The sequence below is a fragment of the Zingiber officinale genome, chromosome 6A (assembly GCF_018446385.1).
Source record: "Zingiber officinale cultivar Zhangliang chromosome 6A, Zo_v1.1, whole genome shotgun sequence".
Taxonomy (NCBI): domain Eukaryota; kingdom Viridiplantae; phylum Streptophyta; class Magnoliopsida; order Zingiberales; family Zingiberaceae; genus Zingiber; species Zingiber officinale.
The window spans coordinates 12,087,523-12,231,701 of NC_055997.1; the positions used below are offsets into that span (position 1 = coordinate 12,087,523).

At 38.5% G+C, this 144,179-nt stretch overlaps 3 protein-coding genes, 3 long non-coding RNA genes and 3 other non-coding genes across 15 annotated transcripts; 8 read left to right on the forward strand and 1 right to left on the reverse strand.

The window, feature by feature from the left end:
• Positions 1 to 37,263: 37,263 nt before the first annotated feature.
• LOC121995827 lies at positions 37,264 to 38,929 on the forward strand. Its single transcript, XR_006115913.1, has 2 exons — positions 37,264 to 37,425; positions 38,177 to 38,929. It is a non-coding gene; the product is annotated as an uncharacterized LOC121995827 (long non-coding RNA).
• LOC121998989 lies at positions 37,705 to 37,798 on the forward strand. Its single transcript, XR_006116763.1, has one exon. It is a non-coding gene; the product is annotated as a small nucleolar RNA R11/Z151 (small nucleolar RNA).
• On the forward strand, positions 37,942 to 38,035 carry LOC121998990. Its single transcript, XR_006116764.1, has one exon. It is a non-coding gene; the product is annotated as a small nucleolar RNA R11/Z151 (small nucleolar RNA).
• On the forward strand, positions 38,170 to 38,273 carry LOC121998992. Its single transcript, XR_006116765.1, has one exon. It is a non-coding gene; the product is annotated as a small nucleolar RNA Z152/R70/R12 (small nucleolar RNA).
• A 5,439-nt stretch (positions 38,930 to 44,368) lies between the features above and the next one.
• On the forward strand, positions 44,369 to 46,098 carry LOC121993727 (zinc finger protein WIP2-like). Its single transcript, XM_042548072.1, has 3 exons — positions 44,369 to 45,095; positions 45,365 to 45,645; positions 45,726 to 46,098. The coding sequence occupies exons 1-3, from the start codon at positions 44,454 to 44,456 to the stop codon at positions 45,922 to 45,924; spliced, it is 1,122 nt and encodes a 373-aa protein (XP_042404006.1). The 5' UTR covers positions 44,369 to 44,453; the 3' UTR covers positions 45,925 to 46,098.
• A 552-nt stretch (positions 46,099 to 46,650) lies between these two features.
• LOC121995829 lies at positions 46,651 to 79,965 on the reverse strand. 4 transcript variants are annotated; one of them, XR_006115916.1, is made up of 6 exons: positions 79,673 to 79,965; positions 53,485 to 53,542; positions 50,342 to 50,917; positions 50,078 to 50,167; positions 46,950 to 47,604; positions 46,651 to 46,874 (listed from the first exon to the last, which is right to left on the reverse strand). It is a non-coding gene; the product is annotated as an uncharacterized LOC121995829 (long non-coding RNA). The 4 variants fall into 4 exon arrangements; XR_006115917.1 differs by lacking the exon at positions 50,342 to 50,917 and having other exon boundaries at positions 46,950 to 47,194; XR_006115914.1 differs by lacking the exon at positions 50,342 to 50,917.
• A 331-nt stretch (positions 79,966 to 80,296) lies between these two features.
• LOC121995830 (zinc finger A20 and AN1 domain-containing stress-associated protein 8-like) lies at positions 80,297 to 82,757 on the forward strand. Its single transcript, XM_042549606.1, has 2 exons — positions 80,297 to 80,411; positions 81,968 to 82,757. Exon 2 carries the CDS (start codon positions 81,979 to 81,981, stop codon positions 82,486 to 82,488), a length of 510 nt encoding a protein of 169 aa, XP_042405540.1. The 5' UTR covers positions 80,297 to 80,411; positions 81,968 to 81,978; the 3' UTR covers positions 82,489 to 82,757.
• Positions 82,758 to 92,373: 9,616 nt separating this feature from the next.
• Positions 92,374 to 96,293, forward strand: LOC121995831. Of its 4 annotated transcripts, none has more exons than XR_006115919.1 (6): positions 92,374 to 92,709; positions 94,459 to 94,550; positions 95,333 to 95,507; positions 95,574 to 95,681; positions 95,764 to 96,016; positions 96,103 to 96,293. It is a non-coding gene; the product is annotated as an uncharacterized LOC121995831 (long non-coding RNA). The 4 variants fall into 4 exon arrangements; XR_006115920.1 differs by having other exon boundaries at positions 94,511 to 94,550; XR_006115918.1 differs by lacking the exon at positions 94,459 to 94,550.
• Positions 96,294 to 139,798: 43,505 nt separating this feature from the next.
• Positions 139,799 to 143,481, forward strand: LOC121995832 (linoleate 13S-lipoxygenase 2-1, chloroplastic-like). The gene is made up of 9 exons (XM_042549607.1): positions 139,799 to 140,255; positions 140,354 to 140,631; positions 140,723 to 140,963; positions 141,112 to 141,432; positions 141,536 to 141,621; positions 141,704 to 141,814; positions 141,908 to 142,209; positions 142,277 to 142,543; positions 142,635 to 143,481. Exons 1-9 carry the CDS (start codon positions 139,814 to 139,816, stop codon positions 143,392 to 143,394), a joined length of 2,808 nt encoding a protein of 935 aa, XP_042405541.1. The 5' UTR covers positions 139,799 to 139,813; the 3' UTR covers positions 143,395 to 143,481.
• Positions 143,482 to 144,179: the final 698 nt, after the last annotated feature.

Sequence of the window (144,179 nt, forward strand, 5' to 3'; positions counted from 1 at the left end):
AAAGGAGATTTTAATTTTGAGAAAACTTTCTTTTTTAACCATGATCATAATTTAAAAGAGAATTTTAAAAATTAAATATTCTCTTTTATTAGTTTCTACAAAAGATTAAGAAAAGATTTGATATCTTTCCTTCTTTGTAGATTGAAAAGATATTTTAATTTTTAGAGATAACTTTCCTTTTTGGAAATTATCCACATGTTTAAAAGAAAGATTTTAATTTATAAAATTTCTTTTTTATAAATCACCATGAAGGGAAAAATTATTGGAGAAATTTTTATAAATTTTCGGAAACAAATTAGGAAGTTTTAATTCTTGATTTAATTAAAATTTTCCTTGTTTTGGGGAGAAAGTGGTCGGCCATATGAATTGAGAAAAGAAAATTTCTTTTTAATTAATTAAATTTTCCTTTTCATGACAAAAGAATTAAGGAAGTTTTTATTAAAATTTCCTTATTTGCCAAATCTAAGGATTATAAAAGAGGGGGTAGAGGTGCTTTCATGGGTGAACGACTCTATTATTCTTCTCCTCTCTTTTCCTCCTTGGTGGCCGACCCTAGCTTCTCCCTCTTCTCTTTTTCTTGTGGCCGACGCCAACCCCTCTTGGAGCTCTTGATGGTGGCCGGTTCTAGCTAGGAGAAGAAGGAGAGAAAGAAGGTTTTGTTTCTTGCATCCCTTGGAGTTTGGTGGTGGTGGTCGGACCTCTACTTCTCTTGGAGAATTGTGGTGGCCGAAACCTAGAAGGAAGAAGAAGGTGCTTGGTGGTTCTCGTCTCAGAAGATCGTTGCCCACACAACGTCCGAGGTTAGAAGAGGAATACGGTAGAAGATCAAGAGGTTATTTTTGCTTACAAAGAAAGGTATAATTAGTAATTATTTTCCGCATCATACTAGTTGTCTTTGTATTGTTATTTTTGGAAATACCAAACACAAGAGGCATATGATTCTAGAGTTTTCGAAATAGTTGTTCGAGTTTGTATTTTCTTCTTTTTCGAATTTGTGATTCGATTGTTCTTTTTGGTTAACCTAGAGTTATTTATGAAAATTAAATATTAGCTTTCCTTAAAAGGCTTTGTCTAGGCGGTGGTGGTTGTTCCCATATCCAAGAAGGCCATGTGCCTCGCCATGCAGTCCTGGAAGCTAATTTTGGAAATTAATATTTAATGAAATTAATAACATAGGTGGATTTGAATCAATAGTGTTAAGTTCCGCTTGCGATTCAAATCTAAACCATTAAGAACAGATAAGTTAAATTTGGAATCAATGATGTTAAGTTCCGTCTGCGATTCCTAATTTAACTTCTAAAGAACACAATAGGTTATTTAAGGAAAGGTTCGACACTTGTACAAAATTTTTATACAGTGGAACCGGTACGATTTTCCTAGGAGTAACCAACAATTGGTATCAGAGCTAGGGTTTGCCTCTGTATGTTTGGTTTTCAAATTAGGTTATGCACATGTCATACATAATTTAGGCAGGATAATAGTAGGATGTGCTAACTTTGTGGTTGCAGGCTCTAACTATTATGGCATATTTTTATTGTGTGTGATTGGACCCTTGGACATGTCAAGGGCATTTTATTGTGTGTGCATGATTGTATGTAACTAATACAGCATGAGCTGTATTAGCCTTAGGATTTTAGAATTTTATTTTCGATCTAGATTACATGTACATTCCTTCGTGGAATATAGGATCGATATATGTAAAATTCTATTTTTTGTCGCGGATCGGATTCTTGTGAGGCGTGGTACTTTTGGAGCACTTGAGGCACAGCGGAATAAGAAGCAAGATGGATGCGACAACTCGACCCGATGGCGGTGGCTAAAGATGACAGCAGCTAGGGTTGGAGCACATGGAGAACAGTAACAGGAAAAGGCCATAATAGTTGGGAAATAATTTCCATATTTATTGCTTTATTTACTGTGATGTGTGTGTATGCATGTGATGTATGCTAGGATAACTTAAAATTCCTCACTTTAAATAACTAAGTGGGAGAGGGATTTATTTTAATAAATTCCACGGTCTCCATTACTAGTTTGTAAGTGATGCAAACTAACTTGCGCGTTGGCTCTGAGTGCCTTCCTCCATATCGGATGAGTTTGGTTGCGGATCACTATATCAAACTTCCATTTAGGATGACTATAGGAAATTAATTAAGAGTGTGTGATCTTCCCCATCGGAAGGGGCATAATCTTATTAATGGATTTAGTGTCAAGTAATGGTATACACTTAGGCACATCTAATAGTATCCTCCCCATCAGAGTCACTGCTATTATTTGTGTGACCGAAGAAAACCAAGTATTAATTTGTCATAAAGATAGGTTGATAAGATAATAAAATTAAAACTCCCTCTTACAAATGTTGAGATTTTGTATACGTCCACACTATCGTGGCATACAAAATTTACGGTGTATGAGGTAATTTTATTTGTCAGGATGACAAGAAAATAAAATTAATGGGAAAAACTCCTTTTACAAATGTTTAGTTTTGTATACGTCCACACTATCGTGGCATACAAAATTAGCGGTGTTTGAGGTAATTTTATTTGTCATAAAGACTTATTGACAAGATAATTAATGGGTAAAACCCTCCTCTTACAAATGTTTGAATTTGTATACGTCCACACTATCGTGGCATGCAAAATTCACGGTGTTTGAGGTGTTGGTGAATTTAAATGATATTGTTTTAAGGAATCAATATTATTTCAAATTCAAAGTTATTGACCAAAATATTTGATAGACCAACTATTAATTTTATTGGTCATGAAGTTAGGATGACGAGATAATAAAATTAATGAATAAAATCTCCTCTTTGTTTTTGTATACGTCCACACTATCGTGACATACAAAATTCATGGGGATTTTAAGGTGTTGGTCTTGACCAAATATTTTTGTGATTCTTAGGATTTAAAATGTTTGTCAATCCCCTAGTTGTTATACTATAGAATAGACTTAGTAGTCCCAATTGTAATGATTGGAAATAGGACTTGGACATTTAAGGTAGACTGTCCTCTTAGAGCTAAGAACAAAATAGGTGTATTTCATTTATTAGTTAATACATGATTAGTGATGTTATCTACCGGTACCTGGTGTGTAGATACGGGAGCCACTAATCATGTTTGCAATTTATTGCAGAGGTTCCAGGAAACCTGATAACTATATGAAGGGGAAGTCACCGTCTACATGGGCACTACTGCAAAAGTGGTAGCTGTTGCAGTGGGAGATGCTTATCCTTTGATAGGGATAAAATATAGATTTTAAGAAATTATCTTTACGTACCAAGTTTAGAAAGAATTTGATTTCGGTTTCTAAACTATAGAAGAATAGATATTCTATCTATTTTGATAACAAACTTGTTATCAAGAAAATAGGAAAGATATCTGTTTTGGTACGTTGGTTAATAATTTATAAATCCAATAACTCCCACGATGCAATAAATGGAAATTAATAACACATCTTCTAACTATTAAGAGAAAGCAACCTTCAGAAATGAACTAATTATATCTTTGGAATTAAAGGCTAGGTTATTTTAACTTAAGTAGGATTCATTGGTAGCTGATGAACTTTTAGGTTCATTGGTAGTGGAAATCTTTCTAACCTGAGAGTCTTACTTGGAAGAAAAAAATAACCGAAAAGCTTTTAAGTCTAAGGGATATGGAGCCAAAGATATAATGGAATTGGTTCATTCTGATTTGTGTGGTCCTATGACTATCCAGACAAGAGGTTGTTTTCGAATATTTCGTCTATTTTATAGACAACTATTCGAGGCACAGATAGATTTACTTGATACACCGCAAGTCTAAGTGCTTTGATTAGTTCAAAGAGTATGAGGCTGATGCGGAGAAATGTCAAAGTAAAAATATCGAGACACTACGGTGAGATCGTAGTAGCAAATACCTCTTGGAGAATTTAGGAGTCACTTATCAGAAGTAGGGATTTAATCCCAACTAACTGCACTTGGTACATCCCAACAGATTAGTGTAGTAGAATGAAGGTATAAGGCTCTTATGGAATAATTAGATCGATGATAAGTTATTTAGAAAATTACCAAATTTGTTTTAATGATATACACTGAAAATAGAAGTGAACATAGTACCTTCTAAGTTAGAACTCTCTACTCCCATAGAATTACAGAATGGGCGTAAGCCTATTCTGAAGCATATTCGGATTTGGGTAGTCTAGCATGTGAGAGACACTGAAAAATTGGACATGAGTTCACTTGTTTGTGAGTTATCCTAGAAAAATGAAAAGAGGTGTGTAGTCCTTAAAATCGGAAGGTCATTGTTGGCACCAATGATCGATTTTAGAAAAGGACTATATTATAAGCCCCATGAGTAAAAATTGTTCTTAAGGAAATTAAAGGACACGTCTAACCTAATACCAACTGTATAAGATGAAATATCACAAGAAACTACAACACGTATCACAAATGATGCACAATTGCAGAAAGTACCTTGTCATAGTGGGAGGGTTGTTAGGCAACCTAAAAAGATTCATGTTTTGGGAGAGTCTTTAGACTCGATCCCTGGAGGACATGAACCTGATCTCCGGACATATGACGAAGCACTCCAAGATAAAGATGTAGCATCTTTGTAAAGAATATAGAATTAGAATAGAGTCTGGAAGCTTATAAAATCACCAAATGGTGCAAAAGCTATTGGGTAAAAATAAGTCTACAATAGGAAAAGAGGGATAGACAGGAAGGTAGAAACTTTCAAAGCAAGGCTTGTTGAAAAAGGAAACCTTTTTACCGGTAGACATGCTTAAGTCTACCCGGATTCTTTTATCTATGAGATTTAGCAAGTGGATATCAAGACAGTTTTCCTTAATGGAAGTCTTAAAAAAAACATCCATATAAAGCAACCAGAAGGGTTCATTGCAAAGAGCAAAGAGCATCTTGTGTGTAAGCTCAAACAGTCTATGGATTGAAGTAAAGCTTCAAGGTCTTGGTACATTCAGTTTAATAAAGTAATCCAGACCTATGGATTTATTTTATAACCGAATGAGTTTTGTGTATACAAGAAATGTGATGGAAACGTGGTGGTATTTCTTGTACTATATGTAATAACATTTTTGGTACTTGGAAACAATATCAAAGTGTTGTCAGAAGTAAGGGTATGGTTGTCCAAACAATCTGATATGAAGGACTTGGGAGAATGCATATATTCTTGGGATCAAAAGGATCGCAAGAAAAGAATATATTTTACTTATCCCAAGCTTCATATATCGAAACAATCTTAGCTCGTTTTAGCATGCAGAACTCCAAGAAAGGTTTCTTACCTTTTAGGCATGGAGTAGCTTTATCTAAAGAGATGTCTCAGAAGACATCAAAGGAAATAAAGGATATGAAGGCAGTTCCTTATGCTTCGGTTGTAGGAAGTCTAATGTATGCAACGCTGTGTACGAGATTGGATATCTGTTTTACCATGGGCATGTTGGGTTTTTCGGACCGCGAAAACCGCTTTTCGCGTCGCGGAAACCCCGAATCACCCAAAGCCGTAGATCCGTGCAAGGAAAACCGAACGGAAATTACGAGTACGAGTTTCAAAACCTTTAGATCTACTCCTAGATCTATGTGTTGAGAGCTTTACCCTTGTTGCGTGCCCTTTCGCGTTCCCGCTCGTCTAAGGAGTTGCCGGATCTCAAGACCGTCAAGCGTCGGTCCTCTAGAAGTATCCACACGGACACGTAGGTGGAGAAAACCTTACACAAAGGTGTGCTAGCACCTTGGTAAGATTCGGCCAAGCAAGGAGGAGAGGGAGAGGGAGAGCTTGAGGAAGAAGAAGGAGTAATCACTTGAATGAGAAAATTGAATTTTCTCATTCAATCAAAAGTGGTCGGCCACTCTCTATTGTAACTCCCCTTATTAATGGATTAAGTTGTCATCAAGGAGAGAATGTAACCTCCATGAGGTGGCACTCACTAGTAACTCTCATGAGGTGGCACACCATGATGATGTGGAACATCATCATTGGTCCACCTAATGCCAACTCACCAATGAGGTGGCAAAAGGTCAAGTCAAAATTAACCTTTGGTCTTCCTTCTTAAGTCGAGTCAAACTTGACCCAATCTCTTCCATGGTTGATCCAATCTAACCATTTGATTCAAGCCAACTTAATATAATGAATCTAATTCATTTAATTAAATTGATTCAATGAGTCAAAATCTAAATTAGACTCATTGAACACATGAATCAACTTGAGTCGAACTCAAGTTAGCCCAATTAGGATTACTCTTAATCCAATTTGATTCATCAAATGAATCTAATCCTCTTGGTTCATCATATGAACCTAATCTCCATCTAATTGTCTTAAGTGTGTGACCCTATAGGTTCTTGTAACGTTGGCAATGCCCTAAACCCATTTAGGAGCATAAGTAATGAGCGGTATCTAGCAACACATCATTACTACCCAAGTTACAAGAATGTCGAGATCCGACATCACCTTGTGACTACTAATTGTAATTCCTCACAATATATGACATTGTCCTTCTATCCTAGACATCTAGATTGATCAATATGAGGCATAGACCGTGTCATCCTCTAATCAATCTAAATCTTGAACTCCAAGTAGACTTACTCGATCAAATGAGCTCAACATCTAATGTTGACTCATTTGGACATGGCCATGCACTTAGTGGTCTCACTCTATCAAGAATACCGATGTCGCTCCCGTCATATGGGAGGGATAGATCCCATCTACATCACTCACATCCCTCTACATAATTCGTTATATACCCAGTAACCGCCTTTATAGTCCACCCAGTTACGGGTGACGTTTGACGAAACCAAAATACATAACTCCTTATGTAGGGATCCATGGTGACTTCAGGTCTAAGGACTAATAGTCATACTAATAGCCACATGAGAAAGTATATGACACTCATATAACGATCCATGATACTTTCTCATGGCGGATCATTCAGTATACATTCTCCAATGTATACCCATGTGTCAGCTTGATATCTCTATATCCATGACTTATGAGATCAAGTCATCGAGCTGACCTACATGCTAGTCTTATTGCATTAACATTTTCCCTGAATGTTAATACTCGACTAAGAATGATTTAGAGTAGTGTTCCCTATATCATCTCACTATCGATTCAACTAATCGATTGATATAGGCATGAACCTTCTACTCAAGGACGCTATTATACTTAGTCTATTTGGCACTAATATAAATAAGTATAATAACCAAACAAATGCCTTTATTAATATGTACAAGAATATGATACAATGAGTCTATACAATCATCAAATGATTGGCTATAGGGCTCTAACTAACAGGGCATGGTTAGCAGATATCAAAGCAACTTTGGACAAAGACATTGGTCTGTGGTAAATCATATATTGAAGTACCTTAGAGGCACTAGAGATTATATGCTAGCTTACAAGGCATATAATTTATTCCCTGTGGGTTGCATGGATTTTAACATCCAATCGAAAAGGGATAATAGTAAGTCAACCTCGGGGTTTTGTGTTTACTTTAGGAGGTAAAGTCATAACTATGGAAGAGTGATAAGCATAGGTGCTTTTTCGGACTCCGCCATAGAAGCTGAGTATATGGCAGCCTCTGAGATAGTCATAGAAGTTGTATGGCTCAGATACTTCAAGATAGAATTAGATATGATTTCTGGTTTGTCCAAAATAATTTGGTGCAGTAGCAAACTCGAAAAAACCATAAGTCCATAAGGCAAGTAAACACAATAGAGCGCAAGTACTACCCAATACGAGAAATCATATAACGAGGAGAAGTTGTTGCTGCTTAGATTGCATCAAGTGATAAACTGGAAGATCCTTTCACTAAGGCCCTTAAGGCAAGAGCTTTTGATGTGCATGTTGAAGGGGTGGGAATCAGATGCATGGCAGCAGATATGACAGCTTAGTCTTTTAGTATAAGTGGGAGATTGTTAGGATATATACTAAAAGCCTAGCTTTTGGTATAAACATTTATCTAGAAATAAGAATCACATTGGTCAGATGTCTACATTTATAATAAATGTAGTTGTTCAATTAATTTATATTATAGATAACATGGTGTGTGGTGTCACACACAGAAGATCATGTTATCGGTTCTTTATAAATTATAAACAGTTACTCACGACTAAGATGGAAAGGAACAAACTATTGGAATAGTCGTAATGTAATTAAGTATTAGTTTATCTTGACTAATAAATTACACTAGTACACTCTAAGTGTATTGAGTAGGACCATTTTAGGTAAGTTCTTTTTATACTAACTTGATAAAAGAACTAGACCTTAGTAATTATGGAAGTGTGTGCTCTTAATCCTAATATAATAACAAGCACATATATTTGATATTTATTTCTTTAATTTATCAATGGATGATATTTAGTTCGATAAATTAATAAGCCCGATAAGTTGGGAAATGATATCACTTATAGTGTGTGTTGTTGATTATAGAAGAAAACTGTGTCCTAGTGATCTAGGTTGATAATGTCCCCAAGAGGAGCTCATAAAGATTGTCATGTTAAACCCTGTAGGTGGACTTAGTCCGACATGACGATAAGGTTGAGTGGTACTACTCTTGGACTAAGATATTAATTAAATGAGTTGTCAGTAACTCACTTAATTAGTGGACATTCGACATCTTAAACACAGGGAGACTAACACACTCATAATAAGAAGGAGCCCAAAATGTAATTTGGAATTGGTGCGATAATTCAATAATAGTTCTTTAGTGGAATGAATTATTATTGATGGAATTAAGTTGTGTGTTCGGGGCGAACACGGGAAGCTTAATTGCATCGGGAGACCAAAACCAATTCCTCCTCTCGGTCCCTATCGTAGCCTCTTGTATATAGAGATTTATACCCACCACATACCTACCTTCTTACCCAACCAATAGGGGCCCACCAAGCCAAGCTTGAAGCTCAAGCTTAGGGCCGGCCAAGCCTAAAGGTTGAGCCTTAAGGTGGTCGGCCAATAGCTTGGAGCCCAAGCATAGGTGGTCGGCCACTAGAATATTAAAAAGGATTTTTATTAAAATTATTTCTTATGTGGATATCATGATTTTAAAAGAGAGTTTAAAATTTAAATTTTTCCTTTTATAGTTTTCTACAAAAGATTAAGAAAAGATTTGAAATCTTTCCTTATTTGTAGATTGAAATGAGATTTTAATTTTGAGAAAACTTTCCTTTTTAACCATGATCATAATTTAAAAGAGAGTTTTAAAAATTAAATATTCTCTTTTATGATATCTTTCCTTATTTGTAGATTGAAAAGAGATTTTAATTTTTAGAGATAACTTTCCTTTTTGGAAATTATCCACATGTTTAAAAGAAAGATTTTAATTTATAAAAATTTTTTTTTATAAATCACCATGAAGGGAAAAATTATTGGAGAAATTTTTATAAATTTTCGGAAACAAATTAGGAAGTTTTAATTCTTGATTTAATTAAAACTTTCCTTGTTTTGGGGAGAAAGTGGTCGGCCATATGAATTGAGAAAAGAAAATTTCTTTTTAATTAATTAAATTTTCCTTTTCATGGCAAAAGAATTAAGGAAGTTTTTATTAAAATTTCCTTATTTGCCAAAACCAAGGATTATAAAAGAGGGGGTAGAGGTGCCTTCATGGGTGAACGACTCTATTATTCTTCTCCTTTCTTTTCCTCCTTGGTGGACGACCCTAGCTTCTCCCTCTTCTCTTCTTCTTGTGGCCGGCGGCAACCCCTCTTGGAGCTCTTGATGGTGGCCGGTTCTAGCTAGGAGAAGGAGAGAAAGAAGGTTTTGTTTCTTGCATCCCTTGGAGCTTGGTGGTGGTGGACAGACCTCTACTTCTCTTGGAGAATTGTGGTGGCCGAAACCTAGAAGGAAGAAGAAGGTACTTGGTGGTTCTCATCTCGGAAGATCGTTGCCCACACAACGTCCGAGGTTAGAAGAGAAATACGGTAGAAGATCAAGAGATTATTTTTGCTTACAAAGAAAGGTATAACTAGTAATAATTTTCCGCATCATACTAGTTTTCTTTGTATTGTTATTTTTGGAAATACCAAACACAAGAGGCATATGATTCTAGAGTTTTCGAAATAGTTTTTCGAGTTTGTGTTTTCTTCTTTTTTGAATTTGTGATTCGATTGTTCTTTTTGGTTAACCTAGAGTTATTTATGGAAATTAAATATTAGCTTTCCTTAAAAGACTTTGTCTAGGCGGTGGTGGTTGTTCCCATATCCAAGAAGGTCATGTGCCTCGCCATGCAGTCCTGGAAGCCAATTTTAGAAATTAATATTTAATGGAATTAATAACATAGGTGGATTTGAATCAATAGTGTTAAGTTCCGCTTGCGATTCAAATCTAAACCATTAAGAACAGATAAGTTAAATTTGGAATCAATGATGTTAAGTTCCGTCTGCGATTCCTAATTTAACTTCTAAAGAACACAATAGGTTATTTAAGGAAAGGTTCGACACTTGTACAAAATTTTTATACAGTGGAACCGGTACAATTTTCCTAGGACTAACCAACACACATCAAATATCATAGGATGGTCTACCTACATAAATACCCATTAAGGATAGGAAACTAAACATAGATTAGGTGATTATGATCATTTGGGTGAAACTGAAGTCCTAAAATCACTTCCCCCTTCACTCACTTCCCTGACTCAACTCTCTTCTCTGCCTCTCCCTCAAACTTTGTCAACTCTTATTCTCTTAAACTTTCTTGTGACCACACACCACCATGATCGTCTAGATAACTTGCTTTGCAAACGTAGCTAGTGCTTAATCAACAGTCCTTGTGGATCGATATTTTATTACTTGATAGCACTTATGTGCACTTATGGATTTGAATACATCACCATGCTGCCAGTCAAGGCCAAGCTTGTGGCCAACAACTGGCGGTCGCCCAAGCTATGATTGACCAAGGTGTCAACCACGTTCTAGCGACCTACCACACTTCCAGCCATGGCTAAGTTGCCAATCGCGACCAAGCTCATAGCCAATAGTTGGCGGTCGTGAGCTAGCAGCCGACCAAGCCATCAACCATATTTTAGAGGCCGGAGAGCCGCCGACCACGTGCTAGTGGCCGAAAAAGCCGTCAACCGTGTGTTGGCGGTGGACAAAGTCGTCGGCTGAGTGCCGAAGGCCGACAAAGCTATCGGTCGTCAGCTGATGGCCAGTAAATGAGAAGCCGCATGCATAAGAAAAATTGGAGTTGTGGCCTAATTTTTCAACCAGGATTACCGACGGAAATCTATTTCCATCCGTATTTACTGACAAAAATTAATTTTCATCGTTAATTTCCATAGGTATTCCATTAGAAAATACCGATAGAAATAAAATTTCATCGATAAGTTTGGTTAATTATGTAGCCCTAGCTGCAGCATTGATCAATTTCTTGACAAAATCCTATTTTTCATTAGAAAATATCGATGGAATATGGTTCCGTCTGAAAATTTTTCATTGATAATAGAGATTTTTTTTTTTGTAGTGGTAATTCTTATCTTCGCGCTTACGTATTAGATTTAGTCTGAACCATATCCAATTTTAATTTACCGCCCTCACTTTGTATTCTATGATTTAATTCATTAGTATATTATTTCATATTTTATTTTTAAAATTTATTCCTTAACATTCTAAGTTGGGATATTTCCTCGTAAAAGTGGTACCAATGGATTAGTTAGGTCCAGAACTTTCCAAATATATGATTAATTTTAGTTTTATGAGAACAAGGTGATAAATCGATCAATCAAAATAGCGGTGAAAGTTTGGTATTATTTTTTTTTAAAAAAAAATCAGAGGGCGGTCACATCCTTTCATCCCCACGTGGTTACACAATTGCTCACCTCAAAATACACTATCTAAAACACAATAAGCATAATAATTCATAGCAGTGAGCACAGTTATTTCAGTTAATAATTAAACTGAATTAATCGAAAATATATTTAACCGATTTAATTTTGGAGACTCCACAGCCGGACATGGGTGCTCGTGCCCAGAGGCACAGGCCATGCCTGGCTCGGTCGACTCACCACGAGTGCCAGGGCCCAGTGGCATGGGTCATGCCCCACTCGGTCGACTTCCCATGGCTACCTGTATTAGTACCTCAAGGTAGTTTTGATATGGTCAACCGAGTTAAGTTAGGTCCTGTGTATATTTTGATGCCTTGTATCTAAGTGTGCAGGAACTTAGGATCACAGGAAGTCGAGCGAAAGACGCAGCTAGCGAGAAGGACCGCACAGGAGAGAGTCGACGGGCTCGGTACGTCCAAGGGACGAAGTGCTGCGGAAGAGTATGCAGGTGAAGAGAAGGAAGCACGCAGTATTTTTGAGGGACGAGAAGCCGAAGCTGAAGCTTGCTTGAGAAGAAGACTGGAAGATGGGGTTGGTTGAGTCCAATTCCAGATGGACGAAATCACCCAAGTAAACGGAGCAGCGAAAGAGCAAACAGAGCTACTGGATCTGCTGAAGGCACCTCCAACGCGGCTGGAGGTGCCCTCGCGCCTTTCTGGTGGAAGGCTCCTTCAATCTCTTGAAGGCGCTTTCGAGCCTTTATGGAAAACGCCTTTGACTGAGCAAAAAGTAATCGTTAGCGAAGATAAAGTTTTATCATCACACGATAACATTTGTCATCCTGGAGGAGCCTTCAAGCTTATTAAAGGCGTCTTCCAAGGTCGGATATGATTTTTCAGGGGCTATAAAATGATCCTTGGAGTTAGGAAATATTCAACAACTTTAGTATTCATTTCCTAGTCTTTTTCTGAGCGTTCAATGAGTGTATGAGGCCTCTTTGCCTTTACCGAAGGAGATTTTTAATGCTTTCTTTTGTCTTGGATTAACAACCACCTAGGTTGTAACCAAGTAACTTTCTATGCCTCTTTATTTTATTAGTTGTTAAATTGCTTTAATTTAATTGTGCTACTCATGTTGTCTGAAAGATCAAGAAAGGTCTGATTTTATTATATAGGTAATTCACCCCCCTCTTGTCAGTTGTACGGGTTCCAACAAGTGGTATCAGAGCCAGGCTTGCATCAGAAGGAGTAACCGCCATCTAAAGCAAAAGAAATGGCCGGATCCAGCATCTACCTGCCAAAATTTGAGGGAGACTTCGCAACGTGGAAAAAGAATATGGAGATATTTTTCAAGACTGACTTTGAAAATTTATTAATTATAAAATACAATTTTGTAGTTCCTACTGATCATCACGGAGCCAGAAAAGAAGAGTACACGTGGACAAAGAAAGAACAAGCTGACTTCGTGGATAATGGAAAAGTAGAGTTCCATCTGCTTAGTGTTCTTTCGCCCTTGGAGGTAAGCCAGATTGGAAGATACAACTTCACCAAAGATCTCTGGAAAAAATTCCTAGAACTCCATGAGGGTACTTCAGAAGCCAAACTAGCGAAACGGGACATTCTCCGAAGCCAACTGACGAACCTCCAAATGAACAAAAGATAAAAGGTAGTCCAACTCCATACAAGGATCAAAGATCTAATCGCCCAGCTCAACAACCTCGGAGAAAATGTAACAAATCGTGACTCTTTAAGGTACACACTTAACACCTTTCCAAGAACTCAAGAATGGTCAACCTTAGTAGATGCTTACTACATCTCTAAAGACCTTGAGGTAAGTGTTGGGGATCGATCGACCGGCTTGAAGGGGGGTTGGATAGACGGCGCCCCCAAATACTCGCTTCTTTCTACAACGTTAGTTTGCGCAGCGGAAATACAAACAAAACAAACAAGCTTAAAGATAAAGGCAAGAAAGAAATGCAAACCAAGCTACACGATCGTTTAACGTGGTTCGGAGATTAGGGCTCCTACTCCACGGCTGTCCGTAAGGTGGACGATCCCGATCCTTCGGTGGATTACTCCCCGGCAAACTCCGGCTAGCTCACGTAGCTCCTTGTGGGTGGAGAAACCTCACCACAACCCTCACAAGAACTCTTTTGACGCTAGGGTACAAGTAGACTACTAATAGAGATTAACCACCTCTATTTCGTCAACTCAAACCAAGCTCCCAAGCTTTGGTTTTATAGGCCACGGGTTGGAAAACCCCGCCTACCAGTCGACTGCTAAAACATGCAGTCGACTGCCCTCTGTGGAAATTCGACCGTTACATCCCAACGGCTCGATTCCACACATTCTGTTCGATGCCAGTCGACTGACCCAGTCGACAAGTACTGCTACAGATCGCTACAGTAAAACCCTAAAACTAGGATTTTACTCTGAGTACAATCTCTCATGCACTCGTACCCTCACCCTTATGACTCATTTGATACTTCATTTGCAGCTTTGACCTCTTGCCTTCAAGCCTACTTCCTTTGGCTCTCGTCTCTCAGATGCATTCAAGCCCGCGGCTCGTCCCCAATGTCATCCTTCGCGTATGCCTTGAAGTCGCTTCCCTCGGCCCTTGTCCTCGCTGCCTTGTCCACGGTCTCTCGGATGCTCCATCCTTCACCGGACCCGAAGCCATCAACCTGAGTCACATGTGTATCCTGCAAACCTGCACAACTCAAATACATATATCAAATACAAGGGTGAACCTAACTTAAACCCTTTGCCCAAACACCAAAACATATGGTCGCACGGACCATTGGGATTGCTCCAACAATCTCCCCTTTTTTGGTGTTTGGCAATACGTTTAAGTTAGGGAAAACAAATAGCAAATAAACATGCTAATACATACAATGGACTTACGATGCCAAGACTACACACTTGGACTTACTCCGCCGAATGGTCTTACGATGCCAAGGCTACACACTTGGACTTACAACGCCGAATGGTCTTACGATGCCAAGGCTACACACTTGGACTTACAACGCCGAATGGTCTTACGATGCCAAGGCTACACACTTGGACTTACAACGCCGAATGGTCTTACGATGCCAAGGCTACACACTTGGACTTACTCCGAAACAATGCATCATGCATTTGAACCTATCCCAAGGCTCTCCCTACAGCTACGCTCCCCATGAGCTAGGATTTTTACAACGGGCTTTTTAAGAACCTATCCCAAGGCTCCCCCTACGCAAAGGCACTTTCAGGTTTTCCCAACTAAACCTTACTTCTCCCCCTTTGCCTAACATCCAAAAAGTCCTCCAACAATATCCCAATTGTTGAAAACTTGTCATTCCAATTGACCCTAAACTCGTGTGTTTATCCCCCATGGATTTCATACACTTGTATGAGTTGACTTGGTCAAAATCCAGTGTTGAAAACAATTTCAGACTGGTATCAGTCGACTGCAAGAAGTGCCAGTCGACTGGTCGCAACTGGTTGAGCGAACAGAATGCTTCTGTTTCCAGCCAGTCAACTGCTAGTTTTAGCAGTCGACTGGCAGTTTTCAGCCTTTTTCAGCATTTCTGACCCAATTTCAGAAATGCACCAATAATTCCACAGACCTCCAAAAATCCCCAAATTTTATGGAGAGGTCTGTTTTAGCCATGTCTACTTGGGAAAAATACATTCAAAAATATATCTATCACCAATCCCAAGATTGACACAAAACTCAAAACTAGCTAAAAAGTTCAATTGAACCTTGACCTAAAGTCCTAGTTTTGGCTTCCTCTTGATGTATTTGCCCATATTAACCCACAATGCATCCCTAGCATTGGTTTATATGGCATTTATACATCCAAAACCAATTTTCATGCTATATGACCCCAATTGTCATATTTCTTGCATGAAACATAAACTAATTGTGCCAAAACCCTAGGTTTGAGACTCAAGTCCGTCTCCAAACCACTTGGCACATTCCATGGCTTGTCTAGACTCCCAAGTAAAACCCCCTTGAGATCCATTGGCCATGGGTCCCAAATTGACTCTTTGAGCTCCCCCTAGAGCTCTTAACCTTAGTCACCTCCCTAGGTGACTCATCCACAATGGCTAGGCCACATCGGTCCATCCCTGGTGAAACTTGGCCTACAAATCTAACTTTCTTAACCTTGGACACTTTGTCCTTGGTTAAATTCTCCTTACCATTAAATGGTTTTCCCTTGCCATTTATTGACTTCTCCTTGCTATAGTCATATGCAACCCTAGCATAAGACTTTCCCTTAGCTTTGGAGGACTCTCTCTTGCCATGATCATTTGCCACCCTAGCACATGATCTCTCATTAGCCTTGGAGGGACTAGATTGGTATCCCAAACCCGATCTATCATTATTGGGTCTTTGACTACCCAACACCATATTTAATCCTTTAGATCCAATAATGAATCTCTTAAGGAATTTCTCTAAATTATCAAGCTTTAACTTCAAAGCTTGATTCTCCCTCTCTAGGTTCCTAACCCTAGAGTCAACATATCCACCATGGACATTCCTAGACCTACCCTTTCTAGGCATGTGTCTCCCCTTCTTGGGATTAATGCCTTGGGTCTCCTTAGGTCTATCATTTCTAAATTTATCATGCATAGATTTCCTAGGGTTATGATCCACATTTACCCTACTCCTATCATGATATCTAAATCCAAAATTTTTCATTGCTACATAATGATAATCATTATTTCTCCTAGCATGCATGGGAAGATAAGAATTTGAATTTAAATTACACTTCAAATTAGGGTATACGTCCCTTACCCTTGAAGCTCCCCCTTGATTTGAGCTCCTCTTCTTCTTCTCCCATTTCTTTAGATGCGCAAGCTTCTTGATTTCCCACTTCTTGGGGCATTTTGTGTGGTAGTGGCCCTTCTCCCCACACGTGAAGCATGTAATGCACATTCTCCTCCTTTGGGCTTCTTCATTCCTACAACCCATGTTAGTATTCAAAATAACTTGATTGGGTTTAGGAGTTACCTTCTTCTTACCCAATGGACACCTACTCTTGTAGTGTCCCTTCTCATTGCAACCGAAGCAAATGATATGGTCCTTTGACTTTGCTTCGGTGGAGGTGCTCACTAGGTTGACCTCCAAGATCTCATCTTCCTCCGTCTTGGATTCTTCTTCAACCCTTGAGGATGTTGACGATGCTTCTTCATCCTCCTTCTCCTCCTTGGAAGTTGAGCATGATTCAACTTCCGTTTGTTCCTCTTCAACTTGAGCAACAAGACCCATCTCAATGGGTTCTTCGTCCTCTTGTGTAGGTTTAGGTTCTTCTTGTAGAACCATCTTCACCTTGCTCCACAACTCGTGGGCGTTCTTATACTCACCTACACCATTTATCACATGATTAGGCAAAATATCAATCAATATAGATATTACCTTTGAATTTGCCTCCGATCGTGTGGTTTGCTCTTCCGTCCAATGTCGTGGTCGGAGCCTTTTTCCCTTCTTGTCTCTTGGGACTTCGAACGGGTACTTGATCACCATCATTGTATCCCAATCCGTGTCAAAGAAGACTTCCATCTTCATCATCCAAAATGTGATGTCCCCAAGGCTTCCTCCTTCAAACTTTGGCGGTTCTATCAAGCCGGTCATCTTGTGTTTCCTTGGCGGTTAGTCCAATGGAGAGCGTCCTCGCTCTGATACCACTTGTTGGTGATCGGTCGACCGGCTTGAAGGGGGGTTGGATAGACGGCGCCCCCAAATACTCGCTTCTTTCTACAACGTTAGTTTGCGCAGCGAAAATACAAACAAAACAAACAAGCTTAAAGATAAAGGCAAAAAAGAAATGCAAACCAAGCTACACGATCGTTTAACGTGGTTCGGAGATTAGGGCTCCTACTCCACGGCTGTCCGTAAGGTGGACGATCCCGATCCTTCGGTGGATTACTCCCCGGCAAACTCCGGCTAGCTCACGTAGCTCCTTGTGGGTGGAGAAACCTCACCACAACCCTCACAAGAACTCTTTTGACGCTAGGGCACAAGTAGACTACTAATAGAGATTAACCACCTCTATTTCGTCAACTCAAACCAAGCTCCCAAGCTTTGGTTTTATAGGCCACGGGTTGGAAAACCCGCCTACCGGTCGACATGGTCCTCTGTGGAAATTCGACCGTTACATCCCAACGGCTCGATTCCATCAACTGATGACCGTACCGATCGACTGCTCCACACTGGCCGATCGAACAGAAACATGCTGATCGCTCCCCAGTCGACTGGTGAAAGTACCAGTTGATTGTTACCCCGAGTACAATCTCTCGTGCACTCGTACCCTCACCCTTATGACTCACTTGATGCTTCCTTTGCAGCTTTGACCTTTTACCTTCAAGCCTACTTCCTTTGGCTCTCGTCCCTCGGATGCATTCAAGCCCGCGGCTCGTCCCCAATGCCATCCTTCGCGTATGCCTCGAAGTCGCTTCCCTCGGCCCTTGTCCTCGCTGCCTTGTCCACGGTCCCTCGGATGCTCCATCCTTCACCGGACCCGAAGCCATCAACCTGGGTCACATGTGTATCCTGCAAACCTGCACAACTCAAATACATATATCAAATACAAGGGTGAACCTAACTTAAACCCTTTGCCAAAACACCAAAACATATGGTCGCACGGACCATTGGGATTGCTCCAACAATCTCCCCCTTTTTGGTGTTTGACAATACGTTTAAGTTAGGGAAAACAAATAGCAAATAAACATGCTAATACATACAATGGACTTATGATGCCAAGGCTACACACTTGGACTTACTCCGCCGAATGGTCTTACGATGCCAAGGCTACACACTTGGACTTACAACGCCGAATGGTCTTACGATGCCAAGGCTACACACTTGGACTTACAACGCCGAATGGTCTTAAGATGCCAAGGCTACACACTTGGACTTACAACGCCGAATGGTCTTACGATGCCAAGGCTACACACTTGGACTTACTCCGAAACAATGCATCATGCATTTGAACCTATCCCAAGGCTCTCCCTACAGCTACGCTCCCCATGAGCTAGGATTTTTACAACGGGCTTTTTAAGAACCTATCCCAAGGCTCCCCCTACGCAAAGGCACTTTCAGGTTTTCCCAACTAAACCTTACTTCTCCCCCTTTGCCTAACATCCAAAAAGTCCTCCAACAATATCCCAATTGTTGAAAACTTGTCATTCCAATTGACCCTAAACTCGTGTGTTTATCCCCCATGGATTTCATACACTTGTATGAGTTGACTTGGTCAAAATCCAGTGTTGAAAAGAATTTCAGACTGGTATCAGTCGACTGCAAGAAGTGCCAGTCGACTGGTCGCTACTGGTTGAGCGAACAGAATGCTTCTGTTTCCAGCCAGTCGACTGCAACTTTTAGCAGTCGACTGGTGCAGTCGACTGCTAAAACTAGAAGTCGACTGCAAACAGTTTTTCAGCCTTTTTCAGCATTTCTGACCCAATTTCAGAAATGCACCAATAATTCCACAGACCTCCAAAAATTCCCAAATTTTGTGGAGAGGTCTGTTTTAGCCATGTCTACTTGGGAAAAATACATTCAAAAATGTATCTATCACCAATCCCAAGATTGACACAAAACTCAAAACTAGCTAAAAAGTTCAATTGAACCTTGACCTAAAGTCCTAGTTTTGGCTTCCTCTTGATGTATTTGCCCATATTAACCCACAATGCATCCCTAGCATTGGTTTATATGGCATTTATACATCCAAAACCAATTTTCATGCTATATGACCCCAATTGTCATATTTCTTGCATGAAACATAAACTAATTGTGCCAAAACCCTAGGTTTGAGACTCAAGTCCGTCTCCAAACCACTTGGCACATTCCATGGCTTGTCTAGACTCCCAAGTAAAACCCCCTTGAGATCCATTGGCCATGGGTCCCAAATTGACTCTTTGAGCTCCCCCTAGAGCTCTTAACCTTAGTCACCTCCCTAGGTGACTCATCCACAATGGCTAGGCCACATCGGTCCATCCCTGGTGAAACTTGGCCTACAAATCTAACTTTCTTAACCTTGGACACTTTGTCCTTGGTTAATTTCTCCTTACCATTAAATGGTTTTCCCTTGCCATTTATTGACTTCTCCTTGCTATAGTCATATGCAACCCTAGCATAAGACTTTCCCTTAGCTTTGGAGGACTCTCTCTTGCCATGATCATTTGCCACCCTAGCACATGATCTCTCATTAGCCTTGGAGGGACTAGATTGGTATCCCAAACCCGATCTATCATTATTGGGTCTTTGACTACCCAACACCATATTTAATCCTTTAGATCCAATAGTGAATCTCTTAAGGAATTTCTCCAAATTATCAAGCTTTAACTTCAAAGCTTGATTCTCCCTCTCTAGGTTCCTAACCCTAGAGTCAACATATCCACCATGGACATTCCTAGACCTACCCTTTCTAGGCATGTGTCTCCCCTTCTTGGGATTAATGCCTTGGGTCTCCTTAGGTCTATCATTTCTAAATTTATCATGCATAGATTTCCTAGGGTTATGATCCACATTTACCCTACTCCTATCATGATATCTAAATCCAAAATGTTTCATTGCTACATAATGATAATCATTATTTCTCCTAGCATGCATGGGAAGATAAGAATTTGAATTTAAATTACACTTCAAATTAGGGTATACCTCCCTTACCCTTGAAGCTCCCCCTTGATTTGAGCTCCTCTTCTTCTTCTCCCATTTCTTTAGATGCGCAAGCTTCTTGATTTCCCACTTCTTGGGGCATTTTGTGTGGTAGTGGCCCTTCTCCCCACACGTGAAGCATGTAATGCACATTCTCCTCCTTTGGGCTTCTTCATTCCTACAACCCATGTTAGTATTCAAAATAACTTGATTGGGTTTAGGAGTTATCTTCTTCTTACCCAATGGACACCTACTCTTGTAGTGTCCCTTCTCATTGCAACCGAAGCAAATGATATGGTCCTTTGACTTTGCTTCGGTGGAGGTGCTCACTAGGTTGACCTCCAAGATCTCATCTTCCTCCGTCTTGGATTCTTCTTCAACCCTTGAGGATGTTGACGATGCTTCTTCATCCTCCTTCTCCTCCTTGGAAGTTGAGCATGATTCAACTTCCGTTTGTTCCTCTTCAACTTGAGCAACAAGACCCATCTCAATGGGTTCTTCGTCCTCTTGTGTAGGTTTAGGTTCTTCTTGTAGAACCATCTTCACCTTGCTCCACAACTCGTGGGCGTTCTTATACTTACCTACACCATTTATCACATGATTAGGCAAAATATCAATCAATATAGATATTACCTTTGAATTTGCCTCCGATCGTGTGGTTTGCTCTTCCGTCCAATGTCGTGGTCGGAGCCTTTTTCCCTTCTTGTCTCTTGGGACTTCGAACGGGTACTTGATCACCATCATTGTATCCCAATCCGTGTCAAAGAAGACTTCCATCTTCATCATCCAAAATGTGATGTCCCCAAGGCTTCCTCCTTCAAACTTTGGCGGTTCTATCAAGCCGGTCATCTTGTGTTTCCTTGGCGGTTAGTCCAATGGAGAGCGTCCTCGCTCTGATACCACTTGTTGGGGATCGGTCGACCGGCTTGAAGCGGGGTTGGATAGACGGCGCCCCCAAATACTCGCTTCTTTCTACAACGTTAATTTGCGCAGCGAAAATACAAACAAAACAAACAAGCTTAAAGATAAAGGCAAAAAAGAAATGCAAACCAAGCTACACGATCGTTTAACGTGGTTCGGAGATTAGGGCTCCTACTTCACGGTTGTCCGTAAGGTGGACGATCCCGATCCTTCGGTGGATTACTCCCCGGCAAACTCCGGCTAGCTCACGTAGCTCCTTGTGAGTGGAGAAACCACACCACAACCCTCACAAGAACTCTTTTGACGCTAGGGCACAAGTAGACTACTAATAGAGATTAACCACCTCTATTTCGTCAACTCAAACCAAGCTCCCAAGCTTTGGTTTTATAGGCCACGGGTTGGAAAACCCCGCCTACCAGTCGACTGCTAAAACATGCAGTCGACTGCCCTCTGTGGAAATTCGACCGTTACATCCCAACGGCTCGATTCCACACATTCTGTTCGCTGCCAGTCGACTGTGTAGGGGATCGGTGGCCGGCTAGAAGGGGGGTTGGATAGCTAGGTCACCCCCAACTTTGATTTCTTCTCTACACGGTTAGTTTGCGCAAGCGGAAATGAAACTAAAACAAGAAAGCAATGAGTAAGAACACAAACGCTAACACGATTCTTTTACGTGGTTCGGAGATTGCTTGCTCCTACTCCACGGCGTGTCCTTGAGGTGGACGAGCCCTTGATCCTTCGGTGGATCAGTCCCCGGCAATCTCCGGCTAGAGCTTTCTCCTTCTCGATGGAGCAAACCTCTCACAAAGGATCTCTTCCTCTTTACAATGATGAGCTTAGGTTTAGGAGGAAGAGAGTAGGCTTGGAAGCTTTTGGGCAATGACAAGGAGTTATTCAATAAGCATTAGTAACCTCCTTCAAGCCCCAAAGCTTCCCTTAAATAAGAGGAGAGAGTTGATCATCATATCAACTCATCTCGGCACCAGTCGACTGCTAAAACATGCAGTCGACTGGTGTTACCGTTGGAGGTAGCTAACGGCTACTTTCCAGCACCAACGGTCATATACCAGTCGACTGCTAAAACTAGCAGTCGACTGGTGCAGTCGACTGACCTACACCGACCGAACGAACAGAACCACTCTGTGCGCGCCCAGTCGACTGCTAAAACATGCAGTCGACTACTACAGTACTGCTACAGTAAACCCTAGAATTTATGTTTTTACTCCGAGTACAATCTCTCGTGTACTCGTACCCTCACCCTTACGACTCTTTTGACGCTTCCTTTGCAGCTTTACCAGAACCTTCAAGCATACTTTCTTTGGCTCTCGTCCCTCGGATGCATTCAAGCCTGCGGCTCGTCCCCAATGCCATCCTTCGCGTATGCCTCGAAATTGCTTCCCTCGGCCTTTGTCCTTGCTGCCTTGTCCACGGTCCCTCGGATGCATCATCCTTCACTGGACCCGAAGCCATCAACCTGAGTCGCATGTGTATCTTGCGAACCTGCACAACTCAAATACACATATTAAATACAAGGATGAACCTAACTTAAACTCTTTGACACACACATCAAAACTATGATCGTACCGATCAAAACCTAGGTCGATTGTACCAACAATCTCCCCCTTTTTGATGTGTGACAATATGTTTAAGTTAGGCATAAAGATCAACATGAAAATTAGAAGCAATATGTAAACATGAAGCGTAATACCCAAGCTCCCCCTTAACATATACTCTCAACCATAATTTTCAAGTTTTGCACATAGTTAGGTTTTTAACTTAAACCTTTGCATTTCTCCCCCTTTGACACCATCAAAAATTGTACCAAACATGTATACATACTATGGTATCAATGTGGACTTAAAAATACCCAAAACCAGCTCTTGAAAGTGCTGGAAAACAGCTACCAGTCGACTGCTAACTGTCGCAGTCGACTGGCACATACCAAAACCAAATTTCAGCATTCTGAAGCCAACTTCAGAAATGCATAAAAAATTATAGAAAATTCTAAAAATCATGAAAATTTGAACACATATTTCTTATAATGTTCTTTAAAAAGGAAAAATATGTTTCCATGAAAATTCATCATATTTTTGAAGTTTTGATAAAAACTCAAACACTTTAAAAATCAATCAAGTTTGTATCAATTTGAAACCTTGTTTTGCAATCATATGTTTCAAAATAGCTAAACCACAGTAAATAAATCATAGAATTGTTTTCAAAACATTTGAAATGTCCAACTATGATCTATGGGCAAGATGTCCATTAATTAAACATTTGCTTTCCCCATAGTTGGTCTATGATCACTAAAAATTGATACATTTCATAACTCATCAAAATGTCATAAGCACATGTGAATTATTTGTATCATCCTAGTATCTCACATTTATTGTTAGAAAATAATGCAAGTCATTGTGAGATAAAGGTAATCTCCACTTAGCCCTTTTTATCATGAATTTCTATCAAGGCTAAGTGCTCCCCCTTAAGGTCTCAAGTAAACCATTTTTCAAGGATTTGAACTATGATTTCATTGGTTGACTAAACCTAAAATCCTCTAACCCTTGAGGATTGATTTTGGCACCCAATAGAAGTTCTCTCTAATTGGGTTGACCAAGTACTCCTTAGGGATCCATTTCCTATCTATGGTCTTTGTCTTTGATTTCCCCCTAGCAAGTAGACAATGATAAGTCTTTTCATTATTGGGTTCATTGTATCCTAGCCCATTTTTCTTAAAACTTGCCCTTTGGCTTCCGATAATCATGTTTAAGGTATTTGAGCCAATTTCAAATTTTCTAAGGGCTATGGTGAGGTATTCTACCTTTTCCCTTAATTTCCTATTTTCCTCTTCTAAACATAAATCATTTGAACTTGTAGAGGAAGCATGCAAATCATCATCCCTAATAGGCATGGATTCTAATTTTTCTTTAAGCATGCAAATGTCATTTCTCAAAGATTTGTTCTTTCTTTTTACCTTAAATAAATCATCATTTGTGCTTGAAATAATTTTAATTAAAATATGGGGAGGAAGATTATGTACCTCACTTACCGAGAAGTCCGAATCCGAAGTTTGACCTCCCCCTTCACTTGAGCTCCCCTCTTCATCTTCGCTTGAGCTCCTTCCTTCTTCTTGCTCGGATGAGGTGGAGACTACATCATCAATTCCCATTAAAGCAAAATTTACTACATGGTGCTCTTCTTCCTCCGATGATGATGAAGGATCATCCCATGTTGCTTTTAGGTTTTGAGCCTTCTTCCCCTTTTCTTTTGTCTTCTTCTCCTCCTTCTTCTTCCCTTCCTTCTTCTTCAAGAGAGGGCAATCATCTCTCATATGTCCCTCTCCTTGACAATTGTAGCATTTGATCTTTCTTCTTCTACTCTTGCCCCTTGAACTTCTCCTAGCATGTGATTTGTTAGAAGAAAAAGATTTAAATGCTTTTCTCATTTTTCTTACCATATATGCCTCTTGATCACTATCCATTGAGGCACTTGATTCTTCGGAGTCGGAGGATGGTGGGGATGAAGACTTCTTCTTCTTACCCTTTCCCTTGTTTGCCACAAGGGCTACTCCTCTTGATCTATTTGCATCTCCTTCTAATCCTTCCACCCTCGTTTCATGAAGCTCCATTGTTGAGAAGAATTCATCTAGAGAGCTCTTCTCTAGATCCTTTGAAATGTAGAATGAATCTACGATAGAGCTCCATGTCGAGTTTCTTGGGAAGGCATTGATGACTTTCATTATGATGTCTCGGTTGGAGAGTTTCTCACCTACACTTGTTAGTCCACTTAAAATTTCTTTAATTTTAGCATGAAGTGTAGATACCTTATCTCCCTTCTCAAGCTTTACATTGTTGAGTTGAGTTCGGAGAAGATCTCTTCTTGCCAAGTTTGCCTCCGATGTGCCTTCATGAAGCTCCACTAGCTTTTCCCATAACTCCTTGGCGCTTGAATAGGTTCCCACCCTTGTTACTTCTTGTTGGGGAAGAACATTTAGTAGATGATGGATGGCTTTTGAATTCGCTAAATGTTCTCCTCTTTGCTTCTTGCTCCACCTTGTTTTCTCAAGTATCTTATTGTCTTGATCCCTAGGCACTTCGAAACCATTTTCCATGATTAGCATAATATCAAAATCGGTTTCGAAGAATACCTCCATTCTCTTCTTCCACCAAGAGAAGTCCCCTTCGAATTTGGGTGGATGAATGTTTGAGCCGGCCATTGATGATGTTGTTCTTCTTGGCGATTAGTCCGTTGAAGAGCGTCCTTGCTCTGATACCACTTGTAGGGGATCGGTGGCCGGCTAGAAGGGGGGTTGGATAGCTAGGTCACCCCCAACTTTGATTTCTTCTCTACACGGTTAGTTTGCGCAAGCGGAAATAAAACTAAAACAAGAAAGCAATGAGTAAGAACACAAACGCTAACACGATTCTTTTACGTGGTTCGGAGATTGCTTACTCCTACTCCACGGCGTGTCCTTGAGGTGGACGAGCCCTTGATCCTTCGGTGGATCAGTCCCCGGCAATCTCCGGCTAGAGCTTTCTCCTTCTCGGTGGAGCAAACCTCTCACAAAGGATCTCTTCCTCTTTACAATGATGAGCTTAGGTTTAGGAGGAAGAGAGTAGGCTTGGAAGCTTTTGGGCAATGACAAGGAGTTATTCAATAAGCATTAGTAACCTCCTTCAAGCCCCAAAGCTTCCCTTAAATAAGAGGAGAGAGTTGATCATCATATCAACTCATCTCGGCACCAGTCGACTGCCAAAACCATCGGTGTTGGAGGTAGCCAACGGCTACTTTCCAACACCAACGATCATATACCGCATCTAAAACTAGCGATCGTGCAATGATCGCTAAAACTTGCAATGATCGATCTACACCGACCGAACGAGAACCATTCTGTCGCCCGATCATGCGATCGCACGATCGCTAAAACATGCAATGATCACAATCGCTACGGTCGCCACAAGATCTACATAGAACCCTAAATTTATGTTTTTACTCCGAGTACAATCTCTGGTGCAACCCTCACCCTTACGACTCTTTTGACGCTTCCTTTGCAGCTTTACCAGAACCTTCAAGCATACTTTCTTTGGCTCTCATCCCTCGGATGCATTCAAGCCTGCGGCTCGTCCCCAATGCCATCCTTCGCGTATGCCTCGAAATTGCTTCCCTCGGCCTTTGTCCTTGCTGCCTTGTCCACGGTCCCTCGGATGCATCATCCTTCACTGGACCCGAAGCCATCAACCTGAGTCGCATGTGTATCTTGTGAACCTGCACAACTCAAATACACATATTAAATACAAGGATGAACCTAACTTAAACTCTTTGACACACACATCAAAACTATAATCGTACCGATCAAAACCTAAGTCGATTGCACCAACAGACTGCCCCAGTCGACTGCACCAGTCGACTGCCAAAACATGCAGTCGACTGCTACAGTACTACTACAGTAAAACCCTAAAAACTAGGATTTTACTCCGAGTACAATCTCTCGTGCACTCGTACCCTCACCCTTATGACTCACTTGATGCTTCCTTTGCAGCTTTGACCTTTTACCTTCAAGCCTACTTCCTTTGGCTCTCGTCCCTCGGATGCATTCAAGTCTGCGGCTCGTCCCCAATGCCATCCTTCGCGTATGCCTTTAAGTCGCTTCCCTCGGCCCTTGTCCTCGCTGCCTTGTCCACGGTCCCTCGGATGCTCCATCCTTCACCGGACCCGAAGCCATCAACCTGGGTCACATGTGTATCCTGCAAACCTGCACAACTCAAATACATATATCAAATACAAGGGTGAACCTAACTTAAACCCTTTTCCCAAACACCAAAACATATAGTCGCACGGACCATTGGGATTGCTCCAACAATCTCCCCCTTTTTGGTGTTTGGCAATACGTTTAAGTTAGGGAAAACAAATAGCAAATAAACATGCTAATACATACAATGGACTTACGATGCCAAGGCTACACACTTGGACTTACAATGCCGAATGGTCTTACGATGCCAAGGCTACACACTTAGACTTACAACGCCGAATGGTCTTACGATGCCAAGGCTACACACTTGGACTTACTCCGAAACAATGCATCATGCATTTAAACCTATCCCAAGGCTCTCCCTACACCTACGCTCCCCATGAGCTAGGATTTTTACAACGGGCTTTTTAAGAACCTATCCCAAGGCTCCCCCTATGCAAAGGCACTTTCAGGTTTTCCCAACTAAACCTTACTTCTCCCCCTTTGCCTAACATCCAAAAAGTCCTCCAACAATATCCCAATTGTTGAAAACTTGTCATTCCAATTGACCCTAAACTCGTGTGTTTATCCCCCATGGATTTCATACACTTGTATGAGTTGACTTGGTCAAAATCCAGTGTTGAAAATAATTTCAGACTGGTATCAGTTGACTGCAAGAAGTGCCAGTCGACTGGTCGCTACTGGTTGAGCGAACAGAATGCTTCTGTTTCCAGCCAGTCGACTGCAACTTTTAGCAGTCGACTGGTGCAGTCGATTGCTAAAACTAGCAGTCGACTGGAACAGTTTTTCAGCTTTTTTCAGCATTTCTGACCCAATTTCAGAAATGCACCAATAATTCCACAGACCTCCAAAAATCTCCAAATTTTGTGGAGAGGTCTGTTTTAGCCATGTCTACTTGGGAAAAATACATTCAAAAATGTATCTATCACCAATCCCAAGATTGACACAAAACTCAAAACTAGCTAAAAAGTTCAATTGAACCTTGACCTAAAGTCCTAGTTTTGGCTTCCTCTTGATGTATTTGCCCATATTAACCCACAATGCATCCCTAGCATTGGTTTATATGGCATTTATACATCCAAAACCAATTTTCATGCTATATGACCCCAATTGTCATATTTCTTGCATGAAACATAAACTAATTGTGCCAAAACCCTAGGTTTGAGACTCAAGTCCGTCTCCAAACCACTTGGCACATTCCATGGCTTGTCTAGACTCCCAAGTAAAACCCCTTGAGATCCATTGGCCATGGGTCCCAATTGACTCTTTGAGCTCCCCTAGAGCTCTTAACCTTAGTCACCTCCCTAGGTGACTCATCCACAATGGCTAGGCCACATCGGTCCATCCGGTGAAACTTGGCCTACAAATCTAACTTTCTTAACCTTGGACACTTTGTTCTTGGTTAATTTCTCCTTACCATTAAATGGTTTCCCTTGCCATTTATTGACTTCTCCTTGCTATAGTCATATGCAACCCTAGCATAAGACTTTCCCTTAGCTTTGGAGGACTCTCTCTTGCCATGATCATTTGCCACCCTAGCACATGATCTCTCATTAGCCTTGGAGGGACTAGATTGGTATCCCAAACCCGATCTATCATTATTGGGTCTTTGACTACCCAACACCATATTTAATCCTTTAGATCCAATAGTGAATCTCTTAAGGAATTTCTCCAAATTATCAAGCTTTAACTTCAAAGCTTGATTCTCCCTCTCTAGGTTCCTAACCCTAGAGTCAACATATCCACCATGGACATTCCTAGACCTACCCTTTCTAGGCATGTGTCTCCCCTTCTTGGGATTAATGCCTTGGGTCTCCTTAGGTCTATCATTTCTAAATTTATCATGCATAGATTTCCTAGGGTTATGATCCACATTTACCCTACTCCTATCATGATATCTAAATCCAAAATTTTTCATTGCTACATAATGATAATCATTATTTCTCCTAGCATGCATGGGAAGATAAGAATTTGAATTTAAATTACACTTCAAATTAGGGTATACGTCCCTTACCCTTGAAGCTCCCCCTTGATTTGAGCTCCTCTTCTTCTTCTCCCATTTCTTTAGATGCGCAAGCTTCTTGATTTCCCACTTCTTGGGGCATTTTGTGTGGTAGTGGCCCTTCTCCCCACACGTGAAGCATGTAATGCACATTCTCCTCCTTTGGGCTTCTTCATTCCTACAACCCATGTTAGTATTCAAAATAACTTGATTGGGTTTAGGAGTTACCTTCTTCTTACCCAATGGACACCTACTCTTGTAGTGTCCCTTCTCATTGCAACCGAAGCAAATGATATGGTCCTTTGACTTTGCTTCGGTGGAGGTGCTCACTAGGTTGACCTCCAAGATCTCATCTTCCTCCGTCTTGGATTCTTCTTCAACCCTTGAGGATGTTGACGATGCTTCTTCATCCTCCTTCTCCTCCTTGGAAGTTGAGCATGATTCAACTTCCGTTTGTTCCTCTTCAACTTGAGCAACAAGACCCATCTCAATGGGTTCTTCGTCCTCTTGTGTAGGTTTAGGTTCTTCTTGTAGAACCATCTTCACCTTGCTCCACAACTCGTGGGCGTTCTTATACTCACCTACACCATTTATCACATGATTAGGCAAAATATCAATCAATATAGATATTACCTTTGAATTTGCCTCCGATCGTGTGGTTTGCTCTTCCGTCCAATGTCGTGGTCGGAGCCTTTTTCCCTTCTTGTCTCTTGGGACTTCGAACGGGTACTTGATCACCATCATTGTATCCCAATCCGTGTCAAAGAAGACTTCCATCTTCATCATCCAAAATGTGATGTCCCCAAGGCTTCCTCCTTCAAACTTTGGCGGTTCTATCAAGCCGGTCATCTTGTGTTTCCTTGGCGGTTAGTCCAATGGAGAGCGTCCTCGCTCTGATACCACTTGTTGGGGATCGGTCGACCGGCTTGAAGGGGGGTTGGATAGACGGCGCCCCCAAATACTCGCTTCTTTCTACAACGTTAGTTTACGCAGCGGAAATACAAACAAAACAAACAAGCTTAAAGATAAAGGCAAGAAAGAAATGCAAACCAAGCTACACGATCGTTTAACGTGGTTCGGAGATTAGGGCTCCTACTCCACGGCTGTCCGTAAGGTGGACGATCCCGATCCTTCGGTGGATTACTCCCCGGCAAACTCCGGCTAGCTCACGTAGCTCCTTGTGGGTGGAGAAACCTCACCACAACCCTCACAAGAACTCTTTTGACGCTAGGGCACAAGTATACTACTAATAGAGATTAACCACCTCTATTTCGTCAACTCAAACCAAGCTCCCAAGCTTTGATTTTATAGGCCACGGGTTGGAAAACCCCGCCTACCAGTCGACTGCTAAAACATGCAGTCGACTGCCCTCTGTGGAAATTCGACCGTTACATCCCAACGGCTCGATTCCACACATTCTGTTCGCTGCCAGTCGACTGCCCCAGTCGACTGCACCAGTCGACTACTAAAACATGCTACAGTAAAACCCTAAAAACTAGGATTTTACTCCGAGTACAATCTCTCGTGCACTCGTACCCTCACCCTTATGACTCACTTGATGCTTCCTTTGCAACTTTGACCTTTTACCTTCAAGCCTACTTCCTTTGGCTCTCGTCCCTCGGATGCATTCAAGCCCGCGGCTCGTCCCCAATGCCATCCTTCGCGTATGCCTCGAAGTCGCTTCCCTCGGCCCTTGTCCTCGCTGCCTTGTCCACGGTCCCTCGGATGCTCCATCCTTCACCGGACCCGAAGCCATCAACCTGGGTCACATGTGTATCCTGCAAACCTGCACAACTCAAATACATATATCAAATACAAGGGTGAACCTAATTTAAACCCTTTGCCCAAACACCAAAACATATGGTGCACGGACCATTGGGATTGCTCCAACAGTAAGTACTCTTGAAAATTTATTTTCAACTTTTGAACTTCATGAATCTCATTGTGTAGATCAGGAAAAAGAAAAATCTAGCAACATTGCTCTAAAAGCCAAGAAGGATGAATCAGATGCTGACATTTCCCTCGACGATGATGAGTTAGCATATATGATAAGGAAATTTAAGAAGTTCTTTAGAAATGATAAGTTTAATCAAGTGCAGATAAAGAAAAGAAGAGTAAGGAATATAAGATGCTATAGCTGCAATGAAGAAGGGCACACCAAGGAAAACTGCTCACTAAAAAAGAAGTACAATAGGAAAGGTCCAAGCACAATAAAACACAAGACGCTGAAGGCGACTTGGGATGAGTCATCATCAGAATCTGATCTAGAGGAGTACGCAAGCAGATGAGAAGGAAGCACGCAATGTTTGTTAGGGATGAGAAGCCGAAGCGGAAGCTTGCTCGAGAAGAAGACCGGAAGATGGGTTCAGGTAGCCAAATTCTAGATAGACGAAATCACCCAGGTAAACGGAGCAGTGGAAGAGCAAACAGAGTTGTTGAAGGCGCCTCCAATATGGCTGGAGGCACCCTCGCGCCTTTCTGGTGGAAGGCGCCTTCAATCTCTTGAAGGCGCCTTCAATAACTTGAAGGTGCCTTGGACTGAGCAAAAATTAATCGTTAGCGAAGATAAAGTTTTATCTTCACACGATAACATTTGCCATGCTAGAGGCGCCTTCTAAGGTCAGATGAGATTTTTCAGGGTCTATAAAAAAACCCTTGGAGTTAGGAAATATTCAACAATTTTAGTATTCATTTCCTAGTCTTTTTTTGAGCGTTCAACGGGTGTAAGAGGCTTATCCGCCTTCACCGAAGGAGATTTTTAGTGCTTTCTTTTATCTTGGATTAACAACCGCCTAGGTTGTAACTAACTAACTTTTTATGCCTCTTTATTTTATTAGTTGTTAAATTGCTTTAATTTAATTGTGCTACTAATTTTGTCTGAAAGATTAAGAAAGGTCCGATTTTATTATACAGGTAATTCACCCTTGCTCTTGCCGCCCGCACGGGTTCCAACAGCCTGTGCCTAGCGGTACGTACAGGTCGTGCCCAGTGGCATGGGTCATGCCCAGCTCTGCCTCCATACCACGACTGCCCATGCCTAGCTCGACTAGCTTGCTACAACCACCAGTGCCTAGTGACACGGGCCATGCCCCGTTAGATCCAGAGCCTCGTGCACGACATGGGCGCCCATGCCTAATGGCACGGCCCATGTCGAGCGTCCAATTTTCTACACTATTAAAGGAGTTCTCCTTATTGGGATTGGGGGGGGGGGGGGGTCTAGGACCATAGGACTTCGTCCTCCTCCTTGGGAGAGGGTTTTCCCCCCTAAGGAAAATCCTAGAGTCATCACCTTCATCCACTCTGACAATCCGTTCACCTCTGGTACAAGGAACCATTCCAAAGACACTAGGAATTTTCTCCCTAAGCATTTCTTATCTCTATTCTCCAATTTGAATTGTGTGAATGCTTTTATTAGTGTCTTTGGTTTGTAATTACCTTGCAATGGAGTAGTTCTCTTGATTATTGGATGTAGGGAGTAGCCCTTTGATATGTTAACATCTTTTTATTTAATCTATTGAGTTTGTATGTCTCTTGTTCGATGAAATATGTGTTTATGATCCGGATCTATCATATTAACATAACCTCGATGTCAAAAGTATCATATTCGTATCCCATGAGGTTTGGGGATGAACTAAAAACGAAACCTAACCCTCCAACCCATAGAAAATCGAGACGCGAAGAGTCAGATACGAAAGTGCAATCCGGTATGACACGAGGAACCCTAGGCCACTATAGAGCTTAATGGATCAAACCTAATTCATTGTTATGCAGTAGGAAAAGTGGTTAATTAGAGGTCAAGTAGTAAAAGGGTTCCCCTTAGGTTTCAATCACTAGTTACGATCATTCCGAAAGTAGCCAATGATTATGGTTGGTACACATTTGTAGTACCAAAAGTTCATATCGGATACCATATGATGTTCTATCTACATAAATATCATTGAGAGTAGGAAACTAAACATAGATTAGGTGTTTACGATCATTTAGGAGAAACCAAAGTCTTAGAATCACTTCTCTCTTCACTCACTTCTTTGACTCATCTCTCCTCTGCCTCTCCCTCAAACTTTATCAACTGATAACTCTCATTCTCTTAAGTTTTCTTGTGACCACACACCACCATGATTGTCTAGATAACTTGTTTTGCGAACTTTGCTAGTGCTTAATCAATAGTCCATGTGCATCAATATTATATTACTTGATGACATTTTCGAGCACTTGTAGATTTGCACAGATCACCACGCTGCCAACCGTGACCAAGCTTGTGGCCAACAATTGGCGGCCGCCTTAGCTGCGACCGGCCAAGGCACCAACTACATTTCTGGCAGCCGACCACGCTGTCATCCACGGCCAAGTTGCCAGCCATGGCCAAGCTCGCAGCCAACAGTTGGCAACTGTGAGCTAGCGTTCGACTTAGCCACCGGTAGTATTCTGGAGCCCGGAAAGCCACTGGTCATGTGCTGGTGGCCGACCAAGCCGATGGCCACGTCTTGTGGCCGGAAAGCCGTCAGTCCTGTGTTGGGGCCGATAAAGCTGTCGGTCGTGTGCTATCGGCCGGAAAAGCCTCCAGCCATGTGCTGACGACCGGCAAAGGAGAAGTCGTGTGCATAAGAAAAATAGGGGTGTGCCCTAATTTTTCAACCGAGATTACAAACAGAAATCTATTTCCATCGATATTTAGCGATGGAAATTAATTTCCATAGATAATTTCCATTGGTAAGTCTGGTTAATTCCGTCAGAAAATACCTTCAGAAATAAAATTTCATTGGTAAATCCGGTTAATTAAGCAACCCTAGCCGCAACATTGACCAATTTCCTAACAGAATCATATTTTCTGTCAAAAAATGCCCACGGAATACGGTTCTGTCGAAAAATTTTTTGTTGATAATCGGGAATTTTTTTTTTTGTAGTGGTAATCCTTATCTCCACGCTTACCTGTTGGATTTAGTTCAAACTAGATCTGATTTTAATTTATCACCCTTACTTTGTATTTTACTATTTAATTCATTAGTATATGATTACATACTTTTATTTTTAAAAATTATTCCTTAACATTCCAATTTATGATATTTCCCCGTAAAAGTATTATCAATGGATAGGTTTGGTCTAGAACTTTCCAAATATAAATTAATTTTAGCTTTTTTTTTGAGAATGAGGTGATAAATCGATCGATCAAAATAGTGGTCAAAGTTTGGTATTAAATTTTTTTAATAAAATTTAGAGGGTAGTCACATCCTTTCTGTTGGAGCAATCCTAATGGTCCGCAAGACCATGTGTTTTGGTATTTGGGCAAAGGGTTTAAGTTAGGTTCACCCTTATATTTGATATGTGTACTTGAGTTGTGCAGGACTGCAGGATACACATATGACTCAAGTTGATGACTTCGAGTCCGGTGAAGGATAGAGCATCCGAGGGACCATGGACAAGGCAGCGAGGACAAGGACCGAGGGAAGCGACTTCGAGGCATACGCGAAGAATGTCATTGGGGACAAGTCGCAGGCTTGAATGCATCCGAGGACGAGAGCCAAATGAAGTAGGTTCGAAGGCAAAAGGTCAAGGCTGTAAAGAAGCGTCAAGTGAGTGATAAGGGTGAGGATACGAGTGCACGAGAGATTGTACTCGGAGTAAAATTCTAGTTTTAGGGTTCTACTGTAGCAGTACTGTAGCGTTACTGGTGCAGTCGACCGCGCAGTCGACTGGGTGCGAACAGAATGATTCTGTTCGTTCGGTCAGTGTGAGGCGACTGCATGTTTTAGCAGTCGACTGCACCAGTCGACTGCTAGTTTTAGCAGTCGACTGGTATCGAGCCGTTGAGATGTAACGGTCGAATTTCCACAGAGGGCAGTCGACTGCATGTTTTGGCAGTCGACTGCATGTTTTAGCAGTCGACTGGTGCAGTCGACCGCGCAGTCGACTGGGTGTGAACAAAATGGTTCTGTTCGTTCGGTCAGTGTGGATCAGTCGACTATATATTTTAGCAGTCGACTGGTATCGAGCCGTTAGGATGTAACGGTCGAATTTCCACAGAGGGCAGTCGACTGCATGTTTTGGCAGTCGACTAGTAGGCGGGGTTTTCAACCCGCGACCTATATAACCAAAGCTTGGGAGCTTGGTTATAACTGACGAAATTAGTGGTGGTAAACCCTAATTAGTAGTTTACTAGTCTCAAGAGTCTTGGTTGATGTTGTGGTGAGGTTTCTCCATCCACAAGGAGCGACTTGAGATAGCCGGAGTTTGCCGGGGGCTAATCCACTGACAGATCGAGATCGTCCACCTCAAGGACACGCCGTGGAGTAGGAGCCCTAATCTCCGAACCACGTTAAATGAACGTGTTAGCGGTTTGCTTGTTTTTCTTTCCTTTATTATTTAGCTTGTTTGTTTTAGTATTATTCCGCTGCGCAAGCTAACGTTGTAGGAAGAGCGAGTATTTGGAGGTGTCGTCTATCTAACCCCCCTTCAAGCCGGCCACCGATCCCTTACACTTTCATCCTACATGGTTAGACAATTGCTCACCTAGAAATACACTATCTAAAACACAATATGCATAATAATGCATAGGAGTGGATATTCGATTAATTGGATTAATAATTGAATTGAATTAATCGGAAACAAATTTAACCGGTTTAATTTTGACTAATTGAATTGAATCAAAATTTTGTTAAAACATAATTAATCGAGCCGAATTGAAGTTTTGCTAAAATTGAATTAAAAATCAATTAACATCGAATTGATGGAATTTGTTTAAAAATTAATAAAAAAAATATATACAAAATTAATAATTGAAATTTGATATTTCTTATTATAATTCGACCTTAAAATAACAAAAATTACAAATAATATTAAATATAAAATATTAAACAAATATTATAAATTATATATAAATCCTAATAAATAAAATTTAATTTTTTTAATAATTAGGTTAATTGGGTAAATTTTGTTAACCAAATTTTTTAACTCCAAAAATCAAATTATCTGATATTTTTAAAAATAAAAATTGAATTTCTAAAATAAATTTATTTGGTCGATTTGTTTGTTAACCGAATTGTTGCGCATCCCTAGTAATGCATCAAACATACACTATCTATGAAAAAAAAACATAAAATTTAATTTAAACTCTATTACAAAAAAGTATATTTTCCGTTTAAATTAAACAAAATCAAAATTTAGATATAATTGTAAAATTGTTATTCATTTTCACCTTGAGTATTACACTCAATTTATTCTAGTAATAACCTCTTGCGGCCATGAGAAGATATAGGCATTGTGGACGCCCTAATTACCTATTTCTCTCCTTGTTAGGTCTTTAATTGGTAGTTTAGCTTAATCTTTTCTTTCCAAAATAAGAACTAAAAATGTACATTATCTAATTTTAGATCCTCCAAAGCAGGACCACTATATTTAAACGAGATTGTGGCTAATTGTTAATTTAAATAGATACTCAAAGTGCATACTTTCACTTGATTGTCCCTTTAATCTCTATTTCATGTAATTGTTGAATTTTTTCATCTTTGTTAGTGGAGTTCTTGATAATTCTCCACCCTCTCTTTTTTCAATATGGAAGTGATTTTTTATGCTAATTTAATTAAATCTTATAAACTAACTTTATTATTTTTTTTATTAGTGTTAGGTCATGGCTACTGAAGAAATGAGCCCTAAGAAGATTATGAGGGCTGAAAGATTTCCGGAGGAAGAGAAAAGTCCTAAATTTGGCATGGTCGACTCACTTCATCCTAAAAATCGAAAGGCGATCTTAACCAAGCAAGTAAGTCAAAAGATGAATTGCTTATGCTCGCCCACCACTCATGCCGGTTCATTTCGTTGTCGCCTTCACCGAAACTCCATGAGTCATGTCACCCGCTCGGTCGGAGCTAACTTATGTGAGTTGGCTAATAACAACTAATCCTTCGTTGGGGAGGATCCTATGATTTTATGTACATGCCATTTGGACAATCCTATATTTAATTATATGCTATTAATTAACTATTCATTATATTCACAAATAATTATCTTTGGGTTATTGATTAAAATACTTTTTTATACCCTTTTTTCGTGTAAATGAAATATTATGGAAAAAATAATATTTAATATAATTATATAATTGTTTTTATTAGTCTCTAATGGGCTGGGCCTACACGGCTAAACCGCTATTATTAGCCCAATTGATCCTGGTTCGCCTATTAAATCGGACGGCCGAGACGCATTCCATCTCGGCGCCGCAACCCTTGCCCCCAAACCCTAATCAATTTCCCTTCCTCCGTCCAAATCCTTCATTCTATAAATAGAAAGCGGAGGATCTCTCGCTGCATCGCCTTTGAGTTCGTCGCTATCGCCTCCCTCAGGTTCTACATCTACTGGGCTATCTCCTTCATCCTTGTCGGTATGTAGTTTTGGTAATTTCGTCGATCGTTTCATGGATTTATTCTTCTTCTCTTAGAGAAATAGATTATAATGAGCGCTCTTAAACATCTTAGCGGATTTCAGTGAGGCTTTCGTGTATACGATATTAATATTATTGTTGTACGCTGAAGCTTACTATTTTGATCCCTTCTGTTTTCCCTTCTAGAGAAAAAAATTTGCTCCTTTTGCTTTTTTGATGATAGTGTTTTCTTTCGGGATCAGAATATTGGTGCCTCCTTTGTCGATTGGTATATATTAGTGGCTGATGATGAATGATCTCTAAGATCTTAGCGGATTTCAGTGAGGCTTTCTGGTCTATGATCTTAAAATTGTTGTTACACACACTGAAGCCTATTCTTTCAATCTCTATGGTATCGTCTTCACAAAAAATTGTGCTTTGTTTTAAATTTTTGTTCAGGGCAGTATTTTTTCTGATCATAAAAAATTCATTGCTTCTTCGCTTATTGCTTTATGGATTTCTTTTGGTATATAAAAATGGCTGATGAGGAATGATCTCCAAGATCTTAGCGTATTTCAGTGAGGCCTTTTGGTCTATGATCTTACAAATGTTGTTACACACACTGAAGCCTCGCTTCTCATTCTCCTTTCTTTTTCTGCAATTAAATGATTTTTTCCTATCAAAAATCAATTTTTTATTGAGATTTGACAACCTTCAATTTAAAAGTTGCTGTTTTGTTTGATGAATTGATTCATGGATGGATTTGGTGCAGTGATGAGTTACTGGTGTGGGCAGTGGCGTTGGCTTTTCATGGTCATCACCGTGAGCCTTTTTCACCAATCAAACGACTTTTCCTTCCACTGAGCGCTCATTTCCTTTCCATTTACCTTGATTATTTGAGTTTATACTGAGTTATTGATAAAAAAAAACATAGAAGCATTCTCTCCTGCGTCGAATAACTGATTACCAGCGAATCATTCCAATGGTCGCTGCGTATGAGGCGACGCCAAATCATCTTCCTCCGTATCTGCTCTCTTCAGGCGAGGAACCCCTATCCTCGATCCGATTGTAGAAGCGGGGATATTCACATTCTTTCGACAGTCTTCAGATCTCCTATTCATTCCTTTTTGCTTGTCTTTAAGTTCTATCCTTGTTCCTCCGGAAAAGAAAGTGATGAAGAAGAAAGAGCAGAGAGGGTATAGTCGACTGAATCTATAGCACCGGAGGAAGATTCTTATTCAGGGCATCAGTTCTTCAGCCACCATGAAGCGTGAAGAATCAAGGTAAGAATGGGGATCGGGTCTTCACCCAACACGAGGGTCGGCGGGATTACCACTAGGAATCGGCGGAGGTTGCCGGCCCTACTGCAGCTATGGATCGGCCGGCGTCGGCGGAGACGCCGGAGGAGGGGGTTGATAAACTGCGCCGAATGGAAACGGCTTGGGATTCTGAAATATCTACCAATGTTTTTACGGAATATTGTAAACAAGCCCTTATTTTCATTAAAATTTCTATTTATACCTCATTTCCCTCTTCTCAAATTAAATACTAGTTTCAAAAAAAGTCCACTGGCGTAAATCTTAAACCTTCCATTGTTCTATATTTTTTTTACTTAAAAATATTAATATTCTCAAAATAAAAATAGAATGAAATGCTATATTTTTTTAAAAAAAAAAGATATATTCTTTCAACAATAATAAAAACAAGATCATTATTTAAATTGTTGTCGTGCCTTAGTCAGATAATATGGTCTCGTATAGAAATATGATACAATTTTGTATATTTATCAAATCAATATAATGGAATAGAAGTAATGAAGCGTGGGCATTGATCCTTGAGTACCCCAAATCTGCCCTTGGACTACGGTTAAGTGAAAATTTTCGTGATGATTGTTCCATGGTAGTAAAAAAAGTGAAATCTGTTATCTTTATTCCATGGTAACAATTTTACTCCCCACTACTCAACTTAATTTTGTCCTGGTGGCTTCGTGATGATGGTCTCAAATTCTATGTTAGTTGGTTTAATATTTTAAAAATGTTGGTCATCTAGATGAGTTATTATAAGCACTTTTTGATTTATTCATGATTATCTCAAATTCGATGTTACATAGTTCAATATTTTTCTTGAGTACCCTAAATCCTAATGCGATTGCCAATTAATGTATTGTATTATTTGTTCGATAATAAATTTAAAAACATTGGTCATTTGAATTAGTCATCATTAGCACTTTTTGATTTATTCATGTGATTGATGGAAAATTTTTATAGGCTTGAACCTCCAAGATTAATTGTGTTGAATACTTAGATTGTCAATTAACTAAAAATTAACAAGGTATATGTGTTATATTTCTAAAAATATTTAGAAGAACAATTTAAATCATCAAAGTATGAATTCGGTTGATTTAATGTGCATAGTTAGTATTTAAAGAATTTACATATCTCCATTTGCATTTGGTGGGTTGTACCTAGATTATTATTTTATTTATTTTTAGTGTGAGTTTTGGTGGTATTTTCAACCATCCTTCCCTTATATCACTCGTCTTTTTAAGATTTTTTCAACGTCTAAGAATCACTCTCTTAGAATTTTCACATCATTTTTTATCTATTTGAATTTTTCACTACCTAGAGTTCACTTCTAGAATTTCTAGCAAACATACGGTAACCCCTAATTTACTTAGACTTTTCATTTAAAGTTCATTCCGCTGAAAGTTTCCACCTCCTTCGTTCAAGGTCATTATTCCACCCACATAATTTGATCTGAACCATAACTCCGATAGCACTTGTTAGGACAAAAAAAATTCACATATTTTCATAATAGTTTGATATTTTTCATTTTAAATCTAAACCCTAATAAATTTATTTTTGGACTCTATCCAAAAGAGCTCATATTAATAAATATATCTTCTATTTTATAAATTCATGATAATTTTTTTTAATGTATTTTTAACATAAAACTTTGATTATATTTCAACACATACGTTAGGTTTAGAATTTACCGGAAGAGGCACAATTTGGTAGTTATGTCATAACATTATGAGTAACTATGGAGAGGCACTATGGAGAGGCAAGGGTAAGTTGGTGTCATCAATTCGCACCCTCTTGATGCCTTTTATAGTTCGGGGTCATTAAATTTGGGAGCTACAGGGGAAAGGACCTTTCATGGAAAAGGAGTGTATGTCCTGATACCATTGACAATGCCTTGTACTAGATGTTAAATAAAGTTCTTCAAGACATGCATGGTGCTATGAATTAATTCAATGTGGTGTGCTCAAAGTCAAGATATATATATAGCAAAAGGTTAATTTAGGTTGTGAAGTAGTATTGATTTTGAATTTTTGCTAGACAAGTCAAGGAGAGCTGTTTTAAATAATTAAACAAGTTTAAAGTAGTAGGTTTAGACTATAGAGGCACATGATAGGGAGGTTGATGAAGATAAATGAGGGCTCATATGATTCACCTGAGGTGATAGCAATTAAACATGATGTCGACAAGATGGACTCACCCGAGGTGGAATTCGGTATTGAGCTCGCTTGAGGTGGCCATTACTCTTTTGGAAACTAGTACACTAATTTACGTACTCTACGAAATTCATAGTATATATAGATATTGATCTTAGACTGAGCTTGTTTTTTTCACTATGAATTACTATATGTTCACACATTGTTTATCGAAAGTCATACACACGGTATCCGCTCAATTCGTTAGTCCTTCTCAATACACTCACAAATCACGGCCGAGACACGGAAAATGAACCCTAAGAGAATTTGGACAATTAGGGTGGCCCTCTCACCGCAATTATTGAATGAATGCCTTCATCCAACCTCAAATACAATTAAAACACAGACAAAGAGAGAGAGACATGAAATTAATCCTTGAACCCTTGTGCTTAAGGAGCCCCTCCACCTCCTATGCATATGTAAATGTCCCCTATCTAGTACATTTACACCATTCCCTCAGCAACTCACAACCACCCCACTGCCCTTCATCCCCCTCCTCTCTTTATTGCACTGATTTATTACCTCTACTGTTGTTTCTTTCTCTATGATTTTATTTTTCCTTATAATTTTTTAAAGATGAATGATGATGATGAAGAAGAAGAAGACGACGATACATTGCACTGTTGCTTATACCTTGAACACCTTGTGTCGGCCATGGTGGAGCCATGGGAGCTCCATGAGTCCTGTAGCCCTGGAGAACATAACAACTGTTTGCATTTAGTGGTGCATGAGGGTTTGGTTAGGGTTTTGAAAGGGTGCCCTAAGGCCTTGTCCTCTTCTATTAATTATTGTGGATGGGGCTGGCTCCACTGCCACCATTTTCTTGTTCATAAAAGAATTATATTTGGTGCAAGGCGGAGGAAACAATTCGAGTCCGAGGCTCTTTTTTTTTTTTCTTCTTCTTCTTCTTCCTTTTGTGTTGATGATTGAGCTCTACGATATATAAAGATTTAAAGTTATTTACGGAATGCAAATCCTCTAAAATGTGACGTAAAAGTACGATGAAGATTAAGTTAAGTTAGTCGTTTATATTTGATCATGTGTATCAAATGGTTTTAAATGATCAAAAAGCAAGTGTATTGATTGACTTAATGGATCGAGCATGGAGTCATAAGAAGCCATTATTGATATTTAATTTATAAGTCATTTCAAAATGTGAATCATATTGAAAAATAATTTTCAAAAAAAGTCATAATTTCGAGTTTATTTGGGTTATATGCTGACTAAGTGCCTCATATTGCGGCAATCCACATGCTTTTGCACTAGTATTTCGTTAATTAATATCAAAAACAAGTTGACTTTAAGAAAAAAAAAGAGACCGGTTAATTTCATGCAATAAGAAAAATTAATTACCTAAATATTTTTTTTTTCATTATCGACTATGTTAAATCCTTTAATATACATGCATAACGAATAAATAAAGTAGTTAGACTAATTGAGTGAAGATAAATGTGATTAAATGATAATATTCATATAACCTCTTAACCCCGAAAGTATATAAAAAATCTCAAATTTATTTTTTTAGTAATTAATTATTATTATTATTTCTATTATTATTATTATTATTATTATTATTATTATTATTATTATTATTATCAAGAATGGTTGTAAATATTAAGTTTTAATTAGATGAAGGCATGAGAGACCAAAGGCGTAGCTTCCCAAGTTAATGCCGGGAATGACACCAACCGTTACCTATTCCAAAGTTTACAATTTCCATTTCACATATCTAATAATAATAATAATAATAATAATAATAATAATAATAATAATAAATGGTCTTTTTTTGTTTGTTTAAGGGTTTTGAAATGAATGAGGGGATGAATGGATAATTCTAATTTTGACAAATAAGTTAAATTTATAGTATTATGACTTGGTAGAATCCTCAAATTTTTATTAAAAAATCTTTAGACTTTTAATTTGTTTACTACTAAAATAAATGAACATTAATAATGATATTCATTTCTTATATTGAAAATTTATTATTTTGAGTTTTTTTTTTTAAAAATTAATCTTTATGATTAGTTGATTGGACCATAGGTCTTGAATATTAAATATTTAAAAAATAGATAAATTCTAGTTTTAAATTTTTAAGTCTCCAAGGCAACATTTATAACATTATTTTTCCTTATCATTATTTTTTCTTAAAAAATGATAAGAAAAAGACACAAGTTAACCTAACTCAAACATAAACACTCTCTTAGAATCAAAATGAACTCCAAATTAATTCACTTCAACAAAATAAAAAAGAAGCAAAGATGTTGAAACAAGAGATGAGTGGCAATAGTAAGACACACTCTCCCATTTTATTTTATTTTTTTTTATTATTTTTTTTAGGAAGTAGGCCTGCATAATTTATTGAAGAAGAATGAGTACGTGAATTGGTTGAATAATATATATGGAATTAAGATGGAGATGGCTCACACGATTCAATGAACAAGAACCAAACCTCTCTAGTCCCGGGCTAGGATGCAATAGTAGGGTACCCTATATTCTCCCAAATATTCATAATTTGATTATAAATTATGATGCACCATAGAATATTTTCCTCATTGGAATGATAAATCTAAGATGTTTGACTTCGAGGCATTGCGAGTACTTCTAAATTTACCATCGGTAGGAACTGTTTGTCGATAAGATCGATTATCCCCAAGATTAATCTGTCCGAAAGACTAAATATTTGGTATTAGCTAAAAAAACCAAACCTCTCTAGTACATCGGGTCATAATGCAATGACAAGACGCTCAAGAAGTTTTTCAATCACCCACGGTTTAAATCTCAATTACAATGAAAATTTTTGTAGGTCAGACCGATTATCTCCAAGATTAACAGATCTGAAAAACTGGATATCTGGTATTAGCTAAAAAACCAAACCTCTCTAGTCCAACCGATCATAGTGTAAAGGAAAGACGCTTGATCCTATCCAACAGTTGCGGTGACGAAAGCTGAGGATGTGGTGCTCTGGCTGATCGTGCATTGACTCCGCGCGACCTTGTAACCACGACTGCGTCAATGCCGAGTTAGGAAATGGGTCCCGACGTTGGCCCTCCGACGCTCAAGTCAATCATTGGCAATGTGTTGAAGTAAAGCAAAGTAATAAACAGTAGCAACAACAACGCTCAAAAAGTTTCTTAATCACCCACAGTTTAAACCCTAATTACAACAGATATTTTTCTCTAATTAGATAAAAAAATATGAGAAGTTAGCCGTTGGGCGAGGGATAATTCGTGTTTCTGAATTTACCCTGATGATCTACTTTAGGTATTATCTAATGAGATAAAATATGAAAAGTTAGCTATTAGATGAAGAATCTCTCATTAGTATGTGCTTTTAAATTTATCCTGATAAAAAATTTTAAGGGATCAAACCGCGATTATTTAGTTAGCTGGATGCATTGATTAAAAAAAAACCTCTTTCTTTCTTTCTTTCTCTCTCTCTCTTGTGTCTTCCATTTCCCCATATTTATCATAAAACAGTTTCTTACACTCTTCTCTCTCTATTAATACTGCAACAGCCACCTCCTCCGATTCCACATCCAACGAGCTCTCCGGCCATGGCAGATCCCTTCAACAACGTCTTCAAAGGCTACTACTTCAGCCACTACATGCCCCCAAACTACCTCCCTCCTCCTCCTCCGCCTCCTTCTTCTTCATCATTGACTTCTCAGTTTCCCATCAGTAATTACTTCTTCTCACCTCCTCCTCCTCCTCCTCCGCCGCCGCCGCCGTCTCCGCCGCAGAGAGCAGCGCTTCCTCTACTCAACCTCGTGAGCAGCGGCGCGGGAGACGCGGAGGCGGCGCCAGACGAGGAAGAAGAAGACGTGGAGGACGAGGAGGAGGAGGAGGAGGAGGCGGCGGTGGCTCTGCAAATTGGGCTGCCGACTCCGACTGCCGCAGATCTCTTATCCAGGATCGACCGGAACAGCAGCAGCAGGAACAACAACAACACTTCCAATTCAACCTCTGCTGCTGCTGCCGCCGACTCTAATTGCGCGAATATGGAGGAGGAGGAAGATAGGGAGGAGCATGAGGTCGAGCAGGAGGAGCAGGGAATCCTGATGCAGTACCCTACGATGATCGGGAAGGTGATGAGAGGGCAGTACTGGATCCCTACCCCCTCCCAGATCCTCATCGGACCTACTCAGTTCTCTTGCCCTGTTTGCTGCAAAACCTTCAACAGATACAACAACATGCAAGTCAGTAATCTAATTAATATATCTCCTTTTTAATTCTTCATCTTCTTGTTTAATCACAATTAATTATGATTATTGATTAAACGACAACAACACTTCTGTGTAATTTTATGGCTGATAAACAACCAGCCCAAAAGTTCTCTTTAATTTATATATCTTGTCTAAAAGAAGAATCGATCTTACTATATCATATAATATCATATGTTAGTTTTAGGGTGTTGTTGGAATTAATATAATTTTAATTTAGGTTAATTTGTGGTGATTCTGTTCAGATGCATATGTGGGGGCACGGGTCGCAGTACAGGAAGGGGCCGGAGTCGCTGCGGGGGACGCAGCCGACGGCGATGCTCCGGCTGCCGTGCTACTGCTGCGCGGCGGGGTGCAGGAACAACATCGACCACCCGCGCGCGAAGCCGCTCAAGGACTTCCGCACCCTCCAGACCCACTACAAGCGCAAGCACGGCATCAAGCCCTTCATGTGCCGCAAGTGCGGCAAGGCCTTTGCGGTTCGAGGCGACTGGCGCACCCACGAAAAGAACTGTGGCAAACTTTGGTATTATCATTAATTAATTCATTATTATTTATTTATTTATATTTGTTCTAATTAACTAATAATTATAATTATTAATGTAGGTATTGCTCGTGTGGATCTGATTTCAAGCACAAGAGATCACTCAAGGACCACATCAAGGCCTTCGGCGGCGGCCACGCGGCCTACGGCATCGACGTCTTCGACGAGGACGACGAGCCATCGTCGGAGATCGAACAGGACAGCGTCGGAGAACAGGCGGCGCCGCCGCCACTGCCCCGGTATGTCATGAAGTCCAATTGAAATGTAAACTGATTAATGACTTGGAGTGATATCGGAGGTACTTAACTCAGGCATGTGTAGTACTGGAATCGATGTCTTATTATGGTCCGAGTGATCCATCTTTTGTAGAATGAATTATATTTAGTCGAAGGGAGACCCATCACCCACGATATGCTATGGAATGTCTTTGAATTTATTTATTTGTCTGATTTATGCATTCGAATAAAATACGGCAAACATTTGGGTAGGAAAATAAGAATTTGGATTGGCGCAGCTTGGTGGTTAATTAGCTTTAAGTTATATATGTGACCACACTTGCAACAAAAATGAATGGATAGATCAGATGAGAAATTTATTAATTATGTGAGTTTGGAGATGAAATTATATATATATATATATATATATATATATATATATATGAAAAAAAATATTAGTTATGAATTTTCCATTACATCAAATATTGAAGAATTCAAAAAAATAATCATTAGAAAAAATAAACTTACCCCTGCCTGTATATAGTAGAAAGAATTATAGCATAGCTGCACAACACTGATGAAAATATCATGTTTAAAAGGTAAACTCGAGCAAAATTATTGTAAAAAGATTAGTCCAGTGTACGAAATTTTCATCAATATAGAATTCCAAAAAAAGAATCGAACCACACTAAATCTATTACAAACAGTATGGCAAGAGACTATTTTTGCTACTCAAATTCATGACCTTCTAATTATACGACAGTAACTTTACTTATGTGACAAACTCACCTTCAATAAAAATCAATGTATAATATAAAGTGTATAAGAATAGGAAAGGTCTTGGAAAAACTATTAAAAAAACAACTTTTTTTAAAAAAATATCTCTACTAATTAATCAAATGCACTTCTTTTGCTTTTAAATTTCCAGCTTTTTCTCAGACTCACCCAGACAAAGAATCCCCAACCTTTTTTGCTGTTCTTGGTGTGCTTTAGAAGCTGCAATGGCTAAAGTGAGGGAGACGGGAGAGAAAGAGAGAGATAAAAAACAAATATAAATATTTCCTCCTTAACCTGCTGCAGAATGCATCATTCCTTCCTTCCTCCTTCCCTTTATTCCCATTCCTCCAGTTGAAGTGATGAGTCATGCAGCTGCTGCAGCATGCAGTTTGATAACACACACAAGATGAAGCCTGCACTATAGCGAAATCCTCAGTCTGATAAGTAGAATCATAATAATCCTCAGTTAACTGCATGCATATGCCTTTTCCCTGCACCAATCCCAGCTTTTCTTTCCGGATGCTTTTGTGCTTTGCTTACTTTTCCATTTTTTAGTGGCAGTTAATGGATGGAACATATACAAGGAAATATTCAACTCAAATGATTAGCTTGCTTTAAGGACTAGTAGAGAGAAAGAATCTGTATCAACTCAAGCATATATTTTATGGCGACCAAATAACAATTATGAGACGGGCTCTTAAATGTGTCTGAGATTGTTGGGGAGACGGAGCAGTAGTCAAAAGAAGGCTTTTCGACAAGTCATATCAGACCACAATGAATCCATTCATCCATGGCTCAGTGTGTTGTGGGGTGCAGTCAGTGCAGGTGCAGCAGCCGGAGGAGAAGCAGCAGCAAAAGCTACTAGGTCTATAATTAAAATTGATCTGACACACCCTTCATGCTTTCTTTTTGTCTCTTTGTTCCTTGCAGCACTACTGCACGCTAAAACCTAGAGATATACATATAAATTATTCTTCTTGTCTGGCTTTCAGATGTGTATCTGTTATCTAATATAGCAGAGGAAAGAACTTTGTGAAGCTTGAGCAAAGCTCTCTGGGTGTTATGAGTTCATGGTAAAAAAGATGATCATCTCATGGACATGCACCATAATTTGAAATTAGATTTATCGGGACCCGACTAAATATATATAAAAAAGGCAGTCGAGTACACGAAACTTCTACCAATACAGAGTCCCAAGGATAGATTTATTATACACAATCTTATCCTACTTTGTAACAGGTCACTTCCAAACCAGACTAAATATACATAATTCAACAAATTTGATTTGCCAAATAGAGTTTAGGAAAAAAAAAAGAATCTTTACACGCATATATAATGTAAATTAGTTGAGACAAAGTAAATCACAATTGGGTTAACAATTTAACCATGGCACTAAGTAATCTCCTAATTATGAGGTTGTTTAAGTGGATTCTATGTCATAGCAATTTTTATTAAGAATATAATTAATCTGGAGATAGACAGCCTTCCATCTGATTCACCTATCGGGTTGTCCGAATATATTTTTAATAATATCTTGAGTTGAGGATGGGGTGGCCATGGGTGTTGCTTGTTTGGTTACAGAAACACTGCATTGTTTCCTGTTGCTCTTCTCTTAATTATTTTGCATAATACATATTTTTTTTTATTCTGAGAGATCAAATACGTTCTGTGTAAAAGATAAATATTACTTAATGGTGTAAAAAATCAATGATAATCTATTTTATTTTTCTTTTCAACATTCAAATTATTTATCTAGAATTAAAGAATGGACAATAAAAAATTAGAAAATTCCCATCCTCAGAGGCAGGTGAGGTAAAACAGGGTGAGTGAAGCATGTTATTGGAGGAGTTTTTCTTTCTTTTTCTTGCATAATTCCGCTTGTTTTGTGATTCCAGTTCAAAATAGAGCAATAAAATATATTATAAAACGAGGTGAGGCAAAGCAAGACTAAAAATCTTGTCCCATCCTCGCGTCGCCATGTTTGTAATTTTTTTTTTTATAATTCAAGTTTCCAAATTGATTTTTGAAGATTGATAATCTTCCTTTTGATTCAATCAAACAAATTATTATAAGGTCTTTTATTTTTTTTAGTTGGCACCAAATATTCATTTTATACCGATTAATCCTGGGTGACCAGTCTGGTTTTAGGAAAATTTTTCATCGACTACAAGGAGGATGGCCCATCAATCCAAAGTTTTTTAGATCAATCGTTTATTAAGAAAAATTCATCTATTAATTTAGGTGCCTTAAAAATTAAAAAGATATCCAACCGTTGTACCATTACTTGAGAGCAAGTTCTTCCACTTTAGATTCATACATAAGTATTATAAGATTGCATGTGTGACAATCTAATTGATATCGAGAACAATTTTTTTTTAGAATAAAAAATACAACAGTTAGCTACAGCATAATCATCGCAAATACATGTAAAAAAAATTACATGGATTATGCGACAATTAAAAGAACCTATTGCAAGCACTAGTTTAGACAAAATTGACTACAACAAATAAGGTAACTGCGCAACAGTGTTAGCTATAGCAAATTTTGTGTCTAATCAGATGACATGAATTATGATTTTGACAATATAAGCAAGCGCAAATGCTTCATTAATAAATTTCCAAGCATAATTGGTTAGATAGTAGTGACTATAAGTAGAAAGGCTAAGAATTAACATCAAAGCAATTAATAAGATGTACTTGGTGCTGTCAAATGCTATTCCTCATAAATCAAGTTCTAATAGTAAATATTGAATGCTATACTGTATCCTGAACAAAAAAATAGCTGACTCAATTTATTGTCTTAAAACTAAGGCATCAAATTACCATTGCCAATTACTTCCAACAAACAATTTTCTACACTTTTGCATTCTACTAAATGATAGAAAATATTTTAAACCCTAGAACAACGGAACTAAAAGGTGCAGATCGCATATATTAGTAATTTGAGCCCCAAATCTACGTTAAAATGGAGGGCAAGCACTAGTGAGGATTGAATATTAAAAAGATATATAAACGCATGCATGTCTCGAATATTGTTCCATATCTAGACTTGCTTATTTAATTTAATTTAAAAGGAACGGTAAATCTAAAAGGAAATGCAAAGGTCAAGTTCTGGGGAAATGGAAATGGGATATAGAGGGCATGAGGCCATCGGAATCATAAAACAAACATTGACATCGCCCTGGTTTTGGTGGTGTTGTTCCTGTCGAATTTTAAGCAGACAAATGAGGAAGCAGCGTTGAAGAAGAAACCACGCCCATCCCCATGGCAATGCTTTGAATTCCGAGCATTGCATGCGTTCATGCATAAGCATGTCATAGCACGGATTTCAAAGACTTCTAAGTATTGACTCACTTCTTTATCACACACACACATATACTGATATGGAAATGCCCTTCAAACTTAGTTATATAGATAACTAACCAATTGTGAAATCTGCAGGAGGTTGATGCGGAGGTAATGATAATATCTCAATCAATTCATCTTCCACCTCAGGCCATAGCTAACCTGCTCCTGCAAAGAAAAGGGAATCGAGAATGAGCCCCACCAAATCCGATTCCGATGCAGATATTGTTTTTTGAGGAAAAATCTGAAGGTAAAAATAATGAGTTTGGTTGAGATTTACACAAAGAATAAATAGCTGTAGAAATACACAGTGAGAGAGAGAGAGAGAGGGGTTAAATTTACTAGGAAGGAAAGGGCACATGTGGACAGCAGAACCCCTTGTCTCCCCCTGTCTGCTTACAGCATCCAAGGCCCCTCCAAACAGTGCTACCTTATGTCGCACATCATCCTCTATATATCTCTGTGCCATGTCCACGCACCATCATTAACTATTAAACATTGAGAAGAATAAGAGAAACAGTAGTGGTAGAAGGCCGCACTGTTGCCTTGACCTTGTCAAGGAGGGTGACACATACATACACAGACACCCTCTTAAATGACAATAGTGTTATGCCTTCTCCCTATTCACATTCCGATGCAATACAAATGGGGACAACCCTGTCTGCTCATGGAAATCTAGGGTAATCCTCCGGTGCAGTGTAACAGTGTGGATATCTGAGGAGGGAGAGAGAGAGTTGGAGAGAAAAAAGCTTGCATATTTTTTTTTACTCATCTGCTTTTGCTTGCCCCGCATAATTATCCTCCTGCAATTGCTTAATGGTGAGCAGTTGAAGCAATGTAGAAAGGTACTTGACAGAGTTTTGTGTGGTCGTACTCCGTGCGCCTTCACATATTCGTACCACGCCCGTTGCCTTAATCCTGCATTTGCTTAATGGTGATCTTCTTGTAGAAATGTAGAAAGGTCCATAATTGAATCTTGTGTGATTGTTGTTTCTTTTTATTTGTACAACGTAATTATCCTTGTGATCATACTGCAATTGTTTAACGGTAAGCACTTGAATCAATGTAGAAGATGCTTGATAGGGTCTTTTGTGCAATCTTTGTGTGGGTTTTTATTTAGACACTCAAAACCCTAATTATCCTCGTCCAGCAATTGCCTAATGGTGAGCATTTAAAGCAATGTAGAAAGGTGGTTGATAGGCTTTTGTGTGGTAGGCATGCAATTGCTATGCAGAAAAATGTGTGATTGTTGTCTCTCTTAAACGAATGTATTTTTTTAATTATTAAAATAGGTTATAACCGGCTATACTTTATAAATTCGATTAATATTGAGTTGTAATAAAGTAAATTTATGTCAAGAAAAATTAAAGGAGCAAAGATGAGAAGTTAAGATGATCTGACGTTGCTATAAAAACTAACATTAAAAAATTACTAGCATATATCATCAAATAATTATAGCGCCCACAGAAGTTACCATAAGAGAAAATAAGTTGAGATTATATAGATATGTTCAAGATCAACATATTTAGGCTAGAATAAAAGTTGTATGAGGTAGGAGAGACCTAAAAGCATGGTTAACATAAAAAATAAGTTAATTGGTTTGTATTAAGTTCAATAGAGAGATAAGATTCATGTAGCACTTTAATTAGTTAGGACAAAAGACTGAAGACTATCACTTGAACTAAAAAAGTGTGCAATGGAAAAGAGAGCTACATGATAGGAGGAAGAGACTACTAGGAGCTAAAGTTGTTTGGTGGGTATACAACATCAAGGAAATATCTAGGATTTGTTTACTTGGGAGAAAAAATTATGGAACAAAATAAAGGGAAAGAAAATCTATGCTTACATGAAAGGAAAACAAATTGAAGACAAACTTTAGCCACTTTGGCTTTTGAAAGTTATTCACCCAACAATATTCAGGAAGACCTAAAGTTCTTCAAAAACTATTGAATTAATTTAAATATCAAGTATTGAATTTATTAAGGAGAGAAGATCCTTAAAACAATTAAAGAAGACGGCATGAATATGGTTGAAGGCAAGGGAACAAACAATAATTGAAGTCACTGTGAGTGCAGCTAAAACTACTATATATTCTTTCTGCTTTGAGTCTGACACATTGACTCTCTTATGTTTTGGAACCTGCCAAAATACTGTTATTTATTTTGCGGGTTAAAATAATTAGGTGAAGTATAGACGAGTAATCATAAATAAATAAAAAAATTAATACCCTTTTATTCATGTATATACAATATTTGTTTGGAATGTCTAGTATCATAAGCATATTTAAACTCCAACTAATAGAAGGAACTAGATGCTGGCCAACTGGAGGAGGTTACTTTGGAGGACCGCATTAAAGACACTGAGAGAGGAATAGTACAATGGGAAGACATGTGAAGGAATTGAAAGTTGAGGTCAAGATCTAATTAAATGGGGATTAAATTGACGAATATATATAATTAGATCTTGAAATCAATCTTTGAGAACTAATAAACTAGCTCAGTTGGTTCATTAATCAGACAGGATAACAATCAAATAAGGATTAATTACACGATTTATCAGAGGTTCTAACACATCGATCACAATTTTTTTTAACAAATATATAGCATACTTTTAGCCCAGTTACAAATCCATATCATTTCAGACTTAAAAAAAAAGTTAAATGTCGTTCTTTATTAATAATATACCATATATTAATTCAACATTTTGAACATACCTTATTTTTAAAAATTAAAAAATAGCTAAAAATTTGATCAATGAAGAACATCATGTGTCAAAAAGATGTGTGATGTTATGTAAAAATAATTTTATAAAGAATTAATTAAAAATTTGATCTTAAATCTTTTTAAGTGATAGATTTGTTACAATATTGAGAGTATGTGATATATTAGTTAAAAGTAAAAATTCATGATAGAATTGTAAAGATATCTTAAAGCGAATTTGGTGAATAATCTTGATTTGACTTCAAGAAATATAAAAGAAGCCACTCAGTTTATACATATAATTTTTGGTATATAATTCCTGTAAAAAGTGAACAAACAAAAAGGGGAATGCAAGGAAAAGGGCGAAATGATCATTAAGGCTATCTCACAAGGTTGAAAAGAAGAAAAAGAAAGCAAGCTAATAAGCAATGTTTTTTGAGATTCTCCAAGTGCCGTGCATTTGTGTCTCTTTCAAACAGGGAATAAGGTTGATTTAGAGGCTTGACTGAGAAGAAAGGAAGAGCATATATGATACAGAGAGAAGGAAAAGTGAAATTGAGAGGGAGTCTATTTCTCTACTTTTTTTTGAGTAAATTCTTTTTTGTTGTTCTTAGGACCATGAGAAAAGGAAAGCTTTGACATTCACGGCCAACGTGCACTTACTCTCAAATCAAATCAAGGAATGATATTCCTGGAAAATTACATCAATTAGAAGTATAGAGGACAATTGTTGCCGGTCTTATCTCTAAAGAACCAAAATTAAAGTAAAAGAAAAGGCACCCTTACAATTTTCAAAAGTTTGCCTCCAAAGCAAAGCAAACAACTGCCACCTAGTCTTGAGTACCTAAGGGAATGGAAAGGAGCCAATGGTTAATAATGTTGCTAAATAATCATATAACTGAAAATCTAGTAAAAAATGCATTAAAAATGATACGAGCAGTTTCCTACTAAAAAATAGTAGCAAACAAACAAATTATAGGACTAAATAAGCCTAAGTTAAATATATATGCTTTACCATTAATATGTATAGATATGTCCATATCAACATGTGATTGATTTCAGCTAATTAATTAAAAGTGCATGGTAGGCCAAATATTGCATCAACTGCATGAGTTCGCTACAACTGGCCTTTCTTCACCAAATAGTAACTAGTGTCGCAGAACAATTATGAAGTCGAAAAGGACCCAAGGACTCAATAAATATTCCAGCCTTATGCTCGTTTAACTACTCGTGACTACATCTCACCCATCTAATTTGTCCAGGCTAGTGGTGGTCAAACACCAGACTTTGGCTTTTACATGATCTCTCACTTTCAAACTCATTGCACCCGTACGGCTTGAGGGTGGACATGATACATGAAACAGTAAAAAAAACAACAAAAAGTGAAAAGAATAAAAAGAAAAGAAAACTATAGGGGTAAAGTTAAAAAAGGAAGACAATAAAAAGAATGGAATTTTCTTCTTTATGATCTCCAATTTTTAAGGTGGATTAGATGAGGTGCAGCTAAGAGTTACAGTGCACTTCGTACTCTGAACTCTTCCTCAGAATTTGAAGTACAGTGACAAGAAACCATTCACTTTGGCTTGTGTCCTCCCCAAGACAAAAAGAACAAAGGACTTTGTGCTGCAACACTCAAACAAAAAGAGTGCCTGTTGACAAAAATGCTAAGCCAAATCAAGAGCACAGATTTTGCTAGTTAATTTCGCAAGCAAGAAGAATACATACACACAACTGTTAATCGATCCTTGTGCTTATTTCTCGTGTTAATTGCTGAAAACATCCTGAACTATACTAAGCTAATGGAACAAGTCGTGAATCATAACAGCTAAAAGATATCTCTCATTCCAGCTGTTCTACAGTTCCAAAATAGTACTCACATAAAGTGTACACGTTTACGGTTTCCATCATTATTAAAGAACCTACAAGCAACTTGCTCATCTGGACATATGTCATGAATATAACCACTGTTCATTACTGATCAGTAGTAGGGAAACGTCTTCTGACCACATGAAATGACCACCCTCTGCTTAGTCCTAGTTGTATGACTTCTTTTGCTTTGTTGGTTCCTGTGAATTAATGCTTTCATTTACTTACCAGATTATATGTATTGGTTAAATCGACTGTGAGAATAAAACTTAACTGCCATGAACGGATGAAATTGCACCAATTGTCACACTATCACATTCACAAGATCTATTAGTTAATTGCTGGGAGTATTACCTGTCACATTTTATTGTCGAGCTCAGGAGTACCAAAGGAGGACTGACCAAAAGAGTCCAGTGGGTCAATGCAATTTTGATCGAAAAGAAAATTAGACAAGGGTAAAGGAGCATTCTTCTGCAGTACCAAAGCTACCCCTTACATTTGTGACTATTTTAAGTAGTTTCCATTCATATCATCTACATGTGAGTTCCAAAGTCAACAAGGGACAAGTACCGTAATAATTGACTTCAATAGGTAGATTCCCAATGTTAAGATTCTAACTCAGATTTGTGCACCCAGTGACATAATTTAGATTTATTCCACATGATGAAGCTTGAAAGTCATTATAGTCTACTTCCAGGCCATTGAAGGCAACTCTGCCAACATATCCAAAAGGATAGTTACATAAGCTGAACCCTGATCTTCTCTGATGCAAAATTTTGTTCACATTTGAATGAAAGAAATGAATGTGGATGAGATTATCTCATATCACATTCCAATTGCATAACCTTAGTTAAGATAACATGTGAAGAGTTTTGTTCTAAAGAGTATCACATTACCACTTTACAAGCAAACAACAAAAAAGGAAAAAGCGCATGGGAGAGACCATTCCATTTTTTTTACACCTAGGATCTAGAATTCTACAACTACACAGCATTTATAACTAGCAACCAACTTTTCCCTGCCCATAACCACACAAATTTTCTGAAGAAGGCCATTTGTCTCTGCCCATAACTAACTGTTTTTATCTCCCACTCTAAGAATAAGTGAGAGGGTTGGGCACTAGCTTTCTCATTTTACTAACTTTAAAGAGCCTAGAATTTATGATCTATCTTGGTACACATGTGAAGAACAGCTCCATTTCCCAACAAGTAATAACATTATCAGTGCCGACTTGTCTTTACTTTGATGAAAACATATTTATTCTCTTCTTTGTTGCTTAATGTGGTGAATTTTTTGGCAAGTCGAGATAATGTCTAACTTAGGTAAAGGATTTCTGGCCAAGAGGCATGAAGAAATCCTTGTCTGAGAGAGACTCCCACACTAAGCATTAAATGACTCCCATACTTCTCAATCTTGTGGCAGTCTCAATGAAGGGGATTTTTTCCTAAATGTGATAAGAAGAGCACTATAAATACTTTTTAGATGGATAACACTTAAGTGAAAGCAGTTTGTCCTAACGTGACATGATCTTCAACTTCATTCCCTATCAATTAATGTATACGTAACTAAAGGAACAATTGATTTCCTAGATGAAGAAAATTCATATACAGGGAATGAGCTGGAGTAAGACCAATGCTTTCAATGAATTATGGTATCTGTTTGGTGTGATGGTTTATTAATATTTGCTTCATTCCAGACAGCAACTTGCTGAGCTGGAAGTGATGAAGTGAATAATGAAATAATATCAATCAATTAAAATGAGGTGTATATATATATACACACAAAATATTATATAACTAATGCAAGATTACAGTAGTATTAACTATTCTAACTTTCCTGTTCAAGATGGAACATAAATGTAAATCATGCCAAATTTGAAACACAAAGTAGAAAACATGCAGTGCCGTATACGGGGTTTAGTGAAGAAGCCTACAAGTGGATCTTCAAAACTGTAAAAAAGAGTAGAGATCTTCTTAAGCCATCACAATATTTCTAATGAAATGAAAACCAAGTTGAGTATATACTTGGTTCATTCATGAAAGATTAGATTGCTGGAATTTGTGGGTAGCAATTTGGTTATCAGTGTCTGATAATAGGATTTGTGTGACTGAATCTAAGCTCCTCCAGGAGTGATCATAGCCTAAGACAAGTTGTGTGAGCCATAGCACTGCACTCTGATCATAGCCAAAGTACAACAATTTGATGCAGATATCATAACATTGGAAGCACCGGCTTTATCTAAATTCAGATATAACTCAATAAATGTTAGTCTTTGGTGTAAAGCAAACCTTTGCTTAGAACATCATTGAGATAATAAAGAATGTGCAGAAGATCCAGATAACAGTGTCACGGCTTCTCCCTTGGCTGACAACTAAAAGAGTAAGGAGTAAATTTGGTTTGCTCACCAGTGAGATAAATAAGCTTCCCTAATATCGAGAAGTTTATCATCAAAGTCTTTAGCATCAAACCACAATTCCTTATAGGGAATGACTGATGTGTCAATTAATTCACAACCAAGTTGTTCAATTTACCATAATGAATCCTGTAGACTTTGGCGATAGTAAATATTTTGTGAATTTGTGCTACCTTTTATTGTTTCAGAAGATAATTACTATGCATATATGGGAAGCAATGTAATAGCATATGGGACTACAGTTACCGCACAGCAACTCTATTATTTAATACTCTTAGCCACTCAAACTAGAGCATAGATAGTATCTAGCTTGTCACATGAATAGACGTTTGAGTAAGACGTGATCCTATTGAAGCAAAAAAATATTTGCACGTAGGCAGGCAAAATATGACTGTTCAATGAGTTAACAAATCATACAACCGACCCTTCAACTTTAGATCAACAAAGCTTTAAATAGTTGATAAAGCATGTAAATAACAACCCCTTCAACCTCAGACAAGCCAACACAATGATACAAGAGAAATGATAAACGGTGAAACAATTAAATGGAGTTAAGGTAAATAGAGATTTCGGTAACTATTCTCTCAAGTATGCTTCTCGCTAAAGTAGTAATAAATAATCTCACAAGTCTATCCTTAAAGTGGCAATTACATTAAAATGCAATAGATTGAGGGAAAAGAAACACATTTTAAGTCTTATGAAAGATAGACAGTATACTTAGCAAAATGAGAACAGATCATTTCTGTGTTCAGGTCTGTAATGAAGATGTAACGCACAATTTGACCACTTGCAAGAAGTAACAGGATATTTTTCAGTTCAGATCTTCACTTGATTTCAGACGATACATATGTAGAACAGAAATAGAATTTAATCCCAAAGGATGATTGGGTATCAAGAGGAGGGAAGTATAAAGAGACGTACACTTGCAAATTGGGGCATCATAAAGAAGATGGTGCAAGAAAAAGATCGATAACAACAAGAAGCTCCTATTAGGGAGAAAGACAAGGAGCATGAAGAAAACAAAGAACAAGTTCAATGAGTGCTATTGTAAGCAAAAAAGATGAGGTTGAATGATGTTGGTAAAACTCAGAAAGCAGAATCCTTGCAGCTAACTCTGATGTTGGCATCAATGAAGAGACGACTCCATGCAGGATATGAGCGGAAAGACCAACGTCGAATAGGAGTACATTAAGGGTGGCACAAGCCCAATTGATGGAAATTCAACAACAAAATTCAAAGTATTGTGAAGGTTCAACAATAAGCAGAATGTTGGATCAGGTCCCAGCAGAGTATGACATCGCTCTCCAAGTTCTCCCATCACTTGTGTTTGTCAAGAGCTGCAAAGGTTCCACAGGGGTTGATGTTAAACACCAGATGTCTTGCAAGAAGGTGTCACACAGAATAAGTATAATGATTGGTTCATGTCTTGTGAAAGGGCAGCCTCACATGCAGCGGGAATGTCTCACAATAAGCATCGCACACAAGGCAGGAGACCAATGCATGTTGGCAATGAAGAAGATTTGGCTATGACAGAGGACCACCCAAAATCAAGGTACCTAATTTTTTTCATAGAGTTGACACTCATGGATAACACTATGAGAGAGAGGTTGATAGATGAGGGAGATCTCTTATCTACTTTGGGGATATAAACCATTATATTCCTTTTATTACAAACATGCTAGACCTAAAATGCAAATATGAAACTAGAAAGGCAAGAGTTCTTTACTAACAAATTGAGTAGGAAGAACAATTTCTACATCAATATGAAACGAATCATCATAATGAAGCACTAAGATCGCTTTGATATTGGAACTGCCTAGTTTATTGCATTAAAGTTCAACCCAAGGTTGTCAATCTCAAGATGGTATCTAGGAACAAGGAGAAACTATAGGTTCAGATTGTAGAATCAAGGCGTGAGGTTGTTAGATCCTACAATTTAATCAGTTATTTTTAGAACTATATTTGACATCTATACAATAATCATATGTATCAATTACCAATATCAACATTTTAGACTTTATTATTCTAATATCATTAGCATGATAAATTATTCACATCATAGATATATGAACAATGCATGTGTTGCATCTTTATATAGTAGAAGTGGATTCTATCATAGCAATGAAAACTATAAGATGATGACAATAGCTTAGAAGTTAAAAAGAATCTCATATACATGAAAATTTGATTTTCTCTAATGGTATGGCATGATAAGATTGTCTATATGTAAATATCAAGCTTCAAAATGCCTATGCGAATATAACCATATTCCGTCCAATTAAAGGTTGCTGAGAGTCTTGACGCAACAGAAAAGTTGTAGACCTTGTGGTCACGGGTTCGAGTCACGAAAATAGCCTCTTGTAATGCGGAGTAAGGCTGCCTACAATAGACCTAATATGGTCTGACCTCACTTTGGTGGGAATTTCATGCACCAGACTGTCCTTTTTTTTTTAAAAGATTGTTGAGTTTGAGATCCTACATAAGGAATGGTAAGGGATCTTATGATCAAGATGTAGGTTGGCAAGATCTTGGCCCGATTAAGATCCTACTTGGGATTTGAATCATCTAAGTCAATTTGAGTCATAAGATGAAGATCCTATGGTCTAGATTTGCAATTGTAATTCAATAAAGCCATTGGTTAAAAGATCTCAAATAATTCGCATTAGATGTTTCAGCAAACCTATTTGCTACCAAATGTTCTTTGTAGCACTCAATTGTATCATCAAAAGCAAATGTAAGTGTAACTCTTGAATTTCATGAGTAAGAAAGGAAGATGCAAGGCTATGCTTTGAGATAAAATCTACAATAAGTCAAATAGCCCTTTTGAGTTTGGGAAGTTCCAAGGAGAATTCACCAAACTAAAGAAGGACCTATTATGGCATGCAATTCCGTGTCCATTAAAAATGGATGAAATTTTAGCTTAATTGATTAGATAAAGGCTCAAATGTTTTATTATGTGAAATGAGGATCTGGGAATGCAATTTCACCTTTTCTCCTTGTCTTCTTCCTCATCTACACAACACAAGGGAAAGTTGATCCAACATTGATAGCCATCTATATTGATAAAGTGGAGTCAGCAATGATCGGGATTTAGAACTCTCCATTTGGCGTGGGAATGACAGTGATCAGCTGAGGTGAGAAATTGTTCTTTCTATCAAATCTGATGAGATAACTATTGTTAATATGTTGTGAACCATTTTGGTTTAAGGAATGGTTAGAGATGTTTGCCCTCTAGCTTTCCTATTTATGAAATGTCTGTTAATGATCTTGAGTCACCGTGCTAATAAGTAGTTTCTGAAATATCCAGTTCATAAAACAAGCCGTGAGTCCCAATTATTGGATCAATAAACGAGAAGCTGGAGAAAAACTCATGCATGTGAAAGAAACTAGTTCTTGTGAATCATTTTGCAATTAAAAATACATAAATGATGATTCAAATTAGGTTATAGTTAACATACTATTATCTATGTAATAACAATCAGGAAATTTAACAATCTGAAAGTAATGCAAACAATAAGAGCCTAAAATTACGAGATATGGTAGGCAAAGGGCACTTATTTAAGATTGACAACATGAGATGTCTTAATATGAGATGATGAAGTTTGTTGTCAGGCAAATGAAGCAAAGCGATACATAAGATGATGTTAATAGTTAATGTGAAACCAAAAGGTGCAAAAAGTTTGAAGTGTGAAACATATTAATGAAAAATCAAAATAGTGTCAGTTAGAATTTGATATGTTCTTTCTTTTTGTAGTTTTCTTCTTGCAATATTCTACTAATGGTTGTTAGTTGTGTTATTTGAGATAAAAAGAATTCATATTCTTTATTAAAGAGTGAGACATATTTATATACAAACTAGGAATCTATTTTAGGAAACTATAATTAGGCTAATTGACAATTAGTCTAATTGACATATATATTAACTAATATATACAAATAATATGGTAACAAATATATACAATAATATGATAACTTGCTAGATATTAATCATATCCAACTTGTTACAAAGATAAATTAACCGAATCCCATTTAAAGTATTTATGAAAATGTCCCCTACTTGTTCTACAGTCTTCACATATCTTGTAGAAATCAATTTTTGTTGAATTTTCTCAGGAACAAAATGTGCTTAGTTCACTCATGAAACATGATTCGATGCAATATGAAGAGCAATTTGATTATCACGCCACAATTTTGCTGATATTAAAATTTTAAGTCCTACGTCAGTCAAGAGTTGATATCCACAACGTTTTACTTCATACTCCTCCATAAGACTAAATTTCCTCCCACAAAGATACAATAACTTAAAGTAAATCTTCTATCCATTTTGGAACCTACCTAATATACATCTAAAAACATTCAATATGAGTGTGTCCATGATTTGTATATACAATACACAAAAGTTTTCATGAAGCATGCCATTTTGACGTATATAATTAGGGATCAGAGCCACTTCGAAATTAAGGACTCAAAATCAGGGTTCCATTTCCGCCTCTTCTATCTCTCACGTACTTTCATCTTAGCAGCGCGTCATTGTCTCATCCTTGCCCACGCGCATGTGCCTCCACCAACTGGCCACGACCTCCTCACTGACACTCTCTCCTTCCCTCCTCTGTCCGTGCACGAAGTCGGTTGCTACTTGTCACCACATCTGTCGTTGCTGCTCTCCCGATATGTGTCATCAGAAGAATCGCTATCTAATATCTGTTGGGACCTTGACGTCCGCTAGAGGGGGACGAATAACATCTCACCCAAATCGTTCGCTTCCATAAAGACACTCTCGTTTACATGGTTCAGAGATAAAGCTCCTACTCCACGTCTGTCCGTAAGGTGAACAATCCCAATCCGTCGGTGGATGATTCCCCGGAGAACTTCCAGCTAGCTCGCATAGCTCCTTGTGGGTGGAGAAACCTCACCACAACTCGCACAAGACCACACTAGATCACTTGAGCAGTTAGAGACTCTAATTAGGGTTAACCACCACTAATTTCGTCAACTTTGTCCAAACACCCCGAGCTCTATTAAATAGAGCTCGGGAGGAAAACACCGAGCTGTTTTCCCGCCGTCAGTCGACTGGTAAAAACACTAATCGACTAGTCCTAAGTGAAATTCGACCGTTATAGGCCAACGGCTCAAAACCAGTTAACTGATAAAAGTATCAGTCGACTACTCCATATGAGTTGAGCGAAGAGAGACATTCTGTTCGCTACTAGTTAACTGATGAAAACACCAGTCGACTGCTTAACTGCTACATTACTGTTATAGTAGCTGCTACGGTAAAACCCTAAACTTAGGATTTTACCCTGAGTATAATCTCTCATGCACTCGTCCTTCCCTACACAACCTAGAAGTAGTCTTCTAACCTCCTCCATCAGTCTCACATCCCTCCGATGTCTCCCCATCCTTCATGCATTGCCTTCTGGAACTTCCATCGGTCATGTCATTGTTGTCAGGTCTTCTTTTGTCAAGAGGTCGCGCCTCCGGGACTTCATCCATTGCCAAGTCACACTTAAACTTATGTTGCCAAGACTACATGCTTGGACTTACACCGCCAAGACTCACCCTTGGACTTTTTTTCTTTGCCAAGATCACACTTGGACTCTCCTTGTAGTACTTGTATCCTGCACACTCACAATGCATATTAAATACAACAACAAATCTAACTTAAACTTTGCCCAAACATCAAAACCTAGGGTACATTAATTGCTCCAACAATCTCTCCTTTTTGATGTTTGGCAACCTGTTTAAGTTAGGAAAACATAAATGCAATAACAATGCAAAGTAACTATGCAAATCACATATGCATAAACATGGAACCTAACCCTAGGCTCCCCCTTCATCTAAGCTCCCCCTTGAGCTAGGATTTCCTACAAAGTTAAACTTCTCCACCTTTGCCAACAAGTGAGCAATTGCTCCTCCCCCTTCACCTAAGCTCCCTCTTGAGCTAGGTTTTCTTGCAAGGGTGTATAGGTTTCCCACTTAAATCTAACACTTCTCCCCCTTTGCCATACATCAAAAAGAGCTCCAACAATATCCCAATTATTGAACTCTTTGACCTCTAATGACCATAAACATCATGTATTAATCCCCATAAGATTACATACGTGTTCTCTGTCCTTTTGGTCATTTTCTATTGCTAAAATAGATTTTCAGACTGTAATAGTCGAGTACCATTAACCCCAGTTGACTACCCTCTTCAAAACGAGCTTACAGACATTCTATGTTTGTAAATAGTGTTACTAGTATCAGTCGACTGGAACACTATTTCTGTCCAAATCAACATTTCTGACCCAACTTCAGAAATGCACCAGAAATTCTAGAGATTCTCAAATTTTGCGGAGAGGTCTATTTTATCAATGTCTACTTTGAAAAAATATATATAAAAATATATTTATCACAAATCCCAAGATTGACACAAAATACAAAACTAGCTAAATGATTCAATTGAACCGTGACTTAAAATTCTAGTTTTGGCTTCCTCTTGATGTATCTGCCCATACTAAACCATAATGTATCCCTAACATTAGTTTATATAGCATCTATATATCAAAAATCAATTTTCATGCAATATGAACCTAAATCATATTTTTATGCATAAAACTCAACCCAATTGTACCAACCCATTAGGTTAGAGACTCAAGTTCGTCTCCTATCCACTTGGCACATTTGATAGTCCACCTACCATGGTCTCAGAGGCTCTTCCTAACTTTAGGAATCTTAACCTTAATCACCTCCGACTCATCTACCATGGCTACACCTAGTGTACCTTTGTAGACTTCTTCTTAACCTTAGGCTCCTCATCCTTTTCATAATCATATGTGACCCTTGCATATTTCTTATCATGGACCTTGGATGATTCCCCCTTACCCTTGGTCACTCCTCCATTTCCATTGTCATGTGTCACCCTAGCACTTGACCTCCTTTTGGCCTTGGAGGGATCCAATTTGACATTTTTTTGTCTTTGACCATCCAAACACATGTCAAGTCCTTTAGGTCAAATAATGAACCTATCTAGGACTTTCTCTATTTCCTCAGGTCTTGCCTTTAAGGCTTGATTTTCCAATTCTAGGGCTCTAACTCTTGAATCAACATGTCCACCTTAGACATCCCTAGACTTACCCACCTTCCTAGGCATATATCTCCCCTTCTTGGGATTTATGCCTAGTTTTCACCCTCTTTCCTTCCCTTAGGCAAAGTGGTTTGGGTCTTATTAGGTCTACCCTTAGTACATGATTTCCTAGGGTTATCTACCATGTTAACCCTACTCCTATCATTGTACCTAAATCCATAATTATTCATGGGTACATAATTTTCAATATTCCTAACGAGCATGTAGGAATTTGAATTTGGATTAAACTTTAAAATAGGGATTAACTTCCCTTTTACCTTTGAGCTCCCCCTTGACTTAAGCTCCTCTTCTTTTCCCATTTCTTCAAGTGCGCCAATTTCTCGAGCTCTCCTCTCCTTGGGCACTTTGTGTGGTAGTGACTCCACTCACCACATGTGAAGCATCTAATGTGCTTCTTCTCCTTGACTCCATCCCTACAACCCACGTTAGTTCTTAAAGCAATTTTACCGGGTTTAGGGATTACCTCCTTTATCTTTTTAGCGAAGGACACCTACTCTTGTAGTGCCCCATCTTACCACACTCAAAGCATTTAATGTGGTCCTTTGTGTTCTTCTTGGTAGTCGAGGTGGAGGGTTGAGCTTCCAAGATCTCTTCTTCCTTGGATTGCTCTTCTTCCTCTTCACTTGAAGATGTGGACGGTTCCACTTCTTCCTGCCTTGAAGATGTGGACGATACCTCCTCATCTTCCTTCTTCTCCTCGGATGTTGAGCACATGTCAACATCCGATCGGTTCTTCTCCTCTTGGACCAATGAGTCCTTCTTGGGCTCCTTCACTCCTTGGAGTTTTGTAGCATCTTCATGGAATGCAATGATGTTTTTCCAAAGATCACTTGCGTTCTCGTAATTACCTACACACAACAACACGTTAAGAGACAATAAATTCAATAGAATTTTCGTTACCTCTTTATCTACCTCCGATTGCTCCCTTTGCTCCTCGGTCCAATATCGAGATCGGAGACGCTTCCCCGTCTTATCTGTTGGAGTCTTGAATGGTTCTTCCAAAGCCATCCAATGGTTCCACTCTATTTGGAACCAAGTCTCCAACCGCTTCCTCCAATACTCGAAATCATCCTTCTCGTATGGAGATGGGATCTCCTTCGAACTCCATCTTCTTCTAGCGCTTTGCTCCCTCGACGATTAGTTCGCAGAAGAGCGACCTAGTCATACCACTTGTTGGGACCTTGACGTCCGCTAGAGGGGGTGAATAGCGTCTCACCCAAATTGTTCGCTTCCACAAAGACAGGCTTGTTTACGTGGTTCGGAGATAAAGCTCCTATTCCACGACTGTCCGTAAGGTGGACGATCCCAATCCATCGGTGGATGATTCCCCGGAGAACTTCCGGCTAGCTCGCGTACCTCCTTGTGGGTGGAGAAACCTCACCACAACTCACACAAGACCACACTAGATCATTGGAGCACTTAAAGACTCTAATTAGGGTTAACCACCACTAATTTCGTCAAATTTGCCCAAGCATCCCGAGCTCTATTAAATAGAGCTCGAGAGGAAAATACTAAGTTATTTTCCCGCCACCAGTTGACAGTAAAAACATTAATCGACTAGTCCTAAGTAGAATTCGACCATTGCAGGCCAACGGCTCGATACCAATCAACTGATGAAAGTATCAATCGATTGCTCCACATGAATTGAGTGAACAGAGGCATTCTGTTCGCTACCAGTCGACTGATGAAAACACCAATCGACTGCTACAGTAAAACTCTAAATCTAGGATTTTACCCTGAGTATAATCTTTCATGCACTCGTCCTTCCCCGCACAACCTAGACATAGCCTTCTAGCCTCCTCCATCGGTCTCGCGTCCCTCCGATGTCTCTCCATCCTTTACACATTGCCTTTTGGAGCTTCCATCGGCCTTGTCATTATTGTCAGGTCTTCCTTTGCCAAGAGGTCGCACTTCCGGGACTTCATCCATTGCCAAGTCACACTTGGATTTACATTGCCAAGATTACATGCTTTGACTTACACCGCCAAGACTCACCCTTGGACTTTTCTCCTTTGCCAAGATCACACTTGGATTCTCCTTGTTGTACATATATCCTGCACACTCACAATGCATATTAAATACAACAATAAATCTAACTTAAACTTTGCCCAAACATCAAAACCTACGATACCTAGATTGCTCCAATAATATCGGCCGCTAGCAATCCTTGCCGCTAGCCTAAACCTGTCTCCCTGCTTTCCTCAACACAAGCAATACCTAAGCGCGCGAGGGTTTGTTTGTACTTGTTGGTTTGGATCTTCCTTAAGATTCTTCTCTTCTTTGACTTCCTTAGGGATAAAGTCTTATGACCAAAAATAAGCCTTCTATTGTGACGAATATGGTGCATGTAATGTCTAAAATCACGGACTATAAGCTAAATGGTTTAAACTATTTGGATTGGAGTAAGACTGTTCATCTTTATCTACGAAGAATTGACAAAAATGGTCATTTAATTGATGACCTCCTCAAGATTCAAATCATATATGGCTTAGAGAGAATGATCGCTTGTTCTTTTAGATTCGAAATTGTATTGATAGTAAGGTAATTGGTTTAATCAATCACTGTGAATTTGTTAAAGAACTAATGAATTACTTGGAATTTCTATACTCTGAAAAGGGAATCTCTCCCGCATGTATGAGGTTTGCAAAGCATTTTAGCGTGTGGAAAAAACAAGATCATCCTCTAATTAATTATTTTATGGCATTCAAGAACGCACATGAGAAGCTTAATATGTTACTGCCCTTTAACCCTAATGTGAAGGTTCAACAACACCAACCAGCGCAGATGGCTATCATGAGCTTTCACGTTGGCCTATCTCCTGACTTTGAGTTTACTAAATCACAAGTTCTCTCTAGTTCTAAGTTCTCTTTACAAGATATATTTAGTTGTATTCTTCGTACTGCACCCATTTCACTTAGTGGTACTTTGGCAAGTCACAATCCTAATTATGTGCTTGGAAGATCAACTAGCCACATGGAAACAAAGAAGGTGGCTCACAAGACTTTGAAACTCGAACTCTGAATTCGGGTGATATTATGTGCAACTATTGTCGTAAGCCAAGTGATACAAAGTTTGAGTGTAAAAAACTTTAGTATAAAAATTAGTAAAAACACTTAGCCTATATTGCATCAAATAATGATGTCTCTAATAAATCGATCCTTATTTTATAAATTTGTCAAGTTCTCAAAATATCAGGAATCACTAAGTCTTCATCTTCCTCTGTCTATTGTTGATTCAAGTAAACAAAATGCATGTCTCCTTTCCTCATCCTCCAAATGAGTTATTCATTCTTGTGTCACGGATCATATGACATGTAATTTTAATCTCTTTTCTACTTTTCAATTCAAAGCTAACACTCCTACCGTTTCTTTAGCTGATGGGTCTCTATCTTGTGTTTGTGGATCTAACACTATCAATCTCACCTCTTTGCTTGTCCTCTGTCTTACATTTACCTAATTTATCATTTAATTTGCTCTCTGTCAGTCAACTAAATTATAATCTTAACTGTTGCATCACATTTTTTCATGATCATTGTTTATTTCAAGATCTTTTGACGAAAAAAATTATTAGTAAACGACATGAGTTTGGAGGCCTCTACATTGTTGACACACTGCTCCCAAATTCTTTTGCTTGCTCGAGTGCTCCTTCTCCTTTCGAGGCTCATTATAGGTTGGCACATCCATCTCTCTCTTTGCTAAAAAAACTTTATCCACAATATGGTAAAGTGTCTTCATTAGATTGTGAGTCATGTCAGTTTATAAAACATCACCGTCTTAGTTCGAGTTTTGGAGTAAATAAATGTGCTACTATTCTTTTTGAATTAGTACATTCTGATATTTAGGGTCCATGTCCTATTTTTTCTAAACCTGATTTTAGTTATTTTTTTACTTTTGTGGATGATTCTCGTGTAACTTGTTGGTGCAACATCCCTCAGGTCAAGGTTGACCTGGTTGACCAAGCTTGAGTCTTGGTTTGGGTTTCGATGTTTGACAATGCAAGGTTGATTGAAGAAGAGTCAAGTAGGTCAAGGATGACCAGATACTTGACTGGGAAGTCCTAACTGGGATGTTAGGCAGAAGGAAGTCCTAGTGAGTGAAGCTAGGCAGAATGAAAGTCCTGGTGAGTGAAACCAGGCAGAAGGAAAATCCTGGTGAGTGAAGCCAGGTGAAAGTCCTAGTGAGTGAAGCTAGGCAGTATGAAAGTCCTGGTGAGTGAAGCCAGGCAGATGGAAAACCCTAGTGAGTGAAGCTAGGTGGAAGCCCTGGTGAGTGAAGCCAGGCAAGGGAAAATCCAGATGGATCAAGGATTGATCGGACATCTGGTGTTGAGAAGTCAAGTAGGTCGAAATGGATACTTGGCAAAGAGAAATCCGATGGGTCAAAGGTTGACGGACATCCGTGGAAGTCCCAGAGGTCAGTGACCGGATACTGCACGACGAGAAAAGTCCAAGTGGGTCAAAGGGATCGGACACTGGTGGGAAGTCTGGCGCAGTCAAGGGAGTGACGGATGGCGTGATGTACCAACAGTCAAGGTTGACGGATGTTGGTTCGAGTCTTGGAACTTGGTTTGGGCAAAATCTGGATCGATCGATGGATCGATCCGAAGCTTCTCAATTGATTGTCGATCGGGGATCGATTCAGAGTCCCAATCGATCGATGGATCGATTGGGGGTCTTCGCGCGATAAGCGCCGGATCGATCCGTGGATCGATCGGCATTTCGAGCACAGAGGCGCTCTGGATCGATCCGTGGATCGATCCAAAGCCTCCCCGATCGATTGGGAACATTCGAATCGATCGGGATCCGACCGTTGGCGTCGTTTATAGCTGCAGGCGTGCGATGGCTGCGGGATCTTTTCACCGATTCAACTCAGATCTTCGCCAGCTCCTCCACAGCACTCTCAAAGCTCGTGATCGCCAGTTCTTGAAGGTTCTTGGAAGCTCTCCGAGTCAAGAGGCGGATTAAAGGCAAGAAGAGAAGCTAGGGTTAGGGTTTCCTGCATTCATTGTAAGCCTTGTGCTTGTATTTTGTTTCCCTTTCCTTCTTCTTGTACCGAGAGTCTTGTAGGGCTTCTCCGCCCTCGGTAGTTACCGAAAAGGAGTGTTTCATAGTGGAGGGTGCGTGCGTGGTGTGGATCCTTGGATTAGTCACCTCTTGTGAGGTGGATACCAAGTAAACCAACCGTGTTAGCGTTGTGTGATTGTTTCTTTGTATTTCCGCTGCACATCTTTGAAGGAACGAGCACCGAGCGAACGCGACGAGCTATTCACCCCCCCTCTAGCTACTTTTGGTCCTAACAAGTGGTATCAGAGCAAGGTCGCTCTTCACCGGAATCATCGCCGGAAGGGGAAAAACAAAACAAGCAAAGCTAGAGGGTGAAGAAGTTGGAGCAAATTCTTCAAGTTCAAGACTTTATCAAGTTCAACTTCAAGATGCAATTCCAAGATGGGCTTGGATTTGACACAAGGGTGGCTCCACCATACACTTCTACGAGTTTCGATTCTTGGAAATCAAGAATCGAAAATTTTCTTATGATGGAGATAGAGCAATGGTTTGCTCTAATGGAAGGCTTCAAGGCTCCAAGAAATTCAAAGGGCAAAGTTCTAAAGAAAAGCAAATGGAGCCCGGAGCAAGTCCAAAGGTGCGAGGCAAATGACAAAGTGACCAAGCTTTTGGTCAATTTATTGCCAAGCACCATCCTTTGCAAAATTGGAAAATGTGAAGATGCAAAGGAACTTTGGAGCAAATTGGCAACAATCCATGAAGAACCCTCCACTGTACCGAATCAAGAGGAATCCAAAGAGGGCGACTCATTGGAGCAAGATCAAGAGGAGGACTCCGAAGTTGAGAGATGCTCAACTTCCGAAGAAAAGGAAGTCCAAGAAGCTTCATCCTCAAAGGAGTGCAATCAAAAGAGCAAGGAAGGAGCATATTCCTTGTTTCATGTACAAGAGGATGAAGAAGAAGGTGAAGCCTCCACCTTTAGGATTGAGGGAGAGCAATCTTCATTGACACCGGAGCAAGAGCAAGAAGAATCCTCCACATCCGGGTCAAGAGAAGATGAGGATGAAGAAGTTTCCACCTCCGCAAGTCAAGCAAAATCGAATGGAGAAATATCTTCGGATCAAGAGGAAGCTTCTACCTCCGGATCAAAAGGAGAAGATGCCACCCCTACAAGCAAAGGTATAAACATATCAATTAATAATAAAAATCATATCATATGCTTTGAATGTAGGGAACATGGGCATTACAAAAGTAAATGCCCTAAATTGGCCAAGAAGAAGGGCCAAGTGGCACAAAAGGGCAAGGAGAAGCCCAAGGAGACCATCCCCGGAACAAAGAAGAGCAAGGAGCACATTGTGTGCTTCTCTTGCAATCAAAAGGGGCATTACCGAAGTCAATGTTCTAAGGGGAAGAAGGTGGTCAAGGCTCATGGAGGAAGCTCTAGTCAAGGGGGAGCCTCTAAGGTAAAGAAGAAGGTAACATTTATTGAGCCTACTCCTTTACATTATGGTAAAAAGCATGATAGTTCTAATTTTTATCATTTTAATGCGATTTACCATAAGAATAGAGAGCATGGTAAAATTAAGGAAAATCATGTGGCTCTCCATGCTAAGACTACCACACCTAAGGTTAGGGAGGTAGATAGAAATCTAGGCAATCACACTAAGGGTTGTAGTTATAAGCGTAGAAACAAAAATGCTCATGGGTGTAATGAAAAATCAAAATTTAATGATTTAATGATAGAAAATCAAGTCTTGAGGTCAAGGCTTGATAAAATGGAAAAGACCCTAAAAAGGATGGAAAATATCCTAAAAGGGCAAAATGAGCATAGCCTAGGTCTAGGAGCACATAGGTCATCTAATGGCAATAAAGGTTTGGGATACAAATCCAAGGCTAAGAAGGATGTGCCCTCTTACCATAGGGTTCCATATAGTTATGGAACAAACCCTAGGTCCAGTGGTCAAGTCAAAAATACTAGGGAAGTCATCCCTAAGAGTATTTTTGCAACAAATGTGACTAAGACTTCTAAGAAGTCAAAGAAGGTCACAAAGAAGGTCACAAGGGAAGAAATCCCTAGGCTTGACCTAGAAAAAGTGACCAAGGCTTCTAAGAAGCCAAACAAGGTCACTAGAAAGGCATCTAGGGAAGTTATCCCTAGTGAATACCTAGAGCATCCAAGGAGCACCAATAGGTTTTGGGTTCCTAGGAGCATTTTCTCTACCCCATAAATGGGTTAGAGAGTGTCAACTCCGATTAGAAGGGTAGTTAACCCAACTTTGAGGAAATTGACACTCAAGGAGCATTTTCAAGGTTTTGTGAACCTTTGAAAATGAAATAGAATTATTATTTACTCCTTGAAAGAGTAAAATGTGCCTAAATGGTGGAAGAATTAATTTTAATCTTAAATGGCACATATTGGGAAATTCATAAGAACTACCAAGTTGGGATTTTGGTATGTTCTTAGGAAATTTAAGGCAATCCGGGCCTTACTTTAAAAGTGCTACTCTTGTGAAAAAAAAAAAAAAAATGAAATATGCCAACATTTGAGGATATGCTTAATTTCGACTGGCATAAATTAATCAAGGGAATTAGAAATGCCAATTTAGGCTTTTGCATTTTCTTGAAGCACTTTAGGGCAATCTAGGTTTAAGTTGTAAGTTTAGCTAAGGTTTTAAGGATACTTAAATAGTTAATCTAGGTATATTTTATTTATGCTAAATCTTGCCATGATTGTTTGCCCATCATATGCCATGGCATCATGTCTATTTTTGCATTCATGTTTTATTATGAAAAATACAAAAATACCATGTCATGACATTCATACATCATATAATTATAGGATATTTTCTTTTGAAAAGTATTTCATTTTGATGTATGCCATAACATTATCATGCATTAAGTTTAATTCCTTAAAAAATTAAGGACAAATGGCATTTAGCAACACTTATTAACAAGGGACATCCTAGGTGGATGTTTAATATCTCCAAAATGCCTAGATAGATATGCATGATCCCTAGATTAGGGCAAAACCAAAATCTACATCTCACAAAGACCTATAAGATGACTTGTATGCAATTTTAGTACACATTAGATACAAGTGAGATGTTAGGATGATGAACAAAACTCAAGATGTTGACTTAGTGCATTCTTTTGAGTTTTAGGTTCATCAAAACACATAGTTATGTGTTTTCCCATCTTTGGGAAAGCTAATGTACAAGTCATGTGCATTATGCCCAAGGAACATGATGGGATATTGGTTTTGAAAATGTTTTTAAATGTTTTTGGAAAACCTTGGTGAAGGCTATCTTTTGATAGTAATCACCATTGAATAGTTAGACACAAACTTGAAGAAAACACTAAAGTTTGTACAAGTTTTCAAGTTTGTGTCAATCTTTGAAAATATGAAGTATTTTCATAGAAAACTATTTTTCCATGATTAAGTATGCCCTAAATAATGTCTACACGAAATTTCATGAATTTTGGATTTTTGTAGAATTTTCTAGGGGTTTCTGAAGTTGACTGAAATGGAATTTCAGCAACTATCAGAGCTCCGATCGATCCATGGATCGATTGGAGTGCCTGAATCGATTCGTGGATCGATTCAGAAGGCAATTCTCGCAAGCAGTAGCTCGCTGGATCGATCAGCCGATCGATCCACAAGGACTGAATCGATCAATGGATCGATTCAGCCAGGTTCAATCGATTGGAACCCAACTCCAATCGATCCAGGTTGCTGATTTTGGCTGGGAAGGCCTGATTTCAGCATCTTTGAACCATGGTTAGTCTATGTAACCATTCCAAACCCTTAAAAATACATTTGTATACACAAACCGGGTGTTTTCGTGTTGAAAACAAGGATGGAATGGTTAAGGAAGACTTCGTTGAAGTTTAGGTTGAGGTTTATGGCTGTAAATGAACCAAGTGTTCGTGAACAAGCTTGGTGTTCGGCTTGGTAAGAGTTTGTTTATGTTCGTTCAATATGCATTAGATTAATTAAACAAACAAGCTTGAACAGCTCGTTAAGCTAAACAAACAAGCTTGAACACATATGTGCTCAGCTCGTTAACGTTCGTGAACAATGTTCACGAACAATATTTATTAATAAAATTCTTTTCAATATGCTAAATAAATAATAAAATAAAATAAATAAATAAATTTAAATTATCAATCTTAATAACCAATCAAACAATTAAAATTTTAAACAATCAAACAAGCTTGAATTGAGAGCTTGATAACATCTAAACGAACCAAGCTCAAGTCAAGCTCAACCCAAGCTTGAATTGAGAGCTTGATAACATCTAAACGAACCAAGCTCAAACCAAGCTCAAGCCAAGCTCGAACCAAGCTCAAGCCAAGCTTGAATTGAGAGCTTGATAACATCTAAACGAACCAAGCTCAAGCCAAGCTTCAAACAAGCTCAAGCTCATAAAAAATAAACCAAGCCAAGCTTGAACACTCATTTCAAAAGCTTGGTTCATTTTAAGCGCGGCTCGGCTCGGCTCGGTTATCTTATCAAACAAGCTTGAACACCCCAAAGCTCGGCTCTGCTCGGCTTGTTTACAGCCCTATTGAGGTTTGTTTCAAATTTTGAATATTTGAACCTCAAAACTTCTAAAATTTGGATTTCCTAAAGTTTTAGGGATTCCAAGTCATTGTTGGTGCAATGACAGAAGTTACCACCATGTCTTTAGGGGGAGGGACTCTTTAAAGACATGAAAATTATTTTTCATGAACCTTGGAAGGTGGTCAACCTTCCGTTAAGAACATGCTCAAGGTTGAGCGTTTGAACTTTAATGGGGAGTGGATATCCTCATTGTTCAAGTGGCTTCAAGTGGATAATGCTCAAGGATAGGCATTTGCCTACATTGGGGGAGAATGTAGGGTTAAGGTTAATGAAGGGTAATGGGACCTTCATTATCGTGTTGGTCACAACGAGTGAAGTTGTGAACAACGATGAGCAACTCTTCAGGGGGAGAGTTTTCAACAATGGGGCATTTGTTGAAGAGTGCCAAAAATTGAGGCACGGGTTGCTGTGTGCTCAAAGATGGTTTGATGTGTGCCAATAGGGGGAGAATGAAAGGGAGTAAGTTAGGCTTTCATTACCTGGAGTTTGCCCTCTTAGGGGAGAATGAAGGGCTTAACTTATGTATTCATTACCTAGTGGCATGAAGAAGGTTTAGGTTATGAGATTAGCTAACTTACGTGGTATTGTAAGTGATAGTGTTGGTATTGTCCAAACATCAAAAGGGAGAGATTGTTGGTGCACATCCCTCGGTCAAGGTTGACCTGGTTGACCAAGCTCGAGTCTTGGTTTGGGTTTCGATGTTTGATGCAAGGTTGATTGAAGAAGAGTCAGTAGGTCGAAGATGACGGATACTTGGTAGGAAGTTCTAACGGGATGTTAGGCGAAGGAAGTCTAGTGGTGGTAGGCGAATGAAAGTCAGTGAGTGAAGCCGGTGGAAGGAAAATCTGAGTGAAGCCGGTGAAAGTCCTAGTGGTGAAGCTAGGCGATGAAAGTCACGGTGAGTGAAGCCGGGCGGATGGAAAACCCAGTGAGTGAAGCTAGGTGGAAGCCACAGTGAGTGAAGCCGAGGCGAGGAAAATCCGGATGGATCGAGTTGATCGGACGTATCCGTGTTGAGAAGTCGAGTAAGTCGAAGGATTGTTGGATACTTGGCACGAGGAAATCCAGATGGGTCGAAAGGTTGACCGGACGTCTGGAAGGTAAGTGAGGTAAGTGACCGGATACTTGGCACGACGAGAAAAGTCCAAGTGGGTCGAAGGGATTGACCGGACACTTGGGATCAGCCGCGAGTCGAGGGTGACGGATGCTGGGTGATGTACCAACAGTCGAGGTTGACCGGATGTTGGTTCGAGTCTTGGAACTTGGTTTTGGGCAAAACCAAGTCTGGATCGATCGAGGATCCAGAGGGCCGGATCGATCGGTGGATCGATCGGGGCTTCTGTCAGAAGCTCGGATCGATCCGTGGATCGATCAGAGGTCCCAATCGATCGATGGATCGATTGGGACGCTGTCGCGATAAGCGCCGGATCGATCCGTGGATCGATCCGGAATTTTAGCACAGAGGCGCTGCGGATCGATCCGTGGATCGATCCAAAGCCTCCCGATCGATCGGGAACATTCGAATCGATCGGGATCCGGCCGTTAGCGTCGTTTATAGGCGCGTGCGATGGCTGCGGGATCTTTTCACCGATTCAACTCAGATCTTCGCCTCCTCCACAGCCTCTCAAAGCTCGTGATCGCCAGTTCTTGAAGGTTCTTGGAAGCTCTCCGAGTCAAGAGGCGGATTAAAGGCAAGAAGAGAAGCTAGGGTTAGGGTTTCCTGCATTCATTGTAAGCCTTGTGCTTGTATTTTGTTTCCCTTTCATTCTTCTTGTACCGAGAGTCTTGTAGGGCTTCTCCGCCCTCGGTAGTTACCGAAAAGGAGTGTTTCATAGTGGAGGGTGCGTGCGTGGTGTGGATCCTTGGATTAGTCACCTCTTGTGAGGTGGATACCAAGTAAACCAACCGTGTTAGCGTTGTGTGATTGTTTCTTTGTATTTCCGCTGCACATCTTTGAAGGAACGAGCACCGAGCGAACGCGACGAGCTATTCACCCCCCCTCTAGCTACTTTTGGTCCTAACATAACTTGGCTCTGATACCATGTTACTTTTGTTACTCTGTATTGAAGAGTGAGACACATTTATATACAAATTAAGAATCTATCTTCGGTAACTATAATTAGGCTAATTGACAGGTATATTAACTAATATATACATATAATATGGTAACTAATATATAGGATAATAAGGTAAATAATATATACGATAATATGATAACTAATATATATACAATAATAAGTTGTGTTTGAGTATTTGTAGTTTTTAAGATGTGACGACGCAAAAAACAACTGTTATACAATTAATGTGATGATGTTTAATGACTTCATGTAATGAGTTTTTTTATGCAAGTTTATGTTAAATGTTGATGCAGAAGGATTCGTTAGATCTTTTTATTATTTTTAGTAAATTACTATTTTTAGTATTCAAGGTATTTAGGATATTTTTGATAATTTCTATCCTTTATATTTTTTAATTTTTTTTAATCCGTTTAAGATTTTTAGGATTTTGGGCCTGTTAGGAATTTTTCCTTCCTGTCAAGATTTCTATTCATCCTTTGTGTTTTAGGGTTTGGAGTTTATATAAGCAATTGTTTGAGTTGATGTAAGGAAGTTTTTTATTAATAAGATTTTGCAACCGCGTCGTTTCTTCCCAAACCGAGTTTGATTGCCTTTCTCCTGGCATTTTACAGAATCAACAAAAATAGAAGACTTCTGGTCCAACACCATCACCGGGCAAACTCGGATGTCGAAAGTGATGGAGAGGAAGACGATGAATCCAATGATGAAGATCGAGAGGGGCAGTAGATTAGGGCTTTTGTAGGGCTCGATCCAACTCTCGACGACGGCGTGGGGGAGAATATCAACTTGGACGACAAGATAGAAATAGTCAATGATTCAATTTACAACGAAGACAAGACCGAGTCAACTAGCGAGTTAGTATACAACGAGGTACTTTATGGTGATGACCTTGAGATTTTAATTGTTTGCAAGAGTCCGCTAACTCCTAAGGGCAACTCAAAAGATGTTGGGTTTAAAACCAATATTGATGATGATTTTGATGAAGATGAAGAGGAGAGTTGTTTTAGAAAGTAGTTATGAACATTAGGTTATGCTGAAAGGTAATGTCAATTTGTTTCAGGAAATTCTTCAACAAATCCCAAAAGCTGCTTCTTTTAGGGGTTTCAAAAATGAATCCGACCAGAGTCAACCCAAAAAAAAAAAATTAGGTTCGAGTTGGGGGTTTTCGGGTTCGAATCGGATTCAGGTTCGGAGTTTTTGGATTGGTTTAGTTTCGAGTCGGATTTGGGTCGGGTTGACCCGAGTTTACTTAAATTTAGGATTTAGGGGTTTTTTTGGAGGTTAAATCAAATTTTATTTTGAAAATTAAAATATTTTATGTACATAAATAATAGAATGCAGTATGACAATGATGAAATATTAAGATAAAAGTGAAGAATTATAGGGAAATAACAAAAAAAAAGTTTTTTTTTGTGTATGTGTTTTGTGGGGGGTTGGCCGAGTTATTCGAGTTCGAGTTTAGGGTTTTCGAGTTGAATTTAGGTTCAGGTTGGGATTTTTTTTTTAGTGACCGATCTTCAACCTGACCCGAACCCATCAGATCCACCCGAATCGACACTCCTACCTTCTTTTAAGGGGAATTCTATCAATTTGGAGCGAGAATTAGACAAAATGAGTGCAAGATGTGGTTTACAGCTCTCCCTGTCTATTTTGAGCCCAACTAGTTCGCCTGCACTTCTTTCACACCATAAGATAGATATTTCTAGGGATTATCCCCCTCTGCTAGCTTCTACTGATGACGACCATATTATTGTATTTGACAGTGAGTATATTGTATTCCCTTTGGAAGGTGGTAGTACGGATAGAATAACGACTTCAAATTCAATTTCTTTGAAGTTGATGATGAATGGCCTGTTGCGGCCAACGAAGAGACATTGGAAGATGAGTGCTATGAATTCCGAGACATAGCTGAAGCACATGAAGGTGACAATAATAATCTTCATCAGGTTCAGGATATGGAAGATTTACACAAACTTGCAATATGGAACAAGTAATTCTTGGATTTAATTAAGGGGTTGAAATTAAACTTCCAAATATAGATAGCTTTGAGATATCTTCTAGCAACAGTGAGAAGGAATTTAAATTAATTAATTACTAATGGTAAAATATTTGCTAGGAACACTACTAATAAAAATACGATGCTTTCAATTGTCCTTGATTTATCAGTAGAATTGCAATGGTTATCATTAGATTTCACTGATTTGGTGCTAGATAGTCTTCCTGGGCTACCACCTGACACCCCTCTAGCCTAAACTCAAGGACGAGTTTTTTCAACCCGCGGTGATTGATGCAAAAGGATTCATTGGATTTTTTTTTATTAATTTTTAGTAAATTATTATTTTTAGTATTTAAGGTGTTTTTGGTTTTTAGGATATTTTTGATAATTTCTGTCTTTTGTATTTTTGGATTTTCAAGTCCATTTAAGATTTCTTAGGATTTTGAGTATGTTATGAATTTTTCCTTTTTATCCGGATTTATTTCTTTTCTTTGTGTTTTAGGATTTGGAGTTTATATAAACAATTATTTGGGTTGATATAAGGAAGTTTTTGATTAATAAGAACTTACGGCCACGTCGTTTCTTTTCAAACATCGAATTTGGTTGTCTATCTCCTAGCATTCTGCAAAATCAAGAGGGTTTAGAAGACCGCTTCCGGTATTCATGCAATAATCAACAGAAACAATAGTTATCCGCTGCATCAAATGTTCAAATCAACTCAAGATGGACAACAACAACAACCAAGTCTTATCCCAAAAGTCAGCTAGACACAAGTTGAACATAACTATAAATTATTGGTTCAGCATGGTATATCAGTTCAATAGTAAGTTGACCTTTCACCTTGGTATTTATTGGGCCAAAGATTTGAAAAGTGGAGAAAAAAAGGAGTACATGATCCAAACAACAGAATAAGTGATAGCAGAGAGACAAAGAATTGACTTATCTCGCCATTGATTTTGTTCAAGGTGTTCAAGAGTTGGAATAGGTAGATGTTGGTTAGCTACAGAACATAACATTGAGAAGAAACTATAGCTTTCTTTGACGAAAGCAAGGTACTTGTGCTTTCTCCACTAATATATGGGTGATATAATCTCATAAAATCAATACTTCAGAAATATAGTAAAGAGAACAATCACCAACTTTAATTAGCATTTCATATCATAAAATATGATTTCATTGCTACCTAATCTACCGTTTGGTTATCTAATGGTACATGTTTGTATCCGCATGATTCAGATGCATTAATGATTACAATTGTTCATCCAAGAAAATTATTGGTGTTCATCTTTACAAGTACATATATATAGACACAGGAGAACTTGAATAGACCATCAAAGAAAAACTCCTATTCTTTCATACTCAAGGACCTTATCAATGATGGCTTTTGGAAGCACTACAATGTTATTCATTTTCGTAACTATTTTCTCCACTGCAGAACAAAGTTCAAGCTGAGTATTCACTGTTACCACTTAATTTTATTATCCAAATATATAGGTTCTAATTGGTTAGACTCACATGGAATTTAAATTATTCCAAACATTTGAAATCATTAAACTTCTTATTACAACAAATCTTTGTGTAATCCACAATCGACTGGTCAGAACAGATGCACCAGAAGACCTAAACATGGCGAAGCCAACTATACGAAACCTACAAGCTTCAGTTACAATGCCGGACCCAACATCAGCTCCACAGTCCACCTCACATTTCCCAACAAGCCAAAAGCAACTTAAATCGACAAGATGATTTAAAAAGAACCAGAGAGATCTCACTGAAGGAGGCGATGAATCAAAAAAGCTCATCGGAGAAGGCAAAGTGATTATCAACGAGACAAACGTCGAATTGCATAAGATTGAGAACTCCACATACCAGCGGGAAATCACTGGGGAACTCGATCAAGTGGAGCGATCTGAGCGTCGGATTGGGCTCCCCGCGTTGAAAATCGCCCTCTCATCGCCCACTTCGATCTTACGACCTTTCTTCGAGGATTCGATCCAAGGCGCGAAACATTGATTAGGGTTAAAAAGTCGCTTCAATTAAACAGGCAATTATTAATTATTTAAAATTCACAAAACTCATTAAAATGAATAAAATTAATAAGAATATTTTTTAAAAAAAATGAATTTAAAAGGGCCGCAGGTCTCGCGGCGAATATCTAATTAGTACACAATATCAAAAACTAATTTAAAATTTAATATTTTAAAATTTCAGAATCGAAAACACATTTTCTCCGAATTATTTGGGCGGAACCGGTATGTTAACCGGGACGGCCATGGAATCAGTTGGGCCAGGCCGACACCACAGTCCGTTTTATAACATTAGTATCGCATAGAGAAATCCGATGCGGACGCCTCTCCACCGTCCAATCTCTATCGCGCTGAATCATCGTTCGACAGCGAGTCGCGGTGGTGCGATCGGACGGACGATTGGACGTCCCGCATAGACGAAATTACGCGGCGCCTATTTTAGGAGTGGAAGGCGAAGTCTGCGTCCGCTCACAATAAATACCTCCCCATCCCTCTCGCTGCGTTCCTTTTTCCGTCTCTCAAAACTCTCCTTTCGGTTGCCATCGATCGCAAGATTCCCCTGCGATTTCCGGCAGCTTAAGGTTAGGGCTTCGGTTCTTGCTTCTTGTTGTTTCTATCTCATCTAGGCTTTCCACCAGTACATAGGATCGAGATTTGTTGTTTGCTCGATTGCTTTTACTTTCCTTGTCGTTTTAGGGTTTGTCGTGCTTTCCCTAAAGGAGAGGTACCGTTTTGTTTTATGTTTGATTTGAATAAAAAAAAGTTGTTTCTTTGTTCTCATGGTCGGTCTAGGGTTTTGATGCTTAGTTTTTTTTCTCCTTTTTTTTTTTGTTTTGTTTTGAATGCTAAAAATTTGCAATTTTTTTTTAATGTTTTATGGTATCTACTATCCTTTGTCGTTGATTCTTGTATTTTATTGCAAACACGAGAATTGCAAGACAGTTTCAACTTTTTTATCTGATAAAGTTTATCTGATTTTAGGACTATCTATCGTTTTGGTTCAATTGTTCGTATGAATCTTAGAATTTATCAGATTTTAGGACTCTCTATCGCTTGGGTTCAATTGTTCATATGAATCTTAGAATATGTTACGAGGTTATCTATCAAATTGTCTTTTTGCACTTGTACTCTGCTATATTACAAAAAGTTGTATCAAATTTCTGTCTAGTTTGTGTGATGGAAAAGGTAGTTCAATGGATGCAAGATCTTTGTTCTTAGTTGACAGAGTTAGGGTTGTAAACGAGCCGAGCTTAAAAAAAACCAAGCTTTTGAAATGATTGTTCAAGCTTGACTTGGTTTATTTTTTATGAGCTTAAGTTTGTTTGACGCTTGACTTGAGCTTGAGCTTGGTTCGTTTAGATGTTATCGAACTCTCAATTCAAGTTTGGCTTGAGCTTGGTTCGAGCTTGGCTTGAGCTTGGTTCGTTTAGATGTTATCGAACTCTCAATTCAAGCTTGTTTGATTGTTTGAAACTTTTAATTGTTTGATTAGTTATTGAGCTTGATGATTTAAACTTATTTATTTATTTAGTTTATTATTTATTTAACATATTGAGAAGAGTTTTATTCATGAATATGGTTCATGATCATTGTTGGCGAACGTTGTTCATGAACGTTAACGAGTTGAACACATATGTGTTTAAACTTGTTTGTTTAGCTTAATGAGTTGTTTAAGCTTGTTTGTTTAATTAATCTTGTGTATATTGAATGAACATAAACAAGTTCTTACCAAGCCGAACAGTAAGCTTGTTCACGAACGCTTGGTTCATTTACAATACTAAAGTAATCATGTTGTGTTAATTGTGTCATAATTGTATTGTGTTGCCTGTGTTAATGCAATACTATTTAGAACAATCTGAAATTTATTGTATTTTTTCCCAAGATAATGTTGATATGATAGAAGATTAGTTGAACTTGTAGAATAAAAAAGTTCTTAAGCTATTAAAAACCTTGTTTGACTTGACAAATTGATCAATCTGGGTCATCCATCTACATGTTCTACTCATGTTGAATCACTTCACTTTTGAATTGTTGTCTATGTCGGTTGTGTTAAACATAAACATACAGATTGTTCCATGTTATAGTGCCATGTTTGATATTGTCAGTTCTGTTCTGAGTTCCTGTCATCATGATGCAGGAGAGTTAGCAATGGAGCACAATGAGTCTGGATGCGAAGCCCCCAAACGTCCAATTCTTTGCATCAACAAATGTGGCTTCTTCGGGACCGCTGCAACGATGAATATGTGCTCCAAGTGCCACAAGGAGATGATTCTGAATCAGGAGCGGGAGAAGCTGGCACAATCCTCCATTGAAAGCATCGTCAATGGCAGTGGTAGCGGAAAGGAACCCATTGTTTCAGACAATGCCGATGCACTTGTAGCTTCTGCTGAAGTAAAACCGCCTACAATCCAATCATCTGATGTTACGGGATCAAATGAAGTTGGAGAAACAAAAACCAAGGAAGGTCCAAAGAGGTGTGCTTCCTGCAAGAAACGTGTCAGCCTGACTGGATTCAGTTGCCGGTGCGGAAACTTTTTCTGTGCTGCCCACCGCTACTCAGACAAGCATGACTGCTCGTTCGACTACCGAACGGCAGCTCAAAATGCTATCGCTAAAGCGAACCCCGTCATCAAGATGGAAAAGCTCGATAAGATCTAAGGACATGCCCTGAAGGTCAATCGTTTTGGTTCCAATGAGATCCACATACAGTGCCTTTTCTCTCAAGATGTCGGTGTCCTTTCTCGCTGTGAATGGCTGTGGAGGAATGGTGCAGTAGTGCATCCTTGCAGCCTCGAAAACTCTTTTATCTTTGGAAAAGGTTTGCATGTTGCATCTGGTGTGTAAGCTTTAACCTGTGCTTCCTTAGTGGACAAGTATGTTCTCTCAGGTATGGTTCAGTTAGTTATGGAAGTTGCTTTCATTCCTTACATGGTATCTTCTATTTGTGGTGGTAATTATTCAGTGCTTGAATTGGTGAAAGGTGCCTATTTAAATTAGTGTTCATGAGTTTGAATGTTGAATTATCATCTAAAATAGTTACTTAAACATGTTATTCAATACACATTTTTTAGTACTATCAAGAAATCCAAGTATCCGACTCTATTTCATCAAGCAAACTTGTGATGGTAAATGTCTCGGTTATAAATGGCAAAAATTAGGAGTGTTTTAAAAAAAAACATTTCCTTTTCATTTCTATCCAAGAATATTCCAATCCCCCATCTCGGGAAGGCAGGGTCTCTTGGATCATTTTTTGTAATCTAGAAGATGTGTCATTCGTATTTGCGGTCGGATCGTGGTCGCGATCCGGTCGTAATTGGTTGCGATCCCTTCCTGCGTTCATCGTCTCCATCAGGTTATAGTTTGGTTCGGAGCGGGCGAGCGGAGGTCGCCTGGAGATCACTTATCCACCACCGAAGGCCTTCAGACGGCTTTCGGTCGTCTGCTCCGAACCAAACTATAATCTGGTGGGGACGATGAATCTAGGAAGGGATCGCAACCAATTACGGTCGGATCACGACCACGATCCTGCCACACATACGAGTGACACATCCCCTGGACCACAAAAAGGTGATCCATGAGATCTGCTCTCCCTCTCGGGACGGTCCAGTGACTAGCACATAAGGTGCTACTATCATGAGATCTGAAATTTGAATTTTGGTATACTCGAGTTAAATATCTCTTTTATGTGTCAGTCATCATTCTAAAGACTAGTAGTCACTGTTTTGGGACGGATTGACGAAGATGTTGAAGCCAGCGTGGTCACCTTTTCGACGCCATAAATTTACATTATAGGAACGGCTACCTAGATAGAAATTCATACCTGCTATAATATAAATGTAAATTTAAAATTGACATGTCAAAAAATCAAAATCTAATACTCTACTTAACGCCAGCTGTGTAATCTATAATTTTTACTTAATTATAAAGGTTGTCTTGAAGAAAAAAAAATTTGGGGTGAAGTGCAAAATATCCATACATCGATATTCAATTTTTATTATCGAGCAATTAATAATAATTATTTTTCAATAGATTTCTTATTTTTTTCACGAGAATCTCAATCAGTAAAAAAACTATTGGCCAAGTAGATAACGGACTTTATATCTCTTGCGTTTTCTGGTTTATTTGGCGCCTGATTTCTCCATCACGATCGGTCAATCCATCGACCTTTGTCGTCGCCTTCTTCTTCGTGGTGGGTGGCGGTGGTGATCGTCGTCGTCCTACTCGTCGGTGGTCTCTTATTCCTCTTGGATTGATTGCTTGATTAACTGATGGATTGTGTCGCGATCAGTCGAGGGAGAGCCGGAGGGAGGATATGTCGTCGGGCGGTCAGAATAATTATGACAAATTCAACCAGAAGATTGACTACGTCTTCAAGGTGGTGCTGATTGATGACTCAGCGGTGGGTAAATCACAGATGATAGACTAGGAAACAAAGTATCAATCTTGGTAGGTAGGGGTGGATCTAGAGGGGGAGGGGCGGCATCGGGGTCCCCCCCAATTACCGACTATAAAATTTTTAGGGTGTGTTTGGTTCGAGGTTATTCTTGATAATCTTGGTTATCCATCCAAGGTTATCAACAAAAATCTTGTTTGGTTTAGGTATTCGATGATTCCCAAGTAATGTTCTATTCTCGACACGTCAGCAAAAGGGTCATGCAGCCCGGAATTGGAAAACCTCAGAAAACTAAGGTTTTTCTTGATTCCGGGGTTAACGAATTTTTTTACCAAAAATACCCTCCGATAAGAAAAAATATGAAAAAAAGAGAAAAAATGTAAAAAAATATTAAAAAATGTAAAAAAAATAAAAAAATTGTTTTAAACAATTTAAAATTTAAAATTTTATTTTTTTAAAAAATAAATAATTTCAAAAAATAAAAAAATATAAATTTTAAAAAAATATATATAAATTTTAAATATGTTAAAAAATTTTAAAAATTTTAAAAAATTTAAAAAGTTTAAAAAATTTTAAAAATTTAAAAAAAATAAAAAATTTTAAAATTTTAAAATTTTAAAAATAAATAAATTAAAATTAAAATTAAAATTAAAAAAATGTAAAAATATAAAAAATATAAATATAAATAATAAAAAAATATAAAACATTAAAAAAATAAAAAAACATATAAAAAGTAAAAAAAATATATAGGAAAAAGAAAAGTAAAAAACATTAAAAAATAAATAATAATAATAATAATATTATTATTATTATTATGTATAGTTGGTTTTGTAATTGAGGGTAATACGGTAAAATATTAAATTTGGATATTCATTAAAACCTTCAAACAAACAAGTTTTTGTTACATTACCTAGGTTGAACCAAACAACATTTGTTTATGTTTTATTCTCCATAACGTTGGTTATGTGATTACCTGGTAATCACATAACCAAGGTTATACATGATGACTTGAATCAAACGCATCCTTAGTATTATGAGATTTCATCTGTGAAAATAAAGGATACTATCTTTTATTTTATATAATAATCATCCCTCCATATTTAAATTTTTGGATCTGTCGCTGTTAGTAGGATATCAGCACCTGCATCAATGACTGATATACCAGTTAGAAACATTGAATGCTTGCTTTTCTAGCTGCACAACCAATGAATGTGAGCAGTAATAGTTATTGATTGAAGTGTTGTGACTACAACCAAATCCTGAGTTTATGTACATTTCCATGATGCTTAATATTCTTGGATATTTCTTCATGCAAACCTGTTGTTCATGTGGTGCTTTGTTGAAGATTTTCTTTTGCATCGAGATTATTAGTGTTTAGTCACATGACTGCAATCACTAAAATAAACACTAGGGAACGACATCATATTGATAGTCTTTAATTTCACTTGCTATGCACAGTTTATGTGGTGGTTTCCTATATTATTTTTTTTTTTTATTTTTATTTTTATTTTTATTTTTTTCACTTGCTATGCACTGTATTATCCTCTATAGTGCTTGGTCACATAGCTACAATCTCTAAAGTAAACAATAGTGAACTAAATCATATTGATCATGGTTCCGACCAATGTTTTAAAAAGCACGAAGCGCAACGAAGCGCCGAGTCCAAGCTTCAAGCTTTATAAGCTTAAGCGAGCTTAGGACAATTTTAAGTGTAAAAAAGTGTTTTTTATTTTTAGATAAAATTTAATTATTTTAAACAAATAAATAGATCAAATAATACTTAAACATGATAAATTTAAGGTTCATGTATAAATTTCTCACATGTTTAGAAAGGCAAAAATCACAAAGTTTATAATATCCATTAGTTTTTAGTTTTCACAATAAAAGAACATAAAAAACTAGATATTATCTAATTCCTTGTCTGATTCTAATTCGATCTCCTCAATTTTTCTCGATAGTAGGCAGATAGGGGGTTTATGGCAGATTATGACTTTTCTCTCAAGAGTTGAGAGATGTTGTGTCTCTTCGTTTTCTCTAAATTTTTTTTCCTTATATTCTTTAAAAATTTACAAATCAATTAAAATTATAAATAAAAAATCGCGCTTAAGCGCTATTAAGCGCGCTTAATCATGCTTAATTTGATCAAACATACTTTGACCACTTTTTTCCCCGCTTTCACCTAAAGCGAAGCTTTTCTTCCTCGCTTCGCGCTTAAGCGGCACTTAATGACGCTTTTTAGAACACAGGTTCCAACCAAATGTCATGGTCAAATCATCAATCAACAAATTTACTAACAGATGCATTTTACATCGATCATCTGTAAAGGAGATGAAGGGTTATGAAATGCATTCTAAAAGAGGATTAGACTAGCACCGTGGGATCTCGGCAAGTCATTTTGATGCTCAAGTTAGAGTTTCCTTGAGGTATTATGCGAGGAAAAAAAAGTGGAGAAGAAGGAGACAACCTGGTGGGGTTGTAGAGAGTTCGGATCTTTTGCACTTACCCTCTCTAGGGTTCATATAACTATTAGAAGAATATCTTTATATCAGATGCTCCAAACGTCGCATGCTCTTCCATCATCATTGTATACGCTCATAAGCAAATCAGATCTGACATCCGTTATTCATATATCAGGCGCCATGTGTTTGTAGGAGAGCATTAGAGGATCAGATCTGGCAACTTTGTAACTGCCTCTCCATTCATCTAGTGTCGCATGTCATGGAATATTCGTAGTCGTTGTCCACTTTTTTTGAGAGAAACGACCTTGTTCGGGGGTTGCAAAGAGGAAGTACGATACCAAGATGGATGATGAAATAACATCAATATTAAGTGGCCTTGTGAGTAGGAGGTGTCGGCGGCTTGGGCCGAGACCTAAATAATGGCATCGAGATTGGAGACCAACAAGGAAGGTATCGGTGGCCTGGACCGAGACCTGAATGATGGTACCAGGATTTGAGACTGACAGGGGAGGTGTCAACGCCCTGGGCCAAAACTTGGACAATGGTGTTAGGATCTGAGCCTCAAAGGAGCAGTGCACGCGGTTTGAGCCGAGACCTAGATGATGGTACTGAAATCTAAGTCTGACAGGGGAGGTGTCAACAACCTGGGTTGAGGCCTAGATGATGGTGTCAAGATCCGAGTCTAGCAAGGGAGGTGTCGACAGCTGATGTCAAACAGGGTAGATAGTGTCGGGATCTACAACTGAGACATGGAGGGCGTCAGCAATTGAGGTCGATCTAAGTAGATGGTGCTGAGATATGTGATTGAGACAAGAGCTATGTTGGTGACTTAAACTTGGGTAATATTAGCAAGTGTTGGTGCAACCTTAGGTTAAGGTTGACCTGGATGACCTGACTCGAGTTGACTTGACTCGAGTTGTATTTTGATGTTTGACGAGAATAGAAAAGTTGTATTTTGATGTTTGACAAGAATACAAACTTGGGAGATTGTGGATGCAACCTTTGGTCAAGATTGACCTGGTTGACCCGACTTGAGTTGACCTGATTCGGCAAAAGTTCAAGTATGGAGACTTGGCATGGAAAAGTCCAAGCAGGGAGCTTGGCACGGGAAAAAGTCCAAGTATGGAGACTTGGCACAGGAAAAGTCCAAACAGAGAGCTTGGCACGGGAAAAAGTCCAAGCATGGAATCTTGGCACATGAGGTCAAAGAGGGCTAGGGAGTTCGTTCACTGGACCGGACAAAGTCGGAGAGGGCTCGGTAGCTCGTTCTCCGGACTAGGTCAGAGAGGGCTCAGTAGCTCGTTCACTGGACCGGACGAAGTCGGAGAGGGCTCGGTAGCTCGTTCTCCGGACTAGGTCAGAGAGGGCTCGGTAGCTCGTTCTCTGGACCGGACGAAGTCGAAGAGGGCTCGGTAGCTAGTTCTCCGGACTAGGTCAGAGAGGGCTCGGTAGCTCGTTCTCTGGACCGGACGAAGTCGGAGAGGGCTCGGTAGCTCGTTCTCCGGACTAGGTCAGAGAGAGCTCGGTAGCTCGTTCTCTAGACTAGAAAGGCTTTAGGGTTTAGGACTGGGAAGCGCCAAACCTACCTTGCATAGGCATTGGATCGGTCTGTTGACCGATCCAGTGATACTATGGATATCTGATCGGTCAACAGATCGATCCAGTGATACTGTGGTTATCTGATCGGTCTGGTGACCGATCAGTAACCAAACAGAAGCTTTCTGTGGGTTATTTGATCGGTCTGGTGACCGATCAGTAACTAAACAGTAGTTCACTGTAAGTTATCTGATCGATCTGTAGACCGATCAGAAAGCAATGAGATTCAGAAAATAATAGGGAGATCGGTCTGTGGACCGATCCACCTATAGGCTGATCGGTCCACAGACCGATTAGGGATTTCCTGGACCGATCAGGCCATAGCCTGATCGGTCCAGGCCTAGCCGTTGAGTCACAACGGCTAGATTTCTGTGTCTTCTTTGTCTTCTTCGTAGGTTCAGGTTATAAATCGAGGTTGAAGGACTCTACAAAAAAAAGATAGAAGGGGGAACTTACTACTCTTGACTGCGATCTGAGCTTTGCTGAGCTCTTCATTCCTGAAGCTTCGTGTGAGCTTCCCTCGGCTGGTTCTCTGATCAGCTGCTGTTGGCATCCGTGAAGTTGCTGCTTCATCAACGGACCCCAGTCGACGAGAAGGCAAGCAAAACTCGGTAGGGTGTTTTTACATTCATATTGCCCTTGGTTTCTTGCTTTATTTCTTGCACTCCAATCTTGCTGTTGCAAAAGAAATTGTGGCGAGGTTTCTCCACCCATAAGGAGTTTTTATTAGCCGGTTTTTCCGGGGTCTTATCCACCGACGGATTGATAGGATTCCTCCACCTTACGGACACGCCGAGGAGTAGGAGTATCATCTTCGAACCTCGTTATATCGTCGTGTTTGAGGTTTGATCTTCTCCATTTTCGTTTCTGCTTTTTATTTCCTGTGCGCTAACTCAAATTGAAGGAAGAAACGAGAATTTGGAGTCGGCTATTCACACCCCCCTCTCTAGCCGCGACCGAGGATCCTAACAAGTGGTATCAGAGCCAGGTTCCTCTTCGTCGGATTAACACCCGGGGGAGCACAAGCTAGAGAATGGATCGACTTGGAGAAGACGTCACGATTCCACCCTTCTACGATCGCGACGACTTCACGTATTGGAAGGTAAGAATGAAGTATTTTCTTATGACTAACCTAGTAAATTGGAATTGTGTACAAGTAGGTTTTATTCCTCCAGTGGATAAAGAAGGAGAACCTCTCAAGAAGAAGAAGTGGACGAAGAAACAAATCCACCGATCCATAATCAATGACGAGGTAACGAAAATCTTTGAATTTTCATTATCTAATGATATCTTGTGTAAGATAGGTGGATACAACAATGCCAAGGAGTTGTGAAACAACTTGGTTAAGTTCCATGAGGAGAGTGTTAGCTAGAGCCCTAGAGCCAATCATTTGATGGTTATATTTTGGACTTGTTGTATCATATTCTATATATAAATAAAGACATTTGGTTATTATACTTACTTGTATTGGTGCCAAATAAACTAAGTATAGTAACGTCCTTGAGTAGAAGGTTCTTACCTATATCAATCGGTTAGTTGAACCGATAGTGAGATGATATAGGGAACACTACTCTTAATCATTCCTAGTCGAGTATTAACATTCAGGGACAATGTTAATACAATAAGACTAGCATGTAGGTCAACTCGATGACTTGATCTCACAAGTCATGGATATAGAGATATCAAGTTGACACATGGGTATGCATTAGAGAATGTATACTGAATGACCCGCCATGAGAAAGTATCATGGATCGTTATATGAGTGTCATATACTTTCTCATGTGACTATTAGTATACTACTAGTCCTTAGACCTGAAGTCACCATGGTTCCCTACATAAGGAGTTATGTACTTTAGTTTCGTCAAACGTCACCCGTAACAGGGTGGACTATAAAGGCGATTACTGGGTATGTAATGAATTATGCAGAGGGATGTGAGTGATGTAGATGGGATCTATCCCTCCCATATGACGGGAGTGACATCTGTATTCTTGATAGAGTGAGACCACTAAGTGCATGGCCATGCCCAAATGAGTCATATGAGATATTGAGCTCATTTGATCGAGTGAGTCTACTTGGAGTTCAAGATTTAGATTGATTAGAGGATGACACGGTCTATGCCTCATATTGATCAATCTAGATGTCTAGGATAGAAGGACACTTGTCATATATTGTGAGGAGTCACAATTAGTAGTCACAAGGTGATGTTGGATCTCAACATTCTTGTAACTTGGGTAGTAATGATGTGTTGCTAGATACCGCTCATTACTTATGCTCCTAAATGGGTTTAGGGCATTGCCAACGTTACAAGAACCTATAGGGTCACACACTAAGGACAATTAGATGGAGATTAGGTTCATATGATGAACCAAGAGGATTAGATTCATTTGATGAATCAAATTGGATTAAGAGTAATCCTAATTGGGCTAACTTGAGTTGGACTCAAGTGGATTCATGTATTCAATGAGTCTAATTTAGATTATGACTCATTAAATCAACTTAATTTAATGAATTAGATTCATTATATTAAGTTGGCTTGAATCAAATGGTTATATTAGATCAACCATGGAAGAGATTTGGTCAAATTTGACTTGACTTGAGAGGAAGATGAAAAAGTCAAGTTAGACTTGACTTTATGCCACCTCATTGGTGAGTTGGCATTGATGTGGACTAATGATGTTACTCCACATCATCATTGGGCGCCACCTCATGGAAGTTACAAAGCCATTCTCTTTAATGGCTTCACATTAATGACACTTAATGCATTAATGTGGAGAGTTACACACATGATGGTGGCCGACCACTTGAATGAGATGAATGACTTTCATTTTGAAAATGATTCTCTCATTCATTCCTTCTTCTTCCTCCTTGAGTTCTTCTTGCTCTCTCCTTCTCCTCTTCTTGTCGTGACCTATCAAGGTGCTAGCACACCTTTGTTTAGGTCTTCTCCACCTAAGTTATCCGTGTGGATACTTCTAGAGGACCGTACGCTTGACGGTCTAGAGATCCGACATTTTGGACGAGCAGGATTCGCGTAGGGCGCGCATCAAGGGTATATACATCTTAGCCTTTGTAGATTTAGTGTAAATCGAAGTTTTCTAACTCGTACTCAAAATTTTTTGAATTTTTCCTTTGCACGGATCCGGTGGCATGAGTGATTCGGGGTTTCCGCGACGCGAAAAGCGGTTTTCGCGGCCCGAAAAACCCAACAGAGAGCTCCAATTCAAGTCATGAAGAGGAGTCAAGTGAGCCAAGTAGCTCACATCATGGAGGTATGGAATTAGAAGTTGAGGGCTACTCAACATCTAAGGAAGAAGAGGAGGAGAGTCCTTCTTCAGGATTGGTGCAAGAAGAAGAAGCCTCTACCTCCGGAAGGGATGAAGGAGAGAGCTTATATCCATCCTCAACCCTAGGCAACTCAAGCAACTTAATTTCAAGTAAATTACATATAATGTGCTTTGAGTGTAGGGAATATGGGCATTACAAAAATAAATGTCCAAAGAGGATTAGGAAGACTCCACCGGTGCCAAAGGTCAAGGAAGTCGGAGTCCCGATACGCAAGGGCAAGGAGCACGTGGTGTGCTTCCAATGCAAGCAAAGGGGACATTATAGGAGCCAATGTCCGAGGGGGAGGCAACCTCACAAGGATAAGAGACCAAGCACATCTATGGAGGGAGCTAAGGCAAACCCTAAGGTACCCTTTAAGGCACATTCTTGCAATTATAATAAGACACATGCTAGTAGTTCTATTGCAATCATCAATAATGATAAGCATGATAATCATACACTATGTGAATTTTATTAATAGACTTCGCTATTATTTACTTCGGCAATTATTAATTATGAAGTAATATATGATCGTTAACTTCAGTAATAATTTTGATATAGTAAATATTATTTTAGACTACGCAGGTTAAAAAATATGAATCCGTTTTTAATTTTATTTGATATTTTACTTTGTATTATATATTTTATGAAGTATTAAGATGTAAAATATAATTGATATGTTTGAATGTTGAAGTAAAAATTTTGAACCGGTGAAAATATTTTAATCCTTATAACATTCTTCACTTTTCTAAGTTTTAAGTTTCACAAGAAAGTCGACCCATCTTCACGTCTTTATCTTCAAGCTCCATCTCGTCTTCTCTCTTGGAAATCAAAGACAAGGGCGGCGGGCGACATGGAGAGGGTTGCGCTACTCTGCTCCTTATCTTGCTCCAGCACTATCTGAAGGCGCCTTCTCTCCTCACCACGCTCCTTGTCTCGCCTCTTCTCCTCCAACATCTGCAGACCCCGGAGGTCACAGCAGTTCTTCCCCTACACTGTGTTCACTCTCCACTTTTGGCGGAAGCACCCCACACCGCTGCTATGCTTGGGGCGGGGCTTTCCTATAACTTCCATCCGTGCAGTCTCCACCTCCCTTGTCGAGAGAGGTATGGATAAGAGGAACAGAGCATGGTTGATTTGCCTAGGGCATTTGTCTCCTTCTTTCTCATGCCGGTTTTAAAGAATTGATTTTGATTTTAGTTTTACATTGCAGCAACCCTTTTATTATTTTTCTTGATCCAAGTTGAATTTTTTCTTGATTTTTCTAGCAGATTTCTTTTGTTTCCAGAGATTAATTCATCAATACTTTGAACTTTTTTTCCCCCCATTTAGTTAATAGTACATCTTATGTTTACCTAATATGTTGATCTTGACTTTGCTTCACTAGTTGGTTGTAGACTTCATTTGATTTCCATCAATTAGGTTGATGGCATATGATGGATCAAGTTAAATTAGAAAATTGAACATTGGTATTAGATAGTGCATTAGAGGTGCATATTCACTTGTCTATGGAAACTGTAGTTGTAAAGGGGATCAGAAATGCTATTTACTTCATTTATCACTACTGATTTAAGGCTTTGCTTATTTATGCTATCTACTTCAATTTCTCTCTTTGTTAGCTCTGGATTTTTCTTCTGTTGAGATTATTTTCCTTGTTATTTCATCATATGGTTAATTATGTCTTGTGCCCTACTTATCTTCAATTATTAGAGCTTTTGATGTTGACCTATTTGTTTGTAGATTTTGCTTGATTTAAATGAATAAATCTTGGATATACTTGGATAGAAGGTCCAAACAGTATGAGGAGGGTGTGGAACAGTTCATATAGTGTTAGTTGGAAATCTTTGAAATATCTCATAGACAAATCTTCCTTATGTAACTTGTTGTATAACTTACAAAATTGTAGGGTGTTGTTTGTTTGCATTTACAAGTCTATACGTAATGGTGTTAAGGATTGTAGCAAGTATTTTAAAGTATAGTGTTGTTTGTTCTTTTGCATTTGCAAGTTCCTACATTTACATATTGTGTAGTGTTATTTGTTTGTTTGCATTTGCAATTCTTTGGAATATAGTTTGTTTGCTTACAAGTCTTTATAGTTAAGGATTGCAGCACGTAATATACTTTGTTTGCTTACAAGGCTTACAAGTCTTTGGAATATACTTTGTTTGCAATATTAATGTTTTAAAGTTTGTTTGCAATATTAATGTTTGTTTGCTTACACCTGCAAAATACTAAAGGCATATGTTTGTTTGCAATATTAATGTTTGTTTTCAACAAGTATATCTTACAATGGCATATGCTTACACCTCCAAGTATTAAATCAGTTTGTTTGCAGACTTTATTTGTTCGGTATAACCTTAATAAGATGTGAATATATATAACCTTAAACAAGTAATACCTTATAGTTTGTTTGCTTACACATTTTAAAGTTTGTTTGCTTACACGTTTTATACTTTGTTTGCTTATACGTTTTAAAATTTGCTTGCGATATTAATGTTTGTTTGCTTACACCTGCAAAATACCAAAGGCATATGTTTGTTTGCAATATTAATGTTTGTTTTCAATAAGTATATCTTACAATGGCATATGCTTACACCTGAATAATTAAATTAGTTTATATTAATGTATGTTTTTATTAATGTTTGTTTTGAACGGACATACCAATGCATTCAACAGATTGTCAAACTGTTACGTTTTAATATGTTAAGCTATGCATATGAGTGTTGTGTTAATTCAACAAAGCCAATGCACATATATATATATATATATATATATATATATATATATATATATATATATATATATACACACACACACAATGCATACAAGTGTTTATGAATGTATCTTTTATGTAGGTTATTCATAAAAAGAAAAAAGAATGACGATGTATTATAAATATTATCACAGACTCTCTCGCAAGGGTTACATCGACTTAGAGGATGAATTGGTAAGCTTCGAAGCATTATATTTGTCATTTTCAAGCAAGTATTTAATATTATGTAACTAATCATTTTTTGAAATTATAGAGGGAGAAAAAATTAATTGTTGAAAATGAGAAAGTTGATAAATTGATACTTTGGCGTAAAACACGCGAGGACAAATCTGACAACATAACAAATATGGAGATAGCAGAAGTCGTTGAAAAAATTATAAATATTTTTTTATCTAATTTCCATATTTCCTTGCTAAATAATATTGGAATTTTTGGATTGATTTGTTACAATCCCATATTGTAGGATAACTTGTTGGAAAAGAAAGTCAAAGGAGAGTTCAAATCTCAATTATTTGAATACTTATAAGAATGTTTTAAAATATTGTAGAAAAATGTGCAACATCAATTATTTTTTCCTTCGGATGTTCATGGTCATCAAGACAAGTACAAGGAAATTAAAAAAACATTGCCGATGGCATGCAAGTATATCTACTCGTATGTTATCAGATTGATGCATGAAGATGAGAGTATACACATAGAATTTGATGAAGCTATGTTTGGACGTCTTAAAAGTGTATGGTTGCTAAGAGAAGATATCTTACGCTTTATAGAGATGAAAGAGATAGGTGTCAAACAAATTTTGATTTACATGGCATGGTATGTTATGTGTTAAATTCAATATTTGTTCATATGGTTTGCTTTGTTCACAATATTAGTTCACATGCTTTTGCTTTGGTTTACATTGGGTATATTTATATTTTTCATTACTTTGTCATTACCTTGTAATTACCTTGCAGTTACCTTTACAAATACTTGAAGAAAGAAAAAAGAGCTAAGTATGTGTCATTTGTGGATCTTGGTCACATACCTACATGCGGTGTGGGTGAAGAAGGCAGTAAATTGTCATAACATATTGCTGCTCAATTGAGAGCATCGAACAGAGATAGCAGAAATTGTCCCATATAACATTGGGTAAGATTTTAATTATTTATCAATTCCTACTACATGCTAGTCAATGTAATATTTTTATTTGTACAGGTACCATTGGATCTTGACTATAATTAATGAAGATAAGAATATGATATATTTATTGAACTCTTTGAGTAATAGGAACCGAGACTTTGCTTGGCAAACTATTGTGACCAAGTAAGTAGTAGATTATATTGATTTTGAATGCATTCAATTCATTATAGGTTGTAAAAATAATTTTCTATTGTTTACAATGTAGTGGGGTCAAGATATACAATGCATCAAGGAGTATTTCAAAAGGACCAGGTTTTAAACAATTGACAGTATGTATTGTGACTATGTATTTAGACAATAATTAATAATTTTTATTTTTTGGATTGTGACTTCTTGCATGACATTTTCAATTTCATTATGGTAATGTTAAACAAAATGGTGGTGTTGAATGTGAATATTGTGTGATGCGGTACATGAAAGAGATAGTGTTGGATGAAGATCCACAATTGGAGAGAAAGGTGTATTTTTTTTCTTTATGAAATATTTTTTTTATAAAATATTGAATCATTTTTTATCGATCCTCAAACTTCTGTTAATGTTTCAGTTTGCAGCATCAAAAAATAAACAGTATTACAATCAATCTCAGTATGATGAAGTCAGAAGTGAATGGAGCGAATTCGTCTACTTCTATGTGGGTGTCTAAGTGTAGACTATGATATAAATTTTAGACATGTATTTAGAGATTTATGGATACAAAAGTTTTTGGGTTATAGTTAAACATGTCTTTTATGAATACACTTTTGGATTGTATTTGATACATATTTGTGATATATTTATTTAATTTTGGTGGTAAAAAATATTGTGTTGCAGTAAAATATTATAATATAAATTTTTGTCAATTAAAATTATATTGTAGTAAAATATGGTCAATTACTTTGATACTATAAATAAATGATGAAGTAATACAACAAAAAAGACTTCACTAAATTTAAATAGTGGTGTAGTTAAAGAAACTATTTACTTCACTATTGATCAAATTTATGAAGTAGTTCGTATAAATTACTTCGTTATATTGAATTTTTTGTTGTAGTAAAATATACTCTATTACTTCTATACTACGATGAAGTAATACAATAATAAATACTTCGACCAAGACAAATTATGCAGAAGTAAAATTAAGCATTTACTACACCAGAATTCAAAAATTGTGCAGTTGTATACCTATTTTACTTCGACAAAAATGAAACCTATGAAGTAATAAATCATCAACTACTTCGGTCATTTTACTAGTTTCAATGAAGTAATAATATTTTTTTACTTTGAAAACAGTCCGATTTTGAACCGGTTTTGGACTGGTGATAGACTTCGGTAAATGTGTAGTGAAGTAAAAAAAATTAACCCTTTTACTTCACGTGCGTCTACTTCGGTAATTATCTACCTATTACTTCGGATAATATCCGAAGTCTATTATCGATTTTCACATAGTGATAGAAACCAATACATGTGCTTAGGTGCCAAACATGTTAGCCTAGATAAGGACAATACTAGAAATGCCAACCCTAGAATTAATTCATCTAAGGTTAAGGAAAACCTAGATAGGAATCCCAAAACAACTAGACATATGCCTAGGAATACCTCAAAGAAAAATGACAAATTAAAGCTTGAGGTATTAAAGAAGGAAAATCAAGTCTTGAGGTCAAGACTTGACACTTTAGAAAAGACTCTTAAGAATTTGGAAAAGTCAACTCTAGGGTCTAAGGATTAAAAACCAAAGCCCAAAGACATGAGAGGTTTGGGTCACAAACCTAAGTTTCAAGTGGTCAAGCCCACTTATCATGATACTCCATTCGATTATGGAACAAGACCTAGGGCTAGGAAGACCATCACCAAGGTCACAAGGGGAGTCACCCCTAGAGTTGATCTTGATGAGTCCCAAATGACCAAGGCTTTAAAGCCTAGGAGGGTCATTAGGAGGGTTGCTAGGGAAGTCATCCCTAGTGAATATTTAGTGAACCCAATGAGCTCAAATAGGTATTGGGTTCCTAGGGGCGTGATTCCATCACGCTAGATGGGTTAGGATGTGCCAACCTTAATTGGATAGGTAGTTAATCTAATCATAGCAAAAGGTGGCATTTTAGGAATTTTCAAGGTGTAATCAAGCCTTGAAAATGAAATTAAAAATTATTCCTAAGGTGATTAGGATGTGCCAACCACATTTGAGGAAGTTTTCTAGGGTCCATCTAATTGGCACATAGTGATCTAAAAATCTTTAGTATATGACTTTAGGTCTATTACACTTAGGAATATAGAATTTATGGCAAAATGATAAAAAATTATCAAAAATAGCAACTAAGGCTAGAATTAGGTATTTTCTATACCTTTATATGTTATTTGTCATATATTGTTTGCCATATGTCATGTCATGACATCATATTTAATTTATTATTATTTGAAATGTCATGATAATGCTTAGGTTAGTTATATGTCATGCCTTATTTAAGTTTCATACTTTATGCCATGACATCATTCCACTTATGATATTGTTGTATGTCATGTCATCATCTCTTGCATTTATGATCAATTAACTTGGTTTAAGGATAAAAACACAATTTGATATGGAGATCAAATTGTTGTTTAGAAAATGCATGAGGACTTAGCTTAAGATGACCTAAACCCATATCTCACATCAAAATTGACTTGGATGTATTTGATACACCTTAGTTGCATCTGATTATGAGTTAGGATCAAGGTGCATAGTTTTTGTACCTAGATGAGCCTAATTCGAAATTGAGGATCATAGGGAAAACTTGTGTACAAGTCATGTACATTTAGCCCTAAGATTGTGGTCCTAAATTGAATGGTTTAAGATCATTTAAAAATTGATTTGAAAAACCTTGATGAAGCTTTTCTAGTGATAGCATTCATCATTGAGCAAGTTGATACAAAGATGGATTAACCTTGAGCTATTTCAAAGTCTTTCGAACTTTGTATCAAGATTTAAAAATGGAAGTTATTTTCATAGAAAACTATTTTTCCATGATAATATATGTTATGAGGAATGTATCCTCAAACTTTTACAATTTTTGGAATTTTCTGTGATTTTTTTTAGGGGTTTCTGAATTTCGGAAGAAAAATCAGAAATCCTTATCAGAGAGTTGTGGACCGATCAGAGAAGATCCTGATCGGTCCAGGGAAGTCTGGATCGGTCACTGGACCGATCCAGGGTAGTGTGGATCGGTCTGTTGATCGATCCAGTGAAGTTCTGATCGATCTGGTGACCAATCAGAGCGTGCCAAAATACTGATTTTCGACTGTTGTCTGAAATTTCAGCTATGGAAGTTGGTGTTTTAGATTTTTGAAGGGTTGAAACTCTCCAAGACATTGTTGGTGCAATGGAGTTGACCTTTAGGAGGAGCTTTACCTATTGGTCAAGGGGGAGTTGACTTTTAGGGGGAGTTTTTACTCGTCAAGATTTCTGAGGATGAGTGATATGAGATTATCACTAAGGGTTTCAAGGAGGAAAATGTTGTCTTTAGTATCAAGGGGGAAATTAAGGGTTTCAATGAAAGGTATGGGACTTTCATTAGGAAGAAACTCTTGACCTTGATTCACTCTTTTTGATGTATGTCAAAAAGGGGGAGAATGTCTAGAGAATGTTCAGAGAATGCTGGAGAACTATTGGAAAACCTAAGTTAGGTTATCGGGTTAACGTAACTTGATTATGATTTTTGTCAAACATCAAAAAGAGGGAGATTGTTGGTGCAACCTTAGGTCAAGGTTGACCTGGATGACTCGACTCGAGTTGACTTGACTCGAGTTGTATTTTGATGTTTGACGAGAATAGAAAAGTTGTATTTTGATGTTTGACAAGAATACAAACTTGGGAGATTGTGGGTGCAACTTTTGGTCAAGGTTGACCTGGTTGATCCGATTTGAGTTGACCTGATTCGGCAAAAGTCCAAGTATGGAGACTTGGCATGGAAAAGTCCAAGCAGGGAGCTTGGCATGGGAAAAAGTCCAAGTATGGAGACTTGGCACAGGAAAAGTCCAAGCAGGGAGCTTGGTGTTGGGGTTGCAAGGTTGCAAACATAGTCCCATATTGAAAACACATGGAAAAGATCATGGGTTTATAAGAAAAAGATATCTCCATTGGCATGAGGCCTTTTGGGTAGAGCCCAAGAGCAAAGCCATGAGGGCCTAGGCCCAAAGTGGACAATATCATGTCATTGTGGAGATATCTAAATTCTTTTCGATCCTATAATTGGTATCAGAGCCCGGACTGCCAGAAGGTTTAACCGCCGACTGTGCACAAGAGTTATGGTCTAATTGAACCATGTGAGTACAATATTGACCTTGAACAAAGAAAGTGGGGGCTCCTATGTTCGAGTAGACCGAGAGGCAGGAAGACCTGGTGGGTCGAGGATCGGACGTGGGAAGCCCATGGTCCTTTGTTTGAGGGGGGGATTGTTGGGGTTGCAAGGTTGCAAACATAGTCCCATATTGAAAACACATGGAAAAGATCATGGGTTTATAAGAAAAAGATATCTCCATTGGCATGAGGCCTTTTGGGTAGAGCCCAAGAGCAAAACCATGAGGGCTTAGGCCCAAAGTGGACAATATCATATCATTGTGGAGATATCTAAATTCTTTTCGATCCTACACTTGGCACGGGAAAAAGTCCAAGCATGGAATCTTGGCACATGAGGTCAAAGAGGGCTAGGGAGTTCGTTCACTGGACCGGACAAAGTCGGAGAGGGCTCGGTAGCTTGTTCTCCGGACTAGGTCAGAGAGGGCTCGGTAGCTCGTTCACTAGACCGGACGAAGTCGGAGAGGGCTCGGTAGCTCGTTCTCCAGACTAGGTCAGAGAGGGCTCGGTAGCTCGTTCTCTAGACTAGAAAGGCTTTAGGGTTTAGGACTGGGAAGCGCCAAACCTACCTTACATAGGTATTGGATCGGTCTGTTGACCGATCCAGTGACACTATGGATATCTGATCGGTCAACAGATCGATCCAGTGATACTATGGTTATTTGATCGGTCTGGTGACCGATCAGTAACCAAACAGTAGCTTTCTGTGGGTTATCTAATCGATCTGGTGACCGATCAGTAACCAAACAGTAGTTCACTGTAAGTTATTTGATCGATCTGTAGATCGATCAGGAAGCGATGGGATTCAGAAAACAATAGGGGGATCGGTCTATGGACCGATCCACCTATAGGCTGATCGGTCCACAGACCGATTAGGGATTTCCTGGACTGATCAGGCCATAGCCTGATCGGTCCAGGCCTAGCCGTTGAGTCACAACGGCTAGATTTCTGTGTCTTCTTTGTCTTCTTCGCAGGTTCAGGTTATAAATCGAGGTTGAAGGCCTCTACAAAAAAAAGATAGAAGGGGGAACTTACTACTCTTGACTGCGATCTGAGCTTTGCTGAGCTCTTCATTCCTGAAGCTTCGTGTGAGCTTCCCTCGGCTGGTTCTCTGATCAGCTGCTGTTGGCATCCGTGAAGTTGCTGCTTCATCAACGGACCCCAATCGTCGAGAAGGCAAGCAAAACTCGGTAGGGTGTTTTTACATTCATATTGCCCTTGGTTTCTTGCTTTATTTCTTGCACTCCGATCTTGCTGTTGCAAAAGAAATTGTGGTGAGGTTTCTCCACCCAGAAGGAGTTTTTATTAGCCGGTTTTTCCGGGGTCTCATCCACCGACGGATTGATAGGATTCGTCCACCTTACGGACACGCCGAGGAGTAGGAGTATCATCTCCGAACCTCGTTATATCGTCGTGTTTGAGGTTTGATCTTCTCCGTTTTCGTTTCTGCCTTTTATTTCCTCTGCGCTAACTCAAATTGTAGGAAGAAACGAGAATTTGGAGTCGGCTATTCACACCCCCCATCTCTAGCCGCGACCGAGGATCCTAACAGCAAGGAGCAGAAGATGTTGGGGATTAAGGTCGAGACATATGTGTCATCAGGATCTGAGATTGAGCAAGAAGAGATGTCGACGACTTAGACCAACCCAAAGGGAGTGTCGGGATTGAGAGCTGAGACATGGGGGATGCAAGGATCTAAAGTTGAGACATGAGCGATATTGATGACTGAGACAAAGACTAGGTGGATGTCGAGATCTGAGATCGACCCAAAGGGGTGTCGAGGTTGGGAACTAAGTTATGGTACCATTGTGGTTGCCTTGCACTTGATCAAACTTGAATCTCTAGGACGAGCATGCCGAGTTGGTTCAATTAGACCCGAGTCTCATTTGAGAAGAGTCCAATTCCCTTTGTATTATTTTTGACCCATCTTGACTTTAATTGATAGATCAATATGACTTTTAACCATACGAGACATGTGAGGGTTACAGAAAACTGGTACATCAATCATCTTTAACCTCACTTGCTATTCACTATATTATTCATATGGATATTTCTTCATGCAAACCGGTTGCATGCATTTTTATCTATTATTGTGGCTCTTATTCTTGGTATTTTTACCTTCCTGTATGATAAATTTGGTGTTAATATCATATTTTACGAGTAGTACTTTATTTTAGACTTAATTATAAACTTCCTACAAATTGTGGAGTTTAATCTCATGTTTTTAATGTGATTTTATGGGAAATTCAAAGAGCCTTGGATTAGGGTCGAGTTAGATCGAATTTGGCTCGATTTAGAGATCAAATGAGTGAGATCAAGCAAAATCAGTATGAAATGTTGATTAGATCAAGAGAGATCTTATTCCTTCATTCAAATTTAAGCATCCTATCCTTGATCCATATCTGAAATATATGGACCATTGGATCCAAGCAAGAAGACAACTTAATCTGGACCACTTATCTTTTCATTAGCTAGATCAAATGATCATATCTTCATCTATCTTCCTCATCAAGATGGACGGCTCATATTGGATGAGAAACCCTTTCCTTTATATTCTCACATGTGGCGCACACTGACCTTGGGTTGGGGCTTTTTCTTCGTCACTGTTCGCGTCTTCTCCTCTCGTTTTCTTCCCCGATGCCCCATTCTCCTCTCCTCACAATTCTTCTTCAATCTGGTGACGGCAGCATCTCCGACGGCTTTTGTGAAGGCGACAACCTATCTTAGGGTTCTTTAACAGTGGAAGGGTTCTTCTCCGGTTGTGGAGAGCCTTCTCATCTCTCGGGAAGAAGCGACAGCTTCAAGCTAGGGTTCCTGCCGGAGTGGTTAGCTTCGGCAGGGCTCTTCATTAGGAGGAAGGCATTCCTATTCCATCCCTTCCTCAAAGGAGATCTCTTGCAGACGTGGCTGCGAATGCAAAGGACTCCACAGAGGAAGTCGATTGTCTTTTCTTTTTCTCTGGCAAGCCCTTTCTAAAATTCCACACTGGTTCTGCTAAGAAGCTTCTTGTGGATGACATTGTGGAAGTAGGAACTCTAGCAAATTCGGTGTGTATTAAATTCTGGCAAAACCGAAGTTGACCTCGCAGCTCTTCTTTTTCTCTGGCGGAAACCTTTCTGAATCCAGCATTGTGCTACTGTGGAGGCCTTCTTCTGTGCACTACATTGCGGAAGCAAAAGACTCCTCTATCTTAGTTTGTGTACCAATTTCTAGTTAATCAGAGGTCAGTTATTGAGTTGCTGTCCACCGGGGCTGGTGGTTCCAAATCCGGGTCCTTCGTGTGACGACAGGAGGTAGTTGGATTGGTGTTTGATTGCCAAAGAGTGATTTGGATAGTTTAATTTACTTTCTTGTTGATTGTTTCTATTTAGTTGTTAGTTTACTTTTGTGTTTGATCTATAGTTATGTTATGATGCATGATAGATTGTTTGTTATTGCACTTTGTTAGTTTCAATTATGTATGATTATTGATCATGTATCATAGGCTGACAATGTGACACAAGTTTAGCTTTAATGCATAATTAGGTTTTGTTTAATTATTTTAAAGTTTGTTTAGTCAATTGTTTTTGTTTCAGTGTTGCTTTCCTTATGCATTTTCATGTTAATTGTGTTTGTTTTATGTTATGCTTATTGATTACGAATATTGTGTCGTAGTGTGATAATACGATGCAAGGATAGTTTTCAATTGTTAGCTAGGTTTGATAGTCAATTCATTTATGCATGTTTTTGGTGTTATTCGTAGTATAGAGTGACACTTGACTATGGGTTCATCGTTGCTTATTAGGGGTGTAATCGAGCTGAGCCAAACTCTTGAATGTTTGAGTTTGGCTCATTTATAATCGAGTCGAGCTCGAGCTTTATTTCACGAATATATTCATGACTCACAAGCTTATTCAAGCTTTTATCGAGCTAAACAAGCTTAATAAATATAAATTATAAACTTAAATATTCATTAAAAACTAAATTATATATTTAAAGAAAATTATAATATTTTTATTAAAGTTTATAATTTATTTTAATAAATAAATTTAATATATTTGTCTATATGTTTCATAAGTAGAGTGTAAAATCTATAAATTTAATATCAAAACTATTATTTTTTTATTTAAAAGTTGATTCATGAGTTTAACGAACATGTTCACGAACTAACGAGTCGAATATTGTGAGGTTTGAGCTTGGCTTGTTTATCTTAACGAGTGATGTGTGTAAATATTATGATCGTTTATGCATGTTTTAATGCACATTCACTTGCTTTATACATATATATTCTTTGCATGATCGTCTCTTTTATCATGTACTCATCATATATACTCTTTTGTTCGGATATCTGTTCTTTGTTTGATTTTGTGCTGACAGGGACAACTTTCGGAGCAAAACAGTGATTGTCGATGCACCGGAACAGGCTAGAGAACACGACCGTGCAACCTCGCACGGTCGTGTGGCCAAACAGAAGAGGAGCAGTGTACGATCGTGCAACTCTTGCACGGTCGTGCGGCCAACCAGAGGCAGATCAGAGCATAGCCGTGCAAACCTGCACTGTCGTGCCCCAGGAGCCAAGCCCGAAGTTCACACAGCAGTGCCAATTGACACGGCCGTGTAGCGCGGCCAGAGACAAGAAAGGGCACAGCCGTGCCATATTGGCACGACCTTACTGCCACAGTTATGCCCTAGCCTATAAAAGGGTTTTAACCCTTCTCGTCAAAGGGGAGCGAGCCGGAAGCGAGCCGTTAGAGAGGGAATCACCTTGGTGTCGTTTCACGTCGTCTAGGACCTCCGTCCAGCGATCCTTCTGTTAGGATGTATACTAAAAGCCTAGCTTTTGGTATAAACATTTATCTAGAAATAAGAATCACATTGGTCAAATGTCTACATTTATGATAAATGTAGTTGTTCAATTAATTTATATTGTAGATAACATGGTGTGTGGTGTCACACATAGAGGATCATGTTATCAGTACCTTATAAATTATAAACAGTAGCTCACGACCAAGATGGAAAGGAACAAACCATTGGAAGGTCGTAGTGTAATTAGGTATTAGTTTATCTTAACTATATAATTACACTAGTACACTTAGAGTGTATTGAGTAGGACCATTAGAGGTCGTTTCTTTTATACTGACTTTATAAAGGAACAAAGACTTCAGTTATTATGGAAGTGTGTGTTCTTAATCCTAATATAATAACAAGCACATATATTTGATATTTATTTCTTTAATTTATCAATAGGTGAGATTTAGTTCGATAAATCAATAAGCCCAATAAGTTGGGAAATGATATCACTTATAGTGTGTGTTGTTGATTATAGAAGGAAACTGTATCCTAGTAATCTAGGTTGAGAATGTCCCCAAAAGAAGCTCATAAGGATTGTCATGTTAAACCCTGCATGTGGACTTAGTCCGACATGACAATAAGGTTGAGTGGTACTACTCTTGGACTAAGATATTAATTAAATGAGTTGTCAGTAACTCACTTAATTAGTGGACATTCGACATCTTAAACACAGGGAGACTAACACACTCATAATAAGAAGGAGCCCAAAATGTAATTTGGGATTGGTGCGGTAGTTCAATAATAGTTCTCTAGTGGAATGAATTATTATTGATAAAATTAAGTTGTGTGTTCGGGGCGAACACGGGATGCTTAATTTTATCGGGAGACCAAAACCAATTCCTCCTCTCAGTCCCTATCGTAACCTCTTGTATATAGAGATTTATACCCACCGCATACCCATCTTCTTACCCATCCAATGGGGCCGGCCAAGCTAGCTTGGAACCCAAGCTAGGGCCGGCCAAGACCAAATGGTTGAGCCAAGTTGGTGGCCGACCAAAGCTTGGGTCCCAAGCTTAGGTGGCCGGCCACTAGAATATTAAAAGGGTTTTTTATTAAAATTATTTCTTATGTGGATATCATGATTTAAAAGAGAGTTTAAAAATTAAAATTTCCTTTTATAGCTTTCTACAAAAGATTAAGAGAAGAAATTAATCTCTTTCCTTATTTGTAGATTAAAAGGATGGTTTTAATTTTTAAATCATCCACATGTTTAAAAGAGAGTTTAAAAATTTGAAATCTTTCCTTATTTGTTGATTAAAAGGTGGATTTTAAATTTTAAGAAAACTTTCTTTTTTAAACATGTTCATTATTTAAAAGAGAGTTTAAAATTAAATATTCTCTTTTATAAGTTTCTACAAAAAATTAAGAAAAGATTTGATATCTTTCCTTATTTGTAGATTGAAAGAGATTTTAATTTTTAGAAATAACTTTCTTTTTATCCACATGTTTAAAAGAAAGATTTTAATTTATAAAATTTCTTTTTTATTAACCACCATGAAGGGAAAAATTATTTGAGAAATTTTTATAAATTTTCGGAAGCAAATTAGGAAATTTTAATTCTTGTGTGAATTAAAATTTCCTTGATTAAAGGATTAAAGGTGGCCGACCATTATCATGATGAAAAGAAAATTATTTTTAATTAAATAAATTTTCCTTTTCAATGGCAAAAGAATTAAGGAAGTTTTTATTAAATTTTCCTTATTTGCCAAAGACCAAGGATTATAAAAGAGGGGGTAGAGGAGGCTTTATGATGGACAACTCTATTATTTTTCTCCCTCTTTTCTTCCTTGGGTGTGGCCGGCCCTTTCTTTCCTCTCCTCTCCTTTGTGTGGCCGAAACCTTCTCATGGTGGAGATAGCTTTGGTGGCCGGGTCTAAGAAGGAGAAGAAGGAGAGAAAAGAAGCCTCTTTTCTAGCATCCCTTGGAGCATGGTGGTGGTGGCCGAACCTCTTCATCCTAGGAGAAGTTTTGATGGCCGAAACTTGTAAGGAAGAAGAAGGTGCTTGGTGGTTCTCATCTCGGTAGATCGTTGCCCACACAACGTCTGAGGTTAGAAGAGGAATACGGTAGAAGATCAAGAGGTCTTTCTAAAAGGTATAACTAGTATTTTTCCTTTCCGCATCATACTAGTTATTTTTGGAAATAATACCAAATACAAGAGGCATGCGATTCTAGTATTTCGAATTTGTTTTCGATGTTGTGTTCTTTTGTTTTTTCTTTTCCTTGTGATTTGATTGTTCTTTTCGGTTGACCTAAAGTTATTTAAGGAAATTAAATATTAACTTTCATTAAAAGGCTTTGTCTAGTCGGTGGTGGTTGTTCGCATATCCAAGAAGGTCATGTGCCTCGCCACGTCAGTACTGGAAGCCAATTTTGGAAACTAATATTTAATGAAATTAATAACCTAGGTGATTTGGATCGAACGTGTTAAGTTCCGCAGGAGATCCGAGTCTAAACCTAAAAGAACAAATAAATTAAACTTTGGATCAAACGTGTTAAGTTCCGCAGGCGATCCAAGTTTAATTTAAAAGAACACATGGTAGTTAGGAAAATGTTCAGATCTTTGTACAAAATTTTTGTACAGTGGAACCATTAGGTTTTCCGAGTAGCAACCAACACCTTCATCACCACATCGACTCCAGAAGTAAAGGATTGGATCTGAAGATCACTCGTCGTCGTTGAATAAGCATCCTTTCTCTTTCTCTCTTCTTGTTTGAGATTGTATGTTTAATTACATCATGTCTTCGGATTTTTCTCCGGCGTCTATGGAGTAGATTCCTTGTTTTGGGATTAGGGAGTAGTTGTGGATCGGTTTGATGTAAGACTCGTACTTATGCTTATATTCATTGGATAATTTCACTTGCTTTGTTTCAATTGCGTATTAATTGATTGTGTGAGAATTGCTAACCTCGTAGAGATATTATCTTAGATCGTACACCCGAGGGGCCCTAGTGTAACGCCCAAAAATTCTCAAAACTATTTTAGAAATATTCTATGATTTTTCTGGAATTTTTGAATATTTTTATGGAATTTTTAGAGTAGCGGAAGTAGCAAAAATAAATAGAACCGTAAAATAGCCTACGCGGGAATTGAACCCGAGACCTAGCGAACTCTATGCCTTATGGTGAACTCTAGTAACCAAGTGAACCCAGCAGAGTCGTGTTGAAAGAAAAGGGAGGCAATTAAATTTATATTCATGTTGGGCCGGAATTAACCACTTAATATAAATAGGGAAATAAATTAGTGAAGAGTTATTTTGATCGTGACTCCTCCTCACCCTAGCCACGCCGCCCCCTTCTCCTCTTCTTCTCTCGGCGCCAACCACAGGGAACCTAGGGTTCCGTCCCCTAGGCTACCAGGAGCACCTTCCGGCGACGACTCCGACACGAGGACGCTTCCCTCCGCGAGAGGAACGCGTAGACGCGAGAGGATCGTCAAGAGGAGTGTCTCCACCGGAAAACTAGCGATTAGAATCGTAAGAAAACCAACACAGGAGGTAAGAAACCCCTCGCCTATAGTATAAGTAGCTCTCGTGTGATTGCATGCTTTAGTTTAGTAGTTTATGGATTTTTGGGCACATAGGGTGTGCAACAGCGCACACCAAGTGCTTGATAGTATGTTCAGCACAATTAAAATGCAACTTAGGCATTTTAATAGTTTAGCCTAATGCGATAGAAGCATTTAATTAGTATATGCAGTTTTACTACAGCTTATATGGACTACGGTCCAATGGTTGGGCTCCCACAGTCGCCTCTAGGTTCTGACAACCTAGCTCTAGGTTCAGATAACCTAGAAATAACACTATAAGAAAATTCAGCTATATTCAATATTTTATTTTAGCAGAGGCACTGTACTGGATTAGATATCCATTGGGTTGGGCTCCCATAGTCGTCCCTAGGTTCAGATAACCTAGTAAACCCTACTAAATTCGGGACTTGCAAACCCGGGTCTAGTTATAGCACGTACAGTTGTCGGGCCCATCAGCAGCATGATTATGTATTTTAATCTATTATGATAAGTAGTTTTCAAAACTCACAAATCAGTTGTGTATACAGTTTAAACTCAGTTCTAGCTCAGTTTGAGTTTCAGCTCAGTTCATGTTTCAGTTTAGTTTTCATTATTGATACAACATGATAGTTTATGATTAGCTTCATTGCCATGATCAGTTTTGCTTCTATGTGTTGTATGTCATGCCATGCTTAGCATATTTAGTATGTATTTCAAATAGCATGTTTTAAAAGCATAATTTGCATCGTATGCATGTTTTGTGAGGTAAATGGTTTCTTACTAAGCATAAAGCTTACAGATACTCTTTCCTTATACTGCAGATAAAGGTAAAGGAAAGATGGACTAGCGGAGGCTGGAGGACAATGCAACGACGGTGTGTGTGGAAAAAGGAACTTGGAATAACGATGTTTGGGAACTAGCCCACTTAGAACATAGCATTCTCTTTATGTCATTACTTTCTTGCACTTTAGTGGTTTAAGTGTTTCGAATTGTGACAGTTATGCATAGAATCTTTGGTTGTCATGATTTTAGTTAGCTAACCATGAGTAGTATTATGCCTAGTAGTTTTATTTGTTGTTATAGAGTTGATGCATGAGATTTCGGCACGAAACAGTGCTGAAACCAGACTTCTGATACGAAATCAGACATCCCGATCGATCAGCCGATCGATTGGGGGTTTTCAATCGATCAGCTGATCGATTGGTGATTTTGTTCCGTGAACAGTAGGCTTCTGGATCGATCAGCCGATCGATCCAGTCGCTTTCTGTCGCTAACAGTAAGCTTCTGGATCGATCAGCTGATCGATCCAGTCGCATTCTGTCGCAAACAGAAGGCCCTGGGATCGATCACTGGATCGATTGGCCAGTCTGGATCAATCAGCCGATCGATCCAGAATATTGCCGAGCACAGTAACGTGCTGAATCGATCACTGGATCGATCCAACCTAAGTACCCGAGTACAGTAACGAGCTGAATCGATCACGGAATCGATTCGACCATTCCAATCGATCCGTGGATCGATTGGGAGGCCTGATAACAACTGGAAACCCTTAGCTCAGTTCCTTGACCATGGGGGATGTAAAATATGTCATGAATAGTTTAGATTACACCCCTTAGCACCTATAGAATAAAGAAATGATAATAGTTTAGCCAAGTTTTAATTAGTACAACTTCCGCATCTAGACTTAACAATGGTCAAGGATATAGCTTAGCACAGCATATTGTGACGGTCCAGCCTTACAGCTTAGTTAGTAGAAGGTGGGTCGTTACACCTAGTGGCAGGAGTAACCCGTTCACGGACATCTAAGGTATTTCCTCGAAAGGAGAGGCAACTTTTCCGCAAGGAAGTAAGAGACCAAACCAAACCCTTACTTCTATCCTTAATGACATCAATTAGAGTTGTGTTCTTGTGATCTATCGAGACGCCCTAGTGATAGGGGTTAACCATAATAGGATTTCACAGGGATCTTCTTTATTTAGTGCTTAAGGATAGTAGCTTTAGCTTCCGGCGAATGCATGTTGATGGACAATGAGAAGAGGATAGAACGTGATACATCAATACCACTGCAACGAAATCGAACTCCTAAAACTCTTCATAAACCAAGTAAATTACTCTCTCTTCACTAGTTCTCGTTTCTGCTTCTCATTCTCTTTTCTTTAGATAACTCACAACCATCGATAGTTTAGCTAATCTTAAGTGAACCATTGCTAGTGCTTATAACCAGTCTTCGTGGGATCGATAATCTTTATTACTGACGACGAATCAATGCACTTGCGGAATCATAACAATGAGCCTCATTAAACGAGCTCAAATGAGCTTTTATCGAATCGAGTTTAGAATAGCTCATGATCGGCTTAGTTCATTTACACCCCTAATGCTTATTAGTTAGAATTTCCTTTATTGCATTAGGTGTAGAAACCCCCAAAACAAACCCCTGGTTCAAATTTTGTCTAAAAACAAATGCCCTAGCATTGGTTCCGTGAGAGAGACGACCCGGTCCTTTAGTATACTACCTTAGTGCAGGTTAAGGGGTTCAACATATTAGAAATTAATAATTTGATGTGAACAAGTGGCAATCGCACACTAATCAAATTTTAGCATCATTGTTGGGAACTTAGTGGCGTTCATTTGTTTTTAAACTGTACATAACTTTTATCTTTATCTTGTTCTTACTTTTCTGCTTTGTTATTTTATTTTTATTTCGATGTAATTTTTAGTATTTCCCTTTTTGCTATTGAACTTTATAGATTGAAGGAAAGGGGTGGAGGAGAATACTAACAGTTACACCATGAATAAAGACATATTTTGATCAATCTCATCATTTAGACCACTATTTCAGTTTTTTAATATTTTTCATTTCATTCTTTTTTATTTTATTCTCTCTTATTTCTATTTCTTTGGTGGTTGCAATAGTTTATTTTGTATATTTTCCTATGTTTGTTGATTGTATTTCATAAGTGTTTCAAGTAAGACTAAGAAATTTTTGTATGTTAGCAATAGTTTCAAAGTTTCAGTGTGATCAAGATTTCATATTTGATAAGCAATATGGAGAATAACACTGAAAAGACTTTCAGAGAACTTTGGGCACCAGATTTGTTGGATGATTCCTTCTGCATTCGATATGCTGATTTGGAGGTAGACTTCAAGTTATGGAAAATCGTTCATTTATTATCGAAGTTTCATGGACTTTCTGGTGAGGACCCCAATAGACATTTATAAGAATTGGATATGGTATGCTCTACACATAACCCACTTGGCATATCAGGAGATGATGTTAGACTTAGAGCATTTCCATTCTCACTGTGAATTTAGCAAAAGATTGGTTATACTGTCTTCCACCCGATTCTATTACCAGTTGGTTCAAGATGAAAAAATTATATCTTGCAAGGTTCTTTCCTGCTTCTAGTATTACAACTATTCATAGTATTTGCGGAGTTCAATAATTCATAGGAGAACCATTTCAAAAAAATTGAGAGAGATTTAAAGAACTTGTTGTTAGTTGCCCTCAATACCAGATTAGTGATTAACTACTGATTATATACTTCTATGAGAGATTACTTCCCATTGACAGGAGTATGGTTGATGCAGCTAGTAGAGGAGCTCTAGTTAACAAGATATCTACTCAAGCCAAAGAACTCATCGAGATTATGGCTGTAAATTATTAGCAGTATGGGACTAGGCCGATGATTATCAAAGATATTTATTCTTTTGCCAGTGTATTCTCAACCAAGACACAATATCAGTAGTCTAATCCTCGGTATTATTAGATTCATCAGCAGGGCAGGTATAATTCATTTCTAGGATTCAAGAATGGGAACACACAACAAGGAATTTCTAAGTAGCTCCAATATTAACAACCTTACTTTTGTTGGTCCCTTGGTGGTTGGCAAGAGGGGAGGGGTGAATTACCCTGCAAAAATAGCTCAACCCTTTCTTGACTTATAGCTTAATTAAGAACACTTGTAATAAAAAACTAAAAGACTAATTACAAAGACAGAAACACAAGGAGACTTACTTGGTTTGTAATCAGAAGATTGCTAATATAAGGAAAATGAAGCGCACTTTATGGCGATCTCCTTCGGACGGAGTAACCTCTTACAACATTAACAGTTCACAAATGAAAGTAGAACAAAAAGAAATGAATTACAAGTCGTTGTCTGAACTACTGAAATCAGAGCTATATTTATAGCACTGTTTCGGGCGCCTAGAAGGGTTCCGGGTATCTGGAGTAGGATAGAATTCTATCTCCGACGTGTCAATCAACGTACACATCGATTCTAATAAAATTTGAGTTCCCGGTGCTCGGATCCATAAAAGTTAACATGATTGACTTTTTCGGTCCAGGTCCTCTGCTCCAGTTCTGCTCGCCTAGATCTGGGTCTTCCACTCCGGTTCCGCTCGCTTGAGTGATCTCGGCCATCCGAAATAGGGCTCACTCGAACCCAATTTCCGGTCTTCTCCTCGAGTAGGCTTCCACTCTGGATTCTCATCCCTCGAACGTCGTATACGTTCTTCTCGTCTACTGGTGTACTCTTCCGTGGGCCGTGGCACCTCGTCCCTCAAACACACCAAGCCCGTCATCTCTCTCTCGTGCCGTCTTTCTCGTTAGTCGCGTCTTCTGCTTGACTTCATGTGCTCCTAAGCTCCTGCACACTTAGACATAGGGGTTAAATCAAACATGACCTAACTTAACTTGTTTGATCACATCAAAATAACCTTGGGGTTCTAACAATCTCTCCCTTTTTGATGTAAGCAACCCAAGTTAAGATAGGGTAAACAAATATAATGTAAAAACAAATAATTTTGCAAATAAGTACAAAAAAAGATTTTACAATTTGAAATTTAGATTTTATAATTTGAAATTTAGATAATACAACGTCAACCTCCCCCTAGACTTAATAGTCTCTTCTCCCCCTTTGATCACATTAAAAATGAGGTATCACAACAGGTCTAAGGGTAATTCTGATTTTTATGCAGAAAAATTTCAAGCAAAAAAATTTTCTAAGTTAAAGATAGAATTTTTGTGCAACATATAAAATAACTTTAAAAAAAATTAAGTTAAACATATTTTAAAAAAATAAGTTTTAACAAAAACAATTTAAATGAAGTTTTCAATTAAAGATAAATTTCTAAGTGAAATTTGAAAAAGTTTTTAAGTGAAAAAATGTTAACAAATGTTAAACCATTGACAAATATTGAAAGCATTTAATTTAATTAACTATTTCATGGTTATCAATTTGTCAATTAAATATTCAATTCAGAAATTGGCTTCCAAGCTGTGGTAAGGCACTAGGCAAGCATTTAATTTAATTAACTATTTTATACTTATCAGTTTGTCAATTAAATATTCAATTCAGAAATTGGCTTCCAAGCTATGGCAAGGCACTAGGCCTTCTTAGTTATTGGATCATCAACCACTTCTAGACAAAATCTTTTAATAAATTCAAATATTTAATTTTCTACTTGAAAGCCCTAAGTCTAATTTCACTTTTTAATTTAAACAAAATTTTGAAACCCAATATAGGCTCCTTCCTACAGGGTTAATCAGGTATTTTGTAGGGATATAAGATTTTGTTACTTTTCTGATCTAACCTTTGTGAAATCTATAGTATTAGTTTAATCGTCTATAGTTTATAAAAACAGAAACATTTGAATATGCAAACTTTTTCAAGTTTTCTATTTCTTCTTTTAATTTAACATTTTCAAGTTTTACTTTTTCAAAATCTTCTATTAGACATAATTTTACTAAAATTCTTTTTATTTCTAAGTTTTCAATTTTTAATTTTTATTTTTTAACTTGTACATAGATTTTTTCCATAGACTTAATACTAAAATAGAGTTCATCAGGAGGTAAGAGGCATACCTCACTTACCATATTAGACTTGAAGCCTGACTCTCCCCCTGCTTTGCTGCATTCATCTGAAGTCACTTCCCCTTCATCGATATTGGCTTCTGAGGTGCTTTTCTCTTCATGGCTTGCCATCAGTGTCAGTCTGGCATATTTTTTTATTTCTGATTCTGATGATGAGTTGTCGTCCCAAGTAGCAGTTAGAGTCTTGTCTTTGTTTTGCTTGGGCATCTTGCCTTTTTTTCCTTTTTAAGTTTTGGGCAGTCCTTTTTTAAGTGCCCTTCCTTTTGACACTAGTAGTATCGAACCCTTCTTCTATTTCTTGGATTTTTCCTGTTCTACATTTCTTTAAATTTGTTAGATCTAAAGAATTTTTTGAAATGTCTTACCAAGTAGGCTTCTTGATCTTCTTTTGAGTCTGACTCGGGTTCTTCTTTCTTGGTTACATTTAGTGCCATAATCTAGTTTGATTCTTTTGTTGTACCTGCACATCTAATTTCATGTAATTCTAGAGTAGAAAAGAATTCCTCTATGGTACTTACCTCCAGGTCCTTTGAGATGTAGTAGGCGTCGATTATCGAGGTCCATTCTGGAGTCTTGAGAAAGGCATTGAGTGCGTAGCATATTGAGTCTCGGTTGGTTACCGTTTCACCGAGGTTTTTGAGTTCGGTAATTAGTTCTTTGACCTTTGCATGTAGATCGACTACTTTCTCACCTTTTTCCAGAAGGATATTCATCAATTTATTCTGAAGTATGTCTCGTCTTATGAGCTTGGCTTCGGATGTGCCTTTGTGGAGTTCCAGGAATTTTTTCCAGAGTTCTTTGGCTGACGAATAGCTTCCGATGTGGTTGACTTCTTGAGACGACAATACACTCAGCAAGTGATATTCCACTCGGTTATTTGCTATGAAATCATTTTGTTCTTTCTTCGTCCAAAGATTCTCTTTCTTCTCCTCTCTATTTTGATTCGTAGGAGCTACAAATCCATATTTGATTATTAAACAAATCTCAAAATCAGTTTTTAGAAATACCTCCATTCGATGTTTCCAGTGTCCGAAGTCTCCCTCGAATTTTAGTGGAATGATGCTTGGTTTGGTGGAACGTTGCTTGGTCTGGCCATTGGTTTCTTTGCTTCAGTCGGTGGTTAGTTCTTCTGAAGTGTTCTTGCTCTGATACCACTTATTGGTCCCTTGGTGGTCGACAATAAGGGAAGGGTGAATTGCCCTGCAAAAATAAACTCAACCCTTTCTCGACTTATAGCTTGATTAAGAACACTTATAATAAAAAACTAAGAGACTAATTACAGAGACAGAGACACAAGAAAACTTACTTGGTTTGCAATCAAAAGATTGCTAATTCAAGTAAAATGAAGTGCACTTTATAACAATCTCCTTCGGGCGAAGTAGCTGCTTACAACGTTAACAACTCTCAAATGAAAGTAGAACAGAAAGAAATGAATTACAAGTCGTTGTCTGAACTACTGAAATCAGAGCTATATTTATAGCACTGTTCCGGGCACTTGGAAGGGTTCCAAGCGCCTAGAGTGGGATAGAATTCTATCCCCGATACATGCATCGGTCAACGTACACGTCGATTCTGATAAAATTTGACTTTCGAGCGCCCAAACCCACAAAAGTCGACATGGGTCCAGACCCTCTGCTCCGGTTCTGCTCGCCTCGGTTCGGGTCTTCCACTCTGGTTCCACTCGCTTGGGTGATCTCGGTCATCCAGAATAGGGCTCACCCAAACCCAATTTTTGACCTTATCCTCGAGCAGGTTTCCGCTCCGGCTTCTCGTCCCTCGAACGTCACATATGTTCTTCTCATCCACCGGTGTACTATTCCGTAGTACTTCGTCCCTCGGACGCACCGAGCCCGTCGGCTCTCTCTTGTGTCGTCCTTTTCTCTAGGCGCGTCTTCCGCTCGACTTCCTGTGCTCCTAAGCTCCTGTATACTTAGACAAAGGGGTTAAACCAAACAGGACATAACTTTTTGTTTGATTACATCAAAATAACCTTGGGGTTCCAACAACTTTCAGTACCATCAGCCTAGCAAGATTTTAGGGAGCAGTTGCACTAAATTTGGCAACAATAAGAAACATAATTCCAGCCAAGAACACATTCGTTGACATAGTTGCAATTACTATCAGATCAACCTACTACATCAATTTCTGAGGAGATGGATTGTAGATTTTGTGATATTCCTGATTTTGATTCTGCTACTCTACATAACTCTTCTAGTTTTTTATATCATGATGTTGTAGTTGATTCTAATATTCTTGTTATCGATGATGCTACTATTCCAAATATTCTTGATGTTGTAGGTGTTGTGGGATGGAAGTGGGGACTTGTGCTGTGGAGACAAAGTCCCAAGAATCACTTCCTTTGATTACACTACCACCGGAGCCAGTTGAGTATGTTATTCTATTTAGTGACGAAGGAAGTGTAGGGACGACCTACGAATCACTTCTTTTAAGTGCACGACCACCTGAACTAGAGCTAGAGCCTTTACCTGATCAGGATGATGCCACATTTACTGTCTTAGACCCTCCAGGTACCTTTTAGTATGGTAAGGACAATACTTCTTCTGAATTTAAAAATTCAATGTAGGTAATTCATTTTAGTTGTATTGAATGTGATACATGTTTTGATTCATGCTCTATTGATATCGATATTATTTTTGGTCCATCTCACACAGCATGAGTGTAGGAATTACACCCTCTTTTTAGTGCACAGAATTTTTTTCAGGCATTTCATTTACAGTCGATCATATAAGGATGCATTCATCAATTGCAAAAGGCCTTAACTCTGTATACAATAATGAAGCTTCTGGAGTGGATACTCCAACTGAACCGTCTTCGACCACCGGAGAAGATTTTTGAGTAGTCGATGTGGGAGGGAGCAACCCTCACTTCACCTACATTCATTCCACTTCCAGCATGGCTTAGGAAACTGAATCGACTTCGACCACCAGAATTTTAGGGGAGTCTGTTCTATCTCACTTTTTCTTTTTCTTTTTTTGCTTATGTATATTTCTTTGCTTTGTTTACTTTTTCTTGGGAGTTCATTTTTAGTTTGTCTTGTTAGTTTTCATAATAAATTCTTTATGCATTCTTAAAGATAGTTAAATTTGATTATCAAGTTTGTAGATTTATTATCATGATTGGATTCTTAGATTACATGTGGTTAGAACTTGGTGATAGATTCTCTGTTGATAGATTGAGATGATAATTTAGATATGCCTAGTCAGGATATTTTTAAGCCTATTATTCCCATTGATGTGTGATGCACTTGTGCTTAATGCTACTCTTGCTTAATTCTTTCGAGACTACATTATTATAGATTTGCATGATTTTTATGAAGGATATCTTACTTGCTTTTATTCATTTCTTTTGTTATCACATGTTGTTTGAATAATTCCTTTATCTTTGGGCATTTCATTCTTTTCTTTCTTCCATTTATTTCCCTCTATTACTCTCTTGGATGTGAATATTTTGGAAGTTGCATGAAGAGTGTTTGGCCCAGGACGGACAAAAGTTTATGTGTGGGGGAGAGTAATAGCTTAGTAGAATTTCGGAGAGGTATAGGTGAACCATGCTTAATTACTATAGTTGAGTCATGCTATTTATCTTTTTATTTGAGCTATTGATGATGATACATAAGAAGGTATTGCATGATATGTTAAAAAAAACAAAAAAAAAAAAATTGGAAACACATAAAAAAAAAATGAAAGAAAAAAAGTGAAAAGAAAAAAAAAAGTGAAGTGAACATAAACTGAAAAAAAAATAGAAAATTGACTTTTGACATATCATGCATTTTATATTCATGTGTGGTAGAATCTTTTTTGTGAGTGACAATTTTTATTGTAGCAATATTTAGCTCTTATTGTATATCATGAGTAGATTTTTACTGTAAAAAGCTATAGTAGAGGTTGTTTACATTTTTTTTATTGAGTCATGAAAAGCTAACTTAGAAGTTTGGATGTACTACTTCTTGGGGCAATGTTTTTTCTTGCACTCATCTTTGTAGCATTCCATTATGTCCATGTCTTCCACCATTACCTTGTTTCATCTTTCTCATTTTCTTTCTTACACTATTATTTGCTTTGATTCATGTTTCTTTTATCTCATAAATAAGTTTTCATTATTGTATTGTGCACTCTTATATAAATGATAGTAGCAAAGATTAGAAGAAAAGCAAGCATATAGTAGTGCATAAATCATGAGTAGCTTGAGGGAGCTCCACTATTGCATAATTATGAGAGGAGAGTCACCATCACTTACCTTGTGAGATTTATTTTGTTATTATTCTTAGTTTATTCGTTGTGGATTGAAGTTATCATGTTTGTTAATTAGTATATGAATTGAATCCATAAATGCTTGAGTCTTTGGAATTTCACAATCCTAGGTAAATGTCTTTCACTATTCTCTAAACATGATTGAGAATTGCTAGGGAATGTATTTGTAGTTATCTTTATTATTTTGTTTACTTGCTCAAGACGAGCAAAAATAAGTGTGGGGGAGTTAATAACTAGCTTTTTTATCTATTATTATATCTCTTATTCTTGGTATTTTTACCTTCTCGTATGATAAATTTGGTGTTAATATCATATTTTACCAATAGAAATTCATTTTAGACTTAATTATAAATTTTCTACAAATTGTAGAGTTTAATCTCATGTTTTTAATGTGGTTTTATAGGAAATCCAAAGAACCATGGATTAGGGTCGAGTCAGATCAAATTTAGCTTGATTTGGAGATCAATGAGAGAGATCAAGCAGAAGCAGTATGAATCATTGATCCAGATCAAGAGAGATCTTATTCCTTTATTCAAATCTAAGCAATCTGCCCGTGATCTAGATCTGAAATGATATGGACCATTGGATCCAGACAATAAGGCAACTTGATCCGGACCACTCATCTTTTCATCAGCTAGATCAAATGGTCATATCTTCATCTATCTTCCTCATCAAGATGGACGGTTCAGATTGGATGGGAAACCCTTCCCTTTATATTCTCTCACGCGGTGCACAGTGACCTTGGCTTGGGGCTTTTTCTTCATCACTGTTCGCATCTTCTCCTCCAATTTTCTTCCCTAATGCCCCCATTCTCCTCTCCTCACGATTCTTCTTCAATCCGGTGACGACTGTTAGTGCAGGTTGCACTAATAATCTAGTTTTGATGTATAACAAATAGGTTAAAGTTAGATGTATTGTTTGTCTAACTACTTTACCAAGTGTGTAGGAGTTGATTGGTCTGAGGAACCTGACACCAGGCTAAAATTTAGCTAAATCTATGAGGCCCAATAGCTGGTGCGAAGTCCAGATAGGTCCACAGGGCCCGATATCTAGCGGGAAGTCCAGTTGGGTCTGCGAGACCTAACAACAAGCCGAAGTTCAGTTGGGTCTATGAACCTGACAACTGACGGGAATACCTAGTAGGTCAGAGACAAGTCAAGTGACTGCAAGTGGTAAGTGAAAGTGAGCAACTGGAGAAGAGATCCAGTGAGGATGAAATTCACCGTTAAGGGAACTGTAGGTGTCGATCCAACTTAGATTCATTTGGGAAACCTAAGTTGGTTGAGATCTTGACTAGGTCTTGGTCTCGTGGAGACAGAGTCTAATTAATACTCATATTTTATCATGTTGTGGTAACTCTATTTTGTAGAGTAAAATATATTTTTCGATTGTCTGGACTAACCTTTTCTTGCAGGTGGAAGATGCTGAAGAACAGAGTCCGGGCGCCCGGAGAAAGCTCGCCCAACGGGTGCCACAGGCGCCTAGGCGATCCGGCCGCCTGGACTCAGTCTAGGCACCCAAACCTGAAAAATCATCCACAAACTGACGTGGAGCGCGTTGATTGACCGAACCACGTAGTTCAAGCACCTGGAGGGGTTCTAGGAGCCCGGAATAGACCTATTTTAATGCCTTCAACCCGGAGCTTCAGAAGACAATTGCGACAAGTTTCCTTCTTGCTTGGTGCTCCAAAAATCTACTACGACACTGTGAAGCTCCTCCAACAATCGGCGACTCCGATTTTCATATTTTCCTTGTTGTCGATAACCTTGTTTTTTGTTCCTATACCTATCTTGTAACACATTTTGCAAACTATTAGTGGACTATCTAACGAAAGCACTCAACGAGTGCGGGCCTTAGAGTAGGAGTCGTTGAAGGTTCCGAACTAAATAAAACCAACTTGTGTTAGCGTTGTTTGTTTTTTCCATTTTTCGCTACATAACTTTATTTTAATTTGAATTTTTTGACGATCGTTATTCACCCCCCCCCCCTCCTCTAGCGAATTTCTGATCCAACAATGACAACATCTCTGACGACTTTTGTGAAGGCGTTGACCTATGTTAGGGTTCTTTGACGACGGAAGGGTTCTTCTCCGCTCCGACGGTGGAGAGCCTTCTCATCTCTCTGGAAGAATCGGCGGCTTCAAGCTAGGGTTCCGGCCGGAGTGGTTAGCTCTGACAGGGTTCTTCATCATGAGGAAGGTGTTCCTATTCCATCCCTTCCTCAGAGGAGATCTCTTGCAAACGTGGCTATGAATGCAAAGGACTTCACAGAGGAAGTTGGTTGCCCTTTCTTTTTCTCCAGCGAGCCCTTTCTGAAATTCCACACTGATTCTGTTAAGAAGCTTCCTGTGGACAACATTGCAGAAGCAAGAACTCCAACAAATTCAGTGTGTATCAAATTCTGGCAAAAGAGAAGTTGACCTCACTACTCTTCTTTTTCTCCAGTGGAAACCTTTCTGAATCCAGCACTATGCTGTTATGGAGGCCTTCTTATGTGGATGGCATTACGGAAGCAAAAGACTCCTCTATCTTAGTTTGTGTACCAATTTCCAGTCGATCGAAGGTCAGTCGTTGAGTTGTTGTCCACTAGGGCTGGTGGTTCCAAATCCGAGTCCTTCATGTGACGACACCGGGTAGTTGGATTGGTGTTTGATTGCGAAAGAGTGATTTGGATAGTTTAGTTTACTTTCTTGTTGATTGTTTCTGTTTAGTTGTTAGTTTACTTTTGTGTTTGATCTATAGTTATGTTATGATGCATGATAGATTGCTTGTTATTGTACTTTGTTAGTTTCATTTATGTATGATTATTGATCATGTATCATAGGCTGACAATGTGGTACAAGTTTAGCTTTAATGCATAATTAGGTTTTGTTTAATTGTTGTTAAGTTTGTTTAATCAATTGCTTTTGTTTTATTGTTACTTTCCTTATGTATTTTCGTGTTAATTGTGTTTGTTTCATATTATGCTTATTGATGACAAATCTTGTGTCGTAGTGTGATAACACGGTGTAGGGATAGTTTTCGATAGCTAGGTTTGATAGTCAATTTCATTTATACATATTTATGGTGTTATCCGTAGTGTAGAGTGACACTGGGCTATGAGTTCATAGTTACTTATTGGTTAGAATTTTCTTTATTGCATTAGGTGTAGAAACTCCTAAAACAATCCCCTGGTTTAAATTTTATCTGAAAATAAATGTCCTATCATTGGTTCCATGAGAGAGATGGCCTATTCCTCTACTATACTATCTTAGTGTAGGTTAATGGGTTCGGTAGATTAGAAATTATTAATTTGATGTGAGTGAGTGGCAATCGCACACTTATCATGATACTTTGTTGAAAATTTCTTTTTTTCCCTCTCAAGATAGTGTGATGGTTAACATATTGGATGTTGTCATATTAGGTCATGAGTCAAAACTCGGCACATCCAAGTATGTCTTCTCTCATGTCTTGGCCACTGCACCAATGACTAATAGTCACCTATAATTTACTTCCTCCATATTAATCTAAAGACGGATTAACAAATGCATAAGAACGAACGAATCATCTCTTGCCATATTTGTTAAAAATTTCTTTTGCACTAAGGCTTCTAGTGTTTGGACACAGTTGCAATCTTTAAATTAACACTAGTGAACTACATCATATTGATCGACTTTCACTTCACTTGCTATACACTATTATATTTTTAATTCAGAATAGAAAATAGGAAGTCATTCCGAATTAGGAAATTCGGAATTAATTTAATAAATTATTTTAAATTATTTTTTTAACAAATTAGGAAAGCAGTCTAAAATAGAAAATTTAAAATTAATTTAATAAAAATTCTAAAATTAGGAAACTATTCCAAAATTGATTTTTCCTAACACATTGAGAAACAATTCCAAAATTGGTTTTTCCTAACACATTAGAAAACTATCTCCAAAATTAAAATTTTCATATAAGATTAGAAAATAATTTCCTTATCTGAAATTTCCTAAATTTTCATAAATGATATTTACGACAACCTACGCATGAGAACATAGATCTACGATCTATGTTAAAGCGCAAGTAGATCTGATACCATTGTTAGGTTCTGGATGCACGTTTTAAAATTTTTATTTCAATAAACAAACAATGAAATTGAAATAATTATCTATATTAGTACATCACACACACAATACACATACATAATACATTTTTGGGGGGGAAAGTAAATGTATTATACTCCCAAAAAGAACAAAATACAATCATACGATGTCTACAAAGTGCATAACAGTTTTATGACTTTGTAAGACACCATTAAGCAAACTTCATACATAACATCACACATCAAGTCCTCACTAATGTCTACAAAGTACCAAACATGACTTGGACTTTGTATGACATCTGAGCATATCACAAAACATTACCACACATTACAAAAGAATTACTTGATATCCACAAAGCGCCAAACATGAACTTGGACTTTGTGAAATATCTTCTCAAAGCAAGGTGCAATATTCTCAAATCGGATCATGTTACGTGCATTCTATATGAGATAAATCATGGAAGATAGAGCAAGATGTCTTGCTTTCATTTGCCATCCTTTACCTTTGTAATGTTGCCGAAATGTATCAAGAAAGGAGGCCATAATGGTGATGTCAAAAGTGATACCCATCCATGTCTTGACTTTATCAAATAGGGGCTTAACAATGTCACAATCAAAGAAAATATGATTATTGGATTCATCTTGTTGGTGACACAATGCACATAATTTGTTGGACTCATATGAGATGGTGTCCGTCGTTCTTAGTCTTCCATGAGCAAGTAACCAAGAGATAAATCTATGCTTGGGCAAAATATATGGCTTCCATATCACCAAAAACCAATCCACTTTAGCCACTCTTGGATGGAAAAACTCATATGCCAAAGTCGTCCCATTATTTTTCCCTGCAAACCACTCTATCATCTTCATGTTTGCGGCGCCAATGGAGGTAGTTCGTTGTACAAGCTCATCACGAATATTAAGTAAGTGTTTAATAAGGGGGGAGGCCGAAGGCTTACTCATCCATTGCCAAAAGTCCACATTTCAGAGATAGTGATGATAAACCCATCGGACCCAAAGGGACTCCCTTCGATTTTGAATATTCCATAGAATTTGACATAAGAGAGTCATATTCCATGTTTACAAATCACGTAAATCATATCCCCCTTCTTTGGGTAGACATATAGAAGCCCAAGAGATTGGTGGATATTTTGTTGACCATACAAAGGAACAAGAGATGTCATATATCTTGTCAATAACACTACTTGGTATTGGAATGATAGACGACCAAAAACATTCCACTCCTTGAAGTACCGATCTTACAAGTTCCAATCTTCCAGCATGGGAAAGTGTGTGCTTCGTCCAAGATGCAACCTTCTTTCTTATAGAGTTAAGAAGTGCCCCATAATTCACAATCCTCAATTTCTCTATCGCTAATGGAATACCAAGATATCTGAAAGGAAATGTGCCTTGTTGAAAACCGGTTATGTGCAATAGCTCCTCTCATAGTTGGTCACTAACCCCAGCCATATATAAGTCGGATTTTATTGGATTTGCTCGAAGGCCCGCTTTATCACCAAAAACTAATAGGCAATCCATAATGAGGTTAAGAGTAGAAACATCGGTCCTTGCAAATAACAAAAAGTCATCCACATATGCTATATGTGTGAGTTCCACTTCTTGACATTTTGGATGATAATGAAAAGCACTTAGCCTTGATATAACTTTCATAGAACGTGAGAAAACTTCTAAACATAGGCCAAATAACAAAGGAGAGAGAGGGTCGCCTTGCCTCAAGCCTCTTCTTCCACTAAAGAAACCATGCAATCCACCATTTAGACTAACGAAGTAAGAGACCATGGTTATGCATTCCCTTATCCATCCACAAAATTGTTGGGGAAACTCAAAACCAACAAGTGTGGACATAAGGAAACTCCAATCAACCATGTCAAAAGCCTTGCGCAAATCAACTTTGATCATACACCTTGGAGAAATCCGCTTACGGGCATACTTTCTCAATAATTCTTGGGCTAAATGAATGTTATCACATATGGACTGACCTTTGATGAAAGCCACTTGAGCCGGATCCAACAATATATCTATAACTTTTGCCAATCTTACCGCCAATACTTTGGAGATGACCTTGTAGAAAATCATACAACATGAAATAGGTCTAAAATCTGAAACTCTTGGTGCACGATCAGATTTAGGGATAAGAGCTATCAAGGTGTGATTCCATTGCTTGAGGAGCCAACCATTAATGAAGAATTCCTTTATCACCTTAATGAAATCAGCCCCTATGGTGTCCCAAGCTGCCATGAAGAATTTTACATTATAATCATCCGAACTCGTGGCTTTATCGGTGCCTATATCAAATAGAGCCTTCTTGATTTCTTCCTCTGTGATTGTGGCTTCTAGGGCTGATGCTTGGGCTTGAGATAATCTAGTCCCATGCAAGGAAGAAACATCAAATGGAGAGCTTTGATCGGCCTTATCCAAGAGGCCTTGAAAATATTCCACAAATTCTTCAGCAATTTCATCCAAACTAGTTGTTTGTTCCCTGGATTATTTGATGAGTGTAATAATAACATTTCTTTTGTTGTTTCTCTTCACCAAGTCATGAAAAAATTTGGTGCATCTATTACTATTCTTGAGGTAGATACTCTTGGCACATTGTTGGTAAAAAAAGTTTTTCCGCCTCCGCTAGCATTATTGTCTTCTTTCTTATTGTGTCATAGTCACTTGGGGGCTCTTCTCCATTAAGAAGTGTTCTTTGAACATCTTCTAACTCTAATTTTGCTCTTGATACTTGCTCCTTGATATGTTGAAAATGAAGCTTATCAAGTTCCCTTAGTTTACCTTTCAATTGTATAAGTTTTGTCTTAAGAGTAAATTGTGCATTGCCATAGACGGGTGTCTTCCATGTGTTTGCCACCAAGTCTTTGAAACCATCATGTAATGTCCACATATTATAAAATTTGAATGGCCTATTGGATCCACTCTCCCTTGCAAAAGTTGAAACTATGTAACAAGAGTGGTCCGATAGACAACCGGGGGCATAAATTCCACATAACTTTCATAGTCCGCAACATGCATTGTGAATTCACCATAGCACGATCTAGCTTGCAAGAAATCCTTCGATTCGTCCATGTCAAATGGCACCCAATAGAGCGAAGATCAAACAAACCACAATTGTCAACAAAGCACTTAAAATCATGTATCTCATAATTAGAAACCGGTTCCCCACCTTCTTTTCTCGGATTGCCAATAGTGAGTTATAATCACCCATAATAAGCCAAGGTTCTACAATTGTTTCTCCAAGGAGGGTAAGAGAAATTCATAAGGGTCTCCTTGTCATGATAGAATGGACGCCATATATAAATGTCACCAAAGAAGACCGAGCCGTAATTGAGCAACGAACACGACAATGTATATATTGACCCGATATATTCAGAACATCCAAAGTGACCCTGTGCATGTCTCATAGAAGCAAAATACGACCTCTATTAGAATAAATGAAATTATTTGTCATCCTCATACCTGAGAATTTTCTTCGCATGATAGCATCTAAGGAGTCTTCATTGAGCTTAGTTTCAATAAGTGTTATAACTTGGATTGACTTTTGCTTGAGGAGGTGAATGACCACCTCCCCATGTTTTAGGGGTTTATGGAAGCTCCTAATGTTCCAATATGCAATCTTCATCGTCCACGTGATGGGTGGGCTGCTCTAACCTATAAATTCCTCCCATTTTGCCGAGTCTCCACATGAGCTAAAATTGAAGTTGGTGAAGGTGGTAGTGCTACATCCACAATAGGTCCCGGAATCAAATGAGGGATGAAGGTACTGTATAAAATGAAAGTGTCCTCCGTGCCTAAAGTGACAGAAGTAGCCTTACTTGAATCAATTTGTTCTTGATACGCAGTAACCTCCTTAACATTGGCTTGAGTATGGTTGAATTTGATGATGAAGCCACACTATTCTCGGATGGAAGGGGTGATACCACAACCAAATGTGAAAGAGGGTCGAACACATTTAGAAGGGGTGATGATCCTATCTCCTTTGGAACCAATTCTTCAACAACCGTTGCAGCCAATACAAGGTCTTGTTCCGAAACACAATCCATTTGTGGTGGAGTGTCATCAACAACTTGTGGAGGCCCTTGAGGAGGAATTGGTTGTTTTTTTTCTATACTGAAATTATTGCCTTCCTCTTGTAGGTTGTGAGTGATTGGGATGACGGTGGCCAGAAATCTTGCAATCCTCTTTACAATGTCCAAGTCTTCGACAATCATCGCAAAAATCAGGTATGACTTTATAAATGATCCAGAGGTCAAGTTAAGCACCAGTAGGTAATGTAATTGGAACCTCTCTTATTTTCTCATCATGAACCGAGACCTCTTCCAAGAGCCTAGCATATGTCAATCTTTCCTTTGTACGGGTCAATTTATCAGTATACATCGGTCTTCCTATGTCTGAGCCAATGAGTCCGAGAACTTTGGGAGACCAACAATCTAGCGGCAATCCATGAATTTGTACCCAAGAGGGGATATACCTTTCATCCTCATCAAACAAAAAACAACGCGGCATAATCTTTAAAAACAAAGGAATCCCATATGCAAAATATAGTCCCCCAAGTAGAACTTTGTCACGATCTTGCACTATATCAAAATGATATCAACCCAACCACTTTTGTGCATGTAACATTTATATGGTACTCGCCATCTGGATGCAATGAAAGAGACTCCATTCTTTCTCGGATGCCGCCCCATGAAACAACCAATAAGACAAAATCCAATCGATTCTTCCACAGTCTCAATGTCTTCATACTCAAAACTCAAACACTTCCCGGTTGGTTGAGATTGTTGTAATTGGATCGTCATCTTTGTCCGTGTTGGGATGTATACTGTAAGCCTAGCTTTTGTATGAACATCTATTTTGAAATATTTTGAAATAAGAATTACTTTGGTCAAATGTTTGCATTTTATATTTATAATACAATTGTCCATTTAATTTATATTGTAGATAATATGGTGTGTGGTATCATACAGAAGACATGTTATCGGTTCCTTATAAATTATAAATAGTAGCTCACAACTAAGATGGATTGGGATAAACCATTGGAACGGTTGTAGTGTAATTTGGTATTAGTCTGTCTTGACTATAAAATTACACTAGTACACTATGTGTGTATTGAGTAGGACCATTTGAGGTTGTTTGATTTATACTAACTACAAAAAAGAACAGAATCTCTGTTATTATGGATGTGCGTCCTCTTAATCCCTATATAATAACAAGCACGTATACTTAGTATTTATTTCTTTAACTTATCAATGAGTGAGATTTATTTATTAAATCAATAGGTCGATGAGTTGGAAGATAGTACTGTTATATGGTGTGTTGTTGATTATAGAAGAAATCTGTGTCCTAATTATTCAGGTTGATGATGCCCCCTTGAGGAGCTCATAAGGATTATCATGTAAACCCTACAGGTGGACTTACTCCAACATGATAATAAAGTTGAGTGGTACTACTCTTAGAATCATATCTTAATTAATTAAGTTTTCAGTAACTCATTTAATTAACGGACATACGATATCTTAAACACAGGGAGATTAACGAACTCATGATAAGAAGAAGCACATATTGTAATATGGGATTGGTGCGGTAGTTCAATAATAACCCTTTAGTGGTATGGGTTATTATTGATGGACTTGAGTTAGGTGTTCAGGCCGAACACAGGAAGCTCAAGCCCATCAGAAGGCCTAAATCAATTCCTCCTCTAGGTCCCTGTTGTAGCCTCTATATAAAGTCTCGCATTCACCCATCCATAAGTTGGTTTGGTTTAACTTGGTTTAGTTTAACTTGGATTGGTTTAACTTGAATTGGTTTAACTTGGCTTAGTTTAACTTGGTTATGGAAAGAGATATTTTTTCTAAACAAAATTTTGTTATAAAAAATCAAAGCGAGATTTTTTTAAACAAATTTTGTTATTTTTTCTTTCTTTGTAACCAACGACAAACCTATAATAAGGAGTAGGTGGTTGCCCCTAACACCTAACTTTCTAATTTTCTATAATCCTCTTTCCTCCTTATGGTTGGCGCCCCTCTTCCCTTGCTAGGGCCAGCCACATCTCCACCTAGGACCGGCCACATCTCTTCCTTGTGGTCGGCGCCCCTCCTCCTCCACAACTAGGGTCGGCACCCCCTCCTCTTCCTTGGTGGGTGGCAGCTTGAAGAAGTTGGAGAAGAGGAAGAAGAAGAGAAGGTGCCCCATCCTAGAGCATCCTTTTATAGCCAGCGGTTTGGAAATCGAGAAGAGAAGGAGGGTGGTGTTGTCTTGGTAGATCATCACCCACACGACGTCCAAGAAGAGGAGAGGAATATGGCAGAAGATCAAGAGGTCTTTAGCTACAAAGAAAAGGTACAACTAGTTCTTTAATTCTGTTGCGTAATTAGTTAGTTTTCTTTGTATCATTTTTTGGAATACCAACACAAAAGGCCAGCGATCTTGTACTTCGATCAAGGTGTGCTTTGATCTATGAAGAGCTTTCTTGATTGATCAAACACATGTCTAATCGAACATGCGAGTTGCTAGGAAAAGTTCTGTACTTGTATAATTTTTTTGTACAGGGAAATTTAAACAGAACGGAATTCCAACGCCTTCAGTCCGTCTATTATCCTTGAAGAGGTTGGCCCATGAACCATACTTGTTTTGTCCTTGAGGAACTGTTGCTTGAGTAACCTTCTCATTAGTAGGTGGTACTTGATCGGCTTCCCCAGCAGTAGCTTCATCACCTCCAGCAGTGATGGAGTGAGCTTCTCCGGCAAGATTAGGTAAGGGGGTTGGTTGAGGGAGAGACACTCCATCCTTTGGGAGAGGAGGAAGGTGACTTGGAGGGTCACATGCCACCTCAATTACCACCTCAGCATCTTGAACCGCACCTCAACATGATCTGCCAATTGTGATGCATCCTCTATAGTAGCAACTCTATCCTCTTCAAATGACATAGGATGTGGACCCTTAGCTAGACTCAAAGGTAAATATTTGAGATCTTTCTTCTTCTTTCCCATTTTAATAAATCCACGTGGAATTACAAAATAGGAATAACAAAGCCAAAGTCAAATACAATTCAAATATCAGCCACCAAAATTGAAGCACGGTCAAGGTCACCAAGTTGTCCATGCCAAGATCAAGAGGAATTTCAAAATGCCAACCAAGACTTCCAATTCAAGAGAAACTCCAATTAATTCTCGCCAAATGCCAACCAAGACTTCCAAATCAAGAGGAACACCAAATAGTCCACGCCAAAATAAAATTAGATGCCACCAGAAATTTTCAAATAGGGAGAACACCAATTAATGGTCGTTAATGTTGAATAATTCTCCCAATAGATTCCTTCTATGAAGCGGCCAGAATTTGTAGAGTGTTTGAAAACTCCGACGATGTGGAAAGCAATATGAATAGACAAATCACACCCTTCCTTCGGGCACCGGGACAAAGGAGAGGAAGAAAACCAAAGAAAACCAAAGTAGAGAATGAGGGAATAGGAGCAGGTTTATCGAAAAGATGTACGGTAACACTAATGAAGATAACCTCTATGCCAGAGAAGAAACTCCGATATAGCTAGTAGGATATCCTCTCTGCGCACTCCAACTCCACCCAAAACCCCCGAGAGATGGCGTCAACCACAAGTGGATGAACACCACCAAGGGGGGAAGAGTAGAACCCGAGAAGAGTCCTCCCAAAGTCGTCGGAGAGAAAGAGAGAGCCTAGAAATCACTCACCTCGCAGTGTGGAAGATGACCGAAAATCCTAGAGAGAAGTTGGAGTTTCTCTCTCTAGGAAGCGGACACCCATGACTCCAGTGATTGACTGAGAGCTCTTTCACAAACATACACATACACACATACATAATACATACATGCACCAAACATAACCATGGACCAAAGTGTTCGTTAGAAAATTATACCTGCGAGTTCGTAATCGAACCTTGTAGAGAGTGTTTGCTAACATCGCGAGGCTAGCCTTCATCAGATTCAATGAGCAAGCCTAACGAGACTTGCCTCTATCGATATCCATGCTGAGATCTTCAAGACGGCTTGCTAAGCCATAAGTTTTTCGTCTTCGATCGATACTAGCCAAGCATGGAGATGAATCAATCCGAGAGAGAGATCTTCAACTCGACTTTGTGTTCGATGGCGAGGGAAACCTAGTGGCACAAAGTGAGGGCCGACCAACAATTTGTCTGACACAAAAGGAAGAGGATAACAACTATTTACCGCGGTCTGGTCCGAAAAAAGCTACTGTCCGGAGCTTTTTCTCGCTGTCTAGCATCCACAAAGTCACTCCCAATGAGGGATAATGTACCCTAAGGTGTTAGGATTCCGGTAGTAACAAGTGCTCGCCGAAACAATGCGAAAAGGTGATTAGTCGCTAGCAGACAACAGGTTGTCCGCCGGTTGTTCTTGGCATGGGTGGCTCCTCTTGGCCAGAGATGACTGCTCCGGCGTCCCGCTGGATGGCGGGAGGGTGCCGGTTGGCGAGAAGCTGCTGGTAGTACCTTGGGCGGTGGCTACAAGAAGGTCCCTCCTTCTTGTTGAGCGGCAACAAAGAGAGGGAGCGAGAGAAGAGAAGAGAAGAGACCCTAATTCCATTAGGTTTTTCTCCTATCAATTTAAATCCATACTTCTCCTCATGGAAGGGCATATTTATACACTTCTTCAATGACTTGGGGAGAAAATCATCTCCCAAATCCAATAGCCCAATAACAATCCAATCCATTACCATTAAGTTAATTCAAAACCAAATCATTTTGGTTCACAACTAAACTAAACCCTTTTACTTTATTATTAAATCATCTTGGTTTATAAATAAATCAACCCTTTTTGGTTTATTATTAAACCATAATAAATCTAGCCTTGCCTACCAGAGGAATGGCCCACCATCGCTTCTGTTGTACTAAACACCTTCCATAGTTGCTCCCTGCCTAGTTCTACCAGACTTAGTCTCTTTTAATCTAAGAATCCAATTCTCAAATTTATTTTAAGTCTCTTGGATATACTCATAGTACGTGTGATCTAATATGTTCCCGATTTATGTTGGTCGTCCATAATTAATTATTAATTATTAATCGATCATGAGTGGTACCTAGTAGTACATCATAACTCTCAATTAATCAAAAAATCATATTGATTCCCAAATTAATTTTGAACCCTTCAATAACTACAATTATTCGCGTGTATGTTCTTTTCACTCATCTTATATCCATTTGGTTCAGGACATGTTTTATGTGTCAATTCCCACTAGGCTGACTACGTCACACCTAGCTCAAATTGTAGTTCATTGTCATGCAGATTCAAATTACTCGAGCACGTATCCAAGAAGATCATCCTCTTGACGTGTAATATTTTAGCAAAAGACTTACAGGTAATAATCATAACAAGAGACCATAGGGTATACGTCTCCTAATAAAAGGAGTGTTGAATCCTTTGTGGGCTACTTAATCACCTCTGGGCACTTTGATTTATACTCAATCATCTCGGATTCACTCCTCCAAGTAGATGTTTGCTTAACATGTCAAAGCATAAGTCTTCATAACCAAGACAACTTGAATACCTCAAGTCAAAGGAAACATGCACTTGAGTTGTAATGAGATTTTTGTTAATATATCTATATATGTATAGAATCATATGAAGTCTCATAGCAAGTCACTCCAATGAATTATTACCCTTAACTAAAATCCACATTTAACTCACGATATCCAAATGTCCCCAGTGAAGAGTGGCTACTTGGATAAATCAAGAAATATAACACGTGTTAGTTTCTAATAATCGATGATGTTCAAACTCATCAATTTATTGACTAGGACATATTTCAATACATTCATAATTACACATGTAGATATGCTCATTAGTTGTGATCTAATTACAAATTCCCTCATACTATGAATTGTATTGTAGGCATTCAATAAATAAGTTTAAGATCCGATCATATATATTGAGAATGTATACTTAAATAATAAATTTATTTATCCAATAAATAATATTATATCTAAGATGATTATCTTATGACACCTCTCAAATATAACATATTATTCTTATGGATATTTCTTCATACAAACCTGATGTTCATGTGGTGTGGCAGTGATGTTCAGTGATGGAGGCACTACAGTCAATGCAACCCTTCTGTCGGTGAACGATAGCAAGGGTGGTCATTGAGTGGAGGGCAATGTAGGAGATGGTAAACAAGTACTGAACCGCAAGTTTTCATCAGGTTTCAGCTCTGTACCAATACCAACTCAGCCTCACAAATAGCACAAAGGGAAAACTCACACAAGAAGAAAAAGTGAATTGATTGTTAATTGCAAGATAATGTGCACCAAATCAAACTCCTTCATTAAATCAGTTGCAAAGAAAGGAAGTGCTTTTGATTATCTATTCATTGTTTTTGTGAATTATAGAATAGGATGTCATCTATGAATTTATTTGTATTCCGATAATTCCTACTTGCAAAATTAGGCATTGAGTTCAGGTAGTAATTCCAATTAGCTGCTGTTTGAAGTTGAGCTCCATGGACTACTTTATTTTTGTGAATTGCATTGATTGTCTAACTCAAGCTTCCTATAGATATATTATAACCAAAAAATACAAGGTTTATGTATTATTATTGCGGGCCAAGTCAATCCAATCCATCTTAAGAAGCCCTTCATTTGCTAACTGCAAATTTCTTGCCCATAGGGATTTTTAGCTTCCACAGAGAATGAATAGTAGAACTTCCATCAAGTTCCTAATATTCTCATGACAAATTTTAGTCTCTGAGAACTTTTTATTCCACATAAGGCTTTCCTTAAATTCCTCTCCTGAATGCCTCAGTTTATGACTGACTAGGTTTGAATTCTGAAAAGGGATTTTGTTGCAGAAAAGTATGAGTTTGCATTTGTTTTTGCTATAAAAGTTGCTGAAATCTTGAGCTGATATGTCAGGGTAAAATTCCAGATAGAGCTAATTTCCTTGCCATCTCAACTGATTCCATCCTGTAGTGTTTAGAATTAATACTGTGACACGTATTGCTTTCTTGTTTAATCATTGCCCATCCAAACTAACAATTGATGGCATCAGGTGGCAAAGGCGAAGCGCTTATTTCTATAGTCCCAATTCATATGGGGCGGATCTAAGATTTTAAGAATTTAGAAGGGGGGGGTCGCATCGTAAGTGATGAAAATAATTATTATACGTTGTATTTAAATGCCGCATGATTAAGACGACGGGAGAGGAGACGGAAGGTGCCTACAAGCAAGCAGACGAAGCCAATGACGAAGGTGGGGTCCTGAAGAGGTTTCAGCCGCCAAAGGAGTACGTAGAACTCGATGGACACGACCAAGTGCCAACGGAGTAGAATTCACATAAAAATAGAGTGAACGACCCACAATTCACCTAATGAGGAAAAATCATCTCAATTTGACCAAAATTTATAAACACGTGAAAACCTTCAAAAGTCTTCTTTATGCGCGAAGTAAATGCTATGAATTTATATAAACTTATTTTGATTGCTCGTCTAATATAAGAATTTTCTTTGGAACCAAAGTTCTATGAAATAAATGTGATACTCGTTTTTCATTAATTTACTTAAGAAGTTTAATTTCATATTTCTTACCAGTATTGAACCAAAACTCTTTCTTGTATCATTTGATTTTAGGCAAATTATTTCAATGAAATTATTCTCATAATTTACCCTCTTAAAATTCTCATAAGGATTTGTATAAAGAAAACACTACAAAAGAACACTAATTTAGGGACAAAATTTTGGAACAAAAATAATTCGTCCCCAAATTGGGATAAATTTAGCAACAAAAATAAATATTGACCCAAATTTTCAACGAAATTTACAACAAAAATATTTCGTTTCAAGTTAGCAACAAAAAAAAAGGTTGATTAGAGTTAGCTCGACTGTTTCAGCATGTGAGATTGGACGTGTGTTTTGTTGGGAGCTCAAAAAGGAAGGTCAGTAGTAATTTGTCATTTCAAATAATTTTGATTAATTTAAATGTAAACGTTGATTAAAAAAAAAATGTGGAACAGTCACATCAGCGATCCCTCTAGAATCGATCCCACGGATATGGAGGGAGGTAAATGCAGGTACACAGGTAGAAAGTGCATGGCGGAGACGTTAACCCCAGACAATGACATTCCGAGGATCAACCCCTGGACCTTTCAACCACAGAACCTAAATGTAAACGTTGATTAAATTAGCTTAAATGGAAGTGGATGAGAGAAGTTCAGAAAGTTGATTGGTGTTTTGCTTCTTTATTTTGCGGGTTCTTTTATAGAATAGCTTCTAAAAATTAGACAGTGCTAATGAGATTTAATCATTGTACTATATTACATTTATTATTATATTAAATGGGCTATGGTTGCTGTTAAAATGGTAAAATAATTTTAGATAAAAATTAAAAATGTTTCCCTTTTTATTAAAATGCCAAAATTTCGACAGTAATATTATTTTAGAAATTATCCTTACTTTTTAGTGCATGATAGTAGTTGGAAACTACTACTTCTGTAATAATAATAATAATAATAATAATAATAATAATAATAATAATAATAATAATAATAATTATTATTATTATTATTATTATTATTATTATTATTATTATTATTATTATTATTGAGCTCATAACTGATGCAATATGATTTCTACCGGAGTATCATTGATACAGTTGGTAATTAAATAGATGATTGCTTTAATAGATGTTGAAGTTAATTTTTAAAGAGTACAAAATATCATATAGATTGTCCAACCCCTTTATACAGAGCATCATGTTAAGATAAAAGATTTTTATGATTTATTTGACTATATCTAAGATAAATATTATCATATCTTACTCTAATAATTCTTGGTGACGTAGGCAAGATTTTAGACTAGGATGGGTAATTTTTAAAAATTAATGTAGATCAATTTTTATTTTTATTTTTTTTTGCCATTCGTCTAAATTTTGAATTTAAAATGAAGTTAAATTTAAAAATTTTAATTTTAGCCTTGATTCTATTTAAAATAATGATTCATCATTTAAATTATACTCCGACGATATTTTCTTTAGCCAAAAATGACTAGTATGCCCATTCAAGTAGAGACATCAAAATCAAAATGTAATAGGAGGAGGTGGTGGAGGGAAGATCGGTTGAAAGTAGATTTATCTCATATTTTTTTAAAAATATTTCAATATTATTATTTCATTTAATTTATTATTATCATAATCTTTTTAAAATATAATGATTATCTTTTATATATATATATATATCACTTAAATTCATAATTTCAAAAATATTTGATCTCAATCAAAAAGTATTTATTGTGTAGTGTTGAGGAAGTGATGATGATGACGACGTTGGCGGCAAAAGATGGCAGTGGCAGAAGCGGCAAACAACGGTAGCGGTAATAATAATAGCATGTTGTAACAATAATGTGGACGATATAGCAGCAACGTGTGACGGAAGATTTTAAGGATAAAATTAGAATTAGAATAAAATAAGAAGGAAATTAGAGGTGGAAGAAAAAAAAACAGTGACATAAGAAAAAAACAAAATGTGAGGGGAAAAAAACGGGAGAAGAGGGACAAAACACATGGGAGAGAGAAAAAATCCAAACACATACATGATTATTTTATTTCGGATCGCGACATTGTTTTATAACAAATTAAAAACATGGCCCTTTACTATTAAAAAAAATAAGATTTTTTTTTTTAAAATTTGTCCGTTAATTGGGATTAAAAAATTAGCATATAAGGAAAAGAAGAAGGGGCACACTAAATTAAATATATAAACTTATCGAAATCAGACCATGTTTTTTATTTTCTTAGAGATTAAAAAAATCTCTCAGGACGTAGCACAGTTGGAGACGCATGATTTCATGACAAAAAGGTCCAGGGTTCGATCATCGAGATATCATTGTCTGAGATTAACGTCTCGACTATGTGCTTTCAGCTATGTACCTGTATTTACCTCTCTCCATATTTATGGGAGTGATTCTAAGGAGTTGTTGATGTGACGATTCCATAATATTTTCTTTTAGAGATTAAAAAAGTCACAGAGACTTTTGCAAATAGATATCTAATGTCCTTTCTCCAATCTATTTTAGTGGATTTGTTATTAATATTATAAATTAATCGAACAACTAATCAATCAATTAAATATGTTTACGGACTTTAACACTCTTGAACTCTTGCGCGTTTATTGGGAGGAGATCAGGGAAGAGGAGGAGAGAATAAAGAATGAAAAGGAAAATTTGAAATTTTGTTTGAGATGAAGTGAGCTATCAACAAGAAATGTAAGGAAGGATAATTATTCATGAAATAAAAAAATTTCTTATACTCCGATTTGATGTATAAGGAAGGATAAGAGGAATTGAAAAAAAAATTATGTTCAAATTTTATTCTTATTATATTATATTAATTCTAAAAATTATTATTCCAGATATTCTTTGTGTCATGACGAAAAACACTCGTATCGTTCAACGCTCGCACTCCGTCGACGCTGATTTTAGTGCCAAAGCTGATTTGACGTCGACTTCGATGTTGACTTCAAGTCGACTTCGATGCCAATGTCGCTGCTGATGCCGACGTCAACTTTGACGTCGATACCGATTTCAACGCCGACTTTAACAAATGAGCTACAAATATTTGAATGCATAAATCTTAACCAATAAATGTATGTAAGATGTACTAGGTCTTGAACGCGTAAGTTTTTAGTAAAAGTGAAGATAATTTTATAACTTTATATATTTAACATTCATCATCCTCGCTTTCCTCCCAAACACGATAATACATATTATGTTAATGAACATTTTCTTCCTTCTAAACAAAGAGAATATAAATACTTTACTTCCTCTCTCTTTTTCTTCCGTTAATAAACCTTCACTCACCCATCCACACATAGGGTTAAGATTTTCATGGTTTCTCTTGTTTTTTAATTTTGAATTTTAGAGAGCCATTAAGCACTTCAGATTTTTTTTTTTTTTTTTTTTAAGATTCTTAAATTCATGATGATTTCTGGAGTTTCATTAATATTTATTTTTTTAAGATTTATATTTTTAATCAGAAATATTTTATAATCATAAACAATTCAAATTTGTGATAAATTAACGGTAAATTAGAGAAAAATCTCCAATCATAATGTTAACTTTGCATACAATTCTCATGTCAAAAAAACTTTGTTTCCACTCCCTGCATGCAAAGTATTACTTATTTCAACTCCCACGTGCAAATATTGATACATAAATTGCCCCTCAGATTTTTTAAGTACAAAAAGTTCAAAATTGAGTAAAAAAAGTCCAAAAACGAGTATAATTCTTCTTAAAGTCAGTACTTTATATTAAAAATAGAGTATATTTTCTATCAAAATTGTCCCTCTTATTTTTTAGGTATAAAAGTCTAAAAATAAATATAATTCTTGTTAAATTCAGTACTTTACACTATAATCTAGTATTCTATAATAGGATGTAGTATATTTTCTATCGAAATTAACTCTCATATTTTTTGGTATAATAGTCTAAAAATGAGTATAATTCCTATTAAATTCAGCACATTAAATTAAAATAGAGTATATTTTGAGGTGAGAAAAGAAGCATACTCAATTAGAAAATATACTAGATTCTAATTTAATATACTGAATTTAAGAGGATTTATACTATTTTTTGGATTTTTGTACCTAAAAATATCATGAGCAATTAGGTAAATATGTTGAACTGGGGAGTAAAAATAAAAATTTTCATAGATAGAAATAAAAATTTATTTATCAACGAGAACTACATATAAATTTTCCCTTAAGGATTTCTCGATAACTTATAAAAAAGAATTTATTATACTTTAAAAGTCCAATCTACTTCGTCAGATTAATTTAAAATATTCGCATTAATTAGATATCATTTCAGTCGGTTAAACATTTATAGCCAGAATATTTGACTATTACAAGAGATCAAAATAGACTAGAGGAAATTTTTAATCATGTTAATTTACCGAATCCTTTTAACCACAAATTTTTAAAACATTTAAAAATTATAAAATTAATTTTATATTTGTACTAATATATAATTCCAATACACTACTAGCTCAATCATTTCACATCAATCAATCATATTCCGCATTATTTGGAGAAGAAAAAGATCGTATCATTTAATATATTATCATTTGAGAGGTTATGATTAAATTTTAGGCCACTTAAAAATTCAACAATATTAAAAAGCAAATTTTAGGCCACTTAAAAATTATATATCAAATCGGTTCAGGTCTGCGAGTAGCCCCATGTTGCCTTTGATCCGATTAGATTCGATCTAGTTTCCCAAGACATTTGACTCAGATCTTTGACACGTTCATACTTGATTAACTAACCCACGCGGAACACGATCCAATATATTTAATCACAACATGAGCTGTTCGATCCACGTGACTCGTTCAATTATTGCATCTTTCACGTACGATAACATTATCTGGTTCAGTATCATCTGATTAATTAATTTTTTTTTTATTATTATAGTTACAATGTTGTTTCATTACACCTGCGGGGTAGATGCAATTTGTATTGATACGGTGATTATGAGAGGTCCCGTCTTATTATCACGATGGAGATTAATAGAGATCAAAGTTAAGGCGGTCAATAGATGGATGATCTTAGCAAGTCAGGCGGGGTATTTTTCTGATCATGAGACAAACACCGACCCACCGTCTGATACGGAGTAATCAAACTGATGCTCAAGGGACGCATAGAAGCCGAGCCGAGCGGCTCTCCCACTCGGCGCGATGATGGACGACACAGACAGAGGACTTTCAACCGAGTGGCTCTCCCGCCAAGCGTGACAGTGGATTTTCGGCTATCCCGTTCGGCCCAACAACGGACGACACTTGGACAGGGGGCTTTCAGCCGAGTGACTATCCCGCTCGGTATAACAGAGATATCAGAGTCCTAGCCGAGTGACCATTTCGCTCGACCAAACAACAGACACAGCGAAATACCCTTCGACATCCTTTTAGGAGCTAGTATCGCTGACGGACAACATGATCAGACAGAGGATCGTATAACGAAAGTTTCTACTATCACTTCAAAAATATGCTCGGTCCGTTAAGATAATATGTTAGGAGTACTTTACTGACATATCTTCTTAGAAAAGTTTGGAAAAACGTGTCTGCTTTAAGAGACGTGCACACACACTACAGGAGCGTTATATAAAGGAGGGTCCAGACATCGTTGAAGTATGTTTTTCTCACGATTTCTACTGTTGCGCTATAGTTCTTTTTGCTTCTTCTTGCTTCGTCGAAAACTGACTTGAACGTCGGAGGGCCATCGTCGGAGATCCCTTTCCTGACTCGACACTGACACTGCTTGTGTTACAAGCGGAAGCAAAATCTATCGGAGGTCAACAACCATTTGTGACCGGATCATGATCATGATCCGATCACAAATACGAGGGACCACAAAAAATGGTCCAAGGAGATCCTGCCTCTCGTCATATGAACCCCTCAATCCCGTTTGTTCGTTTCCGCTACGATTGGTTGATCCATCCAACAATGTTGAAGCAAGCAGCCCTGCAACCCTCCCTCGCCTTCTTCCCGCGCCGCCCTGTCCTCTCCGCCGGCAGCAACTCGGCTGTGCTACCCTTCGGGAACCGCCGCCGCCAGAATGGCAACAGCAATAAGGTGCGTTGTGCTGCCGCGGCCGACGAGTCGTCGGCTGCGGGGATGGAGCCGCCAACGTTACTGACGGCAACGAAGAGGCCGGCGACGGTGAAGGCCGTGGTCACCGTCCTGATGACCGTCGGGGGAGTGTTCGCGCACGTGGGCATCACGCGCGGGCTCGACGACTTTGGCGATTTGTTCGGCCGTAGCCTCCGCCTTGAGCTCGTCGGCGCCACGCTTGACCCCCGTAATCGATTCAACAACAAATAATCCATTAATCCAACATTCAATGATCAATCCATTTAGACGATGAATGACGACGAAGATGCTTGATTGTATTAACAGAAACAGAATCGGAGAAGAAGACGGTCTCGGCCTTCGCCCACAAGACCAAGACGGGAGTCGAGAGCATTACGTACGAAGCAACTTTCAGCGTACCTCCAAATTTCGGAGAGATCGGAGCAGTGGCCGTCCGAAACGAGCACCACGAGGAGATGTTTCTCAAAGATATCGTTCTCACGATCGACGGCGACGATTCCGCTCCGCTTGTTTTCAGTTGCAGGTCTTGGTTGCACTCCAAGTTTGATGATCCGCAAGACAGAGTCTTCTTCACCAGCAACAAGGTAATAAACACGAATATAATTTTTTTAGGAAAAAGAAGTTTTTTTTGGATAATTTGTGTTGATTAATCGAGTGGTCATGTGATTTTTGCAGTCTTACTTGCCGTCGGAGACGCCGAGCGGACTCCAGCGTCTGCGGCAGCGGGAACTGGAGATACTGCGCGGCGACGGCACCGGCCAGCGGAAGAAGTTCGAGAGGATTTATGACTACGACGTGTATAATGATCTCGGGAACCCCGACAGCGACTCCGCCCTGGCGCGGCCCGTCCTCGGCGGCTCCGTCGCGCACCCCTACCCCCGCCGGTGCCGCACTGGCCGCCCTCCAACCCACTCAGGCATTTCATCGAACACCTTATTGCATCGAACACTCCTCCGTGAAATGGAAACCTTGAATCCACTGTGGCATCTCATCGAACACTTTATGCGCAACTAGTATTTCTTGATAATCTACTGAAGGAGATGGTTCTCTTCGTTGTTTCTCAGATCCTAAATCCGAGCAGAGGAGCGGGAACGTGTACGTGCCGAGGGACGAGAGCTTCTCGGCGGTGAAGCAGGTGACGTTCTCGGCGAAGACGGTGCGGTCGGTGATGCACGCGCTGCTGCCGTCGCTGGAGACGGCGATGGTGGACGCTCGGATGGGCTTCCCCTACTTCACCGCCATCGACAAGCTGTTCGACGAGGGCGTGGCTCTGCCGCCGCACGACTCCATGCACGCCTTCCGCACCATCGTGCCCCGCCTCGTGAAGGCGCTCGCCGCCGGCGCCCAGAACCTCCTCCAGTTCGAAGTCCCAGAGATGATCGACAGTGAGTAAATTCCCTGGATAATTTTCAACATGGCCCACAAAGTTTACAGTCTTTTTCTAAATGGTTCCTAAATTTTTGTGAAATTACATAAATGATTGAACAGGAGACAAATTCTCATGGTTTAGAGATGAAGAATTCTCTCGGCAGACTTTGGCCGGTCTCAATCCTCTCAGCATTCAACTAGTCACGGTAATTAATCCACGATTCGTAATTCATATTCAGTTCTCTCGATAATCGCAAGAAAATGACACAGAAATGAATGTTTTTTCAGGAATTTCCATTCGTAAGCAAGCTTGACCCAAGCATTTACGGCTCGCCGGAGTCGCTGATCACGGCGGAGCTCATCGAGAGAGAAATCAAAGGAATCATGGCCTTCAAAGAGGTCAATCGCAACCGTTCTTCTCGTCGTCTCCAGTTGATTAATTCGATATCAGCAAAATTTGATCTTTTTGTTATTGTTTGATCGATCATGCAGGCGTTGGAGCAGAAGAAGCTGTTCATATTGGACTACCACGACCTGCTGCTCCCGTTCGTGCACAAGATTCGGGAACTGGAGGACTCCACGCTCTACGCCTCCCGGACGTTGTTCTTCCTCACGCCGGAGGGCACCCTGCGGCCGATCGCCATCGAGCTCACGCGGCCGGCGTCGCCGAAGAAGCCACAGTGGCGGCAGGTGTTCACGCCCAGCTGGGACGCCACCGGCGCCTGGCTCTGGAGGCTCGCCAAGGTGCACGTCGTGGCCCACGACGCCGGCTACCACCAACTCGTCTCCCACTGGTACTGCATTCATATTCCGGCGAGATTTTTTGGTTTAAGATTTTAAAAGTTCTTATCTTTACGCAAGGCTCCGGACTCACTGCTGCATGGAGCCGTACATCATCGCCGGCAACCGGCAGCTGAGCCAAATGCATCCGATCTACCGCCTGATGCACCCCTACTTCCGCTACACTATGGAGATTAACGCCCTCGCTCGCGTCTACCTCGTCAACGCCAATGGCATCATCGAGCAGACCTTCGCGCCGGGAAAGTACTCCCTCGAGCTCTGCTCCGCCGCCTATGGCCAGCAGTGGCGCTTCGACATGGAGGCTTTGCCTGCCGACCTCATCCGAAGGTTCAAATTTCCCTTCAAAATTTCACCTTTTTTCATTCATTCTGATCAAAAGACGAGATTTTGATTTATTTTAAATCTTCGATTTGCACAGGGGAATGGCGGTGGAGGATCCAGAAGCAGAACACGGTCTCCGGCTCACAATCGAGGACTACCCCTACGCCCAGGACGGCCTATTGATCTGGTCTGCCGTCGAGCAGTGGGTGGCCGATTACGTGGGCCACTACTACTCCTCGCCGGCCGACATCGCCGCAGACTCCGAGCTCCAATCGTGGTGGACGGAGGTGCGCACCAAGGGCCACGCCGACAAGCAGAACGAGCCATGGTGGCCGTCGATCGACTCTCAGGACGACCTCGTTCGGGTCCTAACCACCATCATCTGGGTCGCCTCCGGCCACCACGCTGCCGTCAATTTCGGGCAGTACCAGTTCGGCGGCTACTTCCCCAACCGCCCCTCCACCGCGCGGACCAACATGCCGGTGGAGGACGCGAGCGACAGCGACCTGGCGAAGTTCCGGGCCAAGCCGGAGGCGGAGCTGCTGCGTTGCTTCCCGTCGAAGATCCAGGCGACGCTGGTGATGGCGATCCTGGACGTGCTGTCGTCGCACGCGCCGGACGAGGAGTACTTGGGGAAGGAAGCAGAAGCAGCGTGGGAGAAGGATCCAGTGATCCACGCGGCCTTCGAGCGCTTCAACGGGCGACTGAGGGAGATCGAGGGGATCATCGACGGGAGGAACGCCGACTCGACACTGATGAACCGATGCGGCGCCGGGATCGTGCCGTACCAGCTCCTGAAGCCCTACTCTGAACCAGGAGTCACCGGAATGGGCGTCCCCAACAGCATCTCCATTTGAGTCTTGCAAATCGATGTAGCATCGTGCATTCATCAGAAATAATTGTGCTCCGACCATCTAGTTCTATCGAGTGCAGCTTTTAGTACAGGAACAACAGCGTGCTACCATGTGTGGCAAGTAGTTTCTAGCGTCTCCGTTAATCTGTCCCTAAATCAATACTAAAGAGTTACTAGGCATTAGTACAATGACCAAGACATGAGGACAGCGTGCTACCATGAATATTCAAGTGATAACTTAAAATGCATTGACACAGAGAGTCTTAGAAGTAAAGGTCAATTGTGAAGGTATGATGAGGTCAAAGTCAAAATAGGTCAATATGATCACCCCTATTCGACCTATCCAAGATGAGTTATTTCACCATTCAGCTCAATAGCCCTAAGACAATTGCTCCATTGACTCAATGCCATCAGCCTTGTTCAGCCTTTTAGCCTTGTCGATCCAATACTCCTATACAACCATCTCAGATCCATCGATCCGATCACCCTGCACAGTACTCTAGGCTCTATCAATCTAATACTTTTGTATTGTCATCTCAGATCCGTCGATCTGACTGCCCCGCTCAATCCTCTTGGCCCTGTCGATCCAATACTCTTGTACAATTGTCTGGACTCCCTACTCTACTGATTTAACCTCCTTGCTCATTCATCTTAGCTCCAATTATTTGACGCCTCTCCACTTATATGTTAAACCCTTTAGCTTAATTTCCCTAGTTAAGTAATATCACATGGAATAGCACGTGGTACAATACGTGAATTGGTATAGCACGTGGGAAAACATGTGGCATA

Bases quoted from the DNA above. Each gene is read 5' to 3' on its own strand.
- LOC121993727 (XM_042548072.1), top strand. From the start codon at position 44,454: ATGGCAGATCCCTTCAACAACGTCTTCAAAGGCTACTACTTCAGCCAC. The intron at 45,096-45,364 runs GTCAGTAATCTA...GATTCTGTTCAG, and splicing joins ACAGATACAACAACATGCAA to ATGCATATGTGGGGGCACGG. The intron at 45,646-45,725 runs GTATTATCATTA...TTATTAATGTAG, and splicing joins AAGAACTGTGGCAAACTTTG to GTATTGCTCGTGTGGATCTG.
- LOC121995830 (XM_042549606.1), top strand. From the start codon at position 81,979: ATGGAGCACAATGAGTCTGGATGCGAAGCCCCCAAACGTCCAATTCTT.
- LOC121995832 (XM_042549607.1), top strand. From the start codon at position 139,814: ATGGTCCAAGGAGATCCTGCCTCTCGTCATATGAACCCCTCAATCCCG. The intron at 140,964-141,111 runs GCATTTCATCGA...GTTGTTTCTCAG, and splicing joins CCGCCCTCCAACCCACTCAG to ATCCTAAATCCGAGCAGAGG. The intron at 142,544-142,634 runs GTTCAAATTTCC...CGATTTGCACAG, and splicing joins CCTGCCGACCTCATCCGAAG to GGGAATGGCGGTGGAGGATC.